Source organism: Perognathus longimembris, chromosome 17 (assembly GCF_023159225.1).
Source record: "Perognathus longimembris pacificus isolate PPM17 chromosome 17, ASM2315922v1, whole genome shotgun sequence".
Classification (NCBI taxonomy): domain Eukaryota; kingdom Metazoa; phylum Chordata; class Mammalia; order Rodentia; family Heteromyidae; genus Perognathus; species Perognathus longimembris.
Window position 1 is genome coordinate 33,307,574 of NC_063177.1, and position 130,740 is coordinate 33,438,313.

At 40.5% G+C, this 130,740-nt stretch overlaps 1 protein-coding gene across 7 annotated transcripts; it reads left to right on the forward strand.

The window, feature by feature from the left end:
* Window positions 1-1,044: 1,044 nt before the first annotated feature.
* On the forward strand, window positions 1,045-118,445 carry Spag9 (sperm associated antigen 9). Of its 7 annotated transcripts, XM_048366919.1 has the most exons (31): window positions 1,045-1,520; window positions 21,834-21,954; window positions 38,384-38,454; window positions 47,315-47,409; window positions 52,085-52,235; window positions 62,405-62,446; window positions 71,892-72,099; window positions 72,808-72,907; window positions 77,359-77,480; window positions 85,931-85,988; window positions 87,079-87,231; window positions 87,771-87,822; window positions 88,471-88,601; window positions 91,493-91,549; window positions 92,739-92,912; window positions 93,582-93,711; window positions 94,761-94,850; window positions 95,294-95,461; window positions 96,165-96,336; window positions 97,284-97,502; window positions 97,750-97,945; window positions 101,346-101,471; window positions 103,097-103,177; window positions 103,863-103,930; window positions 107,546-107,694; window positions 109,042-109,213; window positions 110,802-110,915; window positions 112,928-112,966; window positions 113,777-113,953; window positions 115,245-115,394; window positions 117,720-118,445. In XM_048366919.1, the coding sequence occupies exons 1-31, from the start codon at window positions 1,218-1,220 to the stop codon at window positions 117,833-117,835; spliced, it is 4,005 nt and encodes a 1,334-aa protein (XP_048222876.1). In that variant the 5' UTR covers window positions 1,045-1,217; the 3' UTR covers window positions 117,836-118,445. The 7 variants fall into 7 exon arrangements, with proteins under 7 accessions (XP_048222876.1, XP_048222877.1, XP_048222878.1 ...); XM_048366920.1 differs by lacking the exon at window positions 112,928-112,966 and having other exon boundaries at window positions 1,046-1,520; XM_048366921.1 differs by lacking the exon at window positions 62,405-62,446 and having other exon boundaries at window positions 1,046-1,520.
* Window positions 118,446-130,740: the final 12,295 nt, after the last annotated feature.

The following is a 130,740-nucleotide window of genomic DNA, read 5'->3' on the forward strand; positions in this document are numbered from 1 at the left end:
AGAACCTTAGGTTATGAGTCACCTTGGGCGTAAGGAAGGGGCTTTCAGGAGTGTCGTCGCCCCATCTGAAAACACTGGGAAGTGCTCTTTGACTCAGCGCGCCCAAAGCCGGAGTGTTGAGACATTCCCCACACGTGACGCACTCTCAAGCACCGAAGACCTCACACGCCTCACGGGACTTATTCATCCTCCTGACTCCACCCCTTTCCTCTCCAACTCAACTTTTTCACTTAGCCGCTCCGCCTCCCTTCCCAGACAGGACTGGGACGGGCGTCTGCAGCCTGGAATTTGCTTGTCTCAAGTTGTCTGGGAGCCAGGAAGCCTAGTGTTTGGGGAAAACGCAAGACGTGGCGTTGCGGCTTTCCTCTCCTTCAGCTTTCTTTGCACTTCCTGTTTTGAGGTTAACCCCAGTCACTGGTGTCCCACTCGAGAACATCTTTAATCAGTCCTTTAGTCAGTCTGTCTCCTAGTTATTGTTGATTCCCTTCCGTCCCGCCTCCGTTTCTCATTTTCCCGAGTCCTGAATTCTCAACCAGAAGGGGTTGGGAGATCTCCACGGAGCCTTTCCGGTTGTGGCTGCGTGACCTTGAGCGAACCACAACTTCCTAAGGCCTAGCTTCTAGGTCTGTGAAACAGGGGGCCGAAAGCCAACTGCACAAGTCTGATTAAATGAGGTGACGATTAAAGGAGAAAGCGCTTTGAGAGGTGTGGAAATGCAGAAAGCGGGGGGAGGGAAGTCCTTGGCTGGCCAGTCACTCTCCGGCAGCCCCTCCCTTCCTTTTGGGAGCTCCTACAAAATCCAGCCAGCGGCTGACACTTCTCGCCCACCGCAGCTCCCGGCCATTCCCCTTGGCGTGGCGCCCGTCTCGCGGCGCTGGGTGTTGACGTCACAGGTTTGCCTCGGCCCGCGCACGCAGACGCCCGTCCCGCCCCCGGCCGCGCCTGGCCTCCCGCGGGGCCCCGCCCACCGGACCGACGCGGCGCCGGCCCCGCCCCGAGGGTGACGTGTACGGCGCGCGGCCCGGCCGCCCCGGCAGTTGGTGCAGCAGCGGTTGGGGTGAGTGCGCTCACCCCACCCCTCCCCTTCTCAGGCCCCGGCCCCCACCCTCCCACCCCTCCGGGCCCAGCCCCAACCCCTGCCGGGCCCGTCCCGTGCGGGCCCGTGCCGCTCCTCAGCCGGCGACGCCCCCGGGCCCCCCTCCCGCCCGCCCGCCACCATGGAGCTGGAGGACGGTGTGGTGTACCAGGAGGAGCCCGGCGGCTCCGGGGCCGTGATGTCGGAGCGGGTGTCCGGCCTGGCTGGCTCCATCTACCGCGAGTTCGAGCGGCTCATTGGGCGGTACGACGAAGAGGTGGTCAAGGAGCTGATGCCACTGGTGGTGGCCGTGTTGGAGAACCTGGACTCGGTGTTCGCGCAGGACCAGGAGCACCAGGTGGAGCTGGAGCTGCTGCGGGACGACAACGAGCAGCTCATCACCCAGTACGAGCGGGAGAAGGCGCTGCGCAAACACGCCGAGGAGGTGAGGGCCGGCGGCGGGGCGAGGGCCCGGGTCCGCAGCCCGCCCCGGTGGGTGGGGGGGGGTGGAGAAGCGGGGCGCGCCCGGGCCTTCTGCCAGGAGAACCTGAGGACGGGTCACCTGGGAGACCCCGAGACCTGGCCGGCGCTGGAAGCGGAGGCGGGCCAGTGAATGTCAGAAGGGAGTCAGGTGGGAGGCCAGGCCCCGCGGAGGAAGCGACCGCCTGGCTTGAAGGCACCTGGGGTTGGCCGAGGGCGGGGACTTGAGGGTGTCTGGTTGCTCCTTGTTGTTTAGGGAAGTTTCCGACCACCGCAGGATGGTCTGATGGCGGTACAAACTTTTCCATCGGGGAGGGTGGTACTTCTGTGCTGCCTATGTGAGTTCCGCTGGTTCCTGTACCTTTCCAGGGAGGTTGCTTGCTGCTGCTTTGGGAAGTTAGCGATCTCCCTCTTTCGGTCACTTGCTTCTTGACATTTTAATCCTATTGAGAAAGAGGTCGCATTTTATGTCTTATTACCTTGTTTAACACTTTGTCAACTACTTAGGTTTCGGATAACAACCCTCAGTAAATCATAAGTGTATATGCTATTTTATTTGATTGCTAACCTACACCGAGGTTTTCCTCCATATCAGGTGGTAACCTTGGACAGTTCCCTTCAAAAACCCTCTATTTATAAAGAGGACTGGGGGGAGAGGGCGGGGTTGAGTGACAGTTGCAGCACTTTTCCCACGTGAGTTTGCTTCTGCTCTGCAGTTTACAGGTGCATTTGGCCGGCTGTTAACTCGAGCAGATGAGCAGTGACCTCGGCGCTTTCGCATTGAGATTGTGAACCTTTGAAGTTCAAAGGATAGATCCGGGGTGCAAAGGATAGGGATAGGTCCTTCTTGAGAGTCAAAGATTCTAGCTTTCAGGTGGCATTATTTCCGCTGAACTTACCTAAGGCATGTGGAGGGTCCTATTTGTTTCCTACACATCTAGCACACCACCTAAATGCATGGTGATTGAAAGGGGCCCAAATAATTATCGAAGGAACCACATGTCATTTTTCAGAAATATTTGAAAAGTTCTTAGGATGTGGGGTTTATTTACTAGCTCATTTCTTAAAGTTAAGTAGTAACACCATTTGAACTTCTGGGTTTTTCCCCCCATTTATTTAAATAGTTCCTTTTCTTTCTTGGTTTTAGCTTTTGATGAGTTTTAGTTCTGATTTTGTGACCTATTTGTGGTCACAGAAGGAATGTCATTGAGTTTTCCAAACATAATTAACTATTTCCAGAGTATTTATAGGCATATAAGGAGGGGAATGTTGAAAAACAAAGATCACAACTTACACAAGCTACTAGTACTGTTTATAGAACAGAGGTCAAGTACTGTTGTTTTTTTTTTGTTGTTGTTTTGTTTTTTTTGCTAGTCCTGGGGCTTGGACTCAGGGCCTGAGCACTGCCTGGCTTCTTTTTGCTCAAGTCTAGCACTCTACCTCTTGAGCCACAGTGCCACTTCTGGCCTTTTCTATATATGTGGTGCTGAGGAATCGAACCCAGGGCTTCATGTATGGGAGGCAAGCACTCTACCACTAGGCCATATTCCCAGCCCATGCAGTTACTGTTTTTAAGATAGCTTGTCAAGTGTTCATGACCATACAGGCCCTTTACATGAATCTACATGGAAGAGACTGGGGAATTAACCATGTAAGCACACAGGTGGGAAGTAGGCCTGGCCTTATCTATCACCTCAGATGTTTAAAAAAAAAATCACCTTAAACTCCTGTCAGTGTACGTAAACATGGGCAAAATGCCAAAGTCACATGTCCATAAACCGTCTGCCACAGGTTGTAGAATCAGAAAAGAAAACTGCTAATCTCTAGGTTTTATATTAGTTCCTTAAGTAAACAGCTTTTTAAAAATAGGTTTCTTTACAGTTTATACTTTTTTAGTCATATCTGTAAATATTTTTTCAGTTAAACATTTGGTCATGGCCTAGGAGTTGAAAAGTGGGGTGTAGCTGGGGATATGGCCTAGTGGCAAGAGTGCTTGCCTTGTATTCATGAAGCCCTGGGTTCGATTCCCTAGCACCACATATATAGAAAACAGCCAGAAGGGCGCTGTGGCTCAAGTGGCAAAGTGCTAGCCTTGAGCAAAAAGAAGCCAGGGACAGTCCTCAGGCCCTGAGTCCAAGGCCCAGGACTGGCAAAAAAAAAAAAAAAAAGAAAAAGAAAAAGGGAGTGTAATGCTTGATGAGCCAACCTCCTAACCATAAGCATAAAACAACTTCATTGTCAGTGTTAATGTGAATTCATAAACCAAACTTTTCCTGTACTTGTAGGTGGGAGTGAATTCTGGAGTGTTTGTGCCTTTAACATAGAGATGAAGGGTCTGCTATTATAGCAGAAGTGCCTCAAAGAGAGTATTAACAGCAAAAGTAATGTAAGTGTGGAAATTGTCCATCACAAGAGTGCAAAGTAGATTCTGAGCACCTTTATGAAAATTTAGGAGGGTAATATAGTTGATGAGAATGTTTTAGGAGCCTGTGAGGTGCTATAATCTCTTGCTTGTAGAAATTGTCAGTGAGGAGGTAAAATGTAAACTTTATTATAATGGTAGTATAATTTGATGTGCTCTGTGCTTTTATTTGAATTTTTTTGTGTGGAGTTAGTTTTACTATATTAGTAATTCTTTAAAAGCATCCTCGGGACTGAAGATGTAGCCTAGAGGTAGAGTACCTATGTAGCATTCTAGAAGTCTTGGTGTTCAGTCTTTATTCAGCACTGAAAAAACTAACCACCACCAAAAACAAAATAATCCTACCAACCAGCCACAAAACACCTACGTGAAGTGGCACTGTTTCTTTTTTCTTTTTTCTTTTTTCCAGTCCTGGGCCTTGGACTCAGGGCCTGAGCACTGTCCCTGGCTTCTTTTTGCTCAAGGCTAGCACTTTGCCACTTGAGCCACAGCGCCACTTCTGGCTGTTTTCTATATATGTGGTGCTAGGGAATCGAATACAGGGCTTCATGTATACAAGGCAAGCACTCTTGCCACTAGGCCATATTCCCAGCCTGTAGCACTGTTTCTTTTTTAAGTAGGATTGTACCAGTTTTAAGTGTTAATCAAAATATTATTCCTTCTACCCACCACTGTCTGGTGTATGCTACCTGCCATATTTTTTCCATTACTAAATCAAGCCCTGTGGAATGCCTTTGCTCAGGTTGCTCCCTTGCCTCCTACAGTGCTTTTCTCTGATCCCTCCCTCCCTTCCTTTCCCTCCTCTCCTTCATTCCTCTCTTCCTTTCTTTCCAGATTTGCTCTTTTTAATTGTGTGTTTGTGTGTGTGTGTGTGTGTGTGTGTGTGTGTGTGTGTGTGTGTGTTCTAGGGCTTGAACTCAGGACATGGGTGCTGTCCCTGAGCTTTAAGCTACTTCTGGCTTTTTGTTAGTTAGTCTCATGGACCTTCCTTCCTGGATTGGTTTTGAACTTCTATCCTCAGATCTCAGCCTCCTGAGTAGCTAGGATTATAGGCATGAGCCACTGGTGCCTGGCCTATCATTGTTTTTTAAATACTTTTGTCTTGAAATAGGGTCTTGTTATGTGCCTAGGCTGATCTAGAACCAACTACATAGCTTAGACTACCTTTTAAACTTACAACCTTTCTGCATCAGCCTCCCAAGTACTGGGATACAAGCCTTCCCTCATCACATCAGCAAAATACTATTCCTGATTTACAGCACTGGGGAGGCTGAGGCTGGAGGATCTCAACTGGGCTACATGGTAAGACTCAGTCTTGGGAAAAAAAGAAAAAGACATGATTTGCTTTAAAATTTTCATGTGTGTGCCAGTCCTAGGGCTAGAACTCAGTGCTGGGTGCTGTCCCAGAGATCTTTTGCTCAAGGCTAGCACTTTACCACTTAAGACAGATCCATTTCTAACTTTTTTTCTGGTTAATTGGAGATAAGAGTCTCATGGACATTCCTGCCTGGACTGGCTTCAAACCACAATCCTTAGACCTTAGCCTCCTGAGTAGCTGGGATTATAGGTGTAAGCCATTGGAGCCTGGTGATTTGCTTTAATTTAATTTAATTTTTTTTTTTTGCCAGTCCTGGGGTTTGAACTTGGGGCCTGGGCACTTTGCTTGAGCTTCTTTAGCTCAAGACTGGCACTCTTCCACTTAATTGAGCTACAGTCCCACTTATGGCTTTTTCCTGTTAATGTGGTACTGAGGTTTCAAACCCAGGGCTTCATGTATGCTAGGCAAGCACTCTACCACTAAGCCACATTCTCAGCCCTGGTTTAATTTTAGATAGAATGTCCCCCACGACTGGAAGGAAGGCAGGGAAGGAGGTCTGTTGGTTTTCTGGAAGTAGGCACATAATTTAACCCTTTTTCTTAGAAATTTAGCTGCAAGTGATTTTCTGGTCTTTGTTTCTTATCATCATTGTTTTCAAAGGGAGAATTTATTTAGCATCACTGGGTAGAGGGAGATTGCACATAAAAATGAAGATATCGTCTTCATCTTTTCTTTTTCTGACAAAAACATATATAAGTAGAATATCTTTGCTAGGAACAAGGTCTTGTGATTTTTTTTTTCTTTTGGTTGTGGGGCTTGAACTCTGGGTCTAGGTGTTGTCCCTGAGCTCTTCAGCTCAAGGTTAGTGCTCTACCACTTTGAGCCACAGCACCACTTCCGGCTTTTTCTGTATACGTAGTGCTGAGGAATTGAACCCTGGGCTTCATGCATACTAGGCAGGCACTCTACTGCTAAACCACATTCCCAGCCCTGGTTTTGTGATTTTTGTGACAGCTTTTTTTTTGTGGTTTTTTTTTTTTTTTTTTTTTTTTTTTTTTGCTTAGCAAAATAGAATGATTAGAGGTGAGAAATACAACTAAGAATTTTTGTACATTAGTTTTCCTTCAGTGAATCAGCTCTTAAAGTGTTTACAGAATTACTTTGCTTGGATTGTTAATCTGATTATTTGCTTATAAGTGTATAGACAGGCTGGGCTCTGGTGGCTCACACCTGTAACCCTAGCTGCCCAGTAGGCTGAGATCTGATGATCTTGATTTGAACTAGACCCAGCAGGAAAGCCCTTGAAATTCTTGTCTGTAATTAACTACCCCAAAAGGCCAGAAGTAGAACTGTGGCTTAAGTGGTAGAGCACTACTCTTGAGCAAAAGAAGTGTACAAACATGGGTGTGATAGAGGTGTCCCTACTATATAGGCATTGACATTCAATATTCTCTCCCACCCACAATACATACAAAAAATTGTTCTCAGTCGTTCATAGAAGAAATTTTAGGCCCGGCACCAGTAGCTCACACCTATAATCCTAGCTACTCAGGAGGCTAAGATCTGAGGATTGTGGCTCAAAGCCCACCAGGACAGGGAAGTCCATAAGACTTTTTTGGGGGGCCAGTCCTGGAGCTTGAACTCAGGGCCTAGGCACTGTCCCTGAGCTCTTCAGCTCAAGGCTAGCACTCTACCACTTGAGCCACAGTCCACGTCTGGCTTTTTCTGTTTATGTGGTACTGAGGAATCGGACCCAGGGTTTCATGCATGCTAGGGAAGCACTCTTCTGCTAAATTACCTTCCCAGCCTCCATGAGACTAAGGCTTTTTTGGTAGTTTAGAGGAGATAAGGTCTCACAAACTTTCCTGCCCTGGCCTGGCTGTGAATGATGATCCTCGAATCTCAGCCTCTGGAGTAGGTAAGATTACAGGTGTGAGCAACTGGTTCCCAGCTAAAAGTATCTTTTGAGACAAACTCTCTTCTTCTATCCTTCTGCCTCTTGCCTCCTTCCTGATTGCTAGGATTACAGGTATGTCAATAAATGTCACCATGCCCAGCTTGAATTAATTTTAGGAGCATAGAGATGAAAAAGTTGTAAATATCTTTACAATGAATTAATATAACTCAACTGAAAAGGATGAAATGATTGTGGAATTTAACAACTTGTTAAAATATGGGTTATATTAGTTTTATAAAGGGGAATTTCTTGGTTACATTTCCACGTTTATATGTTCTACTCAAGCTCATCCTCTTACTCTTCTTTCCCCCTTTGCTAAAATAATTTCAATAGGTTTCTTTGCCTTATTTTTAGCAACTTTTCTATAAGAATTTGTTACATATTTACAAACTTAAAAGTAGCCCAGTTTGCCTGCCATTGGTGGCTCACTCTTGTAATCCTAGCTACTCAGGAGGTTGAGATCTGAGGGATCCCGTCATTGGAAGCCCCCCCACCCCCAGGCAGAAAAGTACCCTGATACTCTTATCTCCAATTAACTACTCAAAAACTGGAAGTGGAGCTGTGCTAGAAGTGGTAAAGCACTAGCTCTTTTGCTCAGGGACAGCGCCCAGGCCCTGAGTTCAATCCCCACAACTACAACCACCAACAACAAAAATTAGCCAGGTTAAAATAATATATAGCATAGAATGAGGGAGGAGGTAACAAACAGTACAAGAAATGTATCCAATGCCTAACGTATGAAACTGTAACCTCTCTGTACATCAGTTTGATAATAAAACTTTAAAAAAAAAGAAACAAAAAGAAACTGATATTTTCCTCCTTTTGAAATACTGCTTTGAGATAGAGAAGTTGAGAAACTGGCCTTATATTTAATGTAATTTAGTTTTTTCCTTAAATATTTCATATTTCATTTTTGTTTATTTTGATGATACTGGGGACTGAATTTAGGACCTGTGCATGCTAGACAAACATTCTATCACTGAGCTAAGTACCCAATTCCATAATCATATATTTCTTATTATACTATAGTTATACTATATACTTACTATATTACTATATTATACTAAATACTTATATACTATAGTTATTTAATCTGAGAAAATGTTTTTAGTTGTACCTTAATGTTCTGCATATGAGAATTTCTAGAGGAGATAAGTTTAAAATTTTTGTGATTCTCGATTCTGTTTTGCCCTGACATTCATTCATTCAGTGTGTGTGTGTGTGTGTGTGTGTGTGTGTGTGTTGGTTCTGGGGGTTGAACCCAGCCTGGGCACTGTCCCTGAGCTTCTTTGCTCAAGGCTAGCGCTCTGCCACTTCAGCCACAACCCTACGTCCTCACTCATTTATTTTTGCAAAACTTTGAGCATACTAAATAAATACAACTTGGTTTTTTTTGGTGCCAGTCTCTGGGCTTGAACTCAGGGCCTGTGCTCTAAGTTCAAGGCTAGCGCTCTACCACTTGAGCCACAGCTCCACTTTTGGATTTTTGGGTGCTTAATTGGACATGAGAGTCTCACAGACTTTCCTATCTAGACTGGCTTCTAATTTCAATCCTCAGAGCTCAGCCTCCTGAGTAGCTAGGATTACAGGTGTGAGCCAGCAGCTCTAGGCTCAGCACAACTGATTTTTTGTTTGTTTTTCATTTAATGATTAGTGTTTGTTAATTATATTAAAGATTTCTCCCCCCCCCCCCCCACACTGGGGCTTGAATTCTGGATATTTTTGCTCAAGGCAAGGGCACTATTTTGGGCAGGTTTTTGTTTTGTTGTTGTTGTTTCCCCTTTTGTTTTTCATGGTTTTGGTGTGTTGTGGGTTGTTTTCTAACAGTGATTCTGCCCCCCCCCCCCTTTTTTTTTTTGGCCAGTCCTGGTTCTTGGACTCAGGGCCTAAGCACTGTCCTGGCTTCTTTTTGCTCAAGGCTAGCACTCTTCCACTTGAGCCACAGTGCCACTTCTGGCCGTTTTCTGTATATGTGGTGCTGGGGAATTGAACCCAGGGCTTCATGTATACAAGGCAAGCACTCTTGCCACTAGGCCATATCCCCATCCCCACCCCTTTTTTTAAGGGATTGGAAGGAATTTCATATTCCTTTAGTTCTACCCTATCCCATTTCCAAAAATAGATATCTAATAGACACAGAGCTGCTGAGAAATAACTAATATTTATTGAACAAGGCACTGCTTTAGACTCTGATGATGTAGCCACAAACAAAACAAAGAAGGTTGCTTGAGCTTTCTTGAAAATTATGTTGTGATAGAAAACAAAAAGAATAGATTACAGATTGTGATAGTTTTGAAAGATCTTTTGGACCCCAGATTGTTTTCATCTTTCTCTTTCAGGTTGTAGTTTCAAGTGTCCGGTAACCTTTAATTATCTCTTTATGCTTTAAAAGTGAGGTTGCTAAAAAAAGGACCTGAAGCTCTGTATGCCAGAATGTAGTTTGTGCCATATTAGGAACCCAGATTTCTGTAGCCCATAATCTTAACAGTTTCATTATGGGGTGGTTGATGGAGTGGTAGATAGGTCTAGTTATCTACATTACGGGAAGCTGGTGAGGTCAGGAACTGAAAGGACATTGTCAATATTACTATTTGGTTTATAGATTTCCAGTTAATTCCTCTTTTTGCATTTGGATCTCTCCTGGCCTAGCTTTGTCCCTAGTTTAAAATCTCTCAGGTTGAATTTCTTCAGAAAACAGACTTCTTTCCTTTGTGAGTAAGGAAAGCTATCTGGTTAACCTGGGACGAGGCTGGACATAATAGGGATATTAGTAATTATTTTAGATTTTGAATCGCCTCCCCTGTTTTCAGCCTCATCTGTAGCTCCCCATATCAGTTCTTTGGCTGTTACAGTTTAAATAGTGTGGATTGATATTTTGCTTATCCACTAACTACTGATGAATGCTTCATTATTTTTGTTTTAGACAGTTACATATAACATGTTTATTCCTATACATGGCGTTTTGTGCATATTTATTTATATTTTTTAAGGTACTACTGGGGCTTGAACTTAGCTTTGTGCTCTCACTTAGCTTTTTAGCTCAAGGCTGGTGTTTTACCACTTGAGCCAGTATTTTGGTAGCTAATTGGAGATAAGTCTCTTGAATTTGTCTGCCAGATCTGGCTTAAAACTCCAATCCTCAGATCACAGCCTCCAGGAATAGCTAGGATTATAAGCCAATAATAGGCCTTTATGTTTGTTTTTTAATGATAGAATGCTCTTATAAAACATTTACATATTTTACATATTAACTTAAATGCCATTAATAATTCTTTTCTAAGTAGTTCTTATAATTACTTTATTGGTCATGGGGCTTGAACTCAGGGCCTGGGTGCTGTCCCTGAGCTCTTTCCCTCAAGACTAGCACAATACCACTTTGAGCATAGCACCCTTTCTGGTTTTCTGGTGGTTTATTGGAGATAAAAATCTCATGCACTTTCTGCTCTGGCTGACTTTGAGCCATGATCTTCAGATCCCAGTCTCATAGGTAGCTAGGATCATGGATGTGAGCCACCAGTGCCCAGCCTCCCAAGTTTTCTCTCTCTCTCTCTCTCTCTCTCTCTCTCTCTGTCTGTCTCTCTCCTCTCCCCTCTCTCCTCTCCCCTCTCTCCTCTCTCCTCCGTCATAGGGCTTGAACTCTAGGCCTGGGCGTTGTCCCTGAGCTCTTCAGTTCAAGGCTAGCACTCTACCACTTGAGACATAGCTCCACTTCTGGTTTTCTGGTGATTAATTGGAGATAAGAGTGGCAAGGACTTTTCTGCCCTCATTGGCTTTGAACCATGATCCTCAGATCTCAGCCTCCTGAGTAGCTAGGATTACAGGTGTGAGCCTCCAGCAGCTTCCAAGTTATTTTTTAAACTTACTATGGAAATATCCAAAGGTTAAAGTAGAAAGAATAGTAAAATGAACTCCCATATACATATTATGATACTTAATCTGTTTAACATCAAGCTAATATTGTTTCAAGTATACTCTCCTTCTTCTCACATCTCTATTATTTCTACCATATTTACTTGTTTTTGTCATGTGAGGTGCCAGTACTAGGCCGGTATGCAATGTCTGGGCACTGTTCTTAGCAGTTTTTGCTAACAGCTGGCAGTCTACCACTTGAGGCACAGCTCTACTCCCAGCTTTTTTTCTGGTTAATTGGAAATAAGACTTTGGATTTGTCTGTCTGGACTGGCTTTGAACTGAGATCCTCACATTTCATCCTCCTGAGTAGCTAGGATGACAGACATAAGCTGCTGACACCCGTTTTGAGACAAGGTCTCACTGTGTAGCCCAGGTTACCCTTTTAACTCTCTTTGTAGCCCCCAGGCTGGATTTGAACTGATGATCCTCCTGATTCTACCTCCCAAGTGCTGGGATTACAAGCGTACCTTTCTCCTTTGACATTATTAATAATAATAATAATAATAATAATACTATTTTTGTTGCTGGTACTGGAATTTGAACTCAGGGTCTTACACTTGGTAGGCAGGTAGGTGCTCTGTCATTTGAGAGCCTCACTCGTTTTAGCTTTTGTTATTTCTCAGATAGGGTCTCACATTTTTACCCAGGGCCAGTCTCAGGCTGAGATCCTCCTAGCTATGGGTGGGCCTTTCTTGTAGCTGAGAGGACATCTGCTACTATGCCTAGCTTATTTGGTGAGATGGAATCTTGCAAACTTTTTGCCTCAGCTGACCTGGGATAGCAATCTTCCTGGCCACTGCGCCTCTCTCCCTCTCTCTCTCTCTCTCTCTCTCTCTCTCTCTCTCTCTCTCTCTCTCTCTCTGTCTCTCTCTCTCCCTCTCTCCCTCTCTCTCTCCCTCCCCCCTCCCCTCTCTCCCCCTCCCCCTCCCCCTCTTCCCCTTCCTCCCCCTCCCCCTCTTCCCCTTCCTCCCCCTCCCCCTCTTCCCCTTCCTCCCCCTCCCCCTCTTCCCCTTCCTCCCCCTCCCCTCCCCCTCTCCCCTCCCCCCTCTCCCCTCCCCCCTCTCCTCTCTCCTCTCTCCTCTCTCCTCTCTCCTCTCTCTCCCCCCCTTTCTATCCCCCCCTCTCTCTCCCTTCCCCCTCTCTCCCTCTCGCCCTCTCCCCCATCCTGGGGCTTCGACTTAGGGCCTGAGCATTGTCCCTGGCTTCTTTTCGCTCAAGGCCAGCACTCTACCTCTTGAGCCACGGTGCCACTTCTGGCTTTTTCTCTTTATGTGGTGCTGAGGAATCAAACCCAGGGCATCGTGCCTGGTAGGCAAGTACTCTACCGCTAAGCCACATTCCCAGCCCCGAGGTATCTCTTGTTATCTGCCTAATGTGGTCTTTGGTCCTCACTTCATAAAAGACCAAATAAAACAATTACATTTACTGAGTTTAACAATAATTAATATAATGATAGAATTTCTCCTTCTACAGAGTATATGTAGGAGGGCTCCATGTCTTGGCACAAATAGTTATAAGTTATGGATATAAAATACAGGACCTTACACACTATAGATGACAACTATATACTCAAAATATTATTTAAAGAGTTTCTTTTCTCTTTTGCATTTTTGCTCTGAAGAACAAAAATCTCTAGGTTTCTTTTTTTAACAGGAGATTGCCTTTTCAAAAATGCTCATTTGTTTTCTCTAGAATAGTAGAGCAAAACAGTCACTGTAGATCTTCTGGACTTACAAGCATTTTCTTCATCGAAGAGCTTATTCTTTAAATCCTAACATGAGTTTGTATTTGTTGTTGTTGTTGTTGCTTTTGGTTGGTTGTAGGGCTTGAACTCAGGGCCTGGGTACTGTCTCTGAGCTCTTGTGCTCAAGTCTAGCACTAGCACTTTGAGATACAGCTTCCACTTCTGGATTTCTGGTGATTAATTGGAGATAAGAGTCTCACAGACTCCTGCCCAGGCTGGTTGGACTCAGGATCCTCAGTTCTCAGCCTCCTGAGTAGTGAGGATTATAGGTGTAAGCCACCAGGGCCCTGCTCACTACTGTTTTTTTTGTTTGTTTGTTTTCTTTTCTTTTCTTTTTTTTTTTGGCCAGTCCTGGGCCTTGGACTCAGGGCCTGAGCACTGTCCCTGGCTTCTTCCTGCTCAAGGCTAGCACTCTGCCACTTGAGCCACAGCGCCGCTTCTGGCCGTTTTCTGTATATGTGGTGCTGGGGAATCGAACCTAGGGCCTCGTGTATATGAGGCAGGCACTCTTGCCACTAGGCTATATCCCCAGCCCTTTTCTTTTCTTTTTTAAAGGCAGTGTTTAGTTCCCTGGAGAATGCTGTCTGACATTACATCAATAATATTGCTGGCCTACTAGCTGTTGAGAGAAAAAGGGTCTTTAGTAGAAGATATGCTTATTATACATGCTAAAAAGCCCATCTACAGACTCTTATTCCCACCTCACTGAAAATATATGAATTAATGTGTGAGATAGAGACAGTAAAAGGCAGAGATCTAACCAATTCCTATTCTGGGAACAAATAGCTAGAATTTCTGGATGGCTTTATAATTTGAAAAACTGCTGCCTGTCCTCATACCATAATTTTGTTAATGTGCTAACCTCATGATTTTTCTAATGCTTGCCAAGTGTGTAGAGAGTTGACAACTTCATAAAATCGTATCACATCTTAAAAGATGAAGTCAGATCAGTTACACATGTCTATAGATATGAGCAGTCATTTAGTTCTTTTTAAATTTTTATTATTTTTGTCAGTACTGGAGTTTGAACTCAGGGCTTTGTATTTGCTAGGCAGACACTCTACTATTGAACCATGCTCTTTATGCTTTCACAGGCTTTTTCCCTTCTTATTCCTTTTCCTTTTTTCTCCTTCAAAAACTCTGGCTAGCAACCATATGGGAAAAGATTTTCACCAGCAAAGCAACAAACAAAGGCCTAATATCCATCATCTATAGAGAACTCAAGAAACTGACCCCCTCCAAACCTAGTAAAACCAATTATTAAATGGGCAAAGGAGCTAAAGTGAGACTTCACAGGAGAAGAAATAAAAATGGCAAAGAAACATTTGAGGAAATGTTCAACATCCTTGGCAGTAAAGGAAATGCAAATAAAAACAATCCTGAGATAACACCTCACTCCAGTTAGAATGGCCTATACTCTGAACTCAGGCAACAACAAATGCTGGAGGGGATGCTGAGAAAGAGGAACCCTTCTCCACTGTTGGTGGGAGTGTAAACTAGTACAATCACTCTGGAGAACAGCATGGAGCTTCCTCAAAAAACTCAGCATAGACATACTCTATGACCCAGCCATACCACTCCTAGGCATCTATCCGGAACAGCAGGATCCAGGATACCACAAAGACTCCTGTACATCCATGTTTATCACTGCACAATTCACAATAGCCAAAATATGGAAACAACCTAGATGCCCCACTACAGATGGATGGATCAAAAAAAATGTGGTACCTGTACACAATGGAATACTACACAGCAATTAAAAATTACAAAATAATGGCATTTGCAGGGAAATGGTCAGATCTTGAACAAATAATGTTGAGCGAGACAAGCCTAGAACAGAGAACAAAGGCGCATGGTCTCCCTGATATGTGGTTGTTAGGGGGGCAAGGGGAGAACAGTAGAGATCATGTCTGTAAAATAACAAACTTCTTTTCAAATGGTATTTCCACATGTTTGGGTCAGCAACTCTGTGTCTCTATAATCAAACAATTGCTAAATAAACAAAAAAAGTCTAGGATAGACCTATCAGAGGTTCACAACAGCTCAGCTACGTACCTATGATTATATAAGATGAGGCTAAGCAAAATGAACTCCAAGAGATGGAAACAGGAGGATTTTATTGTCGTTATGTTTAATGTGCTAGGTGAGTTTCCTTTGACGCACCCCCTGTGGTCACTGTATATGATTTTGGTACACTGGATATTGTATATATGCTTATCTGAACTAGGGAAGGGAAAGAAAAATGAGGGCGGGTTTAACGAATATGACAGAAAATGTACTCACTACCTATTATGTAACTGTATTCCCTCTGTACATCACTTTGTCAATAAAATTTAATTAAAAAAAAATCTCTGGCTAGGATAAAGCCTCCAAATCTCATCTATAAAACAGAAATACTGAAAATTAGGGCTAGGAATGTAGCTTAGTGGTAGAGTGCTTGCCTACCATGCATGAAGCCCTGGGTTCAATTCCTCAGTACCACATAAATAGAAGAGGCTGGCAGTGGAGTTGTGGTTCAAGTAGTAGAATGCTAGCCTTCAGCAAATAGAAGCTCAGGGACAGTGCCCAGGCCCTGAGTTGAAGCCCCAAGACTGGCCAAAAAAACAAAAAACAAAACACACACACACACACACAAAAAAAAAAAGAAAGTGTGACCATGTGTCAGTTATAGTAATAGAAAGAAACCAACTTACCAGGGGCTGGTGGTGGTTCATGACTGTAATCCTAGCTACTCAGGAGACTGAGATCTGAGGGTTATGGTTCAAAGCCAGTGTGGGTAGGAACATCTGTGAGATTCTTATCTCCAGTTAACCACCAAAAAGACTGAATAAAGGTGGAGCTGGGCTCAAATGGTACAGCAGTAGCCTAGAGCATGAAAGCTCAAGTTCTGAGTTCAAGCCTCAGGACTGGCGCGTGTGTACCCCCTACCATACACAAAAAACCCACCTAGTCATCTTAGGAACTCGTGGTTGTAAGAGGTTTTTTTTTTTTGCCAGTCCTGGGCCTTGGGACTCCGGCCTGAGCACTGTCCCTGGCTTCTCTTTGCTCAAGGCTAGCACTCTGCCGCTTGAGCCACAGCGCCACTTCTGGCCCTTTTCTCTATATGTGGTGCTGGGGAATTGAACCCAGGGCTTCATGTATACGAGGCAAGCACTCTTGCCACTAGGCCATATTCCTAGCCTGTTGTAAGAGCTTTTTTTTTTTTCCCCCCAGTCCTGGGGCTTAGAACTCAGGGCCTGAGCACTGTCCCTGGCTTCTTTTTACTCAAGGCTAGCACTCTGCCACTTGAGCCACAGCGCCACTTCTGGCCATTTTCTATATACGTGGTGCTGGGGAATCGAACCCAGGGCTTCATGTATACGAGGCAAGCACTCTTGCCACTAGGCCATATTCCCAGCCCCTGTTGTAAGAGCTTTTAATGTTTGTTTTGGTGGTTAATTGGAGATAAGAGTCTCACCAGACTTCCCTGCCTAAACATTGTTTAGTCTTTCAAAAATATTTGAGAATCTGCAATGTACTGTCACCATTCTTTGAGGGATATAACAGTTAATAAAACAAAAGTCGTTGATTTCATCATGGAGCTTGCACTAGTGATGAAAGGCATATAGTAAGTAAGCTAGATGACTGAAATATGTGGCATGTTGACTGTGTGAAGTGTTCTGGAGAAAATAAACAGGGAAGGGAGATTAAAAACAAGTAGGTAAGGGACAAAGATAAAGGAGGTGAGGAGGGAGCAACCCATTTTCAATATATAGAGGAAAAGAATTCTGAGCTGTAGAAAGCCAAGTGCAAAGGCTTGGTGTTGGGGGAATCAGCCAGGAGCTTGAGTCAGAGAATAGGAAGTAGTGGGTAGAAATTAAATAGGGGATGTAAGAGAATGGTGGTAATAGATTTTTAGGACCAGGGAGGCCATGGTAAAGAGGTTATGGTTGTTACGGGATTCGAGGGAGGGGATTCCCTGTCCCTCCAAGAGTCCACCACTTAGAGACAGTCTGAAGCAAAAAGATGGACTTATTGGGGAAGCAAAAAGTGAACTGACTGGCCAGGGTCGCAGCACAGGCTCGGGAGCTGAACTGCGACAGTGAAAAATGGGCCGACCGGCCAGGGATACAGTGCAGTGCCGACTCGGGAGCTGCCACCGTGACCCCGAGGAATCCTCAAATTGGGGTTTATAAAGGTAAAAGCGTAGCACAGATGTAGGGGCTTGACGAAGGGGGGTAGAGCAAGCAACACTAACAAGCAAGTGTGGCACAGATGTAGGAGGTTGATGCAGGGGGGTAGAGCAAGCAACAAACAAGTTAAACCATTTACAGAAGCAGAATTTTGGGGTCAGCTTGACCTAATCTTCTGCCCCCCAACATTTCCTACCATGTCTCCCTAATCAAGATGGAGTCAGCTGTACTCTCTACAACAATGGTAAAGAATATAAACTGTCAGGGGGTCTTGACAACTACTTCCCTCCCTCATTCCCTCCCTCCCTCATTCCCTCCCTCCCTCATTCCCTCCCTCCCTCCCTCCCTCCCTTCCTTCCTTCCTTCCTTCCTCCCTTCCTCCCTTCCTCCCTTCCTCCCTTCCTCCTTCCTTCCTTTTCTCCCCCACCGCCACCCCCAATACCAGGGCCTGGTCTTTCTCAGCTTGCTTGCTATACTGGAACTTCACTGCTTGAGCCAAGCCTGCCTCCAGACCTGTTCCTTTTTTCCCCACCTCCCTGTTTATTTTAGAGTCTCACACTTTCCTGTCCAGGCTGCCTTCCAACTGTGATTCTTCAGATCTTAGCTTCCTAACTAGGTTTACACAGGTGTGAACCACCTGCATGTGCTCTGACTTAATCTTTATGAAGCAAGCACTCTTGCCACTAGGCCATATTCCCAGTCCCCCGACTTAATTTTTAAAGAATTCCCCTAACTACTGACTTGGAAAATGCACGATAGCATGGCAGGAGTGCAAATGAGATAAATAGGAGGCTGTTGCTGTAGCAATAATACAGGCAACTGATAATAGTGACACAGATTAGAGTGGTGTTAGAGATGAGGAAAAGTAGTTGAGTCTGAGATAGATTTGATGATGGATTGGAGATGAGGTGTTAGGGAAAGAAAATAGCCAGTGACTCCAAAGTATTTATTCTGAACAATTGGCCACAATGATTTAAGGAGCTAGAGAAGACAGAGGAAGAATAGGTTTTGACATGCTCAGTTTAAGATGCTTTATTAAAGTCCAAATGAAGTTAGGCAGTAAACTGTTGGACACACAAATCTGAAATTTAGGTCTGGGCTAGAGATAGAAACTTGGAAGCTGTCAACATATAGATAGTATTTAGATCTATGAAAATGGATGCAATCACCAAGCAAGGTATTAAAGAAAAAAAAAGAAGCTGAGTATAGTGGAAAATACCTGTAATCTCAGATACTCTAGAGACAGAGGCAGGAGCATCCATATTTCCAGGTCAACCTAGGCAACATAGTGAGGCCCTGTCTCAAAATAAGTAAATAAGAAAGATAAAATTTGTCCAGGGACTAGTCTATAAACGTGATAAGTTTGGGAGAGGAAGTGTCACCAGCAAATATCAAGAAAGAAACAACTAGTAACTAGCAGGGAAACAAAAGTTCTAGAAGCCACATAAAAAAAATCACCATAAAAAAGTATCACCAGAAAAGAGACACCAGGGTCATGCCTGTAATTCTAGCTCCTAAGGAAGCTGAGATCTGAGGATCAGGGTTCGAAGTCAGCTGGGGCAAGAAAGTCCATGAGACTCTTCAATTAACCATCCAAAAAGGGAAGTGGAGCTGTGGCTCAAAGTGGTGGAGCACTAGTTTTGAGCTGAAAAGCTCAGGGACAGCACCCAGCCTCCGAATTCAAGCCCCACAACTGACAAAAAAGAAGGAATGAATTTAAGGAGGAATGATTATCAGTAGTCAGATATTGCTATGTAACAAGATAAAGACTATAATTTATTGACTGCACTTAACCATAATCTCCTTGATGAGAATAGTTTTAATTATTTTTGCTTGATGGAAATAGTCCTAGTCTATACAATCTATATTTATATCTATATATGTGTATATATACAGAGAAAGAGTGTGTGTGCATGTGTGCGGTCCTTAACTTTTTCCAGTTGAGGCTAATGATCTAACACTTCCACCTTTGGGTAGTTAGAGATAAGAGTCTCACAGACTTTATTGTGCAGACTGATTTTGAACCACAATACTAAGATCTCAGCTGCCTGAGTAGCTAGGATTACTGAGCCACTGGTACCAGGCCCCAAACTGTTTATTAATCAAATACTTATTTAACAAGTACTCATGGTTATTCCTTTATTTTTTTGTTCCCTAACATATATACTACATATTGAAAATTATTATAAACTGAAGATGAGTGTTCAGTAGTAGAATATATGTATTTTCTTCAGGATGTCCATTCCATAAAATGAAACACCTTACTAATTTTAAAAAAATTGGCCTGAATAGCTTAGATTATACTATTCATTTTTCAAAACAAAATACTTTTTTTTTCTTATCATTCTTTTTTTTTTTCCTTTGTTGCAGTCTGGGGCTTGTCATCAGGGCCTGAGCACTGTCCCTGGCTCCTTTTTGCTCAAGGCTAGCTAGCACTCTACCACTTGAGCCACAGTGCCACTTCTGTTTTTTTTTATATATGTGGTGCTGAGGAATCGAACCCAGGGCTTCATGTATATGAGGCAAGGACTTTACTACTAGGTCATATTCCCAGCCCCACACTGCAGGCTTTTTCGGTGATTTGATGGAGATGAGGTCTCACGGACTTTCCCATCCAGGATGGCTTTGAACCATCATCCTCAGATCTCAGCCTCCTGAATGGCTAAGATTACAGCCACCAGCACCAGGCTCAAAATAGCTTTATATATATATATATATATATATATATGTATATATATATGTATGTATATATATATGTATGTATATATATATATTATATGTACATATAACATAGCTACATCACACTCTCCTACTCTATCACTCTTCCTTACTCTTCTCCATTCTAAAACAATTCCAGTTTTTGTATATGGAAGTAAACTGTTTTGACCATATTCATCCTCATTCACTCTCTCCATTTTTCTATTTCTCCTTTCTCTACAACAGCTTTATTTTCTTGTCATGTTTTTAATATGTATTTATGTATCCAAGGAGTTTCATCATGCTATTTTAGATGTTCACATATTATATTGTATTTTATCAGTGTAGCCCTATTGTTTTCTCTCTTTGTTTCTTATTTTTACTTTATATTCAGAAGTTTTTAAACATTTTTTGAGGTACTGGGATTTGAACTCAGGGCCATGTATTTGTTGAATAGACTATCACTGAGCCACATCTCTAGCTTTTTTTTTTTTTTTTTGCCAGTCCTGGGGTTTAGACTTAGCACCTGAGCACTGTCCCTGGCTTCTTTTTGCTCAAGGCTAGGACTCTACCACTTGAGCCACAGCACCACTTCTGTTTATGTGGTGCTGAGGAATCGAACCAGGGTCTCATGCATGTAGGGTAAGCACTCTTCCGCTAAGCCATATCCCCAGCCCCATCTCTAGCTTTTTTTTTTTTTTTTTTTTTTTTTTTTTGGTGGTGGTTGCTTTTGAGATAGGTTCTCACTTTCTGTCTGGGCTTGTGCTTAGTCCATGATTTGCCTAGTTTAGGCTTCCTTTCATAGACTAACAGACATGCACCACTGGACCTAACTCTCAGTTATGAAGAGTTATGAACTCTGCAGACTTTTTTTTTTTTTTTTTTTTTTTTGCCAGTCCTGGGGCTTGGACTCAGGGCCTGAGCACTGTCTCTGGCTTCTTTTTGTTCAAGGCTAGCACTCTACCAGTTGAGCCACAGTGCCACTTCTGGCTTTTTCTGTTTATGTGGTGCTGAGGAATAGAACCCAGGGCTTTATGCATGCTAGGCAAGCACTTTACCGCTAAGCCACATTTCCAGCCCTCTTGCAGACTTTTCTTTTTTTTTTTGGCCAGTCCTGGGCCTTGGACTCAGGGCCTGAGCACTGTCCCTGGCTTCTTCCCGCTCAAGGCTAGCACTCTGCCACTTGAGCCACAGCGCCGCTTCTGGCCGTTTTCTGTATGTGTGGTGCTGGGGAATCGAACCCAGGGTCTCATGTATCCGAGGCAGGCACTCTTGCCACTAGGCCACTAGGCCACTAGGCCACTAGCCCCCTCTTGCAGACTTTTCTACCTGTGCTGACTTTACACTTTGATCCTTCTAATCTCAGCCTCCCATTTAGGTAGTGTTACAGGCTTGATCCACCTGTGCCTGACTAAAAAAATTTCTTTCCCAGTCCTGGGACTTGAATGCTGGGAGGGAGTAGGCACTATCCCTGAGCTCCTTTTGCTCAAGGCTAGTGCTCTACCACTTAAGCCACAGCGCCAAGTTTAGTCTTTTCTGTGACTAGTTGGAGATAAGAGTCTCACAGACTTTCCCCCTGGGCTGGCTTTGAAAGGGTTCCTCAGATCTCAGGCTCCTCAGTAGCTAAGATTACAGGAGCCATGGGCGCTGACCTAAACAGTTTTCATAAAGAAACAAAACAAACCCAAGTTCACCCTTCTAAAATCTCTTTAAGAAATTAATACCTGGGGCTGGGAATATGGCCCAGTGGCAAGAGTGCTTACCTTATATACATGAAGCCCTAGGTTCGATTCATCAGCACCACATATATAGAAAAAGCTAGAACTGGTGCTGTGGCTCAAGTGGTAGAGTGCCAGCCTTGAGCAAAAAGAAGCCAGGGACAATGCTCAGGCCCTGAGTTCAAGGCCCAGGACTGGCAAAAAAAGAATTAATTAAAAAATATATATAAAGAAAAAAATAAATTAATACCTATTGTTATTCTTAATACTAAGAAACAGGAGTTGAAAATACAAGAAAGAATTCCCTGATGAAAATGTGTATTGTTCTTCTTTATTAGAAATTTATTGAATTTGAAGACTCTCAAGAACAGGAAAAAAAGGATTTACAGATCCGAGTGGAATCTCTAGAATCTCAAACAAGACAACTTGAACTCAAAGCAAAAAACTATGCTGACCAGAGTAAGTGAAAACACCTCTCCTCCTAAGTATACATTGAAAAGTGGGCTCTAGTAGTGTGATGACTCATTTTGACATTTGACAAGAGTTTCAGATATATGCTTGAAATTATCCCAGAATAAAGAGTTGAGATTTGGTGTTCATAATAGCTGTATACCTATGTATATGAAAGTGGCTAAATCAAAAGACTCACTTTTTAATTTATCTCTCAGCCTGTTTATAGTTAACGTGCTGCGTGCATTACATAGGTACATGTGTATGTAGATAATTTATACAATTCCATTGTTCTGTTATTGCATTGAAATTTAAAATAAATGAGAAAGAAGCTTTAATAATGTATTAAAAGGGCTAGAAGTTTATTTTGTTGGAACAATAAGGCTACTTAGGAGAACAGAATTTCACTTTTCAAATTTAATTAATTTTTAGTATAATTTCATGTTATTCTCTGCTTTTAAAGTAATTGTTTTAAACCTCAAGAATGATTTTTCTCTTTTGGCTAATGAAAATGACCTAATTAAGTCAAAGTTAGCAAAGGAAATGGTAAGAAACTTTGACCTATTTTCATCTGATGCAGTTAGGCAGAGATCTCTGCTTGTCTTGCCCAGTATTACAAACCTTGTAAATCCGAGGAAGGGAGAGGTGGCCAATACTCTTCTTCCTTTACCTAAAGGCACATGACACCTACTGTTAAAGAACTGCCGTTCATGCTGGGTAATTTTTGGCACTAAGCCTCAAGTATGTAATAAGTCAATGCACTCTCTTGAACTCTTGAAGTACCTAAGAGAGCCAAAACAAAATCACTAGGAATCTGGAGGTCAAACATTCCAGAATCTAAGGATTCACATGGTTATTAACCAGTTACCATAGAAGAGAGCTAATGGATGTTTGGCAACAAAAACTAGCTTGAATGAAACAAAATGAGCAATATGTCATGTTTTTGTGTTTTTAAGCTTGAAGATACCTAGACTTAGGTATCTTTTTGGTTAACACTGAATGTATCAACTTAAATGGTTTTACTATAGGTTCTTATTATAGAAATTTGAAGAGTCTCAAAGCTTATGCTAGACTACGGTGCATATTGGAGTCACATTACTATGAGTACCACTCATCTAGGTAAATAGTCTTAAAGCAATTGCAAGCTTTTGGCACATTTAACGTCTACAAGTTCTCAATTCAAAGAACAAGAAATTTGTCTGTTGGAGATAAATTCTTTAATCCTGACCTGAGTGAGATTTCATAGCAGAGATGAAATAGTATTTTATAACTAAACAAAGCACAGTTGATAGAAGTAACCTAATTTTCAAGTATTTTTCTTGATTTCTGAATAATACTAAAGTTTCAGTAGAAAAATTTCTTTTGAATTGGAAAAGAATTCCTTGTAAATTCCTCTTATACATTTTTCAGTTTTCTTGGAAAATATTTGTGGGTTTTTTTTGTTTGTTGTAGTCCCTTTTTCCCTTCCCCAAATCTATAATATGAATCAATGCCTCTTTTTAAAAAAGGTGGCAGTAGGATATAATCATTAGTATGATCAGTGTCTTATTAGAAATCCAGGACTGAATTTAAACCTTTTTTTGGCCAGTCCTGGGCCTTGAACTCAGGGCCTGAGCACTGTCCCTGGCTTCCTTTTTTGCTCAAGGCTAGCACTCTACCACTTGAGCCACTGTGCCACTTCTGGCCGTTTTCTGTATATGTGGTGCTGGGGAATTGAACCTAGGGCCTCATGTATACGAGGCAAGCTCTCTTGCCACTAGGCCATATCCCCAGCCCCCAGGACTGAATTTAAAAGACAAACTTGAATAAACATATGTTAGGCTGAATTATTTTTTGTATAGTGTGGTGGTACTGGTGATTGAACTCAGAGCTTCTCACTTGCTAGGTAGGGATTCTACCATTGAAGCTATACTCATAGTCCATTTGCTTTTATTTTTTTCTTTTTCCTACAATGGGTTCTTGCAAACTTTACCTGGACTGGACTACTTCTTCCTCCCAAGCAACTAGGACCATAGGCATTTGTCTTTGAGATAGGGTCTTACTTTTGTCTGAGCTGGCCTCGAACTGAGATCTTCCTGCTTCTGCCTCCCAAAGAGCTGGGATTGTGGGCATGCACCACCAGTCCTAGTTCTTTTTATGCAATAAAAGAGATTTATATTAATTTTGAAAAATTAATTTTCAGATAGACTATGTAGCCCAGGTTGGCCTTGAACTTGCAATCCTTCTGTCTTCTCCTGAGTGCTAGGATTATCTATGTGTACTACCATGCCTGACTTCAGGTTCCATATTTTTGTCTATATGTCTTAGAGTCTGTAAATTTAAAAAGATTGGACATGTGAATTCTGGTTGATGTATTTTAGGGAGTATATCCTTTTTAAAAGTAGCCATAGTAGAACTTCAAGTTTTGGTCTGAATAGTGTTTTCTATATTAAAAATGAAAATGTTGGTTAGAGTTATTTGCTGTTTGAGAAACAAGAAAACAGGAACTAGAAACTAACGGGCACACGTAATAGTTTTTCATAGTGTGGAATTATCAGATTGTGATACGATTCAATATTGAGACATTCTAACATTTGTTAGAATTTTGTGGTAATGTTTTATTTTTTTCCAACATGAATAAACGATTTATTTTAAAGAACTCTGTATATTATTCTTACCTGGGAGTAACGAACAGTACTATTTTTGGTAAGTAACATCTTATGAGCATTAAAGAAGGGTCTGAAATATATATGGTATGGAACAAAGAAGTTACAAATTGAAAGTTTGGTTGCTGCTTTTTAACTAATGGAGTTTGTCATCTACAGTGAGGTGGAGTAATGGAGTCTTTATCAGAAAAGTTTATAGTAATTATTTCTGTTGGTATATTGACTGTTTCTATCTCATAAGCTAAATACTGTCTTAAATGAGTCAAATAAATATGCACATCATAATATAGTTAAAATAGAAACTTATGCTTAGCATTCTACAATGATTGTGATGTGACTGTGGTATGGAGAAATACGATAATCCTTGTGGCCAAAGAAATCATAGTTTTATGGAGTTGAGGAAGGGAGGTTATGTGTGTGGCCTTCTAGTCTTTTTTTCATAAGTATCATTCTTTTATATTACTGCAATTAGATTAGTAACTTAAATTTATCATAGTTACCTTGTAGGATCTTTACTTCTTTTATTTTTAAAAAATGTGACCTAAACTGGCCTCAAACTCTAGATCTTCCTACCTGAGCCTTGAGAGTGCTGGGAGTACAGGCTTGTGTCATTACAGTTGACTTAGTATTTATTTATTTAGTGTTAGCATATATCACACATCCAGAAACTATGACATCTATTGACATTTTTCCTGTTTTCTGCACCCAGGCACTAAGTTTAAACCCCATGACCAGAAAAGAATTATTTCAATGGCATTTTATTGTTTCACTTTGGCTACCTAGAAACTTTGGACAAACTTCTGTCACAACTAGTTTGGACCTTATTTAGATTATTCTTTTTTCTAGACCAAATCTCAAGCTTGTATACTATTCCTGAATGCTCTCTTAAAATCTATGGCACAAATCAGGATAAAAGGAAACGTAGGTGAGGCTGGGAGGATAGCTCACTGCTAGGCATTTACTTCCCATGCTAGATGTAGCTCCTGGGTTAGCACCACGAGTAAAAACTGAGAAATTTTGTTCGTTGGTTGGGTGTTTTTTTTTTTTTTTTCCTTAGTGTAGTGAGTAATGCAGAAAACAATGTTTACTTCTACAAGTTTCCTCTCTTTTGATAGTTTTTCTTAGAATATATTTAAGGAAGCTGGAACACAAATATTTTATTTTAATGGTTCTTCATTTGTAGTGTTTGGCTGCTTCCGATGTGAACAGAATTGGAGAAGTAAAGATATTAGCAAATATTTGATTTATCTTAACATGTTACAGTTATATACAACATACTAGTACTTGGAGCTGTTATAGGCCTGCTTAGTATTCTATTCCCTCATAGAAAACTCCAGTAGTCCTTTAGCTCTTTGACTTTACAATAAATTTCTTTTCCCTTAGGTACAGACAGAGCCATTGCCTTTTGTGAGAGAAAGATGAGATTATTTAGGTAGTAGTGAATGTTTTGAAGAAGCTTTCTTTGATTTTGGTCTTTCCTTTCTTCCAATAAGAATCCATTAAGAAAAAACCTTAGAGGTTGGAGGTGTGGCTCAGTTGGTGCTAGCCAGTGAGTGAAAGTGGCAAGTACTGAGTACAGGTCTTGGTTTCAGACCTAAAAAAATTTTTTTTAAATGGAGCTAGGTGCTTGGTAGGTCACACCTGTAGTCCTAGCTACACAGGAGGCTGAGATTTGAGGATTATGGTTTGAAGCCAACCCTTGCAGAAAAGTTCGTGAAACTGATCTCCAACCAACCATCGAAAAACTGGAAATTGAGCTGTGGCTCAAGTGATAGAGCAATACTTTTGATCAAAAAAAGCTAAGGGACAACGCTCGGGTCCTGAGTTCAAGCACTAGTACAGGCACAATTTTTTTTAATTTAAAAAATGGGGGCTAGGAATATGGCTATGCTCAAGCCCCAGGACTGGCAAAAATAAAAAAAATGTTTAAATGGAAAAATGTGATTGACCACTGAACATATATACATATTAGAGCCTTATACTCTGGCCTTTCTCTTCATTTTGGCTCCCATATAAACTTTTTTTTTTTTTTTTTTTTGGCCACTCCTGAGGCGTGGACTCAGGGCCTGAGCACTGTCCCTGGCTTCCTTTTTGTTCAGGGCTAGCACTCTGCCACTTGAGCCACAGCGCCTCTTCTGGCTGTTTTCTAGATATGTGGTGCTGGAGAATCGAACCCAGGGCTTCATGTATACGAGGCAGGCTCTCTTGCCACTAGGCCATATTCCCAGCCCCACATATAAACTTTTGTTTGGCTTTTTAATTTAGTATCAAGTCTTAGTCTAGTAAAATACCTTGATTATTGGATTGAAATCACTGTTTTAGAACTCAGGTCCACAGCTCCAGGGGGTTCCACATTTCTAGAACTACAAATAGATAGGAAAAGGACAGAGACAGAATTATCCATGGTTATCGGGTTTCACTACATCTTCAGGTATCCCCCACCCCGTCCACACATATTTGCCTAGGTTAAATAGGATGGAATTGAGGCAGGTGGTAGGAAGGTGTGCCCATAGTAAGGCAGTCCTAGTCTCAGGTGTGTTGTGGTGATTACCATCTCAGTTCTTGTATGTATTGGTTAGAACTTGTTATCCCTTCAGCAGGATACTGACCCCATCAAAATGGAGGAAGCAGAATAAAACTTTTCTCTTGCTTTTAATTTATGTGCCCAAGTAGAGAATCCATACTATTTAGTAAAAGCAGCTTTTAAGTACTTGTCACATTATTTTTTGGTCATAAGCACTATACTAGTTTGGGAAAGGTAGTATAATCATCATTATTTTACATTAAATAAAAAATTGATTCCAAACAATTTTAAAGTAGGGTCTTTCTGGTAATGATATGGCTCATAAATTAAGAATTTTCACCTTTTAAAGTTACAAATTATGGCTTCATGTCACAGTAGTTATTTGAGAGAGCCGAAGCCTTTTGCCTTAGCAGTGTTAATATTCTGAGGAAAAAAATTTCAAAAAAGGAGCCAAGGATATTATTCAGTAGTGTTTGCCTGTCAAGTGCAAGGTCCCAGATTCCATTCCCAACACTGCAATGAAAAAAATAATGGAAAAGTTAACTAAAATCTTATCAATCCCTTTTGCATGTGCGCCAGGGCTCACATCTGTAATCACAGCTACTTGGGAGACAGGTCCAGAGGACTATGATTCAAAGCCAGTATAGCCTGAAAAGTTCTGGAGACTTCATCTCTTAGCTACCAAAAAGCTGGGCTGGATGCATGGCTTAAGTGGTAGAGTTACCAGTCAAACAAGCTGAGTAAGTTTGAAGCTTCCAGTTCATGGAAGGAAGGAAGGAAGGAAGGAAGGAAGGAAGGAAGGAAGGAAGGAAGGAAGGAAGGAAGGAAGGGGAAGGGGAAGAGGAGGGGGAAGGGGGAGGGAGGAAGGAAGAAGGAAGGAAGGAAGGAAGGAAGGAAGGAAGGAAGGAAGGAAGGAAGGAAGGACCCTTTGCATGAGTGATACAAGTAGATAAGTGATGATCTGTCGTTTTCTTAGGACCATATGCTCTGTGTGTGTGTGTGCGTGTGCGTGCATGCGTGTGTGCATGTATGCTTGTGTGTACTTGGAAACATGTGCTTGCTGGGACTTAAACTCAGGACCTGATGTTCTACTTTAGCTTTTTTCACTCAAAAATGGTGTTCTACCACTCAATCCACAGCTCCATTTCTGGCTTTTTGCTAATTAATTGGAAGTAAGAGTCTCACAGACTTTTCTACTTCAGCTGAATTCAAACTGTGATCTTCAAGTTTCAGCCTCCCAAGTAGCTAGGATTATATGAGTTACCAGCCCCCAGAAACCATATGCTTTTTTTTTTAAATTAAGGTGACTTTGGAAGTTTTAACTTTATATCTCCTGGTTTAAAAATATGACATTAGATTTATATAGAAAGCTACTTTTAAGCTGGGCTCTGGGGCTCTGGTAGCTCATGCTTGTAATCCTAGCTACTCAGAAGGCTGAAATCCAGGGATCACCATTCTAATCCAGCCTGGGCAGGAAAGTCTGTTAGACACTTCAGTTAACCACCAGAAAACCAGAAGTGGAGCTGTGCCTGGGTTCCATCACACACACACACACACACACACACACACACACACACACACACACACACACACACACACACACCCCACACACCCCCACACCCCCCCCACACACCCCCAAGCAAACAACTTTTAGCCCATTTTGTTTTTTTTTGTAATATGAAAGAATGGTTTGGTTTTTAGAACCTACATATAAGACAGAAAGTGACCCCCCCAAAAAAAACCTAGCACAAGATAAGTTGAGTAGCTAGGACTAAGGGTATGAGCCACTCTGTCCAGCTCTAGTGTTATCTTTTGATAACATTAAAGTTGTAGTTTGTAATTAGTATCTAGTACTGAAGATATCCCTGAAAACTTAATTTTATGAGGGAGATTAAAGGATTTCTGGTGATTTTGCTTCCAGAACAGAAAAAAACAGACCCTAATAAACTGATTTTTCAAAACTTCAAACATATTAAAGGATTGCTGGTCAAGGAGGATGCCAAATTCCTTTTCTATAATTTTAGAAGATTGAGTTAGAGGAGTCTATTGGCTTTGGTTGGTCATAGTGAAGCATTTCTTGGCCATGAGGATGATACACAGAAATATGTGCTGAGGGGAAGCCTGGCCTGTCCCTGCATAGAAACGGTGTAGGTAGTAGAGTTGTCAACTTTTGGTTGTGGATGGCTTAGATGACATCTTTAAGACAGTGACTATGTCAGATTGTTAAAAAGTCCTTACTACTAGGATTCTTAGAAGTTTTTCCAATCTGTTGTAAGAATATGATCACTGATTCATGAGAGTTTCAACATATTTTATTACCTGCGTTACTGATTAATATCATATAATATCTGTCTGAAAGTCTTTTGAAGTTTAGAGGCTTGGCAAAGGACTTAGTTGACAGAGAAGTTTTTATTACTGATTTGATGTGGTTGTCTTGAGACTTGTTTCCTGTTAAGTGAGCATTTGATTCTTTCTTACCTTTTAGAACCTTTGTTGCTAAATTATTCAAGGAGAGTTTTTGAAAGACCAATGTTAATTTCTTGAGATCTAGTAACAGTTGGATTATCTGCCTTCCATGAACAGTAAGAATTGGTTACTTTTGAGAAGGCAAATAATGAGTTGGATGTGGCATTCTAGCAGGTCTGTTTCTCTTTCTCCCCCCCATAGGCCTATCAGCAGTCTGATGGGGCAGAAGACAACAGAGATGGAAGGTGTTCCAAACTTGGCAAAGGCCATCAATCTAAGGAGGTAAGCTCTGATTTGAGCCGGCAGAGCAGGTAGCTCTTCCTGCCATATGGTATCTTCTTGCTCTTTGGAAAGATGGAGAAAAAAAGAGCATTCCAAATGAGGCTAGAATATCTCCATTTGTTATTACGAGGGGTCAATTTTGGATCTGTCTTTTTTAAATTGTTCTTTTTTCTTGCCCCTTTCTCCTTTTTCCCCTTTCAGATACTATAATTTGATTTTTTTCTCTCCCAGAAAATTAGCAGTTAAAAATTGGCTGATTGGTTATCTGTTGTTTGGGATAGATCCAGACTTTTGTTTATTCTAGGTGTCAGGTTGTAGCCAGTTTGATGAGTAAAATGGTACGGATTTTGGAGTTTTCATGAACTCATTTTTGAGGTTTAGGCTTATAAGGGGACTATTAAATAAGAAATGATCTTTTAATACTTTGAAATATAGCACAACTCTACAGGTACCAGTTAGCTCCATGGCACTTGAGGCTTTAGGAGATGTCTGAGGTCTAGATGGGCTTTTTTTTCCTTCCAGTTTTTCCCTTCCCTTTTCCCTTTACTAGTTCCTCAGTGGCATCAGGGCTCTCAAGAGATGGCTTTTTCCTGAGTTAAAAGGCACTTTTCAAAAGTGTTTATACTATCTTCTGTGTTTTAGGCCTTGACTAAAGTGAGTTTATTGGATATGTTGTTCTGAATTATTGTGATTTTTGAAAATTATTTGAAATTAGTGTATTATATGATCACAGCCTATGTAAATATATAATGTATATTTTTTTGGTTATGGGACTTGAACTCAGGGTCTAGGTACTGCCCCAAGCTTTATAATACATATATATTTATATGACCATATTATATGGTCTTTATATGATTTGTTCTGTATATGTCTTAAAAGGTAACAGTGGTATTTAGGTAACAGTACAGGTAAAGAAAACTTGAAATATAAATAATATCTGTCTAGGTACTTTCTGTGGGTGCCAGGGAGGAATCATTGCCAGAACAGTAACAAAAGACATAAACTGTTCTTAAAGCATAATGGGGTGCTTTATGACTTAGAAAGCTCCATATGAGGACTTTAATAGGTGCTTATAAGCATGTGTGTGTTTGTGTGTGTGTGTGTGTGTGTGTGTGTGTGTGTGTTAAACTAACTGGTTGCTATAGCAAACAAGCCACAAAAATAGGAAGTCACGTGCCCTGTAACAATGTTTAAGTCAATGATAGACTTCATAGGCAACAGCAATCCATAAGAGTATATTACCTAGTGACAACATCACAGCTGTCTTAGTTATGTGAATATACTCTTAGGTTTCCACAATGATGAAGTTGACTAATGAGACATTTCTAAGAATTTATCTCCATAGTTAAGTGAAACTTAATTGTATAATGACTTAAGTCAAGTCTTAGGGGTTGCTTTTTTATTCCTTAGGTCTTTAACTCAGGGCTTGGGCACTGTCCCTGAGCTCCTTTGCTCAAGGCTAGTGCTCTACCCCTTTGAGCCACAGCTCCACTTCTTGTTTTCTAGTGGTTAATTGGAGATAAGAGTCTCTCAGGCTCTCATGCCTGGGTTGGCTTTGAACTGTGATCTCAACCTCTTAAGTAGCTAGGATTACAACATGAGCCACTAGCAACAGCTAAAGGTTGTTTTTTGTTCATGTAAAGTTTTTTTTTTTTTTTTTTTGGCCAGTCCTGGGCCTTGGACTCAGGGCCTGAGCACCGTCCCTGGCTTCTTCCTGGCTCAAGGCTAGCACTCTGCCACCTGAGCCACAGCGCCCCTCTGGCCGTTTTCCATATATGTGGTGCTGGGGAATCGAACTGAGAGCTTCATGTGTAGGAGGCAAGCACTCTTGCCACTAGGCCATATTCCCAATCCCTCATGTAAAGTTTAACAAGTGACTACTTCTGATAATTATGTAGCTTCTGTAAAAAAAAAACATTTTGCAGAGAATGGCTTCCAAACTCATACTTATCTGTATTAAGTTGGAGGAAGTTGTTCATAATGGTACAAAATGTTGTTTAAATTCTGTGCTATGTGTTGAATTCATAGTAGTAGTTGTAGAACATGATTAATGAATACTTGAGCCAAGGACCATACCTGTGTGAATGGATTGTGTTTGGACTAGGGTGGGTTTGTATCTATCTACCTATCCATCCCTCCATCCATCCACCTATCTATCTATATTACATATATATGGGCATATATATATGAGTGTGTATATATATACACATACATATATATGTATGTGTATGTATATGTATATATATATACACACACACATATATATGCCAGTCCTGGGGCTTGAACTCAGGGCCTGAGCATTGTCCTGGGCTTCTTTTTGCTCAGGGCTAGCACTCTACCTCTTGAGCCATAGTGCCACTTCTGGCCTTTTCTGTTTATTATGTGGTGCGGAGGAATCAAACCCAGGGCTGTATGCAAGGCAAGCACTCTACTACTAGGCCACATTCCCAGCCCTTATATCAATATAATTTATCAGTTGGTGAATTCCTCCCCAAAAGTGACTACTGCTGTGTCTTGTAAAACTTGAATTTCATGTTCTTTTGTTTCTACTATTTCTCAACATCATACTTAGACTTTATTTCAGTGGTGATGGAGTGTGTGGCCATTGTCTATTCATTTTTGTTATATAGTATTCAAGTACATGAATATTTTTCTACTCTGCTATTAATAGACAGTTGGGTAGTTTCCAGGTTTGGATGATTATTAATAATACTTCCTTGAACACTTTTAAAATGCCTGTAACCATGTATTAGCTTTTTGTCATGGTGACAAAACAGCCTTAGTAAAAGCAACTTAAAGGAGGAAATGTTTATTTTGACTTAATGTCTCAGAAGTTTCAGTTCATGTATTGTTTTGACTGGGAGGTGGGGATAGATAATTTCCTAGGTTCCTAATTCCTTCCTAAAACCCTACCTCTGACCATTGCTTTAGGGTTCAAGCCTTCAACATGTGAGCCTTTGGCACACACTTCATATTCCAAACTATAACGGGGTGGATACATGTATACCTCCTAGCAGTGATACTATTTTGTCATAGGGTCAGCATTCAACTTTATCAAGTCTTACCAAACACTTTTCAGGTTGGATGTAGCAATTTATGCTTTTTACCAAATCTCTGTTTCTACCAGTACTATATGAAAGTTCCACTTGTTCTACATTTTTTCCAGGATATGGCATATTTTATTTCTTATTTAGCCAAGGTAATGGGTTTGTAGTTACGTTACATTTGGTTTTAATATGTGTATTAGTCTATTTTTCATGACTGTAACAAAATAACCTAAGGCGGGCAGATTTAGAAAAGAGGATTATTTAGTTATCAGTTTTAGAACCCCAGAGAGGTTTATTTAGCCTTCAAATCTAGCACCCCAAAGATTGGGATAGTAGAATCAATTGGGCCTTTGGTGAAGACCTAATGACAGATGACATCACAATGTTGTAAGCACATGTGGGAGTATGAGAGAGAGAAAGAGGAGGAGATCACGTTTCAAGAGGAACATAGAAAATGATTCAGGGATCAGGCTGTCTCTTAAAACTTGTCTTTAGGGGGCTGGGGATATGGCCTAGTGGCAAGAGTGCTTGACTCGTATACATGAGGCCCTGGGTTCAATTTCCCAGCACCACATATACAGAAAATGGCCAGAAGTGGCACTGTGGCTCAAGTGGCAGATAGCCTTGAGCAAAAAAAAAGCCAGGGACAGTGCTCAGGCCCTGAGTTTAAGCCCCAGGACTGGCAAAAAACAAAAAAAAAACAAAAAACAAAAAAAACCAAAACCTTGTCTTTAGGAGAGCTGTCTTAATCTTTTCCAAGGGCAGTTTCCCCAATAACCCAAAGTTTTCTCATTAGTCCTCACTTTTTTTTTACACTAGATTTTCAGCTTTATTACAAAACTTGAATTTTGCATGGAGAGAAAAACTGACAAAGTATTTTTCCTTCCCCATTTAATTTTAGGATAATATCTAATTTACTGTATTTAGGGACAATTTTTCCAAAAGAACTTCAAAATACATGTTCTCACAGGAAAACTATAAAGAAACACAGAAAATACAAGTAACAAGCACATGCAGTTTATTAATATAAGCTTGGTCAATGTTCTTTCATTTAAAATATTCAGATAAATAAAGCTATCTGCTTTTGCTTTAACTTAGAGTGAAATTTTTCTAGAGAGCTGCTAGAGTATAAAACTCACCACTGGCCTCGCAGGGAGATGAACCTCTCCCTTCACAGTAGGAAGACAGATACACTGTGTTTCATAGGAAATATACTAGGTTTCTAAAGGTGAAAAATAAACAGAAGATTACTAGCATTTTTTATTATTGTGTTCAACTTAAATTTCAGGATCATTTTGTAAAAATCCATTTTGCTAATCCATGGAGCAAGTCCCTATTTGTGGGGAGTGGACTTTAAGGAGGAGCCTCTTGTTCCGTGCTCACAGGGCTTAGAGCGTGGAAACTAGCAAGGGACTGCTCTAAAAACTTCTGTCGTGAAGAAGAACCAAAGGCAGACATCTGTTCTATTATTTATGAAACTTGAAACCAAGCCTAATTCTTCATCCCTAGTGTTTGGCTTTGGGTGCCAGGCAATCATCTTCCTCTTTTTATTCCCAAATTATTTTCAGATATTAGTCCTCACTTTTTAAAGGTTTCATACCACCTCTAAGGCCACCTTCCTGAGGACCAAGCCTGTATGTAACATACCAACTACTGGGGGACAAAACACATCCAAGCCATAGCACTGTCCGTCTCACTGATGATTAGTAATGTTGAGTATTTTTTTTTTTTTGTCAGTCCTGGGGCTTGAACTCAGAGCCTGGGCACTGTCCCTGAGCTTCTTTTGCTCAAAGCTAGCACTCTACCACTTGAGCCATGGGGCCACTTCCAACTTTTTCTATATATGTGGTACTGAGGAATCAAACTCGGGGCTTCATGCATGCCAGGTAAACACTCTACCAATAAGCCACATTCCGGGCTGGGAATACGGCCTAGTGGCAAGAGTGCTTGCCTCATATACATGAAGCCCTGGGTTCGATTCCCCAGCACCACATATATAGAAAATGGCCAGAAGTGGTGCTGTGGCTCAAGTGGCAGAGTGCTAGCCTTGAGCAAAAAGAAGCCAGGGACAGTGCTCAGGCCCTGAGTCCAAGGCCCAGAACTGGCAGAAAAAAAAAAAAAACCACACACACACATTCCCAGTCCAGAGTATGTATTTTTGCTTGGCAGTTTGATACTTTCTTGTCAGAGTATCAAAAACTGGGTTATTTCCATAAGAATAGAGAATATTTTGTTTGAAGTCTATCCCCTCCTTTGGATAGAATCGTAAGGGAGATTCCATCGTACATAACAGATGAGTATTTCCAGAGTGACATGATAATTAAGAACACAGAATCTGGCACCAGCCTCCTCTATTAGGGAATTACCTTTATGACTTCGGTTAAGTTAACCTAAATTTGTCTCAGTTTCCTTATATCTAAAATGAATGTCATGGTGATTTTTCCATCATAGGGTTAATAGACTTTGTATATAGTTCATAGAATAATTCATGGTTTATAATAAGTAATATGTGTTAGCTGGTATTAGCGATGGTGGTGATACAGATTTATGATCTCATGTCGAGTTAACAAGTTAAGTAATTCTAACTAGCTCTACTGGGTGTTGTGGCTTACACTTGTAATCCTAGCTACTTTGGAGACTAAGATTGGGAAGATTATGGCTTGAGACCAGCCTGGGCAAAAGGTTTACAAGACCTCATCTCCATTAGTAGAGTTAGGTATACCTGTCACTCCACCAGCTACTGCAGGCCTAAATAAGAGAATTAAAGTTCAGGCTAGCTTAGACAAGGAACAAGACTACCTGAAAAATAACCGAAGCCAAAAGGGTTCAAGATGTTCATGCACTGTGTATCAAGTATAGGTTCTGAGTTCCCCCACAAAAGAATAATAAGGCTCTCCTATTTAACATAAATTTGAAATTGAAGCTTATGGATTATACTTGGAATTTTTTTTAGCCTCAGTATCCACTTTTTTCTTTTTTCATGTTGTCAAGAAAATATTTACTGATTTAGGACGAAGTGCTGTGGCTCAAGTGGTAGAGCACTCGCCTTGGGCAAAAGCTTAGGGACAGCACTTAGGCCCTGAACTCATGCCCCAGGACCAGCGCATCATGCACGCACATACACACATGTGCACACACATGTGCGCGCGCACACACACACACACACACACACTACTAATCCTAACAAGAAATTACTGATTGAAAAAAATCATGAATTAAAAGTAGAGGACTGGGAATATGGCCTTGTGGCAAGAGTGCTCACCTTGTATACATGAAGCCCTGGGTTCAGTTCCCCAGCACCACATATATAGAAAATGGCCAGAAGTGGCACTATGGCTCAAGTGACAGAGTGCTAGCCTTGAGCAAAAAGAAGCCAGGGACAGTGCTCAGGCCCTAAGTCCAAGCCCCAGGACTGGCAAAAAAAAAAAAAAAAAGTAGATATGTAGGCTGGGAATGTGGCTTAGTGGTAGAGTGCATACATGAAGCTCTGGGTTCGATTCCTCAGCACCACATATATAGAAAAAAGCCAGAAGAGGTGCTGTGGCTCAAGAGGTAGAGTGCTAGCCTTGAGCAGAAAGAAGCCAGGGACAGTTTAAGCCCAGGACTGCCCACCCCCCCAAAAAAAAGTAGATATGATTTTCCCAGTAGTCTCAATTTCCTTAAGCTTTATATAAATTTAATTACTCAAAAATATAGAAAATGGGGGCTGGGGATATAGCCTAGTGGCAAGAGTGCCTGCCTCGGATACACGAGGCCCTGGGTTCGATTCCCCAGCACCACATATACGGAAAACGGCCAGAAGCAGCGCTGTGGCTCAAGTGGCAGAGTGCTAGCCTTGAGCGGGAAGAAGCCAGGGACAGTGCTCAGGCCCTGAGTCCAAGGCCCAGGACTGGCCAAAATAAAAAAAAAACATAAGTGGCACTAAAGCTAGGTGCAGTGGTTCATACATGTAATCTTAGCTACTTGGGAGACTGAAATTTTCAAGATCTCAGTTGCATGTCAGCTCAAGCAAAATAAGGTCTGAGAGACCTATCTCAACCAATAAATGCTGGGCAAGGTGACATGTACCTGTTATACCATCTATAAAGAAGGTATACGTAGGAGGATTCTGGTCTAGGCCAAAAATGAGACCCAATTCAAGAAACGAGTCAAAAGTGAAAGAGTACCTGCTTAGCAAAACATAAGCCCTGGGTTTCAAACACCAATACTGCCACCCCCCCCCCCCAAAAAAAAAGCACCAAATCTTGCAGCGTTAATTGTATTATCACAATGCACATGTGTTACTATTTGTGAAATATTCAGTCATTTCCTTGCATGTGTTGCATGTATCCTGTGTTGTAAGTTTACTCGCCAGTTTAATAGGCTGAGAACATAAAAGCTTGAATAAAAAGCAAATCAAAACAAAAAGTGATAAAATTTTCCTAAAGACTTGTTTCTAAGCTATTCAGATTATATGGCAGGCAAAGGTATTAGAACCAAGGATGAGTTTACTGAGTGGCACATGTTACATTTTGTTTGATGTCAGGTGTGCATATTAGGCATATAAAACATTCATATGCATGCTTTTGGAATGTTAGCTCACTAGTTGCTTCTGCAGCTCTTGGCCAGTCACAGGTTATAGATTACAAACAGCCTTGTGTGTTAGCTGCTGACTGACCTTTACAATTGGAGAATATTTCCAGTCAAGGCTTTCCAACAGATTTATGTGAGTGTCTGGACAACCCACTAGCACTGTGACTCTGCCCACTTCTCCTTAGTGTGAACTCCTCCAGCTGTTTTTATGCTCACTTCTCTGGCATTTGGTTTAAGTAGTATAATTTCTTCTTGGGCTCACTCAGACTCCACCACTTCTCTGAGTCATTCTTCTTTGCTGTTAATCATTATCTCCTGTGAGGTCCTATTTTAACATTCAGTATCCTGGGATCTAAAACCTTATTTCTTTTCTTTTGACATCATGAAAGTTGTGTTCTGTGCCACATCAGTGCACTCACAAAATCTATCAGCAGAGGGAGCTAAATAAATGAGGATGGATGAATTTCCTGAAATTGACAATACGAGAAAAACAGAGTACTTAGAAACAGTGAGGCTTTCATAAAGGGGTAGTACTGAAAGAGTCTGAAGAATACTAAAAAGTGGTGGGAATCAATGATTTTGATTCCACATTAAGACTTACACAAAATAATCTGTTTTTTTGAAAAGCAAATCACGCTTAAAAAACACATGTATGAACCAATCTGGTGTTTTGTTCTCCTTCCCCGTGCTTCCCTCATCTCCATAAGTGTTATTTATTAAGGTGGTAAAATGACATCATTGCTTAGTACAGAATTTCATATAACCACTGATGATTATGGATAATGATTATGGGTCTAATGATTGTGAATAACTCAATATAGGTTTTTTCAAGATAGGTTTTGTTCAAGTAAATTTCTGGCTGTATGTTTTATTTTAATTAAGTGTATATGTCTTAATTTCAGTTAGCAGACTTGAAGAAAGAGAAGCAGAACTGAAGAAAGAATATAATGCATTACATCAAAGACATACGGAGGTGGGTTTCTAGATATAACTGTGTTAATATTGGGACAAAGAAAGAAAGCATGTTTTACAAACAACTACAAATGCTGGTGAGGACAAAGGGAAAAAGAACCCCTTATATATTGTTGAGGCGAGTGTAAACTAGTAAAACCACTATACATCTGGAAATTCCTCAAAAAACGAAATATAGGAGGGTGGTTTCTGAGGATCACAGTTCTAAGCCAGCCCAGGCAGGAAAGTCTGTGAGACTCTTTTTTTTTTTTGGCCAGTCCTGGGGCTTGGACTCAGGGCCTGAGCACTGTCCCTGGCTTCTTCCCGCTCAAGGCTAGCACACTGCCACTTGAGCCACAGCACCACTTCTGGCCATTTTCTGTATATGTGGTGCTGGGGAACTGAACCCAGGGCCTCATGTGTACGATGCAAGCACTCTTGCCACTAGGCCATATCCCCAGCCCTCTGTGAGACTCTTATCTCCAATTAACCACTAGAAAACAAGAAGTGGAGCCATGGGCTCAAAGTGTTAGAGCGGTGTCCTTGGGCAAAAGAACTTAGAGACAAGGCCTAGGCCCTGAGTTAAAGCCCTATGACCAGAACAAACAAACTAAACATACTGGTGGCTCATGCCTATATCTTAGCGACTCGGGGTCCTGAGATTTTTTTTTAGTTATCAAAAAATGTAATTCTTTTATTTAAATCCAAATGCTGGCATTGTCCAGAAAAATTTAACAGGCTTATTTATAAATGTTATAAAGTTGAACTGCTAAAACTTGTTCACTGAAACATTTTTTTTTTTTTTTGCCAGTCCCGGGCCTTGGACTCAGGGAGTGCTGTCCCTGGCTTCTTTTTGCTCAAGGCTAGCACTCTACCACTTGAGCCACAGCGCCACTTCTGGCCTATATATATATATATATATTTGGTGCTGGGGGATCGAACCCAGGGCTTCATGTATATGAGGCAAGCACTCTTGCCACTAGGCCATATTCCCAGCCCTGAAACATTTTTTTTTTTTTTTTGTGGCCAGTCCTGGACCTTAAACTCAGGGCCTGAGCACTGTCCCTGGCTTCCTTTTGCTCAAGGCTAGCACTCTGCCACTTGAGCCACAGCACCGCTTCTGGCCGTTTTCTATATATGTGGTGCTGGGGAATCGAACCCTGGGCTTCATGTATACGAGGCAAGCGCTCTTGCCACTAGGCCATATTCCCAGCCATCACTGAAACATTTTGACTTGCATTAATGCTTTACACCCCCGCAGTTATATTAAAAATTCACACACAAATGGAAATGGGAAAACTACCAATACCTGACTTCTGTCCCCCATTTTTCCACTGGCATTCTTATACTTAGGTACCTTTTGACCCCATGGGGAAAAAAGTCTTAACATTCAGAACCACTGGTAACAAGAAAAGGGAGGGGAGACTTAAGTTGGTTGTGGTGCTTGAATTCCGGGCCTGGGCGCTGTCCTGGGCAGTCTGTGTGCTCGAGACCTGCGCTCCACCACTAGAGCCACAGCATAGCCTGTGGTTTTTGAGTGGTTTATTGGAGATAGAATCTTACATGCTGTGTGCTAGCTGGATATGTTTTGGCATAATTGTTACACCCCCGGCATGGATAGCCCACAGATTGGTATCTTCAAGAAGGCCAACCAGATCAGCCTCACTTGCCTCCTGCAGAGCACCCATATCTGCGCTGGGGAAGTACAGATCTCTTTTGGAGTCCTGAGCAATTTCCCGAACCCAACTCTGGAAAGGGAGCTAGCGACTCAGAAGCTCAGTAGACTTGTGGTAAAGTCAGATTTCATGAAGTGCCACAGTGCCAGGCCTGGGACCATGAGGTTTCTCCGCCCCACGGGTGGAGGGCACACCCTTGCGAGCCCGCGGTTTTTGTTGGTTGTTTCCTGGGTGCTTCACTGCCGGAGGATTTGCCAGCAGGCCACTTGGTACGAGCCATGGTATAGAGAGGCCTTGCCCACCCCCTTCTGAGGCCTTACCCACCCCCTCTCCTTGAGGCGGCACTGGCGTTGGAGAGCAGAGGTGGTGCGGCACTGAGAACACTAGGCCAGAGAGCTTATGGTTTCAGTTTGAAAACAGCCTGGAAATAAAAACTAGAAGTGTGTTCAAGTAACAGACTGCCAGCCATGTGTGAAAAAAGCAAGAGTTTGAGGCCTCAAGTATAGTACTGACACGCATGCATGTAGATACACACACACACACACACACACACACGCATACACACCACAGCAACAACAAACTTAAAACTAGACCTGCTTTATGATCCCATTGTACTATTCTTGGACACATATCCAAAGGAATCTAAATCATTTACAGGAGAGACATCCCATATTTATTGCTGCACAATTTGCAATGGCCAAGAGGTGAAATCAGCCAAAGTGCCAACAGTCAATGAATGGATTTTAAAAATGTACTAAATATTTATCATGGAATACAAAAAGGTACTAAATATATATCAGGGAATACTACTCAGCCATAAAGAAAAGGAAGTCATGTAGTACATATATACCAGGAATATTTACTCAGCCTTTAAAAAAATAAAATCATGTCATGTGCTGGCAAGTTGCATGAGGTAAGCCAAATATGGAATATTTTCTCTCATGAGGAATCTAGACCTTAAAAAAACACACACACATACATATATATCTATGTATATATTTTCTCTCTACATATGTAGCATTTAATCATAATTATAGGACTTTTGGGAAGAGGGCAAGGAAGAGAGTGATGGAAGGTGAATACTATACTGAAACCTGAGTCTACTTAGAATATGAAGATGGCACAAGGGATCTCACTTAAACCATTGGGAAGTTAAGGAACGAGCACTAGAGGGGGCTGGTCTGATTAAAATATAATACATGCCTTAGAATAACGAATATACACGCATATTGAAACAGGCTCTTCTGGGCAAGTATCAGGAATGGGGGGGTGAAGAGAATGAATCAGGGGGAACATGGTTGAAATAGTTTATAGGTATGAAAGTAGAATAATGAAATGTGTTGACATAAAATTTTTAAACTTAAATAAAAATTTAAAAAGAAAGTATGGTTAAATTTTTCTTCAAAATTAGATTTTTTAGGGATTGTTTTCAGAAAATGAAATGGCAGGTAGCATTTCCCTCATTACCAAATACCAACTTTTCTTGTATTTTTCATTTTTTAAATCTAGAATTTTCCATATGGTGAATTAGTATGACACAGAATAATTTAGGGTCTTTTGTGGTTTTTGGGGGGTGGGGTGGGGTTGGTGTCACTCCTGGGGTTTGAACTCAGGGCTTGGGGACTGTCACTAAGCTTGTGTATACAAGGCTAGTGTTCTACTACTTTAGCCACAGCTCCACTTCTGGATTTTGGATGGTTAATTGGAGGTAAGAGTGTCATGGACTTTCCTGCCCATGCTGGCTTTGAACCATGATCCTCAGATCTCAGCCTTCTTAGTAGCTAGAATTACAAGCATGATCCACTAAGTTCCTGCCTAAAAATTTAGTTATTTAAGGCAATTCCATTACTTACTTTCTTGGCTGGCTAAGCAAAAGTTTATGTACACATGCTAAAATTTTTGCCATTTGGAAATGCTGCATTGGTAAACTGTTAGTAAAAAATCCTTATATTGGTAATTGAGCAAAAAGGATTTATTTACATGAAATTGTTATAACATAAATTAAAATGATTCTAAAAGGATTTTGAGCTTGAGGTTTTTTTTTTGTTTTGTTTTGTTTTTGCCAGTCCTGGGCCTTGGACTCAGGGCCTGAGCACTGTCCCTGGCTTCTTCCCGCTCAAGGCTAGCACTCTGCCACTTGAGCCACAGCGCCGCTTCTGGCCATTTTCTGTATATGTGGTGCTGGGGAATCGAACCTAGGGCCTCGTGTATCCGAGGCAGGCACTCTTGCCACTAGGCTATATCCCCAGCCCACTGAGCATGAGTTTTTAGTGTTTTAAATGAACAGCTCTCCAAAGCTATTAAGAAACAATTCTCTGTCAGACTCTTATGTATTGCATTTGCTTCTATCTTGTTACTATAAATATTATTTTGTGTAGTGTATTACAGTCTTCAGTTTACATACCTAGGTAAATAAAATTTTCACAAGTTTATTCAATGTTTGTTACATGAGAAAAAGTAATTCCTGTTGTTTTCACTAATTCTCTTTCCTAAGATAGTTCTAGTCTACCTACCTGTTTATTGGTATTAGAGACAGCTCAGGGCCTTGCACATAATAAGCATACATGATACCAATGAACTCCATACAGGGGGCTGGGAATATGGCCTAGTGGCAAGAGTGCTTGTCTCAGCACCCCACATATAGAGAAAACGGCCAGAAGTGGCGCTGTCGCTCAAGTGGTAGAGTGCTAACCTTGAGCAAAAAGAAGCCAGGGAGAGTGCTCAGACCCTGAGTACAAGGCCCAGGACTGGCAAAAAAAAAAAGAACTCCATACAGAACCCTACTAGTGTTCAGTTCTCATTTTTCCATTGACTTGTCCAGTGGAGACTTATGTAGTTGCTTTTTTTTGGGGGGGGGGGGGGAAGGGACAGTCCTAGGGCTTGGACTCGGCCTGAACACTGTCCCTGGTTTCTTTTTGCTCAAGGCTAGCACTCTACCACTTGAACCACAGAGCCACTTCTAGCTTTTTCTATATATGTGGTGCTGAGGAATCTAAACACTCTAACATTAGGCCATATTTCCAGCCCTGTGGTTGCTTTTAAAGGCTGTAAAATTTCATTGCACTCAATTTCATTTGCTTTTGAATAATCCCTCCCTCCCTCCCTCCCTCCCTCCCTCCCTCCCTCCCTCCCTCCCTTCCTCCCTTCCTCCCCACCCTTCATTCATTTTTCTTTTTGTGCTGGTCTTGGGGCTTGAACCCAGGCCCAAAGATGTCTTTGAACTTTTTTGCTCAAGGTTAGCACTTCTGCCAGTTGAATCACAGCTCAAACTTAGGCTTTTTCGGTAGTTAATTGGTGATAAGTGTCATGGACTTTCCTGCTTGGGCTGGTTTCAAACCTTGATCCTCAGATCTCAGCCTCCTGAGTGGCTAGGATTACAGGCATGAGCCACCAGTGCTTTGCCATTTTATTTTTAACTCTGGTATGGGGCTTGGAACTCAGGGCCCTGTATTCTCACTCAGCTTGATTGTTCATGACTGGTGCTTTCCCATGCCTCTACCCTGACTCTTTGCTGGTTAATTAGAAAATGGAGTCTTTCCAACTTCGTTGCCAGAATTGGCTTTGAAACTCAATCCTCAAAAGACTCAGCCTCCTGTGTGACTAGGATTTTAAGTGTTAGCCACTGGCGTAGTTTACTTTCTTCCTGATTGTCCTGACAAGTGAGGTTTACTACCACCCAAAGCAGGAAAATGTCACAGAATTGATATCCATTGTAGAAGGAAAAGATCACAAAGGGCTGGACCCATAGAGCTTTGAGAAGACAGGAGCAGGTTATATAGCAGCTATTTTCTGAATGTCAAAAATACCCACATTTAAATAAAACTGTATTTGGCAGGTATTGAGCTCTTCAGCTCAATCAAGGCTAGTGCTCTACCTACTTGAGACACAGTACCACTTCTGGCCTTTTTTGTTTATGTGGTACTGAGGAATCAAACCCAGGGCTTCATACATGATAGGCAAGCACTCTACCGCTAAGCCACATTTCCTACATTCTTGAAAGACAGACTGTAAGGTGAAATTTCATATTTTCCCTCCACATACCCATTTTGCAAAAGTGAACATTTGTTTCTACAGGAAAAAAAAAACTGACATCAACTTCATTTGAAAAGATTTCCATTTCTACACTTTTGGGGAATGATAGGCTTGGAAGAAATTTCGATCTCAGGGAAATTATTATGGGGTCAAAGATATGGGCCTGGTGAGCTGGGAAGGTGGCTTAGTGGTAGTGTGCTTGCCTAGCATGCATGAAGCCCTGGTTTAATTCCTCAGCACCACATAAACAGAAAAGGCCAGAAGTGGAGCTGTGGCTTAAGTGGTAGAGTGCTAGCCTTGAGCAAAAGAAGCTCAGAGACAGTGCCCAGGTCCTGAGTTCAAGCCCAGGACTGGCTAAAAATAAAGATCTGGGCCTGTGTGTAAAGCATGACAACTTTCTCAGACTGCCACACCGCTGTGTTCATAGCATTTCCACTTTAGCACCTACCTTCATCCATGCCCTAAGAGGCTCTCCTATTTTGTTTTGTTCACAGTAGGTTTTTATAACACAAAAACTTTTTTTTTCTATTTGGTTACACTGGTTCTTTTATTTTGAAAAACAGGCGTATATGTTTCTTTCTTGTTTTGTTTTGCTAGTACCATGGCATTTTGAGCTTGCTTGTTTTTTTTGTTAGAGACTGGTACCCTACAATTTGAGCCATATGCCTTCAGCCCATACTGTGAAGTTCTATTATTAAAATTTTTTTTAAATTTTAGTTTATTTTTTCTGTTTTTTGTACATTTATAGAATATAATGCATATTATTTTAGATATCAGGAAATGCTTTTGAGTGTGGGGTTCTCTTGTGGGTGGGAGGAAGAAAGCACAATGAGCTCATTCCCAGCTTAGAGAGTTAACTAAAAGGACAGATACAGCATGAGTCCTGTAATGCTTAACTGGCTCAGATGATTGAGGGAGGTAGACCTCAGTTGTAGTCTCCATGTAATGACAGAGCAATTAATTATTAGCTTATTGGCTTGGGAAAGTTATTTTGATCTGCAACTAAAGTTTATCTGTAAAATTGTTCTGTTGTGATGATTAAATGAAAAAAATGGCTATAAATTAATTACTATAAAAGCAGTCTGGGGGAAATTGCAGATTTCTCCTCTGAAATGCTTAATGTAAAACTTAGGTTCTTCCATTTGAACAAAGCAATTTTATATGATTACTATCTAGTATTTAAGAATTCAAATTAGGGTGTACTCTTTACCTGACTACTCCTCTGTACATCACCTTTATTATAACATTTTTTTTTTAAATTCAAGTTAGGACTTCTAAAAACATTATTGTGGGGTATTGGTATCTCTCGTCTGTAATCCTAGCTACTCAGAAGTCTGGGATCTGAAAATCTATTCAATGCCAGAACAGGCAGGAAAGTCCTTGAGTCTCTTTATTTCCAATTAACCACCAAACAAAGGGGGAAGAATTTTGGCTTTTTTGAGTAGTTTATTGGAGATAAGAGTCTCTCAGGGGCTGGGAATATGGCCTAGTGTTAAAATGCTCACTTCGTATACATGAAGCCTCGGGTTCAATTCCTAAGCACCACATATATAGAAAAAGCCAGAAGTGGCACTGTGGATCAAGTGGTAGATTGCTAGCCTTGAGCATAAAGAAGCCAGGGACAGTGCTTAGGCCCTAAGTTCAAGCCCCAGGACTGGCAAAAAAGTCTCACGGACTTTCCTGCCCAGACTGGGAATCCTCAGATCTCAGTCTCCAAAGTAGCTAGGATTATAGATGTGAACTATTAGTGCCTGGACACTTTTTTTCCCCCTGTGCCTATCTTGTGTCTTGAACTCAGGGCCTGGGCCCTGTCCCTGAACTTTTTTGGCTCTAGGCTAGTGCTCTACCACTTGAGCTTCAGTGCCATTACCATCCGTTTCTGAATAGTTTATTGGAGATAAAAGTCTCATGGATTTCCTACTCAGACTAGCTAGCTTAGAACCACGATCCTCAGATTTCAACCTCCTGAGTAGCTAGCATTATAGGCGTGAGCCAGCAGGACCTGACATATTTGTATTTGAAGTATTTTAATTCTAAATTTAGGTTTCTTAAGTGTGAAAGTAAAGATTATCAAGAATCAATTAAGGGGCTGGGGATATGGCCTAGTGGCAAGAGAGCTTGCCTCGTATACATGAGGCCCTGGGTTCGATTCCCCAGCACCACATATACAGAAAACGGCTAGAAGTGGCACTGTGGCTCAAGTGGCAGAGTGCTAGCCTTGAGCAAAAGGAAGCCAGGGACAGTGCTCAGGCCCTGAGTCCAAGGCCCAGGACTGGCCAAAAAAAAAAAAAGAATCAATTAAGATCTTATAAATTTCTTAATAGTTTATGTACTTTATATTCTTGAAGCTTTCCACTTTTGTATTTAGCATTTTTGTCATGTTTTCTTAGCTAAGACTCAAAATGTTTTGGTGTTTTTTATTTGCATTAACTTGTTACTACTATTACGGATGATTATATTAAGTAATATAAATTAGCAGACAAAGGAGATACTATTTTAGCCTTCTCAAATCTACAGAAACAAGAAATAAACAGTTAAGTTTGAAATTAATTAAATTGAAAATGATCTTTACTTCTCCAGTCCGTCTTAACATGAGAAAAAGATAAACACTGAGGATTTGGCTTTTTCTGAAGTTTCACATTAACTTATTTCGCATTTTAGTAAACAAGTTTCTCAAATGCTATGTATTATTTTTCTCTACTGTCTATCAATGTCTGTATACTAATTTGTGTTGTTTATACCAATATTAATTTGGCATCACATATTATAAAAAATTTAAATTATGTCATTTGCATATTCTTTTACCATTAGTTTTTTTTTTGTGTTTTTTTTTTTGGCCAGTTCTGGGGCTTGGACTCAGGGCCTGAGCACTGTCCCTGGCTTCTTTTTTGCTCAAGGTTAGCACTCTGCCACTTGAGCCACAGCGCCACTTCTGGCCATTTTCGGTATATGTGGTGCTGGGGAATTGAACCCAGGGCCTCATGTACACGAGTCAAGCACTCTTGCCACTAGGCCACATCCCCAGCCCTACCATTAGTTTTTTATTTCCTAATTATCTTTTACATCGAATTAAGAGTAATCTTATAAATAAAAGCAGTACAAAATGTTTGGCTTATTATAATACTTTATTTTATTCCAGGCTTAAATGTGTTTTATTTTTCTTTCTGAAAATAGATGATCCATAATTACATGGAGCACTTAGAAAGAACAAAACTTCATCAGCTCTCAGGGAGTGATCAACTAGAGTCTACAGCTCATAGTAGAATTAGGTAAGCTTTTGTCATACATTTTGCCTTGAGAAAGAGTGAAATAATGTCTTTTTTATTTCTGTTTCTTTTGTTCTTTAATCCTGGAACAATAGTTAGGCTGATTCAGAAAGCTCTCCACTATGGTTGGAATGCTGCAAGAAGAGAATAGGGTGGAAAAAGAGAAACAAACTTCAATATTAAAAAGGCAGATTGTGACTTATGCTATATAAACAGCATATCAAACCAGTGTTTTGATTGTTTTTGTTACTTAATGAAATTTAAAATAGGTATGAAATTTTCTAATTTGTGGAAATGTAAAAATTACATTTCTTCTATATTGTTGGTCCTTTCTGTTGCAGACAGGCATGTTTGAAAGGATTAGCTATCCATCTGTTTGGTGTAGGAGCATGAATAAATTATGCAGATGTCTAGCTTTGTAGCCAATGGGCTAAGCCAAGACACTTACTAGAGAGGAAAATAGTTAACAGGCTGCTTGTCGCTCTGGATTGCTGCATAAATGCTAGCAGCAGCAGCTCTATGGTTATGAGGTGAGGAGAGCAGAATGACGTCATCGCTTGGGAAGCCGCTGCAGGATGGAGTGGAAAGCTGCTGCTGATGGCATTGTTTTTGTGGCAGCAGCTGAATGACAGATCCTCACTACAAAGATACCCCTTTGGCCCCCGTGTAGGCCTCCTGCTTCGGACGTTTCACCATGCCAGCACAGCGCCATGAGTCCTGGATGCATGCTGCTGTTTGTGTTTGGCTTTGTTGGCGGGGCGGTGGTCATTAATTCTGCTATCTTAGTATCTCTCTCTGTTTTGCTGCTTGTGCACTTTTCTATTTCTACCGGTGTGCCAGCTCTGACGCAGAACCTACCAAGGATACTCAGGTACTCTAGTCTTTTAGAAGCCCTTGCTTGGCTGGTTTTAAGAAATTTTATTACCGTGGTCTGCTTTGTAACCATTTCTATTGCAGATTGAAACAATAGAAAATGGCCTGAAGCTAAAATGTCTATTCCTATTTTTAGTAATTTAGAGGCCACCACTTAGGAATATTGCTTTGTGTTTAGAAATTTCTGAGCAAAGAAAAGGATTTTTATATTGTACTTACACTTAAGTACAAGGTCATTATGATCTTGTTTTAGACAGAATGTTCAAAGAGTGAAATGAGAGCAGGAGTAGAGCACCAGGTGTAAGTGTATACAACCTCTGGGCTTAGCTTCTGAGTATTTAGGAACAAATATCTTTCATGCTAGGTCTTGCAAACAATTAGACACAGACCATGGATTCATTTTGTTCTAATTTTTATCCTTTGCCTGATGGAGGTGTTGATATTAAGTTAAAATTTTATAATTTTAATAACAGCTCACAGGAAGCAAAAATTCAAATGTTTTCCTTCTAAAATAAAATACATTTTAAAGGGTTTTAACTTTTTAGGGCAGCAATGCATTTCCGCACATCAAAGTTGGGAAAGCTTTGCAAAGCCTATTCACTATTGTTGGGTCAGATGTCACCCTTTCTTTTCTTTGTAGTCCTGGGTGATAAATATCCATGCCTATTTGTGGGGGTAGTCATTAATCTCTGTAGCTTTACTGCTGTTCACTCTGCTAGTAGCTTGTAAGAGCCATCTTTTGCATGTTAGAGACTTACAGTTTGGACTTTTAATGTTTTATTATTTATCAAACTCAAAGTATGTGATTTGTTCAGATTTCTGTTTTGTGCATGATTTTAAAAGGTTCAGAATATGTTTTTTTATTATTTAAACAGCTACAAAATAAGTAAATACTAATTGTGGATTTAGATAAATTAAGAACAATTTAAGTAGTTAGATCCTTCAGTATGTTCCATTTCATTTGTAGGCCAGTTCATATTAAATTTTAGTTAAACACACAAATTAGATTACATCTACAGTCTTAAGTAAGCGTTGAATTATGTATGTGTATTATTTTATATTTATTTAGAGATAGTATATGGAGCACAGGTTGTCCTGGAACTCTTTAAGTAGCACCCAGGCTGGCCCCCAAACTCCTCATTCTCTTACCTCAACCTGCTGAATACACCACCATGCCCAGCTCTTTCCTGATTAATAAAACTCAGGAACAGTCTCATTACTTGTATATATTATTAGTACATGAAGGATTTGCATATAGATCTATATATTGAGGCTTTAAGGAATTTAAAAACATAGAATCCAGAAAAAAATAAAATTATCATCATCATTATTATTATTGTCATCATGGGGCTTGAACTTAGGGCCTGGGCAAATTTTTTTTTTTTTTTTTTGTGTACATGCCAGTATTGGGGCTTGAACTCAAGACCTACCTCCCTTCCCTCCCCTCCCCTCCCCTCCCCTCCCCTCCCCTCCCCTCCCCTCCCCTCCTCTCCCCCTTCCCTCCCTCTTCCTCTCCCCTCCTTTTCTGCCATTCCTGGGGCTTGAATTCAAGGCTTGAAACAGCTCTTTTCATTTATGTGGTACTGAGGAATTGAATCCAGGGCTTTGTGTACGCTAGGCAAGCACCCTACCACTAAGCCACATTCCCAGCCCAAGACTTTTTTGTGTGTGTGCCAGTCCTGGGTCTTGAACTCAGGGCCTGAGCACTGTCCCTGGCTTCTTTTTGCTCAAGGCAAGCACTCTACCACTTGAGCCACAGTTCCACTTCTGACCTTTTCTGTTTATGTGGTGCTGAGGAATCGAACCCAGGGCTTCATGCATGCAAGGCAAGCACTTTACTGCTAAGACATATTAATTGGAGATTAGGGTCTCCTGGACTTAACTTGCCCAAGCTAGCTTTGAACTGTGATCCTCAGATCTCAACCTCCTGAGTAGCTCAGATTACAGGCACGCTTTACTTGTATTTTGAATTGTAGATTTAGTAGAAAACTAAGACTTGAATTTGACACTACCTCCAAAAGTTTCAAGCTTTTTTTGGTAATTAATATGTATGAAAATTAACATGTTGGCAGTATATAAGAAAATATTATAATGACTAGCTTATATATTGATTCCTGTTAGCAGTGTGACAAATTCACTTGAAGTCTGTTATCTTCCCAGCTACCTCTGTGCTTTAGGTTATAAAGTTTTCCATTAGACTCAAGTCTGATTAAATTCCCAGTCACCTTTTAATTAAGGCTTGAAAGAGTATGTTATACAATAGAGGAGGGATACAATAGAGGGAGCTTGGGGGGTGGGGGTAAGAATGTTTAAAGGAGTGACATTGACCAAGGCACATTTTATTCATATGCTTTGTTGAATGGCAACTCCCTTGAACAACTACCTAAAGATAATAAATTTTAAAAATAGAAAGAGGGTTGGGGAAAGAAAATAGAGGTCAAGTACTAATCTTAGACCCTTGGATTTTTCTGTTCTCAAAATTTAGTATAATTATCAGATTGGCAACTTTTCATTTTGGACTTGGGGAGAAAAAAACCTCACTATCAACATCTGTTCATGTTCTTTAATAAAAGAAGGGACATTTTAAGATTAAAGAAACAGAAAGGTATTGCTTTTGGAATCGTTTGTCTTTTAATCCTTTGTCTCTCGATTTTGGTATTCCCTTTCCCTTCCTTAAGTTATAATACACTTATGTGCAGTATACAGGGTACTAAGATCAGATACAGTGATAGAGGGGGTGAAACCACAGGAAAGAAATACAAGAGAGAAAAAAAAGCAACAGAGAAGGTATGATTTAAAATAAGGAACAAGTTCCACATTGTGGAACTGTTGACAAGTAAAATATGTTACTGTATTATCTATTAGAGAAGTAATAAGTGATGCTTCTTTTTGACATGGACTTATAAAAACTTTGTTGCTAAAAAAAAAAGCCTTTGTTGCTGACTAGCATGGGCTATGGATCAGTGATAAATGATAGATGACCACCTTAATTTAATAATAGATTTAGCATTAAAATTCTGTCCTTTATTGTTCTTATTGTTCTCCAGCATTTAAGTTTAAAGAATTGATGAATTTGTTATAGTGATCTCATTTCTATCCTCTTAAAAGCATTTGCATTTAGAATCTTTAGATCAACAAAGCATATGTTTCTTGTTGAAATTTTATTATAAAAATGATAAGTTTTAACTGAAAATTTCCACAAAACATTGATAGTCAACAATTCTCTCATGGAATTTTTTGGGCTGCTTGTTGGGAGAAAACTCAAAGTGGTTTTTTCATATGTATTATTCCTGAAAGGCACTCCTATAGTGGGGCATGTGGAAAAATACAACTTTTCTACTTTAGGAGAAAGAAAAAACTTTTAGGGTCCTTTTTGCCATTTAATTGATAGCCTTGACTTGGTTTTCATACTGATTTCCCTCTAGGCTCTCTGCCTGGGGTGAAGAAGCTTCAGTAAAGACTTGGGGACTAGAAGCAGAGGTTGGGCTTCCTTAAAGGACAAGGCTGCAGTTGCTTCATAGAGCTTCTTCATGTGAAACTAACTAGGCCAGACCACCGACTGCATCCAGGGGAAGTGTTATCAGTAGCTTACCACATTTCCTAAACTTTCTTGACATTTTTCTAAGGTAATTTCTGAGGCTAATTTAAATTTCATAGATATCTCTTTGGTAAGTTCACTCATTCAAATGGACCGACAGTATGACTTAAGAATTATTATTTACTACAAAATTGTGACAATCCAAGCTTAGTTGTGGCAAAATAAAAATAAATGAATGTTTAATTTTTTTCTCTCCTCTCCAAATAGAAAAGAACGCCCTATATCATTAGGGATTTTCCCATTACCTGCTGGAGACGGATTACTTACACCTGACACTCAGAAAGGAGGTGAGACCCCAGGATCAGAGCAATGGAAATTTCAGGAATTAAGTCAACCACGTTCTCATACCAGCCTGAAGGTAAGCTTTATTCTGTTGAGGCTGCCAGGTTACTTTTATAAACTTTCTTTTCATCTAAGTAGAAGTAACAAGACAACCAGAATGTTATATAGTTTATATGCATTTTATTTTGTAAAATTGAAACCTTTTTTAAAAAATTGGAAATGAGCTTTTCTAGATATGTATAAGTTTTTAGTATTCTATTTTTATATAGGAAAAGAAATGAAGCATTATTACATCTTGCTTGGCATATTAATGATAGAAATTAGTTTCTATTTTATTTAGACTACATAATATGATGTAGAGTAGTGAACCACTGTAAATGAACCTAATTCTGTTGTATGTATATATGATTGTTTGTTTGTTTACATATCAGGGATCAAACCAGGACTTTATTCATGTTCTCTACCCCTGACCAACATCCCTAAGAGTGGAGATACACTAATAATTCGTTTTTAAGTCTTTACCGGTGCCATTGACTCACATCTTTCATTCTAGCCACTCAAGAGTCTGAGATCTGAGATCCTGGTTCAAAACCAGCCCAGGCATGAAAGTCCATGAGACTTTTATCTCCAATTAGCCACCAAAAAGCCAGAATGGAGCTGTTGCTCAATTGGTAGAGCCCTGGCCTTGAGCACAAAAGTTTGCATGCCCAGGCCCTAAGTTGAAGCCTCAGGACTGGCAAAAACAAAAAACAAGAATATGCTTAAAGTTTGATTATAAAAAAGAAGCCTTGTTATATTATAAAACCTACTCTGTCATAAAACACATAGGCCACCTGTTAGTATTCAAATGAAGTACTTGTATCCTATCTTCTTTTTTTATATTTCTCTTCATAATAAATACATGATCTTAGAATGTAAAAATAGTTCTTACCAGCTCCTAATATATTCTCATCTGTTTATTTTCCTGTTTCTTTTTCACACTGAGATGATAAATTCCATCTTTAAAATAAGAAAGATTATAGTTAACCACATCACTTTTTATTCATGACTCAAAGTGAAGTATACCTTTTACCTGTATAAACTGCAGATAGGAGAATTTTTTTTCCAGTCCTAGGGCTTGAACTCAGGGCCTGAGTGCTGTCCCTGGCTTCCTTTTGCTCAAGGCTAAAACTATCCCTCTTGAGCTACAGCACCACTTCAGTTTTTTTCTTTTTATGTGGTACTGAGAAATCGAACTCAGGCCTTCATGCATGCTAGGCAAGCACTCTACCACTAAGCCACATCCCAGCCCCCCAGGAGATTTATTTACTACTGTATTCCTAGCACTTAGAAAAGTTTACAGCACATTGTAGGTACTCAAAATATGCTGTTTTTGTGTGTGTTTTTTTAAAGAATTACCTGGCTTAGAAGTTAAATTTTTTGTTTTTATTTTTGGTGGTACTGCAGGTTGAACTAAGTAAGGGCCTCTCACTTACTAAGTAGGCACTCTACCTCATTTGTCTTTAGTTGTTTTTGTTGTTGTTGTTTTGCCAGTCCTGGGGCTTGAACTCAGGGCCCAGGTACCCTTCCTGAGCTTCTTTTGCTCAAGGCTAGCACTCTACCACTTGAGCCACAATACTACTTCCAGCCTTTCCAGTTTATGTGGTAACAAGGAATAGAACCCAGGGCATGCTAGACAAGCACTCTACCACTAAGTCACCTTTCCAGCCCTTTAATTATTTTTTGGATAGGGTTTTGCTGAATGTTTTCTTTGTTTTTGTTTTTGTTTTTTTACCAGTCCTGGGCCTTGGATTCAGAGCCTGAGCACTGTCCCTGGCTTCTTTTTGCTCAAGGCTAGTACTCTGCCACTTGAGCAACAGTGCCACTCCTGGCCATTTTCTATATATGTGGTGCTGGGGAATCGAACCCAGGGCTTCATGTATACAAGGCAAGTACTCTTGCTACTAGGCCATGTTCCCAGCCCTTTTCTTTGTTTTTAATACTCCCAGGACCAGCCTTAGGCTGCAGTTATCCTACCCAGCATTCCTTCTTGTGCCACTGAGCCTGGCTTGATTGTTGAGATGAGCATCTTACTAACTTTTGCCCATACTTTGAAACATGGTGCTTCTGATCTCTGCCTCATGAGTTAGGACTATGTATGGTGTGAACCATCATGCTGTGTCTGTAGCATTTTTAATAATAAGGTCTCTCCCTTTTCCCTGCTTCTTGTTCAGTTTGGCAGCTATTAGTTCAGTATTAGTCCACAGTCATTTATTCCTGTGGCCACACTGGATTTTTATTTTTTAGACTGTGTCTAGGTTAAATGGGTTCTCCAACATACCCATCCTCTTTCCCAAAACAAAAGGAATACTTTTTTAATAAATACTTTTTTTTAATATCAAATATGTATGCAATATGTAGCCATATTTTAATTACTATCTAAAAATGTGCCAAACAAAATTATTGGCTAGGCGTCGTTGGTTCACACCAGTAATCCTAGTTTGAGGGCAGCCCAGGTAGAAAAGGTTGAGAAATCGTTTAACCAATAATTGGGCATAGTAGTGTGTGCCTATCGTCCCAAGCTATATAAAAGACAGAATGGGCACATCCTGTTTCTTCATCTGCCCTCTCAGAAAAATCTACAAGACTACATTTTAGCCAGACTCAGTAGTATACTCTTATCACCCCAGGAACAGTAGGGAGTCTAAAGTAGTCTAATCAGTGCTCAGGCAAGTTCAAAATAACCAGTGAAAAACTGGGCTACATGCATGATTCAGCAGTAGAGCACTTACCTAGCAAGTGCAAGGCTCTGAGTTCAAACACTCGTACCACATAAACAAAAATAAATAAAAGAGAGAAACAGATTGAGAGAGAGAGATTATTCTAATTCTCTGTGTTATTTAATCTAGTGACAAGCTGTGGCAGAACTTGACTGGCAGGTTATAAACCAATTAAGAAATGATTAATGAGGATTTAAACCTAAGAACTTTGTGTCCTCACTGAAATTAATAAGGCCAGTACCCCCCAGAAAGTTTCCAAACCACCCTGCACACATATATTCACATATTTGGTCTAAACATGGAGCCACTAAAACAGCTAAAGGCTCAATAGATTACAGTTTGTCAAATGAAGTGTCATATTACAAATGTGAAATATATCTGATAATTAGAAGTAATTTTATTATTTACTCAAGCCCTTATAAAGAATCAGGTGTCATTCTCTGTCTTTATCCAGGCCTAGAATCACAGATTAAGTTCCTTTATGGACCTCATCTTGGTTTCCATGTGAGATAGAATTGGAGTAGACTTCTAACTGAAAATACCCTATAACTTTCATTTCTTCTGAGAACTTTGAGGATAATCTGTCTATATTTCATTGTATATTTAAAAAAATTCCTTCTTTCAAAATCTGGTAGAAAGTTTTTTGTTCTCACTTTATCTTTTAGCAGTATTTGACAAATGTGAATTCATTCTTCTTGTTGAAATATGCTCTTCACTTTGCTCCTAAGAGTCTTCTCCCTACCCCCAAACACTTGACTTTTTTCACCAATCCTTCTTCCCTGCTGGTTTTGCTTCTCCTTTTGGTCCTCTAAATGTTGGAGGACGGGTCTAAAACCCAGGCCTTTTCTTAAAATCAAGTTCTGTGTCTGTGAAAATCATATACATATGGATGTTCACAAGTTTCAGTATCCAACTTTGACTTCTTCCCAGAATTTCTAACTGCTTTTCTTTCTAGTTTCTACACATAGAGGTTTTACCTTGATTGATTATCAGTAGGAAATATACCCCCTTTCAAAACCAATCCAAACAACACAGTTTACATGAAGCTTTTTTGCTCAAGGCTAGCATTCTGCCACTTGAGCCACAGCTTCACTTCTGGCTTTTTGGTGGTTAATTGGAGACAAGATTCACACAGACTTTCCCACCTGAGGTTGGCTTCTCCCTATGATCCTCAGATCTCATCCTGAACAATCAGGATTACAGATGTGAGCCACCAGAGCCCAGTGGAGTAGAGGAATTTCACATGGCATGATCAACCAAGATTTTGTATGGAGGACTTCTAGAAGAATTTTTTTTTTAAGGAAGCCGTTTGGTTAAAAACTTAGTTTAAAAGTATTCAGTGTAGTTAGTTTAGGTACCAGTGGGTCACATCTGTATTCCTAGCTACTCTGGAGGCAGAGATCTGTGGATTAAGGTTTGAATAGCTAGCCTGAGCACTAACCACTATAAAACCAGAAGTGGTGCTGTAGCTCAAAGTGGTAGAGCACTAACTAACCTTGAGCAGAAAAGCTCAGGGACAGCATCTAGGCCCTGAGTTCAAACCCTACCACTGAGAAAAAAGGGGAAAAAAAGTGGTAAATGTAGGGTAAACTTGTTAAGACAGGTTTTTTTTTTCTCATCTAATTGATTATGTTCATGAACAAGTTGCAAATAAAGGAGGAAACTGAGAACAGAAGGTTGTTTAATCAAGACATTCTTAAAGTAGTGAAGAAATTTTCCCTACCACATAGACTTACTATAAAGCTCTAATAAATATCGTATAGCTTCATTTTCACTTTCTCTTTCTGAAAAATTTAGTTCCAGAGCTACTATATAGGTCTAAGCAAGATTAGTATCTAATAGATTAGTATCTATTATTAGGACATAACTGGGGTAAGTATCCTAGCCCAAGCAATGTTAGAAGAGTTTCCATGTGGGAATAGCCTAGTGTGGAAAGTCGAGCCCAAGCAGTAGTATAAAGAACATCCCTGCAGAACGGCATTCTGGCTGTCAAATCCTGAACAGAATGGGGAGGCCCTTCCTAAGGAGAGGAGTTGGGCATAGGGTGTTAGAGGCTAAGTCATAGGGTGTCAGAAGAAAGCAGTGTGTGTTTGTGTTGGGGGTAGTGGGGAGAAGCACTACAAGTGAGATGTAAAAGGGTGCATGGGAAGAGAAGGGCATTGGCAACAGTTGTGACAGAGGAGGGGATTAGGAGATTTTAGCTCTGGCAGGCAAAGGATGAGAGGTTTTGAGTGGAAGGAATTGTCAGTAGTCATCTGGTGTAGTGAAGTCGAATACAGTGAAGACTGAATTTGTAAGTTTGTAAGTTTGTAGATTTGAGCAGTTTAAGTTGCCAGTAAAACAAGAATAATGAATTATAAAAGGAAGAGATAAGGGGTATAGCCTATATAGCCTACTCCAGAAAGATTGAGTCGAGGGAGAGAAAAAGGCTTTCTTAAGGTAGAGATGGAGATGGCAGGGCATTTTTATTTAGGATGGGAATGACCACGTTGTTTGTGTGCCTGGAATTCAACAGGAGAAATGATAGTAAAGAGATAATTGACAAATCAGAATTCTAGAAGATGGGCAAGGGTAAAGATCATATATTCCCAATTGTAATGCAGGTCTTTATTGATGGAACAACTTGGCTTTCCTTAGACTTTGCTATTATAAATAATGCTGTAGTGAATAACCAAGGCCTAGAAAACAAGATAAAAATTATATGGATGGTAACTCTCTCTCTCTCTCTCTCTCTCTCTCTCTCTCTCTCTCTCTCTCAATCTCTCTCTCTCTCCCCAGAAATGTTTGCATGGGTTTTTTTTTTGGTTGTTTATTTGTTTTTTGCCAGTCCTGGTGCTTGAACTCAGGGTCTGAGCACTGTCCCTGGCTTCTTTTTGCTCAAGACTAACACTCTACCTCTTGAGCCACCGTGCCACTTCTGGCTTTTTCTGTTTATGTGGTGCTAAGTAATCGAACCCAGGGCTTCATGCATGCTAGGCAAGCATCTACCGCTAAGCTACATTCCAAGCCCTGTATTATTTCTTTTAAAGAATATATACTAGGGTGTTGATTGTTAGTATAATGTGACTTTTAGATTGAAAACAACCATTTTTTGTAATTTATTTATTAATTAAACACAAATTTTTTGACAAGGTGTTGTGCAAAAAGGGTACAATTACATAGTAGGGCAGTGTGTATATTTTTTGTGATATCTTACACCCTGTTTTTCTTTCCCTTCCCTGGGTCAGGTAGACATATATACAATACACAGTGTACCAAGAACATATACAGTAGCCACGTGGCCTACGCCCAAGAAAATTCACCTAGGGCTTTAAATGTAATGTTGAGATTAGACAATATGTCGACAGTAGTCTTATATGAATGTACATACATAGCTTTTGAGCTATTGTATTCCACTGAGAGGTCAATTTTTGACCTTTATATGTTGAATAGTTGTTTGGTTTTAGTTACATAATGTTGGGTCGCTGACCCAGTCCTGTGGGAAATACCATTTGACAAGCAGTTTTTGGTTTCACAGACCTGGTCTCTACTGTCTCTCTGTCACCCCTTCTTAACAGTCATATATCAGGGAGATCATGCCCCTTTGTTTTCTGTGTTCTAGCTTGTCTCACTCAACATTATTTGTTCAAGTTCTGACCATTTCCCTGCAAATAACAATATTTCACCATTCCTAATCGCTATGTAGTATTCCATTGTGTATAGGTACCATATTTTTTGGATCCATTCATCTGTGGAGGGGCATCTGGGTTGTTTCCATATTTTGGCTATTGTGAATTGTGCAGCGATAAACATGGAAGTACAAATGTCTTTTTGATATCTTGGGACCTGCTGCTTAGGATAGATGCCTAGGAGTGGTATGGCTGGGTCATAGGGTAGGTCTATATTGAGCTTTTTGAAAAACCTCCATACTGGAGAACAACAATTTTAACTAAAAGATAATTGGATGGTACCTACGTGGGCAAATTTTAGAGTTCTCCTAAAACCATGTGACTGAAATACTTGAGCAGATCTGCTGTGAGTAGCTTGTTAGCAGAGTTGGGTGTATGGGAAGGCAATGGTCAATGTGTGCTGCATTCTTCAGGGGATGTGCTTAGCATACAGAACAGGAGACTCTGAACAGAGCCAGCATTATTGTTGAAAAGAATTTTCCATCCTCCTCCATGTGTGCTTAAGTTCTGAAGTAGTTTCTGTTTTTTTGTTGTTGTTGTTTCATTTTGTTGTTTTACTTTTCACAAGCTTGAATCTCTTAAGTAACTCAAACATATTCCTGTTACTGTTATTAAAGTTCTATTATGTGTGTAATTTCATAAATTTCAGATAGTTAAAAGTTTTTAAAAGTTAAAAAAAGTTAGACTGCAAGATAGTTGTAAAAATAGCAGTTTCCATAAATCTTTCTTCTAGCTTCTCAGAATGCTAATTATAAAATTATTTTCAAAAGTAGGAAAACAGGGGCTGGGGATATAGCCTAGTCGCAAGAGTGCCTGCCTCGGATACACGAGGCCCTAGGTTCGATTCCCCAGCACCACATATACAGAAAACGGCCAGAAGTGGCGCTGTGGCTCAAGTGGCAGAGTGCTAGCCTTGAGCGGGAAGAAGCCAGGGACAGTGCTCAGGCCCTGAGTCCAAGGCCCAGGACTGGCCAAAAAAAAAAAAAAAAGTAGGAAAACAACAGTGGTTAATAATACTGTTAGCTAAACTACAGACTTATATTTGAGTGTCACCAGTTTTTCTGCTAATACCCAGGTTTAGTACTGTATAGGATCCCAGATTTGTGTTTAGTCATCAGATCTCTTTAGTCTCTTTTGGTGTGTGTCATTTTTCTTTTTCATTTATTTCTCTTATTTCTCAAAATAAAAAATTATGTGGTTTAATATGTAGCATGACTCACTATGTAGTCCTGGCTGGACTAAACTTGCCCCCTTCTTCCTCAGCCTCTGAGTACAGGGATTACAAACATGCACCACATGCCTAGTGTATTATACCTTTTTTTTTTTTTTTTTTTTTTTTTTTTGCCAGTCCTGGGCTTGGACTCAGGGCCTGAGCACTGTCCCTGGCTTCTTTTTGCTCAAGGCTAGCACTCTGCCACTTGAGCCACAGCGCCACTTCTGGCCGTTTTCTATATATGTGGTGTTGGGAAATCGAACTCAGGGCTTCATGTATGTGAGGCAAGCACTCTTGCCACTAGGCCATATTCCCAGCCTGTATTACACCTTTTTTTAATGTGTCATATCAGGAGATAAAATACTATACTATCACTTTACCATAGTAGCACTCATTTTGGTTCACTTGATGTGTTACGTGACAGTGTAATATGACTACTTACTCCCCTATCCCATGGTACTGGGGGTAGAACCTAGGGCTTTACATATCTAGGGAGGAGGGGTGTCTCCCATTGAGCCACACCCCTGCTCCACCTCTCTCTCTCTCTTTCTCTCTCTCTCTCTCTCTCTCTCTCTCTCCTTCCCTCTCCCTCTCTCCCTCCCTCCCTCCCTTTTTCTCCTTCCTTCCTTCCTTCCTTCCTTCCTTCCTTCCTTCCTTCCTTCCTTCCTTCCTTCCTCTCATTTTCCTTCCTTTCTCCCCTTTTTTTCTCTCACTTTTTCTTTCTGTTTTTCTTGCCCTCCCTCCCTCCCTCCCTCCCTCCCTCCCTCCCTCCCTCCCTCCCTCCCTTCCTCCCTCCCTCCTCCTCTTCCTCAATCTCTTTCACCAGTCCTGGGGCTTGAACTCAGGGCCTGAGCACTGTCCCTGAGCTTCTTTTGTTCAGGGCTAGCACTCTACCACTTGAGCCACTGTGCCACTTCTGGCCTTTTCTGTTTATGTGGTGCTGAGGAATTGAACCCAGGGCTTCATGCATGCATGCAAGGCAAGCACTCTACCACTAAGCCGAATTCCCAGCCCCTACCACTCCTTCTTGAGACAATATCTCACTATGTAACTCAAACTGGCCTCAAAGTCAATCACCTGCTCCAACTTTGCAAGTACTTTGATTATGGGTGTGTGTTACCATGCCCAGTTTACTTTTCCTTTTATATTTAAAAGAGCCTTGGTGAATGTGCTTTGGGACTGTAAACACCTTGTTTCTTTTTAAATTGTCAGCCACGGATAACAGCATCCATTTAGTGGACTTAGCCCTCAGCGATTATTAGTAAAATATTGCTCATGCTTATTTTCTGTTTTCTCTAGGCTTCTACATTTATTAGTTAGAATTAAAAAAATAGCTATTCTCTTTCTTCCTTCTGTTCTTGCTTCCAGTTGAACTCACTGCATATGTACTTTGTTTAGTAGACTATCTAGTCCAATTATTTCTTTAGTTTCTCAAATTACTATACCTATGGACATTGAGAGCTCTTCTAGGTTGGCATCTGTATTCTGGATACACTTCATCTAAGTACTTCTTTTCTTCCTAGCTGACACAATAAGATGTTTCAGCCCTGAAAAATCAACTTCCTCTCCAAGGATCACTGGTTCTTCATTGAAGAATAGCAATTGGAACTTTGGTCTAGGGGATAGAATGTGCTTTTTTTCTTAGGAAGTGATTCTGCTAGGCCCTCTCTTTCCCTTGATGGTTACATTGGAGTCTTGTATATTACCTCCCTTTAGATCTTGGTATGGTAGTTGTAAGAGGGTAAAATAAAAGCAGAACTTTACTGGCAGCTATATTTAGCCTTTCAAAAATATATATATATATATATTTTTTTTTTTTTGGCCAGTCCTGGGGCGTGGACTCAGGGCCTGAGCACTGTCCCTGGCTTCTTTTTTGCTCAAGGCTAGCACTCTGCCACTTGAGCCACAGCGCCACTTCTGGCCATTTTCTGTATATGTGGTACTGGGGAATCGAACCCAGGGCCTCATGTATATGAGGCAGGCACTCTTGCCACTAGGCCATATCCCCAGCCCTTCAAAAATATTTTGATGAATTTTTAGACCAGGAGTATTTGAAATTTGAGGCTGTATTATGTTGAAGAGAAACATATTTTTCTCTTTGTCTCACAGGAGGAAAAAAAATGTGTGGATAGAAATAATTTTAAAAAATTGAAAAGGATTTGAATCTTGTTTTGTAATTACCTGATAGTCTCTGAAATGTTGTGAGGAGAAAGGAAGGTGTAGTAAATGTTTCCAAGTATACTACATTGGAATATTTAGTGTGTTAAGTACAAAATACAACTAGCATAAATTTCAGGAACATTTCCAAAGAGTTGTGAAAACAGAAAAAAATATTGCTGAGTTGCTTATCAAAAAATAACAGGTAGGATCTTGAGCCACATGATAGTATCTCATATAGAACATTACTTCAAAATACCATGGAGTCTTAGAGGAGGTGATTTTAAGTAAAAAAACAAGCCAAATCCTAAAGTCCTCATTTTAAATACAGTAGACAATAGGTTAATTTTATATCATGAGAGATAGAATAAGCCAAAGATACAAATATGTTAATACCTAGTAAATACATACTTTTTTCTCTCTTTTGTAATCTTTCCTTCTTACCCAGGTCAGCCATAGCCCTGAACCTCTGAAGACAGTAGAACAGGAGGTGAGAATGATGTTTCAAAACATTTTACAGAAAGTAATCAAAAGAGATTAACTATTGGTTATTTTCTCAAACTGCTATTCTCCCAATATCACATGATCACTTCCAGAGATTATTGATGTTATTCTCTGAAGTATAAAAGAAAAATAAGGCATTGATTTACTATAAATTGTAAATTACTCCTTCAGAGTAAGCATTTGAAATAAAGGGGGAAGATCAGTACATACTGAGGAAATTCAGCTTACTTTCATTGATCAATCTAGGTAAGGGAATATGCAGGATTGGGAAGTGTTGGAGCACCTGCCTACCAAGAATGAGGCCCTAAGTTCAAAGTACACAAAGAGTGCTTGCACCACCTTCCTCAGGACAGAGTGTATACAGGGAAACTCTCATTCTATTTCATTATATATATATATATTTTTTTCTTTTCTTTTTTTGGCCAGTCCTGGGCCTTGGACTCAGGGCCTGAGCACTGTCCCTGGCTTCTTTTTGCTCAAGGCTAGCACTCTGCCACTTGATCCACAGCACCACTTCTGGCCATTTTCTATATATGTGGTGCTGAGGAATCGAACCCAGGGCTTCATGTATATGAGGCAAACACTCATTCCAGTAGGCCATATTCCCAGCCCTTCCATTATATTTATATACCATTTTGTTTACCTATTCATCTCTTGAAGAATATCTAGATAGCTTCCATTTCATGACTGTTGTGAATAGTGCTGCCATGTGTATACAGATAATCTGAGACCCTATTTTCACTTCTTTTGGATGTATACTCAGAGGTGGAATTGCTGGGCAACAGGATAGTTTTATTCTTTATTTAGTAAGTTATTTAGTTATTCACTTAGTTTGGAGGAGCCTCCATACTATTTCTCCAGGCTATCACATCATTTTATATTTCTACTAACAATGGGCAAGACTTCTAATTTCCTAACATCCTAGCTCACATGGTTACTGTGATTTTTTTTTTTATAGTGGCTATCCTAGTGGGGTAAGAAGCTATTTCATTGTGCTTCTTATTTGTATTTTCCTGGTAATTAATGGTTAAGAATTGGTTAATTAATTGTTAAGAAAATTAATGGGTTAAGAGTCTTTTCAGGAAGTGGCACTATAGCTCAAAGTGGTAGAGCACTATCCCTGAGCAAAAAAGCTCAGGGACATTGCCCAGGCCCTGAGTTCAAGCCCCATGGCCAGTAAAAACAACAACGAAAAGAATCTTTTCCATATGCTTATTGGCCATTTGTACATTATCTTTGAATTATGCCTTTTATGTGCTACTGGGGTTTGAACTCAGAACTTCGTATTTGCTGAAGAGGTGTTGCTCAGCCATACTTTCAGCCTTTTTGTTACTTTGGTTTGTTTTTGTTTTTCATTGTTGGTTATTTTTGAGATAGGGTCTTACTTCCTGCTTGAGTGTGTGCCTGAGCCATAATCCACCTATTTTAGGTATACATTACCATGCCCAGCTTCTCCTTTTTTTTTTTTTGGCCAGTCCTGGGCCTTGGGCTCTGGGCCGGACCACTGTCCCTGGCTTCTTTTTGCTCAAGGCTAGCACTCTGCCACTTGAGCCACAGCGCCACTTCTGGCATTTTCTGTATATGTGGTGCTGGGGAATCGAACCCAGGGCTTCTTGTATAGGAGGCAAGCACTCTTGCCACTAGGCCATATTCCCAGCCCCGCAGCCTCTCCTTTTGAGGTAGAGTCTCCAGGCTTTTCTGCCAGGAGAGGCCTGGAAGCTCAGTCCTACCAATATCATTCTCCCAAGTAGCTAGGATGATAGATGTGTGCCACAGTGCCCCATTGTAAGTTAAGAAGGGGCTTTGTTTGATGATATTGTCTTGCTAGATATCCCAGGCAGGCTTAGAACTTGTATTCTTCCTGCCTCAGCTTCCTAAATGCTGAGATTGCAAGCATGAAGCCACTATGTGTGGTTGAAGACTTTTTTTTTTTCAGTCCTGGGGCTTGAACTCCGAGCCAGAGCACCGTCCCTGGCTTCTTTTTGCTCAAGGCTAGCACTCTACCACTTGAGCCACAGCACCACTTCTGGCGTTTTCTGTACATGTGGTGCTGAGGAATTGAACCCAGGGTTTCATGTATATGAGGCAAGCACTCTACCACTTGGCCACCTTCCCAGCCCCAGAAAAATCTTTTGTTGTGCTGGTACTGGACTTGAACTCAGTGCCTCCAGCTCTTATTTGGCTTTTTCACTTATGGTTGGCACTGCCACTTGAGCCATACCACCAGTTCTAGCTTTTGACTGGTTAATTAAAGATACGAGTGATGTGTCTTCCTATCCTGGCTTCTAAACAAGATCTCTAGATCTTAGCCTCCTTAACTAGGATTACAAAACATGAGCCACCTGCTTTTGGCTGAAGAAAATATTTTAATAACTTATATCAGTAAATAGAATTTGATAGTCAAATGAATAATGTGATGAACATTATGTAAAAAATATAAAATGCACTTGGGTCACAGTGTCAGAATTTATTGAATAACAAATTCACGAGCTATATCAGTTTTGTTGGCATTGAATATCCCAATGCTAATGTTGTTGCTTGATAGCTGTGGGCCAATTGGCAAACAAGATTTTTACTCCAATAGTAATTATTGATATTAACTTAGATTACACATTGCACTTCACAGTTATATAGAGCTTATAGTGTTAAGAAATGGTTAATATATATGGTAGGGTATATCCTACAACTAACTCTAAAGAAGCCTGGCTGATTTGTAAAGGCATCGATCTGATACAGAATCAACAGGAATCGCTGCAAGTAGCTAGATCCAGTCAGACCTAGTAATATCAAAACTCAGTGTTGGTTCAAAGATTGAACTGCTTCTAAGATTATTGGGTGCAGTCAGATGCCAATTCCAGTGGTTCAAGAATCAAGCAGGGGGTGCTGGGGATATGGCCTAGTGGCAAGAGAGCTTGCCTCGTATACATGAGGCCCTGGGTTCGATTCCCCAGCACCACATATACAGAAAATGGCCAGAAGTGGCGCTGTGGCTCAAGTGGCAGAGTGCTAGCCTTGAGCAAGAAGAAGCCAGGGCAGGTGCTCAGGCCCTGAGTCCAAGGCCCAGGACTGGCAAAAAAAAAAAAAAAAAAAAAAAAAAAAAAAAAAAGAAGCAGGGGGATCCAGCAGAAGCCCTGGGAACAGGATTTGAAGTTTGGGGTTCAGAGTTCAGGAACCAGAATAGTCTGATGACAGATTGGTGTCTGCCAATCTTGTGTTAGGTACACTTCCTTTTATACAATCCAGGTGAGGGCATTGTATTCTTTCTGCATCTGGTATGTTGGATAAGGTTGTGAGTGTGGTTTTTCTGATGCAGGTTTGATGTGCCTGAAAGTCTGATATAGTTTGGAGTACATAGGTGGCAAACTTTCATTTGCATAATTAAGTTACTTGTCTGTCTGTTCCATGGTTTGTGCTGGACTGATAGTTGTAGAGTCATTCTGCCGGGGCATTTTCACTCAAAATGGATCAAATGTGCTGTTTTATAAAACAGAGTCACTTAGGGCAAAGCCCAACCTAAAAGCAGTTGTTCTTTGTCATATAGAATAACCTTGGAATAGGACACAACCTGGTCTTTACAAAATAACATGGCATTTCTGTCAAAATTATTAGCCAAAACATCACAGTCAGTCAGATGACCTGGAAATTCTCACAAGATGTAAATAGGAATCTGCAGTCTTAAGCCAGATGGCCAGACATGGGTGGCTTATGCTTGTAATCCTAGCTACCCAGGAGGCTGAGATCTGAGGATGGCAGTTCAAAGCCAACAGGGGGTGGGAAGTCTGTGATACTCTTGCCTCCAATTAAGCACCAAAAAAGCTGCAAATGGAGCTGTGGCTCAAGTGGCAGAGCACTGGGTTGAGCAAAAGAAGCTCAGGGACAGCACCAAGGCCTTGAGTTCAAGCCCCAGGACAAGCACAAAAAGAAAGAAACCTAATGGAAAGTGACATAGTGACATAATGACATACTCCTCAGAAACTTGTGTCCTATTGTTTCTCCTATTTTTTATGTATTACCTTATGAACTTATTGCTAACGAAAAGTCATTTAATTTTTCTTTAACAAGTTGGCATTCCGGCTTATCTGTCTTCAGTTAAAGGCAGTTAGCAACTGAGTTTTATTATTTCCTCCATAAGAGGCACAGTACAAGAATATTGTGCCGGTGTCTACATGCCATAGCAAGGACTTCTCATCATCCTAAGAGCTTTATGTCACCATTACCTGGACCCTCAAGGAAAAAAAACTCTCCCTAAAATGTGTATTTTTGTTCCCTCTTCAGCTCTCCTTCCATGGTGGTCTAGTTGTCAGAAGTACAACCTATACCATGAGCTATTTTGAAGAGTATGTTTTTATATGGCAACAGTATAATAGGGAAGTAAGTTACAGGTAGATAAATCTCATGTTATTTGGATATCTAGAGAAAATGTAAAACAACATTTTCTTCTAAATAGATTTTAATTTATCACTTCCTTACCGAAACCTTCGAATACTGAGGCATCATAGTCCTTTTCCTTTCTCCTGGATCTTTGATTTTCTGGTCCACAAGTGAATGTAGGAAAATGGACATTTGTCAAAGTGGTTACATGTACTCTAATTAGTAAGAAATTTAAGGTGAAAACAACCACTTAGGTATATGGGATCATATACTTCAAAGGCATCATCAGTTTCTCATTATAGACACATTTGATATCCTATAGTACCGTTGAATCCATTGTCTTAATTGATTTATAAGCTTTTAATATGTAGTATATTCTAACCAGTATAAGAGTGAGGATTCATGTGTATCATAACAAATATGAATTAGCCAGAATGATAAATTAAGCAAAATAATACTCCTTTTATTTTTTTAGTTGTGAGCACTTTAGGCCTCTTTGGTTCTATAACCATTACTGACAGTTTCTCTGCTCAATTTCCAGCAGGTAAATGTGAGCAATTAAGTTGATTTTTTGTCAAATACTTATATAAGAAGTGCTACTCAGCAGCTCAAGGAAATATAGTTTTATGGTTTTTTAATTATGAATCATTAATTTTATTAGAAATGGCAACAATGAGGTTGTCATATGCCTTAAGTCCTTACAGTTTACTGAGAGGTCAACTTAATTATATGTGGTACTGAGAATCAAACCCAGGGCTTCATGCATGCTAGGCAAGCACTCTACCACTAGACCACATTCCCAGCCCCTAGTTTTATGTTTTTTTTGGGAGAGGAGGAGAAGCTGATGGGGCTGGAATATAGTAGGTAGAGTGCTTGCCTCGCATAACATGCAGCCCTGGGTTCAATTCTCAGCACCACATACATAGAAAAAAGCCAGAAGTGGCGCTGTGGCTCAAGTGGTAGAGTGCTAGCAAAAAAAAAAAAAGAGGCCAGGGACAGTGCTGAGGCCTTGAGTCCAAGGCCCAGGAATGGCAAGAAAAAAAAAAGAAGGAGGAGGAGGAGGAGGAGGAAGAAAAAGCAGTAGTTGATTATTTATTTGATCATTTATTTATTTGAGACCTCCAGATTTGAGACCTATGAAAGAAGGTAATGACTGTATTAGCTTATGGTTAGTATTGCACTTCAGATGGCAGATGATCAAAGTTATCTTAAACATGATTCAGTGATGTGTAGATAGTCCTAATTCATAGGTTTGAATGATTTCTTTTACACAAAACTTCATCTCAAAGTGGAAGATATGTTTTTCTAATTATACTCATTCACAGTTGTTCAGAACTTGTGTATTTTTCCCCTTATAATAAAAGCACTTACCTGTTAAAAATAGAAAAAAATAAAAAATGTATAATAAACAGGAAAAAATTTACTAACATTAGTCATTGATATGCTTTTTAAAAACTTTGGAACTATATTGTTTCATATTCTAATTGATAGTTATTTTAGTTTGTTTAAATGGTTGTACTCATTACTGTGGGTCTTTATTTTTTCCCTTCCCCTTCTCCTTTCCTTCCCTCCTCCAATTTCCTCCTCACTGTCTCCTGCTTTCCCTTTATGTTTTGTTGTGCTTAGAATTGAGCTAAAGTAAATGCTCTATCACCAAGCTGTATATAGCCCCAGCCCTACAGGATGATTTTTAATTTCTGCATAGTATTTTGTTGTATAGATTTACCATAATTAACTTTTTTTTTTTTTTTTGCCAGTCCTGGAGCTTGAATTCAGGGACTAAGCACTGTCCCTGGCTTCCTTTTGCTCAAGTCTAACACTACCACTTGAGTCACAGCACCACTTCTGACTTTTCCTGTTTATGTAGTGCTAAGGAATTGAAGGGCTCTACCACTAAGCCACATTCCCAACCCCAATTAACTTATTTTCTTATTTTAAGTAACTCAGGCGTGTTTGTGATTTTAATTTTCTTAATTTTTTTGTTCGGTGTTTTTTTTTTTTTGTTGTTGTTGTTGTTTAACTACTTTTCTTCTTCTTTTTTTTTTTGCCTTTTTATTTTTGGTACTGGGGATCGAACCCAGGATGTTGCACTTGGTAGACAATTGCTTTGCCACTAAGCTACATCCAGCCCTATTTCTTTTTATTTTATTGTGATAGGAACACTTAACGTGAGATATACATTACAATACATTTTTATTTACTATAGGTATTGTGCAACAGATTTATGGAATTTGCTCATCTGCCTTAAGCAAAACTTTATGCTTCTTGTGGGTTAACTCCCCTTTTCTCCCTTCTGATAACCACCATTCCACTCCTTGCCTCTATGAATTTGATTCCATTTTTTTTTTTTTTGCTGTTGCATGTGTACATCTTTGGTTATTTCTTTAAAAGAACATACTCTTTTCAGTTAACAGAAAATGCATTTTCCTGTATCATTGATGACTTTTTTTTCTGTCAGTTGTGGGGCTTGGATTTAGGGCCTTGAGTGCTGTCCCTGAGCCTCTTTGTGCTTCTAGCACTCTACCACGTGAGCCACAATGCCACTTTCGGTTTTTGAGTAGCTTATTAGAGGTAGAGTCTAGTCTCATGGGGACTTTTCTGCCTGGGTTGGCTTCAAATCTCAGCCTTCTGAGTAGTTAGAATTACAGACATGAGCCACCAGCACCCAGCCTGATAACTCTTTATTATTATTTTTTTAATTGTTTTTATTTTTTGCCAGCCCTGTAGCTTGAACTCAGGATCTGGGTGCTGTCACTGAACTCTTTTTTCCCCCTCCTCACAGCTAGCACTCTACCACTTGAGCCACAGATCCACTTCCAGCTTTTTCTGTAATTAGAGATAAGAGTCTCACACACTTTCTTGGGCTGGCTTCAACCTGCGATCCTCAGATCTCAGCCTTCTGAGTAGCTAGATTATAGGTGTGAGCTACCAGCACCTGGCTTTTTGTGTTTTTTTTGTTTGTTTGTTTGTTTTTATTTTTTATTTTTTGGCCAGTCCTGGGCCTTGGACTCAGGGCCTGAGCACTGTCCCTGGCTTCCTTTTTGCTCAAGGCTAGCACTCTGCCACTTGAGCCACAGCGCCACTTCTGGCCGTTTTCTGTATATGTGGTGCTGGGGAATCGAACCCAGGGCCTCATGTATACGAGGCAAGCTCTCTTGCCACTAGGCCATATCCCCAGCCCCGCTTTTTGTGTTTTTTTTGTTTTGTTTTGTTTTTTGGTCTGAAATGGGGACTTGAACTCAGTATTGCTCATTGGCTGGTGCTCTACCACATGAGCCATGGCTCCAAGATACATATATTCGTACTTTTCTTTTGATCCAGAATCTCAAAGGAGATTCACTTTGGATAAATGGATTATTATTGTCTGTGATAGATAAATACATTTCTTAAATTATGATGGGAAATAAGTAGTAGCTGGGCAGTTAGTGGAGTGGACAAGTAAAGTATAAATGGTTGAAAGTTGAATAAATGCCAACCATTTACTGGAATGAAAGTCTTCAGTAAACACATGGATTTATATCCTAGTGTTAGAGCTCAAGCACACCCAATGGAGCCGACCAGATTCTATTTGGGATCTGTTTTAACTCTTATTATTAAGTGGTGCTGGGGATTGATCCTAGAGCAATGTTCATGCTGCTAGGCTACTGTTTCACCATTGAGTTAGATCCTTAGCCATAGAATATTTTCCTTTCCCCCAGTATTAGATCTTGAACTTATCCTGTACTTGCTAGGTAGGTGTGCTGTCACTGAATCATGCCCTCAGCCCTAAAATCAAGAGCAACTCCACAATTTTAGGGTGTGCCATTTACATTCTTTGACTTTATATTTCTCATTTAAAAGGAAATAAGATAAGCTGGGGCTGGTGGCTCAAACCTGTAATCCTAGCTGAGGTACTCAGGAGACTAAGATCTAAGTATTGTGGTTCCAAAGCCAGCCAGAACAGCAAAGTCCTTGAGATTCTCATCTCCAGTTAACCACCAGAAAACTGGAAGATGGAGCTGTGGCTCAAAATGGTAGAATGCTAGTGTTGGGGGAAAACGCTCAGGGACAGCACACAGTCACTGAGTTCCTGCTCCATCTTGGACAAACAATAGAAACAGGGTAGATATACTGTGTTGCTGCCCAGTTTGGCTTCAATCACCTGGGCTCAGGTGAATCTCCTGCCTTAACTTTGCAAGTAGATGGGACTATATCGTTGGGTACATTGTTCTAGATAAAACCTTTACGTTAGATTCCCTTTTCTGTAGATTTTCACAATTTGCCTTAAAGGTTATATTTCATTTATGGATAGTTTTAAAAGATTATTTTGGAATCACAACCCCCTTTGAAAAAATTTGATAAAAACTGCATTCTTTTCCAGAAAAATACCAATGTTGTATAGTTTTTATCTGTGATGAATCTCTTGAATAAATAGTTATTCCCTGAGTTGCTTGTTATAATGCTTGAACTCAGGGCTTGGGCACTGCCCCTGAGCTCCTTTTGCTCAAGGCTAGCACTCTACCACTTGAGCCACAGAGCTGCTTCCTGACTTTTTCTGTGTATGTGATACTGAGGAATCTAACCAGGGCTTCATGCATGCTAGGCAGGCACTCTACCACTAAGTCACATTCCAAAGTCCCCCCCCCCTTTTTACACACTTCAAATGATATGATATAAGATGTTTTAAAACTACAGAACTTTAGTGGGATGTAGAATCAGGTTTATTCCACTGCTATTTTAGAGCATGTTCTAACTGCTTTATAATGGCAGCTGTAATACTTTACAGTCATTTGATATCTGTGAAGTGTTACAGCTTCCATTATAAACTGTTGTTGACATTAATGTGTAATTTTGTAGCTAAAAGTTCCAAAGTATTATTTTCAAATTTTCTGTTTTAAAAAATCTCGTTTGTTTGGGAAATACATGATTTAATGACATATTTCCAAATCAGTTACTCTTTATTGACTTGGGTAAAAAAATAGAACTTTCTTCGGGCAGGTTCATTTGTCTTACTCATTTTTAAATTGTTTTAGAATAAATCATTTAGTTAAAACTTGCTTCTCAATTGTTTTTATTTGTAGGATGAACTCTCTGATGTTAGCCAAAGTGGATCTAAAGCTACCACACCAGCATCAATAGCCAATTCAGATGTATCTGCAATCCCTCCTGATACTCCCTTAAAAGAAGATAATGAAGGACTTGTAAAGGGCACAGATACACCAAATAAATCAGATGTAAGCAAGCACATTGAAGTGCAAGTAGCCCAAGAAACTAGGAATGTATCGACAGGTAAGTAACCCTACTTTTTTTAAATTAGCAAAGTATTCAGTAAACCATCATGATATGTGCTTTAGATGTATAATGAAGACATCAATAAATTGTTTAGTTATAAGTAAACTTAAAAAAGTAATATTTATATCTAATTTTTGGAGAGAAAAAAGCTGGGGTCTGGGAGGTTAAGAAATCCTAAATAGTGAAAGGAAAACCCTTTCCTGTCCTCTATCTTAATAGATTAGTCTTACATATTCCACCCCCTTAATTGTTTTGTTTGCTTGCTTGAGACAGGGTCTCATTGTTATCCAGAGTGGCCTGAAACTCTTGGGCTATTCTGACTCAGCCTCCCAAGTAGCTAGGACTACAGACATTTGTGTGTGACCATGTCTAGTACCTCCCTTTAAATGGGAATGAAAACAGTGCCTTGGATACATTGTGTTTCCCAAGAAATACAAGGGGAATTATTTTGGTTTTGGTTTCTAGTTTCTGTATTTAACCATTATAACTGCATGTTGTCATTGTCTACCATTTACATTTTAAAAATATTGAATTGGTATATTTAAAACAATAAAGGCAGCAGGATTTTCATAATAGGACACTGTGTTTTATGTATATGTATATATATACATATATACGTGTATATATATGTATATGTATATATACATATATACGTATATATATATGTATATGTGTATTTATTATTTCACTATATTCTATTCTTAGGCTCTGCTGAAAATGAAGAGAAATCAGAAGTTCAAGCAATCATTGAATCCACTCCTGAATTGGATATGGACAAAGATCTTAGTGGATATAAAGGTTCAAGGTACTGAAAATACAAGATTAAAACATTTTCTCTTTCCTTTTCTCTAGTGAGCACTATAGTCTGACCAACAATATAATTCTTTCAAGATTGTGTGTGTGTGTGTGTGTGTTTGTATTTGTATCCATGTGCCAGTCCTGGGGCTTGAACTAAATATTGTCCCTGAGCTTTTTTGCTCAAGACTAGAGTTCTATCACTTGAACCACAGCTCTACTTCTGGCTTTTTAAAAAAAATCAGTTGCAGGGCTTGAACTTAGGGCTTAGGTACTGTCCCTGAGCTCTTTCACTCAAGGTTATTGCTCTACTACTTTGAGCTACAGTGCCACTTCCAGTTTTTGGTGGTTAACTAGAGGTTAGAGTCTATATATATGGGGACTTTTCTGCCCAGGGTGGCTTTGAACTACGATACTCATATTTCAGCCTCCTGAGTAACTAGGATGACAGGCATGAGCCATTAGTGCCTGGCAACAAGATCAATTGATTATTATGTCTTCCTAAAGAAATGTTGGCATTATTGTTCCTTTCTTTTCTTTCTTGCTGTCTGTCTTTCTTTCTTTTTTTGCAGAGGCGAGCGAATGGCCTCATGCTTGCTAGGCAGAGGCGCTCTATTACTGAGCCATACTTCCATCCCTTAGACTTCTAATTTTTGTTTTTGAAACTGAACATTGTTTATAGTTTAAATTTTGGGGGAAATTATCCTTGCAGCATTTAGGAACATATGGAAAGGTGGTATCTTATTTATACTGCTGTAACAATACCTGAGACTGAATTATTTATAAAGAACAAATTTATTTCCTCACTGTTCTGGAGGCTAGAAAGTTGAGAATCAAGGCTCTGGTTTGTTGGTTGTTTAGTGATAGCTTTTCTTTGTTTCCAAAGAGCAAAGGCAAAAGGACAAGATAGTAGTGCTGTATGAAGTTTCTTTTTTCTTCTTTTGGTCAGTTGTGGGGCTTGAACTCATGGCCTGGGCACTGTCTCTGAGCTCTTTTTTGTTTGTTTGTTTATGCAATATGTTTTAATCTACTGGGTTGAAATAGGGTTTATGTATAACACAATCCACACGTTTTTAAATACAGAGTGTACTATCTTTTAATTAATGGTATATACATTCTATTAGTTCTTTTATACTGTCATATAAAAATTCTCAAGTGTAATTTATTCTTCCTCCCTCCCTCCCTCCCTCCCTCCCTCCCTCCCTCCCTCCCTCCCTCCCTCCCTCCCTTCCTTCTTCCTTTCCTTTCTTTTTTTATTTTTTGAGAGTTTCTCTATATAAACCAGGGAGTCCTCTCTGAGCGCTTTTGCTCAAGGATAGCACTGTACTACTTTGAGTCACAGCTCCATTTCTTGTTTTTCTGGTGGTTAATTGGAAATCAGTCTCATGGACTTTCCTGCCTGGCTAGAGCTTCGACTGTAATCCACAGATTTCAGCCCCCTTAGTGCTAGGGTTATAGGTGTGAGCCAATGGCTCCTAGACCTGAAGTCTCTTATAATGGTCTTCATCCTATACTGAGAAACCCTCTCTCTCTCTCTCTTTTTTTTTTTTTTTGGCCAGTCCTGGAGCTTGAACTCAGGGCTTGGGCACTGTCCCTGAGCTTCTTTGGCTCAAGACTATCATTCTACCACTTGAGCCACAGCACCACTTCTGTCCTTTTCTGTTTATGTGGTACTGAGGAATCGAACCCAGGGCTTCATGCGCCACATTCCCAGCCCAAGAAGCCCTCTTAATGATATCATATTAGCACTACCTAACTTTGGAGGGGACATGCTCAAAATAGCAAATGAAGGAAAAGAGGGCCAAGAGTAATTTGAGGAAACAGGAGTGAGGGGAGTAACAATTTGAGCAAATCTTGCTCCTTCCCCTGGATCAGGAAAGAATGTAATAAACTCCTTCGGAACTGTAAGGATCTAATTATTCTAAGAAATAAATCTAATAGTAGTGGCTCAAGCCTGTAACCAAGCTACTTGGAAGGTGGAGACCAGTGGGGGACTGTGGTTCAATGGCCAGGCATAAAGTGTTGGGGATACTCCATCACTACCAATGGCTGGGCATGGGTAGTGCACTCTTATTATCACAGCTATGAGGACAATTCAGTGCCTGGGGAGAGTAGTACGCATCATTCCAGTGGCACAGGGAAGCTCATGTAGGATGATCACAGCTCTCGGCCAGGCTACATAAAGTGAGACCTTACCTTGAGAATAACCACCAAAAAATGGGGACTAGAGATGTGCTCAAGTGGTAGAGTATCTGCCTAGCAAGCAAGAGGCCCTTGAGTCAATTGCTAGTACTCCTTCCCCCAAAATAAATAGCTTTGGGTTTTTTTGTTTGTTTGTTCTGGTTTCTTTGGTATGGAAAGACCGTTTAAGAGCAGGAGAATAAATAAATACCATCTTAATTAGAGTTACTTGAAATTTGTTGATGTTCAAGAGTGTCAGACAGGAGCTATTAAATTCTTCCATAGATTGTTACCTTTTAGATAATTAATAATGACTACCAAATGCTGCAATGCTCAGATCTCAGCCTCCTGAGTAGCTAGAATTACTGGTGTGAGCCATGGACGCCTGGCTTTCGCAGATGCTTTTCTAAGGGCAGTTCTGGAAATAGAACCCAGCTTCATCCATCTTTTAATCTTCCCTATTTAATTATATCTCAATCATTGTTACATTATTTATTAATTAAATTACTATACTGTATAAGCATTAATCACAGTTTGACAACACAGGCTGTAATAAAATTACATTTCCTTTTTACCAATTTCATGTTTTTATGCAGTTAGTCAAAACTTTAGAGGCTAAATTTGTCTTTTCTTTAGTGTTCTATGACCTGTTACTTATTCATTGGTAGATACTCTGCATTCTTAAGATCTGAGATTTCTTGATATCTAGGGATTGTGGTTCAAAGCCAGCCCAGGCAGGAAAGTCCAAGAGACTCTTAACTCCAATTAACCACTCAAAACCCAGAAGTGGAGCTGTGGCTCAAAGTGGTAGAGTGCCAATCTTGAGTAAAAGAGCTCAAGGGCAATGCCCAGGCCCTGTGTTCAAGCCCCATAACCAACACACACAAAAAATAATAATAACATTACGGCAAAAACATGTATTTTTCTCTACTCATCTGTATACCTCTGTGGAAAGGAATTAAAGATAGATAGATAAACAAATAGATATTTAGATAGAGAGATAGATCTATACACACACACACACAAAGCACATACGTTATTGTGTATAGTGGGTCCCCACAGTCTATAAAATTAGATTTTAATCATACAGTTAAAATGTTTTGACCTTTAAGTTAATCCATAACTGATATCGTTGATCTCCTGTTACTATACCTGGATCATTTAATTCATTTCCTGCTATATATACTCAGCCCTAGCCATCTTTTACAAACATAATGGTCTTTTTTTGTTGGTGGTGGTGTCTTTTGCTCTACCACTTTGAACTACAGTGCCCCTTCCACATAATTGCTTTTTTTTTTTTTTTTTGGCCAGTCCTGGGCCTTGAACTCAGGGCCTGAGCACTGTCCCTGGCTTCTTCCTGCTCAAGGCTAGCACTCTGCCACTTGAGCCACAGCGCCGCTTCTGGCCGTTTTCTGTATATGTGGTGCTGGGGAATCGAACCTAGGGCCTCGTGTATCCGAGGCAGGCACTCTTGCCACTAGGCTATATCCCCAGCCCCACATAATTGCTTTTTTGTGGAAGGGTTTTTTTGTGTTTTTGTTTTTTGCCAGTCCTGGGGCTTGGACTCAGGTCCTGAGCACCCCTCCTCCCCCCCCCCCCCCCCCCCGCTTCTGTTTGCTTAAGGCTAGCTAGCACTCTACCTCGAAAAACAGTGCTACTTCCAGCTTTTTCTGTTTATATGGTGCTGAGGAATCAAACCCAGGACTTTGTGCATGCTAGGCGAGCACTCTACCACTAAGCCACATTCTTGGGACAATTAATAGATACTATTAAATTGTCTTTAAAGAAGAATTTTCAAGAGTTATGCCAATTTATTCTAGTCCACGTAAAACATGGTAGTCAAGGTCGTCAGTTCTGAAACCAAAATGCCTGGGCTTGAATCCACTTCTTTCACTCTTTTTCCTGAGTGATCTTAGCAAGTACCTTAAGCTCTTTAGTTTATTATCTATAAAGTTGGGGGAATCATAACACCTGTTTTGTGGTGCATTTGTGAGGATAAAGTAATAATGAATAAGACCCATACTCGTGCCTGGTATGAAGTCAGATAGCTTCAATTATTGTTTGTATTTGCTGGGATCCTGCAGAAAAACATGCTGGGATTAAGAAAATGGTCTTTACAGTTTTATGGGAATTTCTTAGGGAATCTTTGAGAAGTCTTTTTAAACTGATATTGTATTGTAAATGAAAATTACAAATTAGAAATGTTTCTTGGCTTGTTGCATAAAAAATACAATCAAAAAGTCTAATTTGCTGTATTTGTCTTGTCGTTTTGTTACACAGCACACCCACGAAAGGCATAGAGAATAAAGCTTTTGATCGCAATACAGAATCTCTCTTTGAAGAACTGTCTTCAGCTGGCTCAGGCCTCATTGGAGATGTAGATGAAGGAGCAGATTTACTAGGTACGGCAGCTTATCTGAAGAAATATCATACTATTTTTAAAAGAAATTTCTTCCATGATTTCCTTCAGAATGTTTCCATCTGCCTTTTGCTAGAGTTATTGCACTTTTAGGAAATTACTGAGATCTTAAAAGTTCTAAAATGAAAGCATCTTCACATGTGGATATGCTATAAATACATTCTGATTAGTATTTTGAATTCATGTAATACAATTTATTCAACTTATGCTATATTCTGAGGGTATATTAACACATATGGAACATGGTGTGTGTGTGTGAGAGAGAGACAGACAGACAGAGATGTAAGATTGATAGTCCTAGCTTAAATATGTCTTATGGAATTCTATTGATGATAAAATAACCAGTTATAGCACTTTATAGTTCTTGTTTTCACCTTTTGTTTTACCTTATAGTATTATGTTTTGCTTTTTATATTACATACAATCATTTTAAAGTTTGTGGCGGTATAGTTCAAAGGTACAGATTCAACCTAGTCCATCCCTGTTCCCCCCACCCCCCACCACCTCGCACACACACATCCCTTCAAAAAAAAAATAAAGAACACTCTATTTTACCTTTTCTCTATAAATTTATCTGATGATGTTTGCCAAATATTTTAGCCTTTCTGGCCTATAGTTGTTTTTTTTTTGTCACTGAGGTAACTGAACAGGCTCCAGCCAAACTGTGCCTCACAAACTGTGCCTCACAAACCAAATCCAGTGATTCCCTTTGTGTGGCAGTAAATTTAATTGAAACACAGCCTCCTCATTTTTTGACATCCTCTCTATTATTACTTTGACCCAACAACAGAGTTGAGTACTTTACAGCAGAGATGATAAGGCCCAATATTTGTTATCCTGCCCATTAAAGGAAGTGCTTATCAATCCTGCTCTAAGTAATCCTTAAGGTTCCTTTCATCAAAAGTTATGTGATTCTAGCTCATGTGAATTAGATTTTCTTTTATCTGTTCTGAGGATATTTTCAGTACTTAGATTTGAACTTAGGGCCTCATACTTGCTAGGCAGGCCCTTTACTACTTGAGTCATGCCTTCACCTTTTTTGCTTTCGTAGTTGCATATAGCCTAGAATCTTGCTTTTGAGGTAGAGTCTTGCTTTTTGCTCAGGTTACTGTACACCTCAATCCTCCTATTTTTACTTCCCACCATTACTGCCTGGGCTGGCCTCAGACCATGATCATCACAATTTCAGCCGCCTGAGTAGCATGAGCAACCAAGCCTTACCACATGCATTAGGTTTCACATGTTGTGTTTATTGGTTTGTTTTTTTGTGGAAGTATTGGGGTTGAACTCAGGCCTTGACCTTGCTAACCTGGTACGCTCCCTCTTGAAAGGGAGTCCTGCTTTTTGTCATTTATTTTGTTTGGTTTTGTTTTTGTTGCCAGTCCTGGGGCTTGAACTCAGGGCCTGAGCACTGTCCCTGGCTCTTTTTGCTCAAGGCAAGCACTGTGCCACTTGAGCCACAGTGCCACTTCTGGCTTTTTCTATATATATATGGTGCTGAGGAATCGAACTCAGGGCTTCATGTATATGAGATGAGCACTTTACCCCTAGCCCCTGTCATTTATTTATTTTTATTTTATTCCCAGCCCCTGTCATTTATTTATTTTTATTTTTTATTTTTGCCAGTGCTGGGTTTGGACTCAGGGCCTGAGCACCATGTCTGGCTTCTTTTTGCTCAAGGATAGCACTCTGCCACTTGAGCCACAGCGCCACTTCTGGCAATTTTCTATATATGTGGTGCCGGGGAATCGAACCCAGGGCTTCATGTGTACGAGGTGAGCACTCTTGCCACTAGGCCATATTCCCAGCCCAGCCCCTGTCATTTATTTTGGATATAGAATCTCACAGATTTTCAAGCCTCCACTCTCTTGATCCCAGCATTCTGAGTACTTAGGAATAATTCTATGTGCCACTATAACCTGACATGACTTACTTTTCATGTAGCTTGCTTAAGACCTGGTAAAGGTCAAGACTCATTGGTATAGTACCTTTCTAACAAACTTGAGACCTTGAGACCTCAAATTCTGCACTGTAAAAGAAGGTAAAGAGGGCTGGGAATATGGCCTAGTAGCAACAGTGCTTGCCTCCTATACCTGAAGCCCTGGGTTTGATTCCCCAGCACCACATATATAGGAAAAAAAAAAAAAAAAAAAACGGCCAGAAGTGGCGCTGTGGCTCAAGTGGCAGAGTGCTAGCCTTGAGCAAAAGAAGCCAGGGAGCCAGGGACAGTGCTCAGGCCCTGAGTCCAAGCCCAGGACTGGCCAAAAATAAATAAATAAATAAATAAATAAATAAATAAATAAATAAATAAATAAATAAAATTTTAAAAAAACTAAAAAAAAAAAGAAGGTAAAGAAAGAACGTGTAAAAACTAAAAAATGAATTAGAATTTTAAGCTTTTGAGAGTTGAGGTCATGATTCAAATAGTAGAGCACTTGCTTAGCATGTCTGAGGCCCTAGGTCAAACTCCAGTAAACACCCCCCTCCATACACACACCAGAAAAAAAACAATAGGTTATAAAAATATTTGTATTCATGTAATTATAATACACACTATACTGTTCTCAAAAGGTTCTAATTGTCCATCCTTGTGAATGTAGTGTGGTATGATATTGTTTATATTAAGTCATATTAAATATATTTATCATCAGATATATTCTTGGTATTGTGACTTTTCTTCTTTTTCCATAAATTCCACAAGTTGTAGCATATGGCTGTAATCCCCACACTCAAGACTAAGACAAGACAGGAGGATCATGAGCATAAAGCTAGAAGGCCAGCATGGGCTACATAGTAAGATTCTACTTTAAATTAAAAAAGAAAGCAATAACAAAATCCCCTACATGTTTCTACCAAGAAAGATTTGAAAGTATGTACACTTATTCCTAAACATAAAAAGACTCCTACTATTTGGAAGTATATAAAAATATTACAACTTAGTTTTAGTAAAACATTGGAACTGTATTTCTCAAGGAAGACTCAGAAGATGAAATTTTGAGAAATACTCCATTTTTACATTTAAATTTGCATATTAGGCTTTATTTACACATGAAAAATTCCTTTTAAAATTTGATTGACTTAAGAAACTGAGTCCCTGGAAAATTGAGGTTCAGATGCAAAAATGTTAGCAAAAGGAATTAAAAACATTTTTAAATGAAAAATTAATATTCAAATTAAGACAGTAAAATTAACTTTTTTGTGTGCATACATTTTTGAGTTTTGACAAATGCGTGGGGTTGTATCGCCCATCAGAGTCAATATACTTTGCCTGCCATTTCCTTCATTTTTAATTTCTTTTGAATATAATTTGAATATAGTATTGCCCAGTAGTTAAGTGATAAGAGTTTTTGACATTGGTGGCACAATACTTCTTTTCCTGTAAAGATTAAGCCTCTTGGCACTTTGAAGTACTTGTGATTAGAATGAGTAACTGTCTCAAGTAGTAGAAAGGACATGAATTCAATCCTTAGTACTACCAAAAAAAGAGAAAGAATTGTTGTCATTTACTTAAATATTTTCCAAAAGTCAGAAGATTAACAGTAACAAGTAGATTAAAATCAAAATCCTTAGGACTTTTTTTCCATGAAGATGAAAGCCCATAAACTATTATCTGCAAACTATTTTCTGCATTGCAGATAATAGTTTATTACGTTTAGAACATTTCAGATTTGAATGTATTAATATGTTAAGATTAATGACATGCCTACACTAGTACTTTTGGTCATGTTTGTTCCTTGGCTCTGTGTAGTTTAGTGGTAACATTGAGAGTAATTCTCATTCATTCGGATGTAATTAAACTAACAAAAATTCTCCCTAATGTTCTTTAGTTGACCTTGGATTCACATATAGGTACCAATTCTTTAATTCATTTAGCATTTCTCTAGATAATCTGTTACTATAAAATTCTTCTGTTGTTTGGGGACTAAATTCATTTACTTATTTATTTTTATTCAATTTTTTACTAGTCCTAGGATTTGAACTCAGGGCCTAGGTGCTGTTCCTTAGCTTTCCTGCTCTACCACTTGAGTCACAACTCCACTTCCAGCTTTTTGGTGTTTAATTGGAGCTGAGAATCTCACAAACTTTGCTACTCAGACTGGATTTGAACTGCAGTCATCAGATCTCAGCTTCCTGAGGAGCTAGGATTATATTCATAAGACTCTGGTACCTTGCTTAAATTTATTTTAATCATTATACGTGGACTTTATGTAGATTATTTCTGATTTTCATAGTTTAAGAGAACTTCAAACAGTTTGACTTTTATCTTGACTGATCTCATCCCTTCAATGGCTCTTTTCTTCAACTCTAAAATCACTCATTCCATGATTACCCTCTAGAATCTGGAAGTCATATGGGGTCATATATTTAATTTCTGAAGCTTTATTTCTCATTATTACTTATTTTCAACTACATTGTCTTTACTAATTTCTTCCCATCATTTAAATATATCCAGGACTTGTCCTATTTTAAAAATACACATACTGTCTTCCTGTCACCACTGCCTACCACTTATTCATTATTCTCCTGTGGTTATACTTTTACAGTTACAACATTGATGAGATGTCTTCATCGTTCTAGATATTAGCAATATACACCAGTGAACAAAAACTTCTTGAAGATATGGGTAGTTTAACTAGCAGGACTTCTCCACTTCTACTTACTCTTCATCTCAGTGCCATTTAGCATTCTGCACTGTACTCATTATGCCTGAAATAGCCTTCTACTTTGCTATATCCAGTGATTCCTTCTCAGTTATTTTATGTGACCTCTCAAGAGCAATTGTTTTTTAACTCTTCCTTACAGGTTTCTGTGATATCAGTTTTAACCTGTATCTTTTCCTCTTCTGACTGTTCACCTTAACAGGATGAACTTCCTCGAACACGCTCTGATACTGTCTTTTTTATGAGTGTGTGTGTATACGTGTGCGTGCGTGCGTGCATGCGGGTCCTGTTACCTCTGTGCTGTCCCTGCACCTTTGTGCTCAGGCTAGTGCTCTACCAACTAAGTTAATTATTCCCAGCTTTTTGGTAGTTTGTCTCATAGCCTTTCCTGCTCAGGCTAGCTTGTGAACTGGGATCCTCACTCCTCAGCTGCCTGAGTAGCTAGGATTACAGGTGACAGATTAATTTTTCTTTTCTTTTCTTTCCTTTTTTTTTTTTTTTTTTTTTTTTGGCCAGTCCTGGGCCTTGGACTCAGGGCTTGAGCACCTTCCTTCCCTGGCTTCTTCCCGCTCAAGGCCAGCAAGCACTCTGCCACTTGAGCCACAGCGCCACTTCTGGCCGTTTTCCATATATGTGGTGCTGGGGAATCGAACCCTGAGCTTCATGTGTAGAAGGCAAGCACTCTTGCCACTAGGCCATATTCCCAGCCCGATAGATTAATTTTTCTCTCTACCCCATGTCTTTTCCTGGAACCCCAAGCTATTAATTCCAAACATCCTACTAGATTCCTCTTCAATGATTTATGAGACCCTTCATTTGGCATTTCAAGTGCTGTTCATCATCTTTTTTTGACTGTTCTTTGAGACTTTTCTAAGAATAATACAACCTGTCTCAATTACTGAACACGTTACTATTGCTGAGTCCTCTAGTTTAGACCTTCCATTCTTCGCTCATAGCCAATCCCCAGCTTTTTTCACTCTCTGTATAAATGATATCCTTCAGGGATTTCATTTCTTCCTTATCTAGTCCCTGATTTGAATTCTCATTCCATTCTTTGAATTTTACAATTTGCTATGTACCCTCCTCACTGCACTTATATAAGCCCAATGTGACCAACATAACTCTTTTTCTTACTGTTGCATTTTGAGCATATAGCACAACTAGGTGAATCAGATTGTTATCTTTATCAGTTTTGTGGTTCTTTACCTTTTGTGATTAAAAACTCGTGTGTGTGTGTGTGTGTGTGTGTGCTGGGGCTTGAACTCAGGGCCTGGACACTGTCCCTGAGCTTTTATGTTCAAGGATAACACTCTTCCTCTTGAGTCACACAGTTAATTGAAGGTAAGAATCTCACGGACTTTCTTGCCCAGGCTGGCTTTGAGTCACAAACCTCAGATCTCAGCATGAGGCTTAAAAACCTTTGAAAGGAGAAATTTTAAGAGAACAAAGCACCTTTGGAAAAATATACTCTTTAGTGATTGCATGCATTTTTGAAACCCTTCTGTGGATGTAGCTTGACTTACTGATTGTAAAGTCCAAATGAAACTGCTGTAGTTTAAATACTACCAGTAAGGGTTGTTTGTTTCTTTTTGCTTACTTTCAGTTAGTAAAATGTCCAAGTATATTAGATTTTATCCTTTCAGTGTTGAGTAAGTATGAGGTCATTTCATCATACTTTTCTTATATTTATAATGAGTTTTTAAAAATACATTTCAAAGTAAAAATTTTAGGTAATCTTGTTTATACATTAGATTTTTTTAAAAAACACTTTGTTGAGACTGCATAAATTTATTGTAAACTTTAAAACCTGTATTATAGGATATGTTCTCAGTACATATTTTAATTTGTAGTATTTATACTTGTGTTTAGCTAAGAATTTCTCTATATCATTTCAATATTTGGTCACCTCTCTCATCTGAAAATAAATGAGTTTCTGAAAACAGTCTAATTGAGTTTCTCATTCATTTTTCTCTTGGGCTGCTTACCCAGGGGAATATTCTGGTGTGTATCCTTTTTAAATATTACTGCTTTTTAAGCTAGGTATTCCTGGCTGCTATTCTCATTTAATGCTTTCTCATATGTGTGCGTGCGTGTGTACTCAGCTTTTTTTGCTCTGCATATATTTTCAGCTTTCATGCTTATCTAAATGATAGTTTATAACATAGTTTTATATAAACCTTTTTCAAGTAGTCTAAACTCTTGTTTCTTCTGTCTCTGTAGCTTTTGAAAACTTAGCATTAGTGTTTAAAGCAAAGTATGTTACAAAAATCATTTTGCAACTGGAATTTGAACTTTATTCTTGCTCTCAGTTTGTCATGAATGCATAGATATTTAGATGTCAGCATTGAATTTTTAGTATTGCTGCATTGCTCTTACTTGTTTTAAAATATTTTAAAATAATCTGGACTATTAACTTAGAAAAAGTAAAAGGAAGCCAGGTACCAGTGGCTCACGCCTATAATTCTAGCTACTCAGGAGGCTGATATTTGAGGATTGTGGTTCAAAGTCAACCTGGCAGGAAAGTCCATGAGACTTATCTCCAATAAACTATTTAGAAAAGGCTGAAAGTGGTGCTGTGGCTCAAGTGGTAGAGCACTAGCCTTGAGCAGAAGAGCAAGGTAAAAGGCTATGTTAAAACTCTTCTCAAAGAAATATTTTATGTACCTGAGCTGTAAGTATTCTCCCATGATGTTTTCTAACATGTGTTCATAACTTCTTGGGTTGAGAGAGTGATGAGGGGATTTTTGTTTTGTTTCTTTGATAGTCTCTAATGTCCTATTTCACTTCTTTGGTTTCTTATGAGAAACAAATTAAATAGCTTTATTCTCCTGAAAGACTATTACATTGGATCTTGCATTGAATGCTCTATGAGCCTGTCTATATATCTACTCATTAAGTTATTAAACATAAGTCTGTATGATAACAGAACTTTGAAGAAACTGAATTTTTGCTTTGCAGTCTCAGATGTAATTGTATTCAATTCTATTATGAGAAAAAATTGGTAAAACACATTTTAAGTGTATCAGAGAGCTCCCTTATGAATGAAGGAAATCATCTTTGTCTTTTGCACATCAGTATGCATTAAATCATAACATTGTGAGTCCAGATATTTTTCATATCATGCAAAGAACTTTATAGAGTAATAATCTGTTTTCATGCTGTTTATTACATAAAACATTTCTTGTTCTTTGTTTTTGCTTTACATGGGATGCATGGGCTTTAAGACCATAATTTCTTTGGTAAGGTTTCATCTGTCTTTAGCATAAGATGTAATTTTTAGGCAGAAGCCAACAATATCAGTTGTGATTTAGAAACAGTTTCTGATCCACATGCTATTCTTTTTTCCTTCAAGTTATTCTAATATTTGGAAGAAAAGTCTTGATCCTTTTGAAATATTATCTGGAAGAAATGAAATATATCCTAACAGATTTAAAAATTGGCTAATAAGAGCTAAGTATGTTGACATCACTTTTACCCAGCTAGTTGGAAGGCTGAGACAGGAGAATCATTTAAGTCTTAAGAATTGGAGGCCAGTCTGGGCCATACAAGACACTGTTTCAAAACAACAAAAAACAAAACAGAAGAGAATTGGCCAACAAAATCATTACCTTGGTTCTGTGATGAATAATTGTACAATTCATACAAGTATCAAATGAAGTCCTAAACAAAATAAGACTACTTAGACTGATAAAATTTATAAAATAAAAGTTATAACTATATCATATATTTTATAAATTTATCTTCAAAATCTTTATCATTTTCCTTTTGATAGGAATGGGTCGGGAAGTTGAGAATCTCATACTAGAGAATACACAGCTGTTAGAAACCAAGTAAGTATAGAGTATGTATGTATGTATGTATTTATTTACTTATTTTGCGGTATTAAGGAATTGGACCCGAGCCATCCCACTTGTGAGGCAAGGTATGAGAATTTTAACAAGGAACAAAAATAATGACTTTTTATCCAAGTCAAATGACATTTCATTAATACATCACTGCATGTTTCCTTTATCTCACACATGCACGCGTGCGTGCGCGCGCGCACACACACACAAAATAGGTATAGCTTCATTGACCTAGTGGCTAAATTTTGTTGCTCTGTTTTTTGTTTTTTTTTGTTCTTTGCAGAGACACATTTTTCCTGTTCTCCAAGTATCAATACCTTTCAGTCATCCAGATTGTTCTACATTTTTATTCTCTAAGATTTATCTGTTACCTGTTTTCCTTAAATTTCTTATATTTCTGTACAAATGTTTGGATTTATACCAAGGTCACTTCTATAGAACTCCCATTTATAGTTGTCAATTATTGGGTACAATTTGTTTAGCCAGCATCATGTCTGGACATGTTTAATGGAACAGAAAAGTATACCAGGTCCCTTGTCTGTTTAGTGTGTGAAAGCAACTTTGGAACAGCTGTATGTTCACACAAAATGCAGCTGTAATAAGTTATGCTTCAAGGAACTCGATCCAAGATTTCTTTAAACTTTTTTTTTTTTTGCCAGTCCTGGGCCTTGGACTAAGGGCCTGAGCACTGTCCCTGGCTTCTTTTTGCTCAAGGCTAGCACTCTGCCACTTGAGCCACAGCACCACTTCTGGCCATTTTCTGTATGTGCGGTGCTGGGGAATTGAACCCAGGGCTTCATGTATTCAAGGCAAGCACTCTTGCCACTAGGACATATCTCCAGTCCTTCTTTAAACTTTTGTTTAATGGTAGTCTGTCTTATTTTAGCCATTCTTTGCTTGATAAGCATGAAAAACCTAAACTATTGATTTTTTTTTTTTGCCTCTATCTATAGACATTCAGTTAGGATGTCTTGAAGTTGTCAACTATTCAGATTTATTATTGTATGTTATTTTAATCTACAAAGGAATAGCTGAAAGATGCTGTAATGATGTATTTGAAATATGTGTTTCTTAGAAATGCTTTGAATGTAGTGAAGAATGATTTGATAGCAAAAGTGGATGAGTTGACCTGTGAGAAAGATGTGCTACAAGGGGAACTGGAGGCTGTGAAGCAAGCCAAGATGAAGCTAGAGGAAAAGAATAAAGAACTGGAGGAAGAGCTTAGGAAGTAAGTTTTAACTGTTGCTTAAACCAGACTGTCCAGAGTACCACAAAAGTTATTGGTGTAAGTTCTTCACTTCTCTCTCAGAAAGGGCAAAAAGCTGCTTGGAGAGAGAGAAGTACCCATGTTGGCCTCTGCTCTGAGCAGGCCCCTCCATTTTCCAACCTGTTACCCAAATAAGACTATTTTTCCTCTATCTCGATGTGAAAAAGCTTAGAACTGCTCAGATATCTTTAATAATAAAAAAAATGGAATTCATTGTTTTCCTTTACCTGGCTTTCTTTAAGACCTATCGTTTGCTGTGTTCTTTTAGATAAGGTCTCATTACCAAGTCCAGGGAGAGTGGAACTTGTTCTGCCTGTTGTTTTTTTGAGTGATATGTAACATTGTTTTCCAAATTGAAGGTGTAGCTAACTATTACCTTTCTAACACTAGTAAAATAATCCTTTAGTCATAGTTAAAATTAAAACTCTTTACTCTTTCATTATTTGAAAAAAATGACTGAAATTCAAATAACATGTTTTGTTTTGTTTTGTTCCCACTAGAGCTCGTGCAGAAGCTGAAGATGCCAGGCAAAAGGCAAAAGATGAGGATGATGTAGGTTTCTAATTTGGGACTTGGTTATGCCTCAGTGTGTTTTGATCCTCTGGGAAACTTTTTCTGATTAATTTTTGAATAGATAAGTATTATAAGACTCCAAAGAAGACAGCAGATCTGTTTGAAAGAAATAAGATAGCTCATCCTTCCACATGGTATCAACATAATGTAACATTATGAATATACCATCCAGTTTCAGAACAAGAACATTACCAAACATAGAACTACTATTTTCCATCCAGAGAAACTATGATCTTTTATTTATTATTTGCTTGAAGAATAATTTAATACCACAGAAATGTGTGCATAATGTGTACATATTATATACATATATATGTATAAATATATAAAGTGTGGTTTTCATTGTTTTTGTGTTTTATTCTACCTTTTGGGGCTCTTCCCTTATTTTTTGTAGTTCCTTTATAATACATAGAGATATCAGTGTTTATATTCAGAAATTCAACTACCTGCCTTTTTTCATCATAAATAATAACTTAAATGTCTGTTAATTTTACAAGGTCATTTAACATCATCTATTAGATTAGAAATTTTAAAATGTATAAAAATCTAGCACATTACTTAGGTCCAGAGCTAACAACAAAACATATATAAGCTGCTGCATTGATTTATCATCATCTTGTATTGTAGAGTGATATTCCCACAGCCCAAAGGAAGCGGTTTACTAGAGTAGAAATGGCACGTGTTCTCATGGAAAGAAACCAGTACAAAGAGAGATTGATGGAGCTTCAAGAAGCTGTTCGATGGACGGAAATGATTAGGTTTGTACAAGAAGTGCTCTGGTGTTTTCTTAATGTTGTTTCATAAATTATATCCCTTCATTCTAAAGTATAGTTCTAAAGCATAGTCTAGACTAAAGTGTAATCTTGCCTTAAGGGTCCGAGCCACTTTCTCTGTTCTCTAGAAGAGACTTTCTAAAATAATGCTTAGATTAGTAATGCAACAGGATTAGAGACACTTACAGAGTGTCTTTTTGGAGCTGTATTTGAAAGATGTTCCCATAACCTGTAAAAGTGAATTTTTCTTACTTAGGAATGATGTTAATTTTGCAAAACAATATAGAAATGGATATACATTCACATTGTCAGGAAGAGATTTTGTATACAATGCAGGAAAATAAATAATTTTTATGTAGTATCTATTCCTATGAAATATATTTGCTTGATTTTTCTTCTACACATGCAAAATGTGTAGTAGATACCATTGGTATCTACTGAACTGTATTTTAAAAAATTATTGTTATTATAAAGATGATATACAGAGGGATTACAGTTACATATGTCAAGTAGAGCACATTTCTTTTTGGACAGTGTCACCCCTTCCCTCACTAATTGTATCTTTTTTTAAACATGTACAAGTTAGTGAAATTTGGTATGTTATTTCAACACATGCATCATGATGTGCACTGATCACCTTTCCCACCCACCAGACTTGTAATTGCTATTCTTTTTTTTTTTTTTTTTTTTTTTGGCCAGTCCTGGGCCTTGGACTCAGGGCCTGAGCACTGTCCCTGGCTTCTTCCCGCTCAAGGCTAGCACTCTGCCACTTGAGCCACAGCGCCGCTTTTGGCCGTTTTCTGTGTATGTGGTGCTGGGGAATCGAACCTAGGGCCTCGTGTATCCGAGGCAGGCACTCTTGCCACTAGGCTATATCCCCAGCCCTGTAATTGCTATTCTATATTCAAGCTGACTTTTATTAGATCTTAAATCTCACTTGGTGCTGCCACCTAATGGTCATATGCTCAGCAACAGTATTCCTTTAATTCAGAAGGTGCCCACGAAAGGTTTGCAAATAAGTTGTTGCCCACTAGTTTTTTAGTTTGGATTATCATCAGATTTACTATTAACAGTACACATAGACACATGGTTTTCAAGTTTATGAACTTTTGCATCACTTATTTAACAGCTGTTTATTAATCACTGTCATCCTACGTTGAAGTGTATAACACATTTTGCAACTTGCTATCATTTTAATTGCAACAGCTCTGGAGAAGATTAGTATTCTAATCTTCACTTGTTAGACCTTTAGTAAAGGATATTCTTTACTGTAGCATTTAATAAATATGTCAAGTAAATAATATTTTAAAAACTGAGAGCATGTAGCCAGACTATACTTTTCTTGCTGTTTCTTTTTGTTGTTGTTTATTTTGTTTTTTGCCAGTCATGAGGCTTGACCTCTGGGACTGGGCATGTCTCTGAGCTCCTTTTTGCTCAACAACTCTACCACTCTACAACTTGAGCCACAGCCACAGCGCACTTCCAGCTTTGTGGTAGTTAATTGAAGAGTCTCATGGACTTTGCTGCCTGGCTGGCTTTGAACTGTGATCCTCAGATCTCAGCCTCCTGAGTAGTTAGGATTACAGGTGTGAGCCACTGGCACCTTGCTGTTGTTTTTTTTTTTTTTTTCTTTCTTTTTGGCCAGTCCTGGGGCTTGGACTCAGGGCCTGAGCACTGTCCCTGGCTTCTTTTTGCTCAAGGCTAGCACTCTGCCACTTGAGCCACAGCGCCACTTCTGGCCATTTTCTGTATATGTGGTGCTGGGGAATCGAACCCAGGGCCTCATGTATATGAGGCAGGCACTCTTGCCACTAAGCCATATCCCCAGCCCCTAAAAATGTCTTCTTCTTCTTTTTTTTTTTTTACCAGTCCTGGCCTTGGACTCAGGGCCTGAGCACTGTCCCTGGCTTCTTTTTGCTCAAGGCTAACACTCTGCCACTTGAGTTACAGCGCCACTTCTGGCCATTTTCTGTATATGTGGTGCTGGGGAATCGAACCCAGGGCTTCAAGTATACGAGGCAAGCACTCTTGCCACTAGGCCATATCCCCAGCCCTAGAAATTAAGTATTGATATCTAGACTTATTTCCTGTCTGTCTAACACAGATATGCTCTCCTATTAATCAAGAGACATCTTTGAGGAGGAGTAGTTTTGTTTTGTGGGGTTTTTTTTTTTGTTTTTTTTTGGAGATGCTTCGAAGAGCAATCTGGTTTAATCGGGAGGGGCTCACAGTAATATAATGATGATAATGAGGATTGAGCATGAGCTGGCCATAGGCTGGCGAGCTTGTCCATACAAGAGCAGCTCCCAAGGACCTCCCTCATGGACTAATGTCACTTCCCATAGTACCACCCTCTGGGCAAAGCCTGCGAAAAGCGCTTGCTGGCGCAAGGTGGGGGATGGTCTCAAAGCTACCCCTTTTGGTTCCGGACCCAGAAGGAGATAGGTGTGGCTCACTTCCACACTGCCCCAGGGCTGGGGGAAGGGCGTCTCGGGAGCGCTCTCATCGCCCTTCCCCCCCTTAAGGCCAAGATGAATCCCCAACATCTGCCCCCCTTTTTTTTTCCTTTTGAACAGCAGGAGGCGCCTTACTTGAGGGCGTGCCATGTCTTAGGTTGCCCCCCCATGGGGGGTCTTACCCATCTTCGGCTAACGCACTAGCACTTCAGGCCAACCTGCCTGCCGGGCCGGCCAGCCCGATGTGTTTTGTGTTTTTTAATCACTTTAGCAGACTCAAGGTGGTCAAAGAAATTCAGTGTTGAATGTAATCATTGACTCTCCTCTGTGTATTCTACAAACTTCTCGAATCTTTTGTTCTCCAGTTAGAGAGCTAAAACATCTAACTAGTAACATTTTCCTTTTTGTTTTGTAATACAGAGCATCAAGAGAAAATCCAGCCATGCAAGAAAAAAAAAGGTCAAGCATTTGGCAGTTGTAAGTACATTAAGGACATCAGACAGCACTTTGAGACAAAAAGATCATAGTCAATTTTTTTTCAATTGGGAGAAAATAGCTGAACTGAACTTCTTCTTTTTGAATATAGTGTGCCAACTCGGTAAGGCTGTTGTTCTTGAGGACCAAAAATATGTTCTCGTAAGCTGCATCATGCTGGTTATGCATTTGGTGGAATCCTTTGCTAGACTAAGTAAACCCTAATGAGGAATTCTTTGTAAAGTTGACAGTTACCTAGATCCTCATTAAATGAAGTTATGATTTACTGGTGTTTGGAGAAACTAAACAAAGTGAAGATGAGAAATTTAGTGTTTTTAGGATTTGATTAGTATGAGGATGTTAACCTTGATTATGTTTGTGCAAGAGATACTGTGGTTAAAAATTACCATTTTGGAGTGGATCATGAATTACTCTGGGCCTGAGCACTGTTCCTGAGCTCTTCAGCTCAAGGCTGATGCTCTACCACTTTGAGCCACAGCACTTCCAATTTTCTGGTGGTTAATTGGAGATAAGAGTCTCACAGACTTTCCTGCCCGGGCTGGCTTTGAACGTGATCCTCAGATCTCAGCCTCCTGAGTAGCTAGGATTATAGGCATGAACCTCTGGCACCCAGCATGAAATTTTTTTAACTGGACATGAACGTTGTAATTTAAATGAGCGTAATCAGAAATGTGTGTTCTAATACTTACTTATAATAGCCTCTTTAGAACTGATATACTAAAAGCTTCTGTTCAAGTCACATGGCCATAGCATTGATGCTTAACAACTGCTCTTATTACTCCAAGTAGGAGCTAGCTAAGGTTTATTTTGTTTATTCAATAGAAGTTTCCTGTGCTCAAGAACTTCTTCCTTTCATTATGGAAATTGCTAATAAAGGACAGGCATCTGACATAAACACAGTAGTTTCTCTTTTTCCAAGGTCTGAGTTTGGTTGTGAGTTACTGCTAAGGCTTCAGTGTATGGCTACAAAAAAAGTGTTCTGCCAGTTTCTAACCCATTGCCTATAAAAGCATTTTGGATTTCCCCACCTGCATTGTTGAGGACCATGCTAGATAAGTGCTTTATTGCTGAGCTACATTCTCAGTTCTGAAGTTTTCTTGAGCATACAAATTTGTGGGAAATCATGAAATCAAGTGGATGTAATAAGCACGCATACTTTTTCTCTTTTAAGTTTCAGCAGACTTTTCAGCTCTTCTAGTAATACAACAAAGAAGCCTGAACCTCCTGTTAATCTGAAGTACAATGCACCCACGTCTCATGTTACTCCTTCTGTCAAGAAAAGAAGCAGCACTTTATCTCAGCTCCCTGGGGATAAGTCCAAAGCCTTTGATTTCCTTAGTGAAGAGTAAGTATTGTCCAGACTAATGCCAAAGTAAATTAACAGACTGGATTTTTTTTCCTGCTCCTTATGGGATCTCTTTTAAGGAATTAGATTCATCTATAAAGAAACATGGCTCCCTTTAAATAAATTATTTGTGGCCGTTTTCCATATATGTGATACTGGGGAATTGAACCCAGGGCTTCATTTATACGAGGCAAGCTCTCTTGCCACTATGCCATATTCCCAGCCCCTGTACTTTTGTCTTCTGAAACAAGTTATTAGTGCCAAAGTCACTTCAGAATTTTTCTTCCTTTTATATAGCTAATATATGTGATAGAAATTTGATGGCTGACATTTCAATTTAATATACAGGCTAGGTTGGAGCCAAGGCTCAAGCAGTAGAGTTAATCTGCCTACTAAGTTTAAGTTCAAACCCAATGTCAGTACCTAAATAATACCTATCACTTTTTAAGAAATAACATGTTAGGCTGCTTACTCCTGTTGAATTTTTACTACACAAACTTGAAAACTTGTGGTGTAACATTAAGCTTTTTGTAGTCTGGAAAACCAAGTTTTGGAATCAATTAATTTTTGTTCATTTTCATTCTGTTTTTCTAGCTACTTTAGCAAGAGAGGGGAAATAATAACTTTTCTATTCATTTAATCAAACAAGGAAATGTGTTTTCCTTTTAGAACTGAAGCTAGTTTAGCCTCACGCAGGGAACAGAAGAGAGAACAGTATCGGCAGGTGAAGGCACATGTTCAGAAGGAAGATGGTAGAGTTCAAGCTTTTGGCTGGAGTCTGCCTCAGAAGTACAAACAGGTAACTGGGAATGTGCTGGGCATTTAAGGGAAGACATAGGATAAGAGAAGTGTGTGAGGACATAAACAATTTGAAATGTGTGTCACAAATACACTCATTTAAAGCTGCATGCATATGTTTAGAGAAGTGTGGAGAATAGAAGCTTTCCAGAACTCTAGAACATGAACAAAATGTCTCTGTCTGTACCTATTAAAAAATACATTTGTGTTTGAACACGCATGTACACATGTGCAAATTAGTAATAACTTTTCTGAGCTACCTTAGTCTCCTACTTATTTTCTCCAGTTGGTACTTGACTTTCTGCTTATTTTTCAAATAAGAATGATGAATCAACCTGAAGTTGCTTTTCAGAAGCAAATATGGAACAGAGATACTTGCTTATGTCTTAGGGATTCTATAAGAAGTTCACTTTTTTTTTTTTTTTGCCAGTCCTGGGGCTTGAACTCAGGGCCTGAGCACTGTCCCTGGCTTCTTTTTTGCTCAAGGCTAGCACTCTACCATTTGAGCACCATTTGAGCCACAGCGCCACTTCTGGCTTTTTCTATATATGTGGTGCTGAGGAATTGAACCTAGGGCTTCATGTATGCGAGGCAAGCACTCTACCCACTAGGCCATATTCCCAGCCCCAAGAAGTTCACTTTTGATGGTACTCAGGACCTTGCACTCAAGACGTGGTGCTTGCGAGGCAGGAACTCTACCACTTGAATCTCTTCTCTAGCCTAGAAGTTTGGTCTGTGTGCGTGTGTGTGTGCGTGCGCATGCGCACGCACGTACGAGTGTCTCAGTGTCTCAGTCCAGGGCTTGAACTCAGGTCCTGAGTGCTCTCCCTGAGCTTTTTTGCTCAAAGCTTGAGCTCTATCACTTGAGCCGTCATTTCTGGCTTTTTTTGTATGTGCTGAATTGGAAAATAAGAGTCCCATAGTTTTTTCCTGCCTGGGCTGACTTTGAACCACAATCCTGAGTAACTGGATTACAGACACAAGCCACTGGAACCAGGTTTGAAATTCACTTTTGATGACTTACCAATGATATCTTCCATCCATTGTTAGGTAACCAATGGTCAAGGGGAAAATAAGATGAAAAATTTACCTGTGCCTGTCTATCTCAGACCTCTAGATGAAAAAGATACATCCATGAAGGTAAGTTAATTGTGAAGTTAAAATGGATATTCCCCAAACATGAGGGTTTTTTCCTAAAAATACTACTTTTATGGTGAGATTATCGTTTATTTTATAGCTTTATAGTATGCTAAAAAGTCTCTGTAGGGGCTGGGAAGGTGGCTTAGTGTTAAAGTACTTTCCTAGCATTCATGAGGCCGTGGGTTCAATTTCTCAGTACCACATACACAGAAAAAGCCAGAAGTGGTGTGGGTGGCTCAAATGGTTAGAGTGCTAGCCTTGAGCAAAAGAAGTTCAGGGCCACAGGGCCTGAGTTCAAGCCCCAGGACTGGCAAAAAAAAAAAAAAAAAAAAAAAGTCTCTGTCCACTACCACTAGTTATTTTAGAAAAGGATGAAAAATTCTAAATATTTTTGGAAAGAAGATGACAATAACTTTGTTCTCTCCCATTCTCAACCTGAGAAGCTCTGGTGTGCTGTTGGAGTTAATTTATCTGGTGGGAAGACCAGGGATGGTGGTTCTGTTGTTGGAGCAAGTGTGTTTTACAAAGATGTTGCTGGTTTGGACACTGAAGGCAGTAAGCAGCGAAGTGCATCTCAGAGCAGCTTAGATAAGTTAGATCAAGAACTTAAGGTAAGAATGTGATTTTCTGGTTTATGTTCTGTCTACTGTGTACTTGTTTACCCTCCCCACTATCCTGTTAAAAATCAACTTTATTAAGATATCATTTTTTAAAAGATTTCATTTTAAGTTAATCAAATATGTTTGGAATGACCATAGTTCAATTTTGCTAAAAAGATACTTTTTAAAAAAATAACATACTTTTATAACTGGTCTGGTTTAACTGCTATTTTTAGTGTAGTAATTAATACTGATATATAGTTGCATTTTTACCCTTTCAAATAAACGAAGTAAATTTGAGGTGATATTACTGGGTTGGGTGTGGTCTTGTAAGTCTATAATCCCAGCTACTTGGTAAATGGAGATTGGGATGATCCAAGATTAATGATAGCCTGGGCAAAAGTTAGGAAGTACCCCCTCCCCTCACAAACAAGCTGGTATACTTTTGTGATCTCTGTAGGAGGGTTGCAGTCCAGGTTGACCCCAGTTTTAAAAAAAAAAAAAAAGTGAGACCCTACCTGATAAAAGGGATAAGGGTGTGACTTAAGTAGTAAAGCCACCACTCTAGAAAGTAGAAGGCTGTGATTTCAAACTCCAGTGAAGGAAAGGAGGGAGGGAGAGAGAGAAGAGTACTTACTCTTACTGTGGTAGCACAGCCTTATGAATATTGGTCCAAACATTTTAAACATCAATTTTCCTTACTTTGGCAACCTAGGAACAGCAAAAGGAGTTGAAAAATCAAGAAGAATTATCCAGTCAAGTCTGGATCTGTACTAGCAGTCATTCAGCTACGAAAGTTATCATCATTGATGCTATTCAACCAGGCAACATCCTGGACAGTTTCACTGTTTGCAACTCTCATGTTCTGTGCATTGCAAGTGTCCCAGGTAAGAGTGAGCTCAGAACCTCTGTACCCTCCTCTAAATGGCTCACACCTTCCAGGCAGGGGGTCATTTCTGCACCAGCTCTCATGGAGCTGACCTTCTAGTTGAAGAAGGCTAAAAATAAACTAAAAACCATTGAATAAAAAGATGTTTCCGCAGCTGGGAATGTGGCCTAGTGGTAGAGTGCCTAGCATGCACAGAGCCCTGGGTTCGATTCCTTAGCACCACATTAATGGAAAAAGCCAGAATTGATGTTGTGTCTCAAGTGGTAGAGTGCTAGCCTTGAGCAAAAGAAACCAGGGACAGTGCTCAGGCCCTGAGTTCAAGCCCCAGGACTCGGGGGTAGAAAAGATGTTTTCAAGTACTTAATTTGAAGAAAATAAAATAATAGTAATATGAGAAGAATTAGTGCTGTAGGCACTAATCATATTTACATTCCATTCAGTGTTGCAGATGGAAGTAAAACATAACAATGAATAAAGCTAGTTTGAGTTAATCTGCTTTTATTTGGGGGAGGTGGAAAGGCAAGATGTTAGAACATAATGCATGGTTTATATCCATCCTTTGGCCTCATTTGATTGTATTGTGATTGACTGAACACTCATCAGTTTTCTTCTTCAGTTTTCTTCTTCATTAACTGTCCAAATAGCCAAATTTTCCTTTCTTATAGTATGAAACAATACAAATGTTAAAAAGTCAATAAAAATTTGTATCTTTAAAAATGAAGAAATTGTTACATCATACATTTTTATGTTTTTCATTTGCATTAACTAAAATTTTATTTTACTTTTTAAGTTATTTTTCCATTCTGCCAAGGTTAGTTTAAACTAATGCTGCCAGTTTAGCAAATGTGTATAAGTAGCTATATGTCTCACTCACATACCCTTATCTCAAACCTAAAGTTACTTTGATAAGATAGCTTATTGAGAAACTCTGTTGTCTCTTTTCAGGAGCCCGAGAAACAGATTATCCTGCAGGAGAAGAACTTTCAGAATCTGGTCAGGTGGACAAAGCCTCTTTATGTGGAAGCATGACCAGCAATAGCTCAGCAGAGACTGACAGCCTTTTAGGAGGCATCACAGTAGTTGGTTGTTCCACTGAAGGTGTGACAGGAACTGCCCCTTCCCCTAGTACCAATGGTGCTTCTCCAGGAATAGAAAAGCCGCCAGGTAAACCTGTGCCAAGTGTGAGCCTACCCCAGGATGCCTCCGTGCGAGCTTGTAAATCCTAAAGACAGGATGAATGAGTGGGAAAAAAGATTGTGTAGTGATCTTTATGTGAATCAAGGGTTTTCAGTTTCATAACACAGGGAGAAAGGAGGGGTTGGTGGGGTGAAGTTCCTTAGCTGAGGTTTGTGTAGAAAGATAACTAGAGTGGGAACACCTAAACTCTTGAGTATTTTTATGTATGTTACAGAAATGGAGGTGGAGAACACTGAAGTTGATGAAAATGTTCCAACAGCAGAAGAAGCAACAGAAGCCACGGAAGGCAATGCAGGGCCCACTGAAGATACTGTGGACATGTCCCAAACTGGCGTGTACACAGAACATGTTTTTACAGATCCATTAGGAGTTCAAATCCCAGATGATCTCTCTCCAGTCTATCAGTCGAGGTATATAACCTAAGTCAATAACTTGGGAGACTAGGTAGAGTGCTTAATAAAAAAGAACCAAGGGGTTGGAGGCACAATTTAGTTGGTAGAGTGCTAGCCAGTGAACAAAAGCACCATATACCTAGTGAATCCCAGTCTCAGTTTCCAAAAAGGAAAGAAAGCCAAGCACTAATGGCTCATACCTGTAAATCCTAGCCTACCCAGGAGGCTGAGATCTGAGGATCACAGTTAGAAGCCAGTCCAGGCAGGAAAGTCTGTGAGACTCTTATCTCCAATTAACTACCAGAAAAACCCAGAAGTGGGGCTGGGAATGTATCTTAGTGGTAGAGTGCTTGCCTTGCATGAATGAAGCCCTGAATTCAATTCCTCAGTACCAGATACACAGAAAAAGCTGGAAGTAGCACTGTGGTCCAAGTGGTAGAGCGGTAGCCTTAAGCAAAAGAAACTCAGGGACAGTGCCGAGGCCCTGAGTTCAAACCCCAGGACTGGCAAAGAAAAGAAAACCAGAAGTGCATCTGTGTCTCAAAGTGGTAGAGCACTAGACAGGGTTAGGGTTAGGGTTAGGGTACTAGCCTTGAGCAAAAAGAGCTCAGAGGTGTCACCAAGGCCATGAGTTCAAGCCCCACAACCAACAGAAGGGAAAAAAAAAGGAAGAAAAAGAACCAAAATAATTTAAAATACTATAGTTAAAATAGTCTCCCTAATTGGCGTCCTTGTACTAGACTGAAAGACATTGCCTATTACAACTACCTTCATCTTTTTCTCTCTGCTCATGCCCCTGGGGCATTTTTTTCATCCCCCATTTTTTATCTATTTCTTCCAACATTAAAAAAAAAAAAAAAAAAAAGGGCTGGGGATATGGCCTAGTGGCAAGAGTGCTTGCCTAGTGTACACATGAGGCCCAGCACCACATAAACAGAAAACGGCCAGAAGTGGCGCTGTGGCTCAAGTGGCAGAATGCTAGCCTTGAGCAAAAAAGAAGCCAGGGACAGTGCTCAGGCCCTGAGTGCAAGCCCCAGGACTGGCCAAAAAAAAAAAAAAAGTTGAGTGCCAGTGGCTCATACCTATAATCCCAGCTACTGAGGAGGCTAAGATCTCAGGATCCCATTTCAAAGCCATACTAGACAGGAAAGTCTGTGAGACTCTATCTCCAATTATCTCTACCCAAAAAGCTAGAAGTGGAGCTGTAGCTCAAGTGGTAGAATGCTAGCATTAAGCAAAATAGCTCAGGGACACCACTCAGGCTGAGTTCAAGCCCTAGGACTGAAACACCCACACCCACGCACCAGGCACCTTCACCAGGCACCAGTGGTTCACACCTATTATCCTAGCTACTCTGGAGGCTGAGATCTCAAGATTGAGGTTTGAACCAGCCTGGACAAGAAAGTCCATGAGACTCTTAGCTCTAATAAAGCACCAAAAGAGCTGGAAGTAGAGCTATGGCTCAAGTGGTAATGCTAGCCTTGAACACTAAAGCTTAGGGACAATACTCAGGCCCTGAGTTCAAGCACCAGAACCAACACACACACACACACACACACACACACACACGCACGCACGCACACGCACACACGCACACACACTCTTATCCATAAAGTGTATTGGTCAGAATCTTCTGGGCATTTTCCTTTCTTTCCTCTGGTATAATTTTTTTAAAGCATTATTATACTGTCTTCCATTCTGTTTATAATTGTCATTTTTATCCTATTCATTCCCACTCCAGTTATCAGCAAAACGGTACTGTTTACATTTTTTTTTTTTCAGTTTCCTCAGGTAAGCTTAAGTAACTTTTTCTCCCCGGTACCAGAAATTGAACCCAGGGCCTTATACCTGTTAGGCAAACTGCTGCCTGAATTATGCCACAAATTCATATGCCATCAATCATTTTGTTTTCATTTTATATTTGAGACATTGTCTCCCTAACAAAGCCAAGACTGGCTTTGAACTCAAGATCCTTCTGTTTATCTACTTCCCTAGGTGCTAGATGGTTGTGTAGCACCTTGAATGACCTTTTAAAATTTATTTAGTTTTCATATATACATTTTATTGAAAAATAATCAGGCCTAGAAGTGCAAAACCTATAGTAATTTCAACATGTAAGAGGCTGAGACAGGATTATCACGAGTTTGAGGCCAGTCTTGGCCATACAAAGCCCTGTCAGAGCAAGAAGGAGAGGGAGGGGTGTGTGTGTGTGTGTGTGTGTGTGTGTGTGTGTGTGTGTGTGTGTGTGTGTGTGTGTGTGTGTGTGTGTGTGTGTGTGTGTGTAAAAAAAGAGAGATTTATTTTAGGCTCTTGAAAAGGTTGGTTAATCTAGGCCCATTTTATAAATTTGTTTATTCTCTTTCTTTTCTAGACCTTAATGGAAATCTCTAAACTGGATAAGTCTTAGTACTTAATTATTAATTCAGAAATAGACAATTTTTTTTGGCCAGTCCTGGGCCTTGGACTCAGGGCCTGAGCACTGTCCCTGGCTTCTTCCCGCTCAAGGCTAGCACTCTGCCACTTGAGCCACAGTGCCGCTTCTGGCCGTTTTCTGTATATGTGGTGCTGGGGAATCGAACCTAGGGCCTCGTGTATCCGAGGCAGGCACTCTTGCCACTAGGCTATATCCCCAGCCCCAATAGACATATTTTTACTTGGATAACTTAGTTATAAATCTCTTACTAAGTGTGTCCTGACAATAAAAACAAAAACAAAAACATTTGGGGTTAGAACATAAGCATATTTTAGTTAAATTCCTTTCAGGGGCTGGGGTGTGCCAGGCCTCGGGCTTTAATTCCCCCAGGCCCTGGGATTTATCCCTGAGCTTTTTGCTCTAGAACTCTACCACTTGAGCCATAGCTCTACTCTTCATAGTTTTTGGAAATGAGAGTCTTAACAGATTTTCCTGCCAGGACTGGCTTTAATCCTCAATCTTCACATCTTACCCTTCTGAGTAGCTCAGATTACACATGAGAGCCACCAGCACCCAGCACGAAGCTCTATACATGTAAACCTGTGTGTGTGTTTGTGTGTTTACGTGCATGTGCATGTGTGCACATGAGAGAGAGAGATTGAAAAAAGTCTTGCTTTCTACCACCCTCCCACTTCACCTTGCCCCTAGAAGAAACCCCAGAAGAAACTGTTGTAAACCAAAGTAACTATAATGGAGAATACTAATTCTCCTGTTATGTTTCATTACCATGATTTATTCCCTTACCTATACTTTGAGCCTCCTAATTTGTTAATATTTCTGGTATAATGGTTCAGATATTTAATGTAAGCATTTAACATTCACTTTTCTGAAGTTTTAGTGTTTGGTTTGGTTTTTGTAGTTATAAACTTAAATGTAGAAATATTCAATTCCTGAACTCTATACCTAATTACATACTCAGTTTTTTCTTGCTTTCTGTCTTCACAGTAATGATTCAGATGTGTATAAAGATCAAATATCAATATTGCCAAATGAACAAGACCTGGTAAGAGAAGAAGCTCAGAAAATGAGTAGTCTTTTACCAACCATGTGGCTTGGAGCTCAAAATGGCTGGTAGGTCTCAACACTTCTACTATGACAAAATCTATTCAATGCTGACATTTTTCTTTTGAAAGAAAAACATAAAATGTATAAGCACAAATGCAAACATGTATGAATTAATATGAAGAATACACACGATTTTAAAGTTTTGTTGCAACTGTCTCTAACTAGACTTGTAATGCATGGTAAGCTATTTTTTGGTCACAGAATGCTCTATGTACTTCAAAGTAAAGAAAGTTTTAAAGTCTATGTAATTTACAAATAGAAGAGAGACAGAGTTACTGATATATAGATTCTCTCTTGGCCTTTTCTGCTCATAGCTGGCACTCTACCACTTGGTATATGCCTCCAGTCAAATGTTTTGCTACTTAATTGAACATAAGACTCTTGAGGACTTTTTTCCAAGGCTGGCTTCAAACTATGATCCCCAGATTTCAGCCTCTTGAGTAGGTAGTATTATAAGGCATGAGCCATTGGTGCCCAGCTACAAGGTTTATACGGGTTGGATGTTGGTAGGAAATGCCAGGGATTTAAACTAATGTGTTTGGCTGCAGGAAGGTCTAATCCCGAACATAATTTTTTTTTTTTGCGCCAGTCCTGGGGCTTGGACTCAGGGCCTGAGCACTGTCCCTGGCTTCTTTTTGCTGAAGGCTAGCACTCTGCCACTTGAGCCACAGCGCCACTTCTGGCCATTTTCTGTATATGTGGTGCTGGGGAATCGAACCCAGGGCCTCATGTATACCAGACAAGCACTCTTGCCAGTAGGCCATACCCCCAGCCCCAGAAGGTATTGTTTGGTTTTTTTTTGGCCAGTCCTTGGCCTTGGACTCCGGGCCTGAGCACTGTCCCTGGCTTCTTCCTGCTCAAGGCTAGCACTCCGCCACTTGAGCCACAGCGCCGCTTCTGGCCGTTTTCTGTATATGTGGTGCTGGGGAATCGAACCTAGGGCCTCGTGTATCCGAGGCAGGCACTCTTGCCACTAGGCTATATCCCCAGCCCCCGAACATAATTTTTTGATAGAATTACTAGACTAGAAGAAATCACAGTGTCTGAAAGCTCGGATGGAAACCAAAGCACATGGTTTGTTCACTTTCTGCTTGTGTGTGTAATCTCAAAAACCTGTTTCTAAACAGTTAAGTAAGGTCACAGCGTGCTTCCATAGGGGTTCAGTATTCTAAAACAAGAGGTCAGCAAACCTAGTATAACTTTGTGTATGGGTATGAAAGTTGGAATTTTGTTTAAACCTTATGCCATGAAATATCCTTTAATTTTTCCCCATAGCCATTAAAAAATATAAAAACTCTGCTTTTCAGTTGTAGACTACTTAAGCAAGTAACAGACTAGATTTTTCCAGGACAACCTGAAACTAACATACCATTAAGTGATATTCTAATATCACTAGCCTTTCAATTTCTGTATGTTTCTGTTTGTTTCAACAACTTGTTTGTCTGACTTGGACCTACCCTGACTTTCATTTTTGCTTTCTGACAATTGTACAAAAGCAGCAGCCCTTTTTCCTAAAACTTGGATGCTACTCTTTCCTCATGAGGGAACTTTATGGTCATTATTCACTATTAGCTATAAGCAGCAAACTTGATGCTCTCTAAGCCTCACCATTCTTGACTTTCTTCCTGCAGTTTGTATGTCCACTCATCTGTAGCCCAGTGGAGGAAATGTCTCCATTCCATTAAACTTAAAGACTCGATTCTCAGTATTATGTAAGTTTTATCTTTTTAATTCTTCCCTTTAAAATTGTTTATTTTAGCATAATCTACAATTCAAGACTAGTAAATAACAGCATATTATGTCTGAATTAATACCCAAGTTTAGTTGGTCCAATTGTTTTTAACTAGAAGAATTAAGAAATGAAATTCTGTAATAGAAAGTGAAGTACAAACTTATAAGTATAAGCAAAACCTTGCCCAGACTGATTCTTCACTTTAATACTTTAAGGAGAGAATCAATACCTATTCATTTGTATCTGTTTCATTCTTTTTTAGTTTCTTGAATATGTTGTTTGGTATACTGGTTAGCTGGTCCTTTCTATGTGTTGCCTAGTAAAGTTCTTGCAGATTGTATTTAATTCTACAGAGTTGACTCTGTTAAATCCTCTCAGGGTGTGTGTGCATCTTTTTTGTAGAGTTGTGTTTTCCATCTACAGTAAGAGGAAAAGTTTTAAACTACAAAGCCAACAACTGATGTGCCACACGGGCTGTTGATTAGTGTAGCTGACAAGCTTTTATAGCATGATGCTCACAGAAGACAGTGCTTTCACTGAAGTGCTGTGTCAGTGCCTCTTTGCATGGAAAACTGGCCCTTTGAGAGGCCTTGCATTAATGCAATAGTATGTGGTTCCTTCTGTATACCTCATGAAGGTTCTGAACTCTCTTTTTTTGTTTGTAGACATGTGAAAGGAATTGTGTTAGTGGCTCTAGCAGATGGCACACTCGCAATCTTTCATAGAGGAGTGGGTAAGTAGTTAGGAATGTGTAACATGTGCACTGACTTGTTGCTTTACAAAGCATCTTTAAGCAGTTTGCTTTATTATAGCATAAAGAAGACACTTAAGAGGACAAAGAATAAAGTTTTATATGAATAATGTTTTAATGCCTTTATAGAAGTATGGTTTAACAGTGTATCTCATATATTTACTCAAATAGGAAAAAATAGTGAGGATATTTTTTTCTTTTGTCCTGTGTTTTGGTTTTTTGGTGTTTTTTTTTTGCTAAGCAAGCACTCTACTACCTGAGACATACCTCCAAGCCTTTTGCTTTATTTTTTAGATAGGGTCTCATACTTCCTTTTTTTCTTGGTTGATTGTAGGGCTTGAACTCAGGTCTTAGTCACTGTCCCTAAGCTCCTTTGCTCAAGGCTAGCACTCTACTCCTTTGAGCCACAGCTCCACTTCCAGTTTTCTGGAGGTTAATTGGAGATAAATCTCAGAGATTTTCCTGCCCAGGCTGGCTCTGAACCACATTCCTTAGATCTCAGCCTCCCGAGTAGCTAGGATTACAGGCATGAGCCACCAGCGCTTGGCTTTTTTGGGGGGGAGGGAGAAGTGGGGAAGAGTAAGTTGTGGGACTTGAACTCAGGGCAGCACTGTTCCTCAACTTTTTTTACTAAAGGCTGATGCTCTACCACTTTGATCCAAAACTCTACTTCCAAGTTTTCAGGTGGTTAATTGAAGGTAGGAGTCTCATGGAGTTTTCTGCCTAGGCTAACTTCAAACTACAATCATCAAGTCCCAGCCTCCTGAATAGCTAGGATTACAGATGTAAGTGACCAGTGCCTGAACTTTCTGACCAGTCCTAAATCCTCTTATCTGTGTCTCCCATGTAGTTAGGGTTGCAGCTACATACAGCTTTGTTGTTTGACATAGGATCTTGATAACTTTTTTTACCTGAACTGCTCTTGAACCATTAACTCCCTACCTCTACCTCCCAAGTACCTGGGGCTCTAGGCATAAGCTACCAGGCCTGGCTCATATGGGAAGTATTTTTGCTTTTTTATAATTATGAAAATGTATTTTTAAGGAAGGGCTGGGAATGTGGCTTAGTGGTAGAGTGCTTGCCTAACATGCATGAAACCCTGGGTTCAATTTCTCAGTACCACATAAATAGAAAAAGGCGAGGTGGTTCTGTGGCCTTCAGCTAAAGAAGCTCAGGAACAGTGCCCAGGCCCTGAGTTCAAGCTCCAGGACTGGCAAAAAAAAATGTATTTTTAATTGTGTAAAGTTTAATCATTTTATGTCCCATTACTCAGGTTCCCCTTAAAACAGTTGGTGGTAGTTTGAAAAAACCCACCTTGAGTGGAATAAATTAAGGAAGTTGAGAATATATCACTTCATATTCCTTGGTAGAATTGTCATCCAAAACTGGTAGCTCATTTTCTACCTACAAAATTGGTAAATAAGGGAAATCTTATCAATACAGATACACTGAATTTGGGTTTTAGCAAGGCTTTTCACAAAATTTCATATCCTTTAGGCTTAAAGATATGTGAGATAGATGACACTTAGGTACTTTTATAATTGATCAATATATAAAGATTACTGGTTAATGATGTTATATCATCAGAAAGAATGGGCTTTGCTTTATGTTGTCTAGGCCCTGTATAGTCTTTTTTGCATTTAATCTTTACAATTTATGAGGGAAGTTCTGTTACTATCCTCATTTTATAGAAAGGGAAACACACAAAGCATTTTAGTTATCTATTCCTGGCATGTCAACTAGTAATTGAAAGGACCTAAAAGAAAATGAATTAATTTGTGTTTTTATAAACTCAATCAAAATTATATTGACAGTATAAGATAAAATTCCAAGTTGAATATAAAGTTTTGCTTTTGGATTTTGAGGAACAAAAGATTTCTGAGGAGAATTACGTATAGGTTGATTGTTTTGTTTTGCCAGTCGTGGGGCTTAAACTCAGGGCCTGAGCACTGTCCCTGGCTTATTTTTGCTCAAGGCTAGCACTCTACCACTTGAGCCACTTCTGGCTTTTTCCGTTTATGTGGTGCTGAGGAATCAAACCCAGGGCAAGCACTTTACCAGTAGCCCACATTCCCAGCCCCTTACAGGTTGATTCTAAATTCCAGTATAAGGTAGAAAAGTCATAGAAATAAAGTGTGCAAGCCAGGCATTGATGGCTCACACCTATAATCCTAGCTACTCAGGAGGCTGAGATTTTAAGATAATGGATCAAAGCCAACCAGAGCAGGAAAGTCCATGAGACTCTTAACTCCAGTAAACCATTCAGAAGAGACTGGAAGTGGCGCTGTGGCCCAAGTGGCAGAGATGTGGCTCAAGTGATAGAGTGCTAGCATTGAGTTCAAGCACCAGGACAGGCAAAAAAAAAAAAAAAAATAGAAATGTGCAGAGCAGGATAGTGATAGTTCTTCTCTACTTGCTAGTCAGACATCATATGCAGTGGGTACAACCAAAGTAGAATTAGGAGCCAGGGTCTCTAAACATGATAAGTACAAAACTCATGCCAAGGATGCTATATTTTAATTTGTTTTGTTTTTGTTGCCATTCCTGGGATGTGGACTCAGGGCCTGAGCACTGTCCCAGGCATCTTTTTGCTCAAGGGTAGCACTCTACCTCTTGAGCCACAGCGCCTCTTTTGGCTTTTTTTCTATATATGTGGTGCTGAGGAATCGAACCCAGGGCTTCATGTATACGAGGCGAGCACTTTACCACTAGGCCATATTCCCAGACAATGGAGTTGTAACAAGTTGCATTGAGCAAAATTATAGACTAATGTATGTTTGCGTGCAGGAGTCATCTTGGATTTAGTAGCATTTCAGATTTCAGCTTTATAGTTTACAGATTAGAGATGTTCAAACTTTATGTAGAATTCCTAAAGTGTTATCAATGAGTCACCCTCAACTACTACCCAAGAAAATCTATCAAAATGCTAATAAACCTTAAGTCTATTTGTATGTGTATGTGTGTGTGTATATGTGTGTTGTGTGTGTTGCTAAGGATTGAACTCAGCCTTGCTAGGCAAGCACTTCTGAGCTATACCCCCAGCCTTAAGTAAATTCTAATTCTAAAATAGTGTCATATACTATATTTGTAACATATCACACGACATTACTGCTTGTGAAAGTATGTTTTTAAAGAGGGTCAGCAGACTAAAAGAAATAAGTAAGGTTCAAAGCATAACTCAGGTGGTAGAGTGCAAAGCCAGTGAGTAAAAGCATCAGATACTAAGTCTGAGTTTCAGTCTAGGACCAAAAAAGAAAGGAAAGGAAAGGGGGTCAAGATAGTGGATGGCAGGTTGGATCAGATGATCTGGCTGGGAATGTGGCCTAGAGGTAGAGTGCATGAAACCCTGGGTTCGATTCCTCAGCACCATGTATACAGAAAAAGCCGGAAGTGGCGCTGTGGCTCAAGTGGTAGAATGCTAACCTTGAGCAAAAATAAGCCAGGGACAGTGCTCAGGCCCTGAGTTCAAGCTATAGGACTGGAAAATAAAATTCTCCTATCTGCAGTTTATGCAGGTAAAAGGTATATTTCATATATGACACTTTGAGTCATGAATAAAAAGTGATATGGTTAACTATAATCTTTCTTATTTTAAAGATGGACAGTGGGACTTGTCAAACTATCACCTGTTAGACCTTGGACGGCCTCACCATTCCATCCGATGCATGACTGTGGTACATGACAAAGTCTGGTGTGGCTATAGGAACAAAATCTATGTGGTTCAGCCAAAGGCTATGAAGATAGAGGCAAGTTCACCTGCATTTTCTGTGCTTATTGAATTTGTGCCACCCAAAGACCATAAAAGTATCATTATTTTCAGCTTTGGAAATTGCTTTCTGAATCTGTATTTTGGAGCATCTCAGTGATATTTTTGGATGTATCAGCTTTCTGTTACTTCACCTCTTTTTCACTTTCAACCCTGAGAGTAGGAATTGTTTTCCTTATTTGCTTTTTGTTCTTTAAGGAAGCAGTAGTCACATGTAAAAGTTTACATATGTATATACAATGCTTCATGTCTATTTAGATAACAATGTGGGTCCTTTTAAAAAAATTATAAATAAGGCCTTTGTATATTGCTTTGCACCAACACAAAATCCTGAGGTCATAACTGTTGGACACTGTTGTATAATATGGGTGTGCTATGTATTGGTTCTTTGTTCTTATTTATGTAAAGATTTGTTTCAAAAGAAATAAACTTTGCATCTTAAAATGCAAAAGCATCCTAGAAGGAAAGAATTATGTTTAGAAGAGCAACCATATTAAGTAAACAATATTTAGGCTTCTTCTTTAATGAACTATATTATTATGCAGATTAGCAGAGGCTTTGTGTGTTTGTTTTTGCCTTACTGCAGTTTGAACTCAGGGCTTTGTGCTTGCTAGGTAGGTGCGGTAGGTGCTCTAGTGATAGGTACACACCCAATCCTTTTTGGCTTTAGTTATTTTGAGATAGGGTCTCCGTTTTGGTTGTTGTTTGTTTGTTTTTGTCCAAGTCTATACCTGGACCTTTTTCTGCCAACTTATGACACCCATCATAGCTGGGATGACAGGTACGACATACCCAGCTTCTGTTGAGATGGAGTCTCATGAGCATTATTTTTCCTGGCTGGCTTGGAACTGTAATCCTTCTGATCTCTACCTCCAATGTAGATGGGATGACAGGCATGTGTCACCACCCGCAGCTATTGATTGAGAAGGGGACTATTGATATGCCTAGGGTTTCCTCTAAACTCAATCTTCTTATCTCAAGCATCCCAAGTAGTTAGGATTTTATATGAGCCACTGGTGCCAGCTGCTTTATTTTCTAAATAAGATCTCACTTTTTCCCAGGTTCTCCTAAACTGCAATTGCAATTCTCTTATTTATGTTAGATAACAGGCATGGTCCAGTGTGCCTATCTCTGCTTTTTCCTGTTGAGATGGGAGGGTCTTACAAACTAATTATTTGAGGTGGACTTCAACGTCAGTCCTCCCAATCTCAGTGTCTTGAGTAGATAGGAATACAAGTATAAGCCACTATGCCTGGCTGTATTAAAACTTTTAAATATGACTTCCTATGTAATAAAAGTAATTTTTGTGATTGGACATCTCTCTTAGAAATCATTTGACGCACACCCAAGGAAGGAGAGCCAAGTGCGGCAGCTTGCGTGGGTAGGTGATGGCGTGTGGGTCTCCATTCGTTTGGATTCCACACTCCGTCTCTATCATGCACACACATACCATCATCTGCAGGATGTGGACATTGAGCCTTATGTAAGCAAAATGCTAGGTAAGCGTCCAAAACCTTTTATCTGTTCTAATTAAACAGAGTTTTATGTTTATTTATTCTTGTTTATTTGTTTTGTGATGGGAATACACTCTACCACTGAGTTATATCCAAACCCTTCCCAACCTTTTTTGTCAGTCTTGGGGCTTCAACTGAAGACCTGGGCTGCTTTCAAACCACGATCCTTAGATCTCAGCCTCCTGAGTAGCTAGGATTATAGGCATGAGCCACCAGTGCCCTGCTTGGGAATATTTATTCTTTCTTTCTTATTCCCCACATCTAATCTATCACTGAGAACTCTAACATGCCTGAAGGCAATGCCACTCTCCTCCTAGGCACAGTGACTGTCCTTTCCCAGCTAGATAACCTGTGCCTCCTAACTGGTTTCCCTGTCTTCACTCCAGTCTGTTGTCTGCAGAGTAACCAGTGTGCAAAAATTCACTTGCCTTAATGAGGTCATGAAAACTTCTCTCTTCTGTTCACATTGTCCTACCCATTTCCAGACTTTCATATGTGCTATATCCTTTGTCTAACAAATTCTTCCTCATCTTTCTTCTTAGCATTCAGATTATAGCCCACAAAACATATCCAGAAGAGACCTTTGTTTCAGTCTTCTCATACTTTTCTTTCCTGCGTTTATTAGTAGTATGATTGCACCATTATTATGTGATTCTTATTCATACCATGAAGCTGCTGCAGGGCAGGGACATCTCTTGTCTTCTCCATGTATTTTTAACACCCATTCTAGTGCTATATAGCTATTAGGGATATCATAGAGGGTTCATTTCGTAATGAAAGGTTGAAGCAGATCAGTGCTTTTTAACCTTTAGTCATTGCCCTTAGAGACTGACTATAGATGTGCACTCTCTTCATGTAATCAGGCGTGTAGGTACATGCACACAGACGGATCCCAGAGATGTACTTTGTAGGTTAAAGACTCCAAGCCGAGACTGATGGTAGTGAAGGCTCCATCCAACACTGGCTCTGTGGTCAGGCCCCTCAATTCTTGGAAGTAGAGCTAATGAAGGACTGATGATGTTGTTTTGAATGTATTATGTTTTATCAACATGCCTCTCAAATCCCTGAAAATATTGTCAGTTACAAAAATTCTTTTAAAATATAGATGTTTGTTCTCCCTAAATTATTTATTAGGATATTCTAATATTTCTAAACTGCTTTAGAGCCTAAGTATATAAACAAGGAAAAATGTGTAGGTCTTGTTAGAAAAGATTTTTATTCATGCAAGGAAATTTAAGGCAAACCAGAGCTTCTTCAGCTAATAAACCCATCAAACATTTGTTTTCCCAGTTCAGTAAATTAGAAGTTTGTGTTTTGATTTTGAGTTGCAGTACCTCACTCTGGCAGATAATGTAATGCCATCCACATTTAGAATTTTCTTTTACCTTTAACCCTGACTTGACCAATAGGTGATAAAGCCAAGTAAGAGTTCACTTTGAGGTAATCTTACCTTCCTTCAGTAGATGTTTTTTCTCTGTTGTATTAAAGCTGCTACTCTAATGGATTTTGATTCTAAAACACTGTCTGCTGCTGCTTTTTCAGTAAAATGTTCTCGTTCTTCCCTCCCTTACAGGTACTGGAAAACTGGGCTTCTCTTTTGTGAGGATCACAGCTCTTATGGTGTCTTGCAATCGTTTATGGGTAGGGACAGGAAATGGTGTCATTATTTCCATCCCATTGACAGAAAGTAAGTATATTTCTAAATAACTGCCCTGGAACACATAAAATATCAGGAAATAATAGTGTATATAATTCAGGAGGAAGGAATTGTTTAGATACTGGCAAATCTATGGTAACTTGGAAATTCATATTATTCTTTGACTCTTCCTATGAAACTTACCAGCATCAGAACCCGCATTCATAATTCAGTGTTCTTCATTGGAAGAGCTCTTCTGCTCAATTTAGGAATCACAACCCTATTTTATCTTTCAAATTAAAAGGGTGAAGTCTATTTTTTTTAGCTCTATTATGCCAGTATCTAGAAACACTCCCTATTGTTCATCATAATTTCTTTTTTTGTTTGTTTGTTTTTGTTTGTTTTTTTTTTGCCAGTCCTGGGACTTGAACACAGGGCCTGAGCACTGCCCATGCCTTCTTTTTTCCCAAGGCTAGCACTCTACCTTTTTCTATATATGTAGTGCTGAGGAATTGAACCCCGGGCTTTATGTATGTGAGGCAAGCACTCTACTGCTAGGCCATATTCCCAGCCACACTTATAATTTTTATATCGCCTTGAAAAATGGTTTTAGGCTTTTCATTTTTCACATTTGAATTTTAGAAGAAAGTTGTAGGGCTGGTAATGTGACTTAGTAGTAGAATGCTTGCCTAGCATGCATGAAGCCCTAGGTTCAATTCCTCATTGCCACATATACAGAAAAGGCCAGAGTGGCACTGTGGCTCAAGTGGTAGAGTGCTGGCCTTGAGCAAAAGAAGCTCAGGGACAGTGCCCAGGCCCTGAGTTCAAGTCCAAGGACTGACAAAAAAAAAGTTGTAGGAGACATTTTTCAGCAGATAAGCAAGACTTTTTGTACCAAAGATAATAATCTATCCTCTGTGTGAAAAGAATGTGATTTATTTTTGTGAACGAAATGTACCTTGTACATTTCTCATGCTATATTCCATTACATTGATCATCCATTAAGTGTTTTTGTTTTATAAAATGCATGGGCTGTCATTGTTCAAGATGCATTGTACTCATAATTGGATTTGTTGAATTGAAACCCCTTTGTATATCTACGTAAAAAATAAATTAAAAAATGCATGAACAGGGCTAGGGATATGGCCTAGTGGCAAGAGTGCTTGCCTCATATACATGAAGCTCTGGGTTCAATTCCCTAGCACCACATATACAGAAAACGGCCAGAAGTGGCACTGTGGCTCAAGTGGCAGAGTGCTAGCCTTGAGCAAAAAGAAGCCAGGGACAGTGCTCAGGCCCTGAGTCCAAGACCCACCCCCCCCCCCCCCGCAAAAAAAAAAAAATGCATGAACAGGGACTGACATAGAAAAAAATACTAAAATTGCATAATAAAGAGATAATACTCAAGCCAGGTGCTGATAGCTGATGCTGGCAATCCTAGCTACTCTGGAAACTGAGATCTGAGGATCATGACTCAAAAATAGTCCAGACAGGAAAGTCTTATGAAACTCTTATCTCCAATTAACTACCAAAAGAAAGCTATTAGAGCTGTGGCTCAAGTGGTAGAGTGGCAGCCTTGAGCAAAAGAAGCTCAGGGGCAAGGCCCAGGCCCTGAGTTCAAGCCCCAGAACTGGCACACACACAAAAAAGAAAAAGATAATGCTCAACTTAGAATCTTTTTACACATTTACACAAAAATACTGTGAAGGGAAAGTTTAGCAATCAAGAAATGCACCACATCAGTTTTTCAGGGATTTCATTCACATTCACTAAAATGGCGTTAAAACTAGGAAATAAACAAAATCATAGTAAACATTGTCTTTTTGGTGTGGGTACTGGAGGTTTGAACTACCACTTAAGCCACATCTCAGCTCAAATTGCCCTTGTCAGCAGAAGTATTTTCTAGCGGTCTTGGTAAGAACTTAGTTACTTGGTGTTATGCCAAGTTGGAACTTGTTAATTTCATTAGGGGCCAATAGAGGCTGAGAGTGGTGGCTCACAGTAATGCTTCTCCTCCCTGTCATGCCCCTCTCTGTGTCCCCTTTCCTCCTTTCTCACTGTAGCCGTAATCCTCCACCAGGGACGTTTACTGGGGCTGAGGGGTAAGTGCAGATCCTGAACCAAACTCTTCCCTCTGGCTTCTCACAGCCACTGTGAGGCTGTCCCCTCTTCTCTAGAACACCCTCTTGAATGTTCTTCAGTGTCACCCACTGGCAGTCAGCATTGCAGCAGATTTTTTTTTTCTTTTAACATTTCTTACATGGCCACCAAATGCTCAGCAGCTTAGTCTATTTATCATCTTTCGTTGCAGCTGAACTTTCTTTCAGACTTGTTTTCTTTCCAGTAAAAACATGAAACATCTTTAAAACTGCCATTAATCTACATTATTTACTCTTGTTACCGATCATATTTCTTTCACTCACTTACCTGTGGATAGGGGATGTTTTGTGAGTCTGGTCACTGCAGTAATCTAGCAAACCATTGACCTGAAGTAAATGCGAGCCACTCTGTGCTGTTGGCTTTCCCAGCCTTTTCAAGGGACTTAAAGAGAAAAATATGCTCATGAGCTTTAGATGTCTGGATTCCTTAAATGAGGACTTAAAAAAACCCCACAAAAACAGATAAATCTGACATGTTTTCTTTTGTTCTAAAAACTAATATATGTGTTTAAAACATAAGCTTAGTTATTGCTAGACTGGCAAAATCCCCTACTCCATTTACTGAAGTACTTAAAAATAACTAGCATGCTATGTCTTTTTTTCCAGCTTTGCCTTGAGTTGGCGTTGCTGCCCTTGTGTTATGTCAACTGGCTGTAGCTTTTAGATAATGTCATAAGGATTAACAGTAACCTCTTGCATCATTACTAGTTTCTGGAGGAAAAAAAAACTTGGTATTTAATTTTTCTGTTGCAGCAAATAAAACCTCAGGAGCACCAGGTAATCGTCCTGGAAGTGTAATCCGTGTCTATGGTGATGAAAACAGTGATAAAGTGACACCAGGGACATTTATTCCCTATTGTTCAATGGCACATGCGCAGCTTTGTTTCCACGGGCACCGGGATGCTGTGAAATTCTTTGTGGCAGTCCCAGGTAAGTTAGATTACTTTGTTCTGGTAGTCATTTCTCTTCTGTCTTCTGTTGCTTTACTGCTAAGTACTAGTATCACAGCTGATCTCAATATACTATACAAACGAAGTTCTGAATGGGAAATATAACTAAAATGCTATAAGGTATTTTTTCTTATGAAAAATGCTCTTCTTTTTTCTTCCAGAATTAAGACATAATTTTTTATTTATTTATTTTTTTTTTTTTTGCCAGTCCTGGGCCTTGGACTCAGGGCCTGAGCACTGTCCCTGGCTTCTTTTTGCTCAAGGCTAACACTCTACCACTTGAGCCACAGCGCCACTTCTGGCTGTTTTCTATATATGTGGTGCTGAAGAATTGAACCCAGGGCTTCATGTATACAAGGCAAGCACTCTTGCCACTAGGCCATATTCCCAGCCCTAGATATAAATTTTTTTGGGTATGATGATACACACCTGTACTCTCATCACTTGAGGGATACAAGCAGGATTATAAGCGTTTGTGGCCAACCTGGCCTATAGAGCAAGACCCTGAATCAAAAGTAAATGAATAAACTGGATCGAGTAAAGGAGGGGGTGATATTGCTCAAAAAAGAAATGTACTCATTACCTAACTTAGGAAACAGTAACCCCACCTTAATAATAACTTTTTTTTAAGTAAATAGAACAGGTGCTGGTGTCTCATACCAAATACTCAGGGGATGGAGATCTGAGTTATTGTGGTTTGAAGCCAGCTTATATAGAAAAGTCCATGACATTCCATCTACAGTTAGCTAGCAAAAAACTGGACTAGAAGTGTGATTCAAGAGGTGGTAGGCCATGGGACTGGGAATATGGCCTCGTGGTAGAGTGCTTGCTTTGTATACTTGAAGCCCTGGGTTCTATTCCTCAGCACCACATACATAGAAAAAGCTAGAAGTGGCGCTGTGGCTCAAGTGGTTGAGCCGCTAGCCTTCAGCAAAAAGAAGCCAGGGACAGTGTTCAAGACCTGAGTTCAAGCCCCAGGACTGTCAAAAAAAAAACCTCCCACAAAAAAACAAACAAAAACAAGAGGTGGTAGGCCAGCCTAGCAAGCATGAGGCCCTGAATTCAAACTCTAGTACTGTCAGAAAAAAAAAAATCAAATTAGCCCTTATAACCTTATGTAATTGTTTTCTGACAATACAGAGTTATTGAGTATTCCTGATGCCTTGGCTATGCTATAGTATATATTTACCTTTTTATTTAACGCAAAACATTTTCGGTATTCCCTGTTCTTATCAGTGACAAGTAATACTCATTTCTGCTTCTGTCACTAGGTCAAGTGGTTAGCCCACAGAGTGGCAGTCCCAGCACAGAGCTAGCAGCTGACAAAGCAGTGCCGTCCTCTCAGGAGTCCAGCAGCCAGACACCTATGAAGTCTATGCTCGTCATCAGTGGAGGAGAGGGCTACATCGACTTCCGCATGGGTGAGCTGTTGCTTCTGGGGGCTTAGCTTCCACTGTGATCTTCACCCACAGCAAATGAGAAACTCAGATAATGATGCCTACGTACTTTCCTTTAAATTTCTGGAAAAAAATGTTTTTCTCCTTCCTGTTTGTACATGTGTGTATCTATAGGGATGTGTGTATATACACACAGAAACAGCAGGTCTGGGGTAGAGTAGGGAAGAACAGTATTTGTAAATTACTGTGCAGATATAGATCTCAGTGACACATGTTTTATTCCTTTGATTTTTTTTATTTTCGTGTGTATGTGTGTGTGCTCATGCGTGTGTGGTCACGCATGTGTGCACTAGTACAGGGGCTTGAACTCAGAGCCTCATGTTCTTGCGTAGCTTTTTTACTCAAGGTTGGTACTCCACCACTTGAGCCACACCTCCAGTTCGGACCTCCCCCCCCCCATTAGAGATAAGAGTCTCAAGCATTTATATGTCTGGGATAGCTCCAAAACTCAATCCTCAGCATCCTGAGTAACTGGCTATATGTAGTTATAGTGTAAGCACATGATTATATTTAAGTTGAAAAATGAGTTTTGCCCTGAACATGCTGCTTTCTATAGTTTGACATTGCTATGAAAAGCCTGAGGAGGGAGGAGGGATAGCTACTAGAGAAATACACATATATTCAGGGTAGGTTTTTTTGTGGGTTTTTTTTTTGAATCTTCTCTCTCTCTTCAGCTGAATCTATCTTATCTATCTATCCAGCAGAAGTTGGGGGCGGGGTACATCACATAATTCTGGCTAGGTCAGTGGACTATCTTTGTTTCCTTAGGTATACATTTTTAAGATTCTGCTGAAGAATTCTGCCCACTAGATAAGTTTTCATAGGCTGTGCCAGAATAGCCCTGCTGTGCACAGCAGAGCTAACTGATATGTGCTCGTGGGCAGGAGTGTCGGGCTCCGGTCGCCTCCCCTGGCGTGGGGATCAAGGCTCAGCCACGCTTTTCACCCCTCCCTTTCTCACCCTCTCTCCTGGTCACCCAGCCGGCAGGTAGGGCCAGGATGGAGCAGGGGAGTCAGCACTGACCTCACGTGGGCGCGGCCGAACGAGAACGCTTACCCACCTCCTTACCAGTAAAGAAAGCCAGGCATACAGGAGTCTCGGAGAAGCTTCAAGAGCTATCTGATTTATTAAGGCGGGGGTAAAGGGAAGTGATAGGAAGGGAAAGGCGATCGGCCAGGAGGCCGATAGGCTGGGAGCTATCACATGATCCCCTCTTGAGCTAACATCACTCGAAAGCGCGCACCGCGCCAGGGAGAGGCTGAGGGGCGCCTGGGCTGGCGAGAGAGTTGGGGGCTGGGTGCAAAGCCGGTTCTTCTGGTTCCGGACCCAGAGAACCGTAGCCTGCTTCCGCATTCCCCCAGGGCTGGGGGGAGGGCGTCAAGTCCCCTGTCAAGTCCAAAGGCTGGATCCCAACACAGGAGGGGCTATGCCTGCACTGGGCCCTGGAGAGTGGGCCGGTGGTCAGGACGTGTGCCCCCCAGAAGGTCCTGGAGCCTTCCTGATACCCAGGCCTCTTCATGTCTCTGTCTCCACCATGAAGATCATGGGAAGAAAAACTTAGGAGAGCACGTGATGAATCTGCCACCTTAGGGTCACAATTTGAATTTCTTATGCTTAGATGAGTTACCTTTGATTGGAGAACTTTCCTCAGATGTCACTAAGCATGAGTTCAATCTTACTTTGAAAATAAACTAGAAGCCAGGTGCCAGTGTCTCACACCTGTAACCCCAACTACTCAGGAGGCTGAGGTCTGACAATCACAGTGTGAAGCCAGCCTGGACAGGATAGGTCATAAGACTCTTATCTCCAATAAACTACTCAGAAAAAGCTGGAAGTGGTAGAGCTCTAGCCTTGAGCACAGAGAGGCTCAGGGACAGAGCTCAGGCCTTGAGTACAAGCTCCAGGACCAGCAAAAACAACAAAAAAAAAACCCCACCTAGAATAGACTCCATTTTGAAGGAAGGCACAATTGGATAGCTTTGCCTTCTTAGTTTTCAATTTCTGTTACCATCAGTCAGTATGAAGATATACTGTGATGACTCTACAGTTTGGTATGGTAAACTAACTTTTATCAATGTAGTGAAAAATGAACCTCTCAGAAGTCAGATAGTGGCTTGAGTGTGTGTGGATGAAGATCTGCCTTCTGGTATTGCTGCCACTGTGTTCTCCGCAGTGGAAGCCATATAAGCTTTGTGTATCTTGTTCATGGCTAGCAAGGAACACTGTCTGATTTATCTCATTCTCTATTCTGTGTGCTCAACCTAACCCAGTCTCCTTCCCATCCAATAGGTGATGAAGGTGGAGAATCAGAACTCCTTGGAGAGGATCTTCCATTGGAACCTTCTGTCTCCAAAGCAGAAAGGAGTCACCTGATAGTGTGGCAAGTGATGTGCAGCAGCGAGTGAGGCCCTAGGAAGCAGGCAGAGACGGGAGCATCTCTTCTGCATGGCTTATTTTCCCCCTTTCCTCTTAATTTAATGCTCTGTTTGTGAAATAAGTTTCACCACATGAGGTATGAGCATATTTTTCCTGTTAACTTTATATTACAATATCTGTCTTTACCATAACAATACAGAAGAACTAGCTATTTTACTACACCAGTGTTATAGGCAATTTCAGTATGTTGTGAACAAATCAAAGAATGTTTAACTTTCCACAAACTGGTTAATTACAGGAAGCAATCCAGCTGTGGTTTGCTCTGCCGCAGTCTAATGTCACTTACTTCATTTAATGGGGTCACTTTTTAGCTGTCACTAATAATGGAACTAATGGAAAAACTTTAAAAGGAAGCTATACCATGACATACAATAGTAGAGGTTCCCCCAATGTATTATAAAATTGACACACACTAACACCAGATTATCAGGATTTATCTACATGTCCCAAGAGGGCTAAAATCTTAACTGTAAATTACTTTCACTTTCAAAATTGACAAATCTTGTTTATATGGTATATAAAACTTTGTTTTCATCAGGTTTGGGGGGGGTTTATATTAAAGGAATTAAGACTACACTATTTAAATAAAAGTTTCCTGTTTCTGTCTTATTAGAGCTCCCTAAAGTACATGAGGCCTGTTTCTCTGAATATCCTGATTTGTTTTTTGAGATTAGTTTCATTCATTTTCATACTGATATGTTTAATAAGAGGTTTACTATTTAGAAAACTTAAAAAGATATTCTAGGAAGCTCAGAGAACAATTCCAGTACTGGGAGGTTTTGTTGTTGTTGTTGTTTTTTAAGGAAATTGTGTTTGTGTCTCTTTTTTCAGAGCATGGTGGTTTCCATTCAGTTTTTTTCCATGTTTGCCAATTTTCATGGGCTACTCTTACCTGTTAGTCAAAGTAAAACTGCCATTAACAGAATGGTGATAAGAATCTGGCCCAACCAGCTGAATCCAGAATTTGAATTGGAAATTTATCTTCTTTTGTTCTCCCTAAAAATATCAAATAGTACTTGGTATTTTGGATGTAAATAACACATTGAAGCTTTTGCACTCTCTTAAGCTCAAGTGTCACTTTCAAAGAGGAAAAATATATCAAGAGGAAGACAAAGCCAAGATGCCAGATAGAAAGTCAGGGTGGCCATTACATCTTTCCCTCACAATGTCCATTTTAAAAAGTACATTACATTACAGTCTGGGTTTAACTGATGTTTGATAATTTTTTAAACCATAATATAGTTTTTCCCCTTCAAGTTTCCTGAAGATGTTTGATTTACCATTTCTTATTCATTAATCTGTGCAAAGCTAAACATAAGTTTCTCTACTATTTTAGGTTTATAATCTTATAGAAGCAGATTCCCAGTCATTGGAAGGTCTGCTTCAAAGAAAAGAAAGCAAACATAGGTCTCTAATTGTCTAGCATTCTTAAGTACCAGGGGATTTTTTTTTCTGAACTATTATGCAAAGATGCCTGTAAAAAGAATGTCAGTGACTCACGCATATATCTAATTAGATTAGATTATAAAGTACATGGGGTTTGATGAGCCCAAGGAGACGATAGGATCCATTTGACCGCATGTTGTATAAGCACATTGTATACACAATAAGACTGTGGTCACTGTATGTTTTAGAAGGGAAAAAAAACCTGCTTTGGTAGAGCTATATTCACTGGATAATTTTGTGCTTGAGCTGTGTAGTCACTTTTCTTCAGGGCACAAAACGTAGGCCATAGCTTGTTCTCTGTCTTCATTTTAAACCAGAGCCATTTTTTGGCAATACCAAAAAAAAAATCATCTTTAAACACTTATTGGAAATGCTGTACAAATTAATAATAAGGACACCAAAGGATTTGGAAATGTTAATCCCAAGAAGTGTCCTAGAGTCAGACTGGTCTTGTCCAGAAGCCTTCTACATGTTTGTATAACCTGATGTAATCTAGGAAACCAGAAGCTAATGATGAAATGAGAACACTTGCAATGGTTATAATTGTCCCTTTTAAACTTACAGGGTTGTAAGTATATAGTTATTTTATCTAAGGATGTCAGATTTTTTATGGTCCTGCTAATTAACTTAAGAGACTAGAAAAGACAAGAAAGCCTGTAGAATTTGTTCTAAAGGCTTTGTTTATGTTTGTAATTTCATTTTAACATTTTCTACTAATTACTTCCCTTTCCCTTTCCCCTTCCCCAGTAACAGGTTTATACTTTTGTAGTGTTTACTTGGCCAAGGTGGTAACCTTTGATGGGAATACCGGAATGCCAGAATGTAAGCTTCTCGCAAACAGCAAAGGGTGTATAAACTGCCTTAGCTACCACGTAGGGCAGAAAGGGTAGAAAGGAGGTCTGAGTATCTTATTGTCCACATAAAAATTTCATTTTTTATAGGAATACATTCTCATTTCATTACATTTGGATTATGTATGAAGTCAAACCATATAAAATTACCAATGTTTGCCAGTTGCTGGTCTGCACAAATGACAACCTCATACTATTAAATGCAGAGGCAGAGGAAGAGTATTTTCTAGGAATTGAATTGTAAGAGTGCTTTTCTCTATCTTGTGTGGATCTATATTGTTAAAATAGGAATGAATTTCTTAAAAGTTACAACTTGTTGCTGAATGTTGGTGGCTCATGCCTGTAATCCTAGCCTTCTGAGATCCAGGATCATAGTTCAAAGCCAGCCTGGATGGGAAAGTCTGTGAGACTTTTTTTTTTTTTTAAACCAGTCCTGGGGCTTGGACTCAGGGCCTGAGCACTGTCCCTGGCTTCTTTTTGCTGAAGGCTAGCACTCTGCCACTTGAGCCACAGCGCCACTTCTGGCCATTTTCTGTATATGTGGTGCTGGGGAATCGAACCCAGGGCTTCATGTATAGGAGGCAAGCACTCTTGCCACTAGGCCATATTCCCAGCCCTCTGTGAGACTCTTATCTCCAATTAACCACCAAAAAAATGCCAGAAGTAGAGCTGTGGCTCAACTGGTAGAATGCTTGCCTTGAGCAAAAAAGCTCAGGAACAGTGCCCAGGCCCTAAGTTGAAGCCACAGGTCTGGCACACACACATACACAAAAAGAGTTGTAGCTTGTTGAGAGACTGTAAGACATTTCAGGACAAAATATACAGCACGTGACTTTCAGCTGAAGTGTGTTTGTATAAAAAAGGGTTAAAATGCATTCTTTCTCAAAGTTGCAGTATTGATCCCTTGTAAAAGTCTTCCTAAATTTAGGAATATATTCTGACATAGGCAACCTTAGTAATAAAACAAATTGTCTCATAATGTTAACTTTCCTGAAGAATGTGTATCTTGCCCATCTCATGGACCTGAGTATTTATTTCCTGTGAGTACTAAAACCATTACCAAAGGACTCATCCAGGTCCAGGGTTCCTCATAATTGATCATGTTGAGAAGATCATGTTGATCATGTTGATCCCACTTTATAACATGGAAAGGAGAAGGTGAAATTATATACAGAAATCACAAATGCTTTTCTAATAGGATTATTCTGTTCTGTAACACTACATGTCTTTTCTCTTTCTCTTAAGAATTGTTTTATTAATAATTTTGTCCTATATTCTCAGTATTTGAATATGTTTTAACCATTTATGTTTTAAGGGTTTTTTTTTTAATCCTAGGTATCTTATCCAGAACTTTACTTGCCTCTAAAAAATTGGGTTCTTGAGTGTCCCACTTGCTGTCTCTTAGAGGCTGAGGCTTCATTTCTGTGAGCAAAAAGCTCCATTAGCAATGTAGTTACTTCAGTATTTATTTCTATTATGGAATCCCTGGGGTTCAGAATGTAACTTTGTACATGAAATATATATAAATATGTATATGAAACATGTATGAGTGATTTTTTTAACCTTTCTTGGGATTGTAAGCATGGTTTCCATCTAATAGTCTTCCCCTTCAAACATGTTGTGGCTGAGAGTCAAGACCGGCACTTGAAGTGGGCAGAAGTGGGCAGACACTTGTCTGCTTGTTCCGCACTAGGTGAGGTGTGGTAATGGACAGGGCCCTCCTGGACTGAGTAATAGCCAAGGTGAGGTGGGCTGCTTGCCAGATGACTCCGTGGTAGGAGGCAGCTGCAGCGCGGATTTTAATGACCCCACAAGCTTATGATCCACTTGGCTGAGAGAGGAATATTCTGGGAGGAAGGATAATAGGAAGGCTAATTGTGTGGAGGTCTGATATGAATCCCCAGTCGGCGCAGTGGTATTTGGTGTGATCCAATTGTCTTTGCGTATGCCTTCAAGAAAGGCGGGGAAGGATGTAAGGACTATCTGGATGCTATGTCTTTCCACCCAGCTGATCTGGCTGCCTAGATGGTGTCCCCTTCCTCCCTCACTTCTCCATGTGTGTCCCTCCCAAAGCTGCGCGATGGCTCAAAGAAGATAACCATACCTGATAGAGGAGGGGACCAACTTTTGGTCAAGGGTCTACGAGTAGCTACGCTCCCCTGTGAGAACTTCCAAACGAGCTCTCAAGAGCGGCAGGGCGCCAGTGCAATAGGGGAAGTCATGCCAGGCGGCATTGTAACAGGACGGTCCATCTGCTGAGGACATAGTTATCTGTCCAGCGAGGTATAGGATGCTTTAGGACCTCATCCTTCTAGTGGAGAATCGAGTGGAAGCAGAGGACCAGAAATGCTCATTTTGATGATTGTGTTAGAGTACCAGCCTCACAACTGGAGCTGTAATAGCTTGTGTGGAATCAGCCTCGGGTCTGCAGTGTTCAGCATGGTAGGAAAGCACTGGACATGGCAAGGACTGGTCTTTGTTTTCAGCAATGGCTAATGATTGAGGGGAGTTTTAATGGATTTCAAAGACTGCCATAATGTGATTTCATCCTAAACTCATTTTCTTTAGGGAGACAGAGTGGTACAGTAAGAGAAGACTGAGCCTTCATTCTACCTGGGCCTTACCCCAACTGTGGCTTTAGGGACACAAAATAAAAGAGGGAGAGTGGTTTAACCAAGATAGTCCAGAAAACATGACCCTGGTTCTCACCCTCTCTGGTTCTGTGACCCAGCTTCTCTTATCATAACAATACTTGGTAGATAGGATCAGCCTACTTAGACTTCCAGTTGATCAAAACAGCACTGTACTAAAAGGAGCCCAAAACTTTAGCTCCTATATTAGCACAGTAGCTTCCATTCACAGGAGGAAAACGTTTTGATTTGCTTTGAGGCCCCACATGAGAAGTAAACAAAATTAACCCGGCTCTGAGAAACATTCATTTGCAAATTGAAGTTCTCATGCTGGCCAGAAGAGGGCGCTTACAGTCTGAATCACCCAGGAGCCATTTACATTGTTTCTTTAGTCCTCTCATCTTGGGAGTGTCAGACTCCACTGGTGTTTGGCAAAACAGTTAGTGGGATGATTGTGATCACTCCATTGAGAACATCTGCTTAGAAGAAAGAGAGCATCCCAGCTAGATCCCAGAGAGCTGTTTGCCAAAGAACACAAAGCTTTATTCACTCTTCACCAGTTACGAACTGCACATGGTGACCCGCCAGCCCACCACCCCAGGCTTCGCCTTTTGATTCATGAACATTAAAGATTGCAATACTTTGAACTTAGTGCTACATTAGAAGCTTTAAAAGAGCATTTCATCTCCTATGAGCCTGTATTTACTTGCCAATTTGCTTGTCTATTTTCCCATGACTTATCATTGAAAAAAACAACCAAAATCTTTTAGTTATCACGCCTAGCTTCATTTTCATAACATCTAATGGTTTTCTCAATTACTTTTCCCATAAGGCTGCAGGAAAGTCCCTTCAGGGGTTGGGAATATGGCCTAGTGGCAAGAGTGCTCGCCTTGTATACATGAAGCCCTGGGTTCAATTCCCCAGCACCACATATACAGAAAACAGAAGTGGCGCTGTAGCTCAAGTGGCAGAGTGCCAGCCTTGAGCAAAAACGAAGCCAGGGACAGTGCTCAGGCCCTGAGTCCAAGGCCCAGGACTGGCAAAAAAAAAGTTCCTTCCCAGAGTATTGCCATTGTCAGGTGATCCAGAGGCCTGGCTATAGGAGATGCCTTGCCCATTGGTAAGTAGTCTAAATGAGACAAGAAACCAGATTAATTGAATATTTGAGACTATTACAGGTGTGAGGGAAAAGAATAAACCTCAAGTCAGGAGAGTGGGTTGGAGCTGTGGATTCTGATTTTGTAACACTTAGACACTTGACTTTTCAGTTTCCTTACTGTGAAGTGAGAATTCTATCCCAGCAGGCTCTAGGATGGCTAGGCAAATATGTGTGCTGGCATACCCTCCGGCCTGCTGGACATGTGGCAGGGGGCTTTGGAGCTTCCCAGGTGGTAGGTTCATGCAAAGGAGTAGGACACTCTCAAGGAGAGATTAGGCTGGTGCTGGAAGTAATCAGAAACAATGACACGTATGCAGGATGCCAGTGGCTCTCACCTGTAATCCTAGCTACCCGGGAGACTGAGATTTGAGGATCACAGTTGAAAGCCAGCCCAGGCAGGAAAGTCTTTGAGATTCTTATCTCCCAATTAGCCACCAAAAAGCAAGAAGTAGAACTGTGGCACAAGTAGTAGAACTCTAGCCTTGAGTGGAAAAGCTAAGGGACCGCACCCAAGCCCTGAGTTCAAGCCCCAATACTAGCACAGAGCCAAAAAAAAAGAAAAAGGTGGTATGTAATCGGGTGTATTGACTGTAGATGGTGACACTGGGATAGTGTCCACTTTGCAGTGTGATTTTTTTTTTTCAAAATTAAAAACAGTTGGCTGTGATGCCTGTTGTATGTAGAATATTCCTACTCTGGGCCCTGCCTGGGCTCAAGGAATGAGAGGCACCCTGGGCCTTTCAGGTTCCTTTCTCTGTTGCCTTCCTCTCCCCAATTTAAGGAAAAAGAACATTGCATGGAAAGTAAAAATGAGATCAAAACTTATTTTCTTGGAGGCTGGGAATGTGGCTTAGTGGTAGAGTGCGTGCCTAGCATGCATGGAGCCCTGGGTTTGATTCTGTAGTACCCCATAAACAGAAAAAGCTGGAAGTGGTGCTGTGGCTCAAGTAGTAGAGTGCTAGTCTTGAGCAAAAGAAGCTCAGGGACAGTGCTCAGGCCCTGAGTTCAAACCCTGGGACTGGCAAACAACAACAACAACAAACAACTTAATTGCATTCTTATGGGGGCACACTGAGGTACACACTGAAACATGAAAGGTAAATTTGAGCCAAGTGCCAGTGGTTCATGTTTGTAATCGTAGCTACTCAGGAGGCTGAGGTCTGAAGATTGTGGTTCAAAGCCAGCTCTGGTACGAAGTCTTTGAGACTCTTCCAATTAATGACAGAAAAAGCCAGAAGTGGCACTGTGGCTCAAGTGGCAGAGTGCTTGCCTTGATAAAAAGGAGCCTCAGGGACAGCACCCAAGCCCAGAGTTCAAACCCCAGGACAAGCCAGGGCAGGGTGGGGGGGCAGGGACATAACTGAAGCATTGATATGCACAGCATAGTGTGGGATGAACGGCCATGAGGGTTGCATACTTGCCACATGATATGGAAGTCTAGCTTTCCATCTATTCCGGATTTTGGCTGGATATCTCAGGTGCAGAGACATCCCCCAGAGCAAAGAAGTCTTTGAGAAATGACTTTTCCTCAACAATAGTATCGTGGTTTTCTATTCTTTTATCCTTTTTCCTTGGGTGCCCCAGGTTTGTTTTTTCCTCTCATTGTCCTTTTTTGTCAAGCTTACCTTCCCCACCTGTGGGAAAGGAACATGGGAAGCTGAAGAGAAGCAGATCTGTCTGCCTCTTTCATGCACCAAAAGATTTTGCAAACCTACCACAGCCTCAGGCCTGCCATTGTCCACCCCTGTAGGATGTCTACACTTCCGTCTTGGGGCCATTCATAAGAACATGAGGTCTCAGAGGCATCTCAAGCACTTGTCTTCCTTAGAGAGTCCTGAAGATGCATGAGTACTGAGCGGGCATCAGAGATATGAAGCTTAATTAGAGAGAATCCTGGGCTCCCAATTCCACCCACCCAGAGCAGGAAAAGAATAGCTGCCGCTCTGAGACACCTCTCCCCGGCTCTGCTCCCTTTTCAACACATGGTGGCGCTATGTTGGCATCTTTCAAATGTTGCACCTAAATGCTGCCAGCCTCCCTTCTCCTTCCCTCTGAGCCCCACTGGGTTGCAGACCCCAGCATAGCAGTCCAAACCAGACCACAGAGGACAACACCGTTTTGGGGGGGTCAATGGTATGGATAGGTAAATGTGCTGGTAAGGAAGAAGAGCTGTTAACCTAACAGAGATGAGACTGGAAGTCTTGACTCAGCTCTGTGCCTTTTCTCCTAAGCCATGATAGATTCTCACAGTCCTGCTTTCCCTTCATTTCTTCCTTTCACCCTGGCCAGGGAAAACACCTTTTTTCTCAGCCCCCACCAGCATGTCCCAAGCCTGGGACTGGTGCTGAGAAAAGCAGCTTTTGAGAAGCATTGGCCCCAGGATTAAAGTTATTTTTGAAAGCATCTGCACCACCAGTTGTGGTCTTTTGAAGGTGCAGAGGAATTTCTGCTGCTGCCGCCTCTGAGCAAGTTAAAGGAAATGTCACGGAATCCGCTTAGTGAGTTGCTTCAATGGAAACTTCATCCTAGGAGGATAATAAATAGGAGTTATATAACTCTGCAGGTCACCGCACTAACTAAGCCCTTTATAGGCCATCAATCCACATTTATTTCCTGGGTTTTGTAACTGCTGCTGAAAAGGAAAAAGGGAGGAGCTGAGGATGGGGGGTGGTCTGTGTGCCTTGAATAACTCCAGGGCAATGTTTCCCTCTCCCACACCTTTCAAAGGCCCCTGAGTACCAATGCAGACATTGCACTTCCTGCCAGAAAGCTCACACCCTTACCCAGGTTTTATATCACCACTGCTTTAGGCTGATCATTTTCTCTCTAGTCCTCAGTTTTCTGTGCTGTAAAATGGCAAGGCCCAGGGCTGGACTGGATAAGGCAGTTTTCTTTTGGCAGTACTGAGGGGGTTTTTGTTTGTTTGTTTGTTTTCCAGTTCTGGGGCTTGAACACAGGGCCTGAGCACCGTCCCTGGCCTCTTTTTGCTCAAGACTAGCACTCTGCCACTTGAGCCACAGCGCCACTCCTGGATTTTTCTATATATGTGGTGCTGAGGAATCAAACCCAGGGCTACATGTGTAGGAGGCAAGCACTCTTGCCACTAGGCCATATTCCCAGCCCCCAGTACTGAGGTTTGAACTCAGGACCTCATGCTTTGTACTTTACCACTTGAGCCATACAGCCCTTTTTGCTTCAGTTGCTTTTCAGCCTAGGCTTTGATCCTCCTACCTACATACAGCCTTTTCCTGTTCATAGCTGAGAAGTGACTATGTGCCACCCCCCTCCCCCCCCAGCTTAGTGACTGACATAGGGTCTCAACAACCAACCTGGGTACCTGATTCATTCTGGTTCAGGGAGGGCAGAGGTCCCCCCCACCACCACCCCAGGTGAGCTTGGAACTGGGGAGCACAAGGTGAAGTACCCTTGCTGCCGCTCCCAGGGCCTCCCCCCCCCCCCCACAGGACACCAGACATGTGAGCTGTGGAAGTAGAGCACCGCAGTCAGTGGGCAAGGCCTGCAGGAGGGCCACCTTGATGGGCTTTGCCACCATCTAGTCAGGGAATTCCCTCACCCCTGCCCCACCCAGCTCAACGGAGTGGGGTGGGCAGCTTTTCCATCCTTCCCCAGTCCCTTGCCACTCACTGATGATGGGAGCACTAGGCAAAGCTGGTGGGGAGAAAGGGAAGGGCCAGGGAAAGCTGCCTGGGAAGGAAGGGGGAAGATGCTGGAGTTAAGCATTTGGGAGTGTCCGGAACGCTGGTGGGAGCTGGAGCCGCCACCCTGGTTTCAGGAGTGAGGCTGCAGGTGGTTGGAAGCGAGGCCAGACTTCCAGCCCCTTCTCTGAGGTCCCAGGCCCAGCCCCCTTGGCCAAGGGCCTAGGAGACCAGGCCTGGGCTGCCCTTTACCCCACTGTGGCTTTGTAGCTTAGAGGCAAAGGTGATCTGCCAAGCAGAGGCGTATGCAGCCCACCCACCCAGCATGGCCGCAGGGCTGCACTAGGGAAGGAGAGGGAGAGGTGGGTGCCACACAGGAGAAAGACATTTCCAATAAAAACAAGCACGGGGCCCCCAAGAATTGTCTTGGAGCCTCGTTGCTTGAGCTGCTCTCTGCCCCCAGCTCCCCTTCCTTCCCTCCCTGGCTGTGCCTGGCCTCCCTGCTTGCTTTCCCTCAGCCACTGGCCTGGGCTTGTTAGAGACGGCAGCAGGGGTCCAGAGCCAGCCTGGAATCACCACTACCATGGGGAGGGTGACGCTGTCCTTGTTCATCAGAGACCCACCGTTCCCTGTTCCTCTGGGATGCAGTAAGTTCACAGGGGCTCAGAGTCCCTGCAGGTCAGCCAACTCTGCTTGGTGAATGGCCCAAACAAAGGCCTCTCTCTCCAGGACCTGCTTATTATCCCTGAAGGGCTGAGAAGTGATCATGGAAGGTTCTAGAAACTTGGCTCTAGGCTGTATGGGACCGAGACAAGAGACAAAGAACATCTAGATTGATTCAGAAAATTTCAGAGTGAAGATTGGCATATGAGCCCCCTCCTGACATTTACCATGTCCCAGGCCTCAGATGCCTTAAAGAAAGACGGTCCCTGGGGCTGGGAATGTGGCTTAGTGGTAGAGTGCTTGCCTAGCATGCATGAAGCCCTGGGTTCAATTCCTTAGTACCACATAAATAGAAAAAGCCAGAAGTGGTAATGTGGCTCAAGTGGTAGAGTGCTAGGCCTTGAGCAAAAGAAGCTCAGGGACAGTGCCCAGGCCCTGAGTTCAAGCCCCAGGACTGAAAAAAAAAAAAAAGGTCCATGGCACCCCTGGGCACCTGCTGGGCTCCTTTGTGGGCTTTACTGGTGTGTGTGTGTGTGTGTGTGTGTGTGTGTGTGTGTGTGTGTGTGTGTGTGTGTACCGGTACTAAAGCTTGAACTTGGGACCTCATGTTCTTGCCTGCTTTTATTGCTCAAGGCTGGCACTCTACTTGTAGCTTTTTGCTAGTTAATTAGAGATAAGACTTTCTTGGATTTTTCTGCCCAAGCTGGCTTCTACCAAGGATTCTCAGATCTCAGCCACCTGAATAGCTAGCATTACTGGTGTACAGTTACCCTTAATATGAACCCAGTGCTTCCCCAGGGAATAGGGCCCCTCAGCCTCAGCAGTGGACATGGAAGGCTGGGTAGGTCCTCATCAAGTGGCTGTTGTGTACATTAGGCTAGAGAGCCACATCCTTGGCCTCTTCACTTCATTCTAGTAGTACTTCTTGGTCCCCAATTTTTTTTTTGTTCCTTTTGTTCTTAGGGCTTGAACTCAGGTCCTGTGTGCTGTCCCTGAGCTCTTTTTCTCAAGGCTATGGCTCTACCACTTTGAGCCACAGTTCAACTTCTGGTTTTCTGGTGGTTAATTGGAGGGCGATAACAGTCTCATGGACTTTCCTGCCTGGGCTGGCTTTGAAACACAATCCTCAGATCTCAGCCTCCTGAGTAGCTAGGATTACAGGTGTGAGCCACCAGCGCCCACCTGGCTGTCCCCTATTTTGACACAGAAAATGTCTCCAGATGTTGCCAGTGGTCCCTGGGGCAAGGGTGAGTGTTCCTGTTTGAGAACCCATCTTAGAGGCCAGGTATCCAAAAACTCTAGGATGGGCCTAGTTTGGATCTATCCAACTGCCTTGCTTGCCTCTGCAAGTTGAAGTAAAAGTCCCCTTTGAAAACTGTCATTGCTACAGCCATCTTCCTAGAGGTTAAGAAACTAAGGCATGGGCTGGGGATATAGCCTAGTGGCAAGAGTGCCTGCCTCGGATACACGAGGCCCTAGGTTCGATTCCCCAGCACCACATATACAGAAAACGGCCAGAAGCGGCGCTGTGGCTGAAGTGGCAGAGTGCTAGCCTTGAGCAAAAAGAAGCCAGGGACAGTGCTCAGGCCCTGAGTTCACGGACTAGGACTGGCCAAAAAAGAAAAAGAAAAAGAAAAAGAAACTAAGGCAGCTGTTAACTTCAGAAAACAAGCCAGGCATAGCCACTGAGATCCCAGCTGAGATCTGAAGATCAGGGTTCAAAGCCAGCCTGAGCAGAAAAGTCTGAGAGACTCTTACTGCCAATTAATCACCAAAACGCTGGAAATAGATCTGTGGCTTAAGTGGTAGAGGCACCAGCCTTGAGAGAAAAAACAAAAAAGTTAAGGGACAGGATCCAGGCCCTGAGTTCAAGCCCCAGCACACACACACACACACACACACACACACACACACACACACCCCACCTTCAGGGGGCAAATGGATTCCAAGTCCATACGGAGCAAGAAAATGTCAAGAACATCTGTCTGCCCACAGTGAAACACCCCTGGACCACAGTGAGCTGAGCTGTAGCCCTCTCACCACCTGAGCACGTCAAGGGGCTCAAGGGTAGGGGTGAAGGGAGACCATGCAGGGATCCAGGGTAGGATGAGGGAGGCCTCACCACACTCCTGCATGCCTCCTAGACTGGTATGTCTGTGTCCTGAGCCTCACTGTCCACCTCACCCATGGGCTGCCCTGACTCAGCCTGCTGGAGGTGACCTAGACTTGTCCCATCCCAGAAACATTTCCTGTGGCCTAGTGTCCTCAAAACCTACCCAGATGTGCCCTCCCGGAGGTGGGCTGGGGAACTCAGACACTTTTAATGGTGGTTTCTAGAATGTGGTCAGGGTGGGGGCAGGGAGAACACAAAGACTTCCAGGAACTTCCCAAGTCCCTGGCCTCTGCTGCCTGTCTTCAAGACACCCGAAATTCAGGGTTCCTGCTCTCTGGGCCTGTTTCCTTTCATAC

Coding starts and splice junctions, on each gene's coding strand:
- Spag9 (XM_048366919.1), top strand. CDS start 1,218: ATGGAGCTGGAGGACGGTGTGGTGTACCAGGAGGAGCCCGGCGGCTCC. Junction 95,462..96,164: donor AGTTAGATCAAGAACTTAAG/GTAAGAATGTGA, acceptor TTGGCAACCTAG/GAACAGCAAAAGGAGTTGAA. Junction 96,337..97,283: donor GTGCATTGCAAGTGTCCCAG/GTAAGAGTGAGC, acceptor GTCTCTTTTCAG/GAGCCCGAGAAACAGATTAT.